The 144,179-nt window shown below is 41.5% G+C and overlaps 2 protein-coding genes and 2 pseudogenes across 3 annotated transcripts; 3 read left to right on the top strand and 1 right to left on the bottom strand.

Annotated features, from left to right (window-relative positions):
• Nucleotides 1–21,797: 21,797 nt before the first annotated feature.
• Nucleotides 21,798–51,472, bottom strand: LOC139412381 (frataxin homolog, mitochondrial-like; annotated as a pseudogene).
• A 13,955-nt stretch (nucleotides 51,473–65,427) lies between these two features.
• LOC139412106 (metal transporter CNNM4-like) lies at nucleotides 65,428–103,575 on the top strand. Its single transcript, XM_071158900.1, has 7 exons — nucleotides 65,428–66,829; nucleotides 79,634–79,777; nucleotides 80,121–80,261; nucleotides 83,698–83,867; nucleotides 100,512–100,593; nucleotides 102,878–103,062; nucleotides 103,321–103,575. Exons 1-7 carry the CDS (start codon nucleotides 65,428–65,430, stop codon nucleotides 103,573–103,575), a joined length of 2,379 nt encoding a protein of 792 aa, XP_071015001.1.
• A 12,592-nt stretch (nucleotides 103,576–116,167) lies between these two features.
• LOC139412105 (interleukin-1 beta) lies at nucleotides 116,168–119,279 on the top strand. Of its 2 annotated transcripts, none has more exons than XM_071158898.1 (6): nucleotides 116,168–116,268; nucleotides 116,559–116,605; nucleotides 116,762–116,963; nucleotides 117,595–117,774; nucleotides 118,012–118,148; nucleotides 118,608–119,279. In XM_071158898.1, the coding sequence occupies exons 2-6, from the start codon at nucleotides 116,573–116,575 to the stop codon at nucleotides 118,836–118,838; spliced, it is 783 nt and encodes a 260-aa protein (XP_071014999.1). In that variant the 5' UTR covers nucleotides 116,168–116,268; nucleotides 116,559–116,572; the 3' UTR covers nucleotides 118,839–119,279. The 2 variants fall into 2 exon arrangements, with proteins under 2 accessions (XP_071014999.1, XP_071015000.1); XM_071158899.1 differs by having other exon boundaries at nucleotides 116,186–116,268; nucleotides 118,611–118,969.
• Nucleotides 119,280–130,321: 11,042 nt separating this feature from the next.
• Nucleotides 130,322–144,179, top strand: part of LOC139412380 (cytoskeleton-associated protein 2-like) — a 22,339-nt pseudogene continuing 8,481 nt past the window's right edge.

Raw genomic sequence — 144,179 nt, 5'->3', positions numbered from 1 at the left:
CTTCATCTTCATGGCTTGGTTTTTGCCCTGACATGCACTGTCAACTGTGATACCTTTATATGGACAGGTGTGTGCCTTTCCAAATTACTTCCAATTTACCACAGGTGGACTCCAATCAGTTAGAAACATCTCAAGGATGATCAACGGAAACAGGGGCAAAGGACCATGCAAACAACCACAATCGATGGCTAGACGTGACTTATTGACAGAGGCTCAACCTATGAATAGCATCATTTGTTTTGCATGTGTCTATTTTGCCAAGCTCTCAGACTGTGTGTGTGTCTGCCAGCCTGTCTCTCTGCCTTGGACTTCCAGATGTGGCTGAAGGAGTGTTGGTGGCCACTGGAGGGCAACTGTAATACTGGAGCACATGTATGAGCTCATCATAATGAAGTTAATCTATAACAGGTGATACAAGTATCCTATATTAGGTACTACTACAGTGCTAGCTAGTACATGTACATATGGGTTTACAGTATTAAATCATATTTAAATAATGTACATGGTCCATATTAACCCAAGAAAACAATCCAGACTAAGAATTTGCAAAATGTAAGATCATAATGAATACTACTATTACAGTTGAAGTCGGAAGTTTACATACACTTAGGTTGGAGTCATTAAAACTTGTTTTTCAACCACTCCACAAATGTCTTGTTAACAAACTATAGTTTTGGCAAGTCATGGCTTTAGAAGCTTCTGATAGGCTAATTGACATAATTTGAGTCAATTGGAGGTGTACCTGTGGATGTATTTCAAGGCCTACCTTCAAACCCAGTGCCTCTTTGCTTGACATCATGGGAAAATCAAAAGAAATCAGCCAGACCTCAGAATTTTTTTTGCAGACCTACACAAGTCTGGTTCATCCTTGGGAGCAGTTTCCAAACGCCTGAAGGTACCACGTTCATCTGTACAAACAACAGTACGAAAGTATAAAGACCATGGGACCACTCATCTGTCATGCCACTCAGGAAGGAGACGCTTTCTGTCTCCTAGAGATGAATGTACTTTGGTGCTAAAAGTGCAAATCAATCCCAGAACAACAGCAAAGAACCTTGTGAAGATGCTGGAGGAAACAGGTACAAAAGTATCTATATCCACACTAAAAGGAGTCCTACATCGACAACCTGAAAGGCTGCTCAGCAAGGAAGAAGCCACTGCTCCAAAACCTCCATAAAACAGCGGTTTGCAACTGCACATGGGGTTAAAGATCGTACTTTTTGGAGAAATGTCCTCTGGTCTGATGAAACAAAATTAGAACTGGTTTGGCCATAATGACCATTGTTATGTTTGGAGGATAAAGGGGGAGGATTGCAAGCTGAAGAACAACATCCCAACCGTGAAGCACAGGTTGCAGCAGGTTGCAGCATCATGTTGTGGGGGTGCTTTGCTGCAGGAGGGACTGGTGCACTTCACAAAATAGATGGCATCATGAGCCAGGAAAATTATGTGGATGTATTGAAGCAACATCTCAAGACATCAGTCAGGAAGTTAAAGCTTGGTTGCAAATGGGTCAATGACCCCAAGCATAGTTCCAAAGTTGCGGCAAAATGGCTTAATGACAACAAAGTCAAGCTATTAGAGTGGCCATCACAAAGCCCTGACCACAATCCCATAGAAAAGTTGTGGGCAGAACTGAAAAAGCGTGTACGAGCAAGGAGACCTACAAACCTGACTCAGTTACACCAGCTCTGTCAGGAGGAATGGGCCAAAATTCACCCAACTTATTGTGGGAAGATTGTGGAAGGCTACCCGAAACGTTAAACTAAAGTTAAACAATTTAAAGGCAATGCTACCAAATACTAATTGAGTTTATGTTAACTTCTGACCCATTGGGAATGTGATGAAAGAAATCATTCTCTACAATTTTTCTGGCATTTCACATTCTTAAAATAAAGTGGTGATCCTAACTGACCTAAGACAGGGAATTTTTACTAATGTCAGGAATTGTGAAAAACTGAGTTTAAATGTATTTGGCTAAGGTATGTAAACTTCCGACTTCAACTGTATGGTTTTCTATCCTACTTATTCTACAGATATACTCAATATTCTATCCACATACTGTCCATAATGTCTATACATCCCATCACACATGCATACATACATACATATGTACACACTACCGTTCAAAAGTTTGGGGTCACATAGAAATATCCCTGTTTTTGAAAGAAAAGCACATTTTTCTTCCATTAAAATAACATCAAATTGATCAGAAATACAGTGTAGACATTGTTCATGTTCAAAACCCTTTTGCAATTATGTTAGCACAGCTGAAAACTGTTGTTCTGATTAAAGAAGCAATACAACTGTCCTTCTTAAGACTAGTTGAGTATCTGGAGCATCAGCATTTGTGGGTTCAAAATGGCTAGAAACAAATAACTTTCTTGTGAAACTCATCAGTCTATTCTTGTTCTGAGAAATGAAGACTACTCCATGCGAGAAATTGCCAAGAAATTAAGATCTAATACAACGCTGTGTACTACTCCCTTCACAGAACAGCGCAAACTGGCTCTAACCAGAATGGAAAGAGGAGGCCCCAGTGTACAACTAAGCAATAGGACAAGTACATTAGAGTGTCTAGTTTGAGAAACAGACGCCTCACAAGTCCTCAACTTGCAGCTTCTTTAAATACTAACCACAAAACACCAGTCTCAATGTCAACAGTGAAGAGGCTACTCCGGGATGCTGGCCTTCCTTCTTGGGTACTATTTAATAATGAAGCTGCCAGTATACAGTATATCAAGTATTTCTGATCAATTTGATGTTATTTTAATGGTCAAAAAATGTGATTTTCTTTCAAAAACAGGGACATTTCAAAGTGACCCCAAACTTTTGAATGGAAGTGAATGTACATGTACACATTCATACATATATATACACAATACCGGTCAAAAGTTTTAGAACACCTACTCATTCAAGGGTTTTTATTTATTTTTACTATTTTCTACATTGTAGAATAACAGTGAAGACATCTAAACAATGAAATAACACATGGAATCATGTAGTAACCAAAAAACTGCTAAACAAATCAAAATATATTTTATATTTGAGATTCTTGGTATACAGTGGTATACAGAAGATAGCCCTATTTGATAAAAGACCAAGTCCATGTTATGAATTCTATGTTCACAGTAATGCTGACTTTTAAAATGTTATGTCTGCTTCGTGCAAGAGGTGGGTATTTGTACAGTACATTTATGACTGAGTGTGTATGTGTGCGCATGTCTCTGAAGATTAAGCTCAACACATCTCATACACCACACACATGCACACTGTCCCCGAGCCTCATAAAGAAGTAAGCTTGTCCTCTGACACTTTGCTCTCCTCAAACCATGTGTCTCATGATGCGTCAGATCCCTGGTTCCCAGTGAGCCAGTGTAAACGCTGCCCCAGGGCTGACACACCTCCATCACCCAGCTCTGAATTACTGCCAGGTCTTGAGACAGCACAGCCCTGCACAGCTGTTTTCATGAGGCAGGGCCAGGACAAACACACACGCTATCACACATACACACAAAATCAGACACACACCGTACACACACACACATGCACGCACAGAGTTATGATACGCCAAGGCCTCTATAGTGTCACCTCTGACCTTGAAGTTGTGTACAGTAAAATAAGAAGAATCCAATTAGAACTCTGAACTGGGCAGCCGAGATAGAAGGGACTAAAGAACAGAGAGATGGATTTCAATCTAACTGTCATGTCATATTTTGGGGATTAGAGGGAAGGATATAAAGGTGTAGAAAGTGTATGATAAGGGTCTTTCCATGTAATTTCAGCAAGCCATGACTTCCGCCTTCTCAGATTGTTCTGACCTCGTTTCTGTAGTTAGAAACAGATAAGATAAGCATTCCTGCCATTGGAATGCATTGGATTCGTATACAATTCAATAATTATAGTACATAACATCAGATGTATACCAAACCTTTTTCTAACAATGAGTAAGACATCAGGAATCCAAAGAAGTGGTCAAAAGCCATCCACGGACCCTACACACCCCACGACAATCCCCTCCCAACAACGAGTATATAGTATCGGTTCTCTATGTTTGACAAGTAGTAAAGAGATGCGGCTCGTAGTATTGTTTCTTCATCCTATGTAATGTATTCTCAGTGAATTTGGTGATGTTTTCCCCCCCTGTTCAGATAAATTACTAATCTAAGTTGTTGGGTTTGTGTCCCTTCCTACATCCTGATAATAGTCTATGGGCCAGGTATGACAGCAACCTATGATTTGGTTTTGTTAAGCTGGCCACTGTTTCAAATGCTAACTTCACATCCACATCATCTATAAGTAACCTACATAATACATTTTTAGATACATTAGAATGATTTGGACATGAAGCGTGAAAATGCTAATATAGGTACCGTTGACTTACATTGGACTTAAACAAAACCAAAGAAGGTTTTACTGTCATACCTGGTCCATAGACTGCTTACAGGGTAAGAAAACCCATGTTATTTTGTAATTTGGGTGAACTATCCCTCTAATAATGGGTTTAAAACAATAAAAATAATCTAATAGCAGGAACAGCACCATCTAGTGGTCAGAACCTGGTAATATCAGGATGTAGTGTGGGACATGAAGCTGCTAATCCTGGTTGGAAATATGTTGATGATACGAATGTGCTTGAAAGCAAGAAACTGCAGCAACTCCAATGACATGCTCCTCAATGAGAAGAAATGTGTAGTGATGCATGTCACCTTCTATAAAAGCCCACCCCCTGCTCCACCCCTATTCATCAACAGTGTCCCCCTGTCAGAGACATCAAAGGTCAGGGTGCTGGGTCTCACTATCCAGCAGGACCTGAACTGGAGCAGACAGGTTGACACCATGACCACAAGCACCAGCAGGAAGCTGTTCCTCATCAATTGCTTCTCTGTAACTAATTAAATGTTTTATTTAACTCTTATTTTAACAGGTAAATTGACTGAGAACACATTTTCATGTACACCTAGGACATGGGGAATAGTTACAGGGGAGAGGAGGGGGGATGAATGAGCCAATTGGAAGCTGGGGATGATTAGGTGGCCATGAAGTTATGAGGGCCAGATTGGGAATTTAGCCAAGACACCGGGGCTAACACCCAAGTCTTATGATATGTGCCATGGGATCTTTAGTGACCACCGTTTAACGTCCCATCCGAAAGGCGGCACCCTACACAGGGCAATGTCCCCGATTATTGCCCTGGGGCATTGGGATATTTTTTTAGACCAGAGGTAGAATTGCCTTCTACTGGCCCTCAAACACCACTTCCAGCAGCAGCTGGTTTCCTATCCAAGGACAGACCAAGACCAACCCTGCTTAGCTTCAGAGGCAAGCCAGCTAAAACCATTCCTCTGAACTCCGGGGTGTTTTCTAAATGACCCCACGTTGAACACCGGAACCAAATAAATAAAAAAATTCAGACCTACTGTCCATCTGATTCAGCTACATAAGATCCGTTCTGTCCCTGCTTGGCACCCTGGCCTCACTCAAACCCGGACTGCTCAGCTGTAGCGTGTCCAGAAGAGAGCCTGCAGAATATTTCTGGGTGGGTCGTATACCAGCTACCGGGAAGCCCTCAAAACCCTCAGAATCATGTCATTGGAAACCAGACGGGAGCAGAACTGTCTGACATTTTCTAGATCCCTTCAGAACTCCCAGTTTGCAGACTGGCTCCCCCCAACCAGACAGCAGATTAATGGACACGCCACCCACAACAGCCACACACTGAGCACTCCCCTTACATGCACAGACCGCTAATCAGAACACTCCCATTCATCACTAAACTGATTAATGCACCCAACATATAGACCAGGGGCCTTAGAAATGCCTACCTAAGAACTCGAAAGATGAATTTTCTAAAGCTGCCACCCCAAACTTTGTTTTTGCTGTTTTGTATAGTATATATTGAATATTTTAACATTGTTTTATATTAAAAGGGTTTTGCTAGTTTAGGATTTTACTATTCAGCATATGACTCTGAGAAACTAATAAAACCTACTACTACTAAGCACTGGGCATATATGGACCAAGGTCTCTCAACGCAATATTTGCCAGTCTAGTATCTTGAACAACCAATAAACATTGAAGTGGGAGTGACCTGGCACAAATGCATTTAAAATCTGACATGGTTATTCGTATTGTATAGAAACTTGATATAGGCCTACATGTTTAAAACACTGTCAGGATTCAATTTATGCAAGCACATTCAGCTTGATCACACAAGTGGCGCAACAATGGGCACATAATCATCTCTCTTGATCTGTTTGACTCAGAGTGATGGAATTTGGCACACATGCTCAGGAAGGTGAGTCTAGCTAACCTGTAGAGTATAGTTCTGTTTGGCCTCATGGGGGAACTGTTGAACAGGATAATAAATCATGCAAGCTCATTGGTTTATAGCAGCCATATTGTTTGAGCTAGAGTCTTGGAAAATATTGCGTTTGAAGACTTAAGTCCATAGATGGTATATACTAAATTGGTTCAGCTGTTCTGGAGAAGAAGACATTTAAAGTAGTCAACATCATTACCGTAGATGATATATAATAAATTGGTTCAGCGGTTCTGAAGAAGAAGACATCTAAAGTAATCAACATCATTAAACATTTAAAAAATCCATCAAAAGCATATTGCATGATCCGTTTGATTTTGAGTAGATTTTTTCTGTCTATTCAAATCCAAGAACCAGTTGCCGACTGATAAGCAGTACATAACAAATGTGAAAATAAATCACAAAATATCATGTCAATACCCTATCGTTGTCATTCTGGTTAGGGTTATATCTCCTACTAGCGTTTTTACCGGAGTCTTGGTTTTGTCTTCGCCCAACGTTTTCTGGTCAGCTTTTCACTTCGGACAATTTCATCTGCTCCACCATGCACCTGTTGGGTAAGGTAGAACGCCTCCTCTCCTACCCAGCCTTCTGAAAAAGCTTCTCCCAAAATGCGTGTGACACCTACTCCCATTGCCTGCTGCACTGCTGATTGGATCCCCACCCGGCGATCTGCTCCCCGTCTGCCCTGGCCGGTCTCCCCCTGTCTGGTACAGGTACCCCCGCCACACACTTCCCCCTCTCCTGAGCTTTCACTTGCATCCAGCACACACGCACATACACCGAAGACTTTGGACTGATCTGCATTTTATGTAGGCTAAGTAACTTGTGAACTGTAATATGTGAGCTTTACTCAGAAACCCTTTAATTAACTAGCATAGGTATACTATTTATTTATTTCATTTCTAACTTTTATAGCCTACTGGACTTATTTTATTGGGGCAAATTGACTCTTTGAACTGCCCATCTGATGACCATTCAAATGTCATAGAAAATCAACACTCCAAAGCTCTCCCTGTCCTCTGCAGTGCCTTGATTGTATTCCTGCTGATGATATCTGGAAATGTGCATGTACACCTTGCCGTCTTGTGTTGCTAGCCCCAATTCTGACTAGTGCTCCAATTTCTGCTTCACTGATTTCGGCTCCCTGTCAAAGCCTGGATTTTCTACACGTTAACACTAGAAGCTTATCTAAAATGTATCAATTGAAAGTGTTCGTTCACAGCTCCAATCCAGATGTAATAGTCATTAGTGAGACATGGTTAAGAAAGTGTTCTGAACACTGATGTTAACCTTTCCGATTACAACCTTTTTCGGCAAGACAGATGTTCCACAAAGTGATGGAGTGGCAATATTTACCAAGGAACACCTTCAGTGCTCGCTTGTCTCCACAAAGTCTGTCCCCAAACAATTAGATTTTCTGGTTGTAAGCATTAAGCTTTCAAATAGCTCTTTGTTGACTGTTGCTGGTGTTATCGTCCACCAACAGAACAGGCCTGTACCCTACCTGCCCTAAGCTCTCGTCTGGCCCCTTACAGTAAGTCTGAATTTGTCCTGCTAGGTGACCTAAACTGGGACATGCTTAAACCACCTGATCAAGTCTTAAAACAATTTCTCTCAGATTATTACCAATCCCACAAGTAATTTAATTTTTCCTTTATTTAACTAGGCAAGTCAGTTAAGAACAAATTATTATTTTCTAAAATGGCCTAGGAACAGTGGGTTAATTGCCTGTTCAGGGGCAGAATGACCTTGTCAGCTCTGGGACTTGAACTTACAACCTTTCAGTTACTAGTCCAATGCTCTAACCACTAGGCTACCCTGCCGCCCAAGGGGTATGACTCCAAACACCAACAAAAGGCTACTCCTTGATGTTACCCTCAAAAGAAATGTGGATAGGTATCAGTCTGGTGTTTTCTGTAATGGCCCGTGTTCATAATGGCTGCTCAGTTAAATGACCTGTCCTGATTTTTCATAGACACTTGCTGAAAAACTTGAATTAGCAAGCAATCCTTCATGACCTGGCCTCTGTAAGTTGGTATAGAACCAGCTTGATTCCCTCTGTCGAATATGCTTGGACATTTTTTTTAAAACATTTTCAGTGGTATTGTTAATAAGCACGCCCCCATCAAGAAAGTTTGAATTAAAAACAGGTTCAGCCCCTGGTTCGACCGTGATCTGGCAGAGTTACTCCACCTCAAGAACACCATTTGGTGAAAGGCTCGGCATACAAATACTCAGGCTGACTGGCTGACGTTCAGGTAAATGAGAAATAAGTGCACTCAAGCTATCCGGAAGGCCAAAATGAGTTACTTTCAGGAGCAGTTCTCTCTCTGTGGGCCTAACCCCCAAAAGTTCTGGAAAACTGTGAAATACATGGAGAATAAACTCTCCTCCTCACAGATGCCCATGTCCCAAGGAGCTGAGCTCTTTAATCACCACTTCATTAAGTCAGGATTCCTATTTGACTCAGCCATGTCTCCTTGCCCGTTCAACTCCAGGTCTTCTAATGCGACTAGTCCCGATACTCCTCCCTCTATTCCCCCTGCCCTACTACACAGATTCTCCCTGCAGGCGGTCACCGAGTCCGAGGTGCTAAAGGAGCTCCTTAAACTTGACCCCCCAAAAACATTGCGGAACATTGCGGCAGATGGTTTAGATCCTTTCTTCTTTAAGTTTGCAGCCCCTATCATCACAGAGCCTATCGCTCAACATTTTAACCTGTCTCTCTTCACTGGGGAGGTTCCCAGTGCTTGGAAGTCAGCCACGGTGTGTCCTTTATTTGAATGGCGAAATCAAGCTGATCATAGGCAAACTTCTATATTGCCCTGTTTATCAAAAGTGTCGGAAAAACTTTTTAATAACCAACTGACTGGCTTTCTTGATGTCTGTAGTATTCTCTCTGGTATGCAATCTGGTTTCCGCTCAGGTTATAGATGTGTCACAGCAACCTTAACCTTTTCACATGTGAGTTCCAAATATCTCTGACGGTCAACCCAGCGTGAGTTGTTTTATGCACGTGATATCAGAATGGACTCACTGTTCCAAAATGTGATTATTATGCAACAAGACAGTTAACACTCTCTGCCTGCTAATTATCTATAGGCTGTTTCAACTTGTCAATTTCAAATAATTTTCTAACGAGTTGTATTTTCTAACAACAGTTTGAATTAAGGTGTGTTCCGCCTCCTCATTTATTCAAATAGAAGTAGCCAATTTCAGTGTTGTGGACAATTTATGTTTGAGGTGTTACTGAGCCGGACAAACTTCCCTCTTTGAGGAGAGCCCTTCCCCATTTTTTTCGCACATCAAGTATGCAGACATTTGCGCAGTCTTGCATGAACTGGCACATTGTCTGGCGCTCGCATTGTTGTTTTCCTTACACATAATAACTTTGAACATGTATGCGTTGCTATCAAAGTAAGTGCCTTATTTTCTGTATATCTTGTTGTCGTTTCTACTGTAGCATACAGTATGTATGTATGCATGTATGTACAGTACCAGTCAAAAGGTTTGGACACGCCTACTCATTCAAGGGTTTTTCTTTATTTTTACTATTTTCTACATTGTAGAATAATAGTGAAGACATCAAAACTATGAAGTAACACATATGGAATCATGTAGTAACCAAAAAATACTCTTTGTATTCTTAAAAGTAGCCACCATTTGCCTTGATGACAGCTTTGCACACTCTTGGCAGTCTCTCAACCAGCTTCATGAAGTAGTCACCTGGAATGCATTTCAATTAACTGGTGTGCCTTGTTAAAAGTTAATTTGTGGAATTTCTTTCCTTCTTAATGGATTTGAGCCAATCAGTTGTGTTGTGACAAGGTAGGGGTGGTATACCATATGTAAAAGACCAAGTCCATATTATGGCAAGAACAGCTGAAATATGCAAAGAGAAACGATAGTCCATCATTACTTTAAGACATGAAGATCAGTCAATCCAGAAAATGTCAAGTCGCAAAACCATCAAGCGCTATGATGAAACTGGCTTTCATGAGGACCGCCAAAGGATGATAAGATGCTTCTACACCTGCATTGCTTGCTGTTTGGGGTTTTAGGCTGGGTTTCTGTACAGCACTTTGAGATATCAGCTGATGTACGAAGGGCTATATAAATACATTTGATTTGATTTGATTTGATAAGTTCATTAGAGTTACCAGCCTCAGACATTGCAGCCCAAATAAATGCTTCACAGAGTTCAAGTAAAAGACACATCTCAATATCGACTGTTCAGAGGAGACTGTGGGAATCAAGACTTCATGGTAGAATTGCTGCAAAGAAACCACTACTAAAGGAAATCTGTCCTTTGGTCTGATGAGTCCAAATTTGAGACTTTTGGTTCCAACCGCCGGGTCTTTGTGAGACGCAGTGTAGGTGAATGGATGATCTCCGCATGTGTGGTTCCCACCATGAAGCATGGAGGAGGAGGTGTGATGGTGTGGGGGTGCTTTGCTGGTGACACGGTCTGTGATTTATTTAGAATTCAAGGCACACTTAACCAGAATGGCTACCACAGCATTCTGCAGCAATACGCCATCCCATCTGTTTTGCACTGTTAGGTTCTTATTTTCCAGACTAAATAACTCACGGACACTAGAGAAGCTTAACTTATTAAGGTATAGGGGGAAGCATTTTCACTTTTGGATAAATAGCATGCCCAATTTCAACTTCCTGCTACTCATGCCAAGAATATAAGATATGCATATTATTAGTCGATTTGGATAGAAAACACTCTGAAGTTTCTAAAACTGTTTGAATCATGTCTGTGAGTATAACAGAACTTATGTAGCAAGCAAAACCCTGAGGACTAACCGTTCAGATTTTTTTTTTTAGGTATCTGCCTGTTCATTGAGTTCTCCTTGGGAAACGATATTTCTTAGAACTGTTTTCAGTTCCTACCTCTTCCACTGGATGTCACCAGTCTTTGGAATTTGGTTGAGGTTATTCCTTTGTGCAATGAAGAATTATTGCCATCTAGGAACTGCGTAACACTGTTGAGAGTTGCGCAAGACTTGAAAAGTAGCTTGGTTTGTTGTCTTCCTGTATTGAACACACACAGTCTTCAATTTGATCAATTATTATTGTTTAAAAATACCTAAAGTTGTATTACAAAAGTAGTTTGAAATGTTTTGGCAAAGTTTACAGGCAACTTTTGAAATATTTTGTAGTGACGTTGCGCAATTTGGTAGCTGTTTTTTTTCTGGACCAAATGCGCCAAATAAATTTACATTTTGGATATATATGTACGGAATTAATCGAACAAAATGACCAATTGTGATGTTTATGGGACATATTGGAGTGCCAACAAAAGAAGCTCGTCAAAGGTAAGGCATGTTTTATATTTTATTTCTGCGTTTTGTGTGTAGCGCCTGCAGGGTTGAAATATGTTACCCTCTTTGTTTACTGTTGTGCTATCATCAGCTTCTTATGCTTTCGCCGAAAAGCCATTTTAAAATCTTACATGTTGGCTGGATTCACAACGAGTGTAGCTTTAACTTCTTGCTCCTACTTGAGACGCAGACGTCTCAAGTAGGCACCTGGAAATGCAAATGCGCTACGCTAAATGCTAAATGTACTCGTTGAAACTCAAACGTTCATTAAAATACACATGCAGGGTATTGAATTAAAGCTACACTCGTTGTGAATCTAGCCAACAAATCAGATTTTTAAAATGCTTTTCGGCGAAAGCATGAGAAGCTATTATCTGATAGCATGCAACACCCCAAAATGCCTGAAGGCGACGTAAACAAAATAATTAGCGTAGCCGGCGCTACACAAAAACGCAGAAATAAAATATAAAACAGTCATTACCTTTGATGATATTCTTTGTTGGCACTCCTATATGCCCCATAAACATCACTATTGGGTCTTTTTTTTCGATTAAATCGGTCCATATATACCCAAAATATCCATCTATGGAAACTGTGTGGTTCAGAAAAAAACAGTTTCAAAACGCAGCGTCATTTTTTTAAATTAAAAAAGTTGACGATAAACTTTCACAAAACACTTCGAAATACTTTTGTAATCCAACTTTAGGTATTAGTAAACGTTAATAATCTATCAAATTGATCACGGGCGATGTGTATTCAATAGCTCCACGTCTTCAAATCATGTTCGGGAAATCTCTCTTCCAAAACTTCCTGTCGGAGACCGGATGGAATGGGGTCTCTCTCCTTTGTTTGACCAAGAAATAACTCCCAGGAAATTGACAAGACTGGCGACATCGTGTGGAAGCTGTAGGAATCTCAGCCCCATTTAATTTGGTGTCCCTTAAACAATAATATGCAAGTGGCGCATGGATATTTTTTCCAGTTTTCAGTGACCAGTTTTTCTTGCGCTTTTCGATGAAACACACGCTCTGTTATAGTCACAGCCGTGATTTAACCAGTTTTAGAAACGTGAGAGTGTTTTCTATCCACACATACTAATCATATGCATATACTATATTCCTGGCATGAGTAGCAGGACGCTGAAATGTTGCACGATTTTTAACAGAATGTTCGAAAAAGTAGGGGGTCGACTTAAGAGGCACTCCTCTCCAACCCTTACATCTTATGGTTCCACAGGAAAAGGGTAGTAAAACCCTTATTACTCCCTTCAGGGGATCTGACCTGACATCCTGACCTCAACCCCTCCTTCGCCCAATCCACAGATGTCCATCTGCTTCTCCTATAGCAATCCTTTGATCTACTCCCGTCCACCCAGCACATTCCACAGCCACTCTGTCTTTCTACAGATCTCACTCCTTTATATACTATGCATCTGATCTATTATGTCTTTAATATCTCAATGTTCAAAGTTTAGAATCCAACAGCACTTAGTGGTACTATTATTTGTTTTTCAACAGGGCAATGACCCAACAAACCTCCAGGCTGTGTAAGGGCTATTTGACTAAGAAGGAGAGTGATGGAGTGCTGCATCAGATGATCTGGCCTCTACAATCATCCGACCTCAACGCAATTGAGATGGTTTGGGATGAGTTTGGCCGCAGAGTAAAGGAAAATGTGTGTAAAGTCAGAACATTTGCTGTCTCAGCCACTGCCTGTCACCAAGGGAGTACCCCAAAGCTCGATCCTAGACCCCACACTCTTCTGAATTTACAGTGCATTCGGAAAGTATTCAGACCCCTTGACTTTTACTAAATATTGTTATGTTACAGCCTTATTCTGAAATGGATAGCCCCTAATGACAAAGAAAAAACAAGTTTCTTATACATACTATTTACATAAATCTTCTTAGGGATCGGCGTCCCATCAACGGGACAGTTGTAAATCATGCAGTGCCTTGTGTCACGATCGCAGATTTTAGAGAAATAACAAATGTCGGTACATATAAGTGTCTTATATTGGCTGAAAGCTTAAATTATTGGTAATATAACTGCACTGTCCAATGTATAGTAGCAATTACTGCAAAAATATTCCATGCTATTATTTGAGGAGAGCTCCAAACAACAAAACACTTTTTTCACCGCAATAGGTTTCATAAATTCACCTCTGAAAGTGAAATGTGTACTTAAATCAGAGCAAGATTTACGAATGTATCATCCAAAGGGTTCCAGAGATAACATGAAGTGTCGTTTTGTTACATAAAATACTTTTTCATATCCTAAAAAAGGTCCATATAGCATGCACGATCGATTTTGTATTTCCAAACGTTCAATAGGCAAAGAAAGGAATCTGTGAAAATCTAACCCTAATCGTTGTTTCAACCAGTCAAATCACATTTGTATGTATTCATCAGAGATTCTAGAACGTAACCAGACTTCACTATATCATTAACCCCTAATGATATAGTGAAGTCTGGTTACGTTCTAGAATCTCTGATGAATACATTCAAATGTGTAGTATATCCTATAGGACACCAAATTTGGTCAGAAAGCGACTCCTTCATGGCATGCCGATGACGCGGGCGGTCTTCACTCGATTGACTCTAACTTGACAAATATGCACCAATCGGAGTTAAACAAAAGGTAGCTAGATAGCCAATAAGCTGGGCTTTACAGGAGCATCCGGAAACCCTGTATCTGTCGCAAAATGTACCTGCTAACCTTGTGCAACAGCATGCCTTTTCCTTTTGGACAAAAGTTATGAGTACGTCTTCACAATTTGCCCAAATGTAGCTGGGTGACTTCACACTAAATGTAATGTAATTCGCTCATACTTCAAGTTATCCGTCTGAACATACACTGCTGCCATCTTGTGGACACCATCGGAATTACAACCAGAGTGATGGATAGAAGTGGGACCCTTCAATTGCATTTCAAAGATGGAGCTAGAAAAAAAGGTTGTTTTTTCTTCGTATTTTCTTCTACCAGATCTATTGTGTTATATTCCCCTACATTCATTTCACATTTCCACAAACATCAAAGTGTTTCCTTTCAAATGATACCAAGAATATGCATATCCTTGCTTCAGGGCCTGAGCTACAGGTTAGATTTGGGTATGTAATTTTAGGCGAAAATTTAAAAAGGGGCTATCCCTATAAGTATTCAACCCTTTACTCAGTACTTTGCTAAAGCACCTTTGGCAGTGATTACAGCCCCAAGTCTTATTGGGTATGACGCGGTAGTTTCTCCCATTCTTCTCTGCAGATCCTCTCAAGATCTGTCAGGTTGGATTGGGAGTGTCTTTTGCACAGCTATATTCACGTCTTTCGAGATGTTCGATCGGGTTAAAGTCCAAGCTCTGGCTGGGCCACTCAAGCACATTCAGAGACGTGTCCTAAATCCACCCTTGTGTTGTCTTGTCTGTGTGCTTCACCCCAGTCTGAGATCCTGAGTGCTCTGGAGCAGGTTTTAATCAAGGATCTCTCTGTAATTTTCCCCGTTCATCTTTCCCTCGACTAGTCTCCCAGTCCCTGCCGCTGAAAAACATTCCCACCTCATGATGCTGCCACCCCCATGCTTCACTGTAGGGATGGTGCAAGATTTCCTCCAGATGTGACACTTGGCATTCAGGCCAAAGAGTTCAATCTTGGTTTCATCAGACCAGAGAATCTTGTTTATCATGGTCTGAGAGTCTTTACGTGCCTTTTGTCAAACTCCCAGCGGGCTGTCATGTGCCTTTTACTGAGGAGAGGCTTCCGTCTGGCCACTCTACCATAAAGATCTGATTGGTGGAGTACTACAAAGATGGTTCTCCTTCTGGAAGGTTCTCCCATCTCCACAGAGGAACTCTGGAGCTCTGTCGGAGTGACCATCCCTTGATCACCTCCCTGACCAAGACCCTACTCCCCCGATTGCTCAGTTTAGCCGGGCGGCCAGCTCTAGGAAAGTCTTGGTGGTTCCAAACTTCTTCCATTTAAGAATAATGGAGGCCACTGTGTTCTTGGGGACCTTCAATGCTGCCGTTTTTTGGTGCCCTTCCCCAGATCTGTGCCTCGACACAATCGTGTCTCGGAGCTCTTACGGATAATTATTTCGACCTCACGGCTTGGTTTTGCTCTGACATGCACTGTCAACTGTGGGACCCAAAATATACAGGTGTGTTCCTTTCCAAATCATGTCCAATCAATTGAATACAAGTTGTAGAAACATCAGGATGATCAATGGAAACAGGATGCACCTAAGCTCAATTTTGAGCCTAATAGCAAATGGTCTGAATACTTATGTAAATAAGGTATTTCTGTATTTTTAACCTGTTTTCGCTGTGTCATTATGGGGTATTGTGTGTAGATTGATGAGGAATTCTTTTATTTAATCTCTTTCAGATTAGGGCTGTAAAGTAACAAAATGTGGAAAATGGGAAGGGGTCTGAATATTTTCCGAATGCACTTACCATCAACAACATAGCTCAGTCATTAGGAAGCTCTCTATCCACTTATATGCAGATGATACAGTTTTATACTCCCCTGATTTTGTGTTAAACACTTTACCACAAAACTTTTTTAGTGTCCAACAAGATTTCTCTGCCCTTAATTTGGGATAGGTGTGCCGCTAGCGGGACACCTCGACAACATCCGGTGAAATTGCAGAGGGCCAAATTTAACTTTCATAAAATGTGTAATACATCAAAATGAAGCTTAACTTGTTGTTAATCCAGCCGTCGTGTCATATTTCAGATTTACGGCGAAAGCAAACAATGCGATTATCTGAGGACCGCGCCCCGCATACAAACACATGAAAAACATTTCAGCCAGGCAGGTGCGACACGAAAGTCAGAAATAGCAAAATAAAAAATGCCTTACCTTTCATGATCTTCTTCTGTTGGCACTCCGAAAGATCCCAGTTACATCACAAACGGTCCTTTTGTTCGATAATGTCGATAAAATGCATACAAAATGCATCCCAAACGTTACTAATAAACTTTCCCAAACAAGTCAAACAACGTTTATAATCAAACCTTAGGTATCCTAATACGCAAATAAACGATACAATTTAAGACGGAGAATAGTATGTTCATTACCGGAGATAAATAAGAAAGAACGCGCTTTCCTCCACGCGCTTGGAAACACTACAGCCAAAATGGGAGCCACCTAGAAAAACTACAATTTCTGGGTAATTTTTCCAAAAACCAGCCTGAAACTCTTTCTAAAGAAAAGTTGGAAGCCCTAGGAACTGCAACTTGGGCTTATAACTTTAGTAATAGCCATTGAAAACAGTGGTAAGCTGAATTTTCTTTTGGTGGTGGTGGTGGTGGTGGTGGTGGGGGGGTTGTCCTCTGGGTTTTGCCTGCCATATCAGTTCTGTTATACTCACAGACATTATTTTAACAGTTTTTGAAACTTTAGAGTGTTTTCTATCCAAGTCTACCAATGCATATCCTAGCTTCTGGGCCTGAGAAACAGGCAGTTTACTTCGGGCAGACTTTTCATCCAGCCGTGAAAATACTTCCCCCTATCCCAACACCTCCAAAACAAATTTCATGTGGTTCGGTAAAAATAATTACCCCCCCCCTCCCCCATCTCTACAGACTCAATCATGGACACTCTTCCAGACACCTATGGCTGCGTCGCGTGATGTTTTGTTGTCTCTACCTTTTTGCCCTTCGTGATGTTGCCTGTGCCTAACAGTGTTTACAATGTTTGTGCTGCTGCCATGTATTCCTACCGTGTTGTGTTGCTACCATGCTGTGTTGTTGTCTTAGGTCTCTCTTTATGTAGTGTGGTGTCTCTTGTCATGATGTGTGTTTTTATTTTTAATCCCAGCTCCCATGCTGGAGGCCCTTTGCCTCTTGGTAGGCTGGCATTGTAAATTAGAATTTGTTCTTAATTGACTTGCCTAGATAGGGACATCTATGATGGGACACCAGCTCTTAGTCACTCCACAGAAGGTCCCTAAAGACTGTGACCATAAACAGATCAATATATTAAATCAGACAATCAATCATAACGATTACAGATTCAGTGGTCTGAAGAGCTGAAGAGACAGAGACTCACCCTCTCTTTTTATCTCTCTCGCTCTCGCTCTCCCAGTCTCTAGCGGGTGAGAGAGACAGACAGGTGTTCCCAAGCCAAGCAGAGGAACATAGCTGGCTAACCTTGTGCTAAGATGTCCTTCTGTTGTAGTCATGTTTTACATGTTTGTCCACTGTGCTTTTGTGGCACGCCTTCTAACGGTCACGCCTTCTCACTGCTATGAAGACGACACATAGCTGTACGTTTCGATGAAACATGGTAAAGTCTTATAAGGAAGTGGAACGCAGCAAATGTTTTACTTTTAAACTCGGACAAAACAAAGATACTCGTTCGAGTTCCCAAAAAACTGTCGGATCTGACATTGGATCTCGATTGTTGTACAGTCGTCTCAAATAAAACTTTGAAGGACCTTGGCGTTACTCTGGACCCTGATCTCTCTTTGACAAACATATCAAGAATATTTCAAGAGCAGCCTTATTCCATCTTCGTAACATTGCAGAAATCCTAAACTTTTTGTAAAAACAATGATGCAGAAAAGCTAATCCATGCATTTGTCACTTCAAGATTAGACAACTGCAATGCTGTACTCTCCAGCTGCCCGGATAAGGCACTAAATAAACGTGACTAAATACGGCTGCTAGAATCTTAACTAGAATCCCCCAAAATTATCATATTACTCCAATGCTAGCCTCTCTACACTGGCTTCCTGTTAAGGCTAGGGCTGATTTCAAGGTTTTACTGCTAACTTACAAAGCATTACATGGACTTGCTCCTACCTATCTCACCCATTTGGTCCTGCCATACATACCAATAAGTACACTAGGGTCACAAGACGCAGGGCTCCTGGGGGCAGGGCTTTCTGCTATAGAGCTCAATCTTTATGGAATGGTCTGCTGATCCATGTGAGAGACGCAGACTCTGTCTCAACCTTAAAGTCTTTACTGAATAGTCATTTCTTCAGTAGGTCCTATGAGTGAGTGTAGTCTGGCCCAGTGGTGTGGAGGGCAACGGCAAGGTACTGGAGTGACCCTATTTTGGGGGCTGGTCCACTGGCTTGCTCCCGCTCTCCCATGCAGTCCATGGGTGGGTTGCATCATGTTGTGCCAGGCTTTTTTCACTATACTCTACATAAATTGGTTGAGTCACTGACATGATCTTCCTTCCTGTCCTCGGGCGGAGGGGGAGATATTCGTTGGCTATACTCAGCCTCGTCTCAGGGTAGTAAATCAGTAGTCTGTTGATATCCCTCAAGGCTGTGCTTTGGCAAAGTGGTGGGATTATATCCTGCCTGGTTGGCCCTGTCCGGAGGTAACTTTGGACAGGGCTAGTGTCCCCCAACCCCTCTGTCTCAGTCACCAGTATTTATGCTGCAATGTGCCGGGGATAGGGTCAGTCTGTATGGTGTAATTCCCTTGTCTTATTAGGTGTCCTGTGTGATCTTAGGTATGCTCCCTTTAATTCTCCCACCTCTCCCCTCCCGGAGGACCTGAGCCCTAGGACCATGCCTCAGGACTACCTGGCCTGACGAATCCCAGTCTCCAGTCCACTTGGTCGTGCTGCTGATCCAGTTTCTGCTGTTCTGTCTGAGGCTATGGAATACTAACCTGTTCACCGGTCGTGCTTCCTTGTCGTGCTGCTGACCCAGTTTCTGCTGTTCTGCCTGAGGCTATGGAATACTAACCTGTTCACCGGTCGTGCTACCTTGTCCCGGACCTGCTGTTTCAACCCTCCCTCCCTCCCTCTTCCTTCTTTACTCCCTCTCTCTCCCTCTACCACACCTGCTGCCTCGACCTCTGAATGCTCACCTACAGTGCCTTGCGAAAGTATTCGGCCCCCTTGAACTTTGCGACCTTTTGCCACATTTCATGCTTCAAACATAAAGATATACAACTGTATTTTTTGGTGAGGAATCAACAACAAGTGGGACACAATCATGAAGTGGAACGACATTTATTGGATATTTCAAACGTTTTTTAACAAATCAAAAACTGAAAAATTGGGCGTGCAAAATTATTCAGCCCCTTTACTTTCAGTGCAGCAAACTCTCTCCAGAAGTTCAGTGAGGATCTCTGAATGATCCAATGTTGACTTAAATGACTAATGATGATAAATACAATCCACCTGTGTGTAATCAAGTCTCCGTATAAATGCACCTGCACTGTGATAGTCTCAGAGGTCCGTTAAAAGCGCAGAGAGCATCATGAAGAACAAGGAACACACCAGGCAGGTCCGAGATACTGTTGTGAATAAGTTTAAAGCCGGATTTGAATACAAAAAGATTTCCCAAGCTTTAAACATCCCAAGGAGCACTGTGCAAGCGATAATATTGAAATGGAAGTATCAGACCACTGCAAATCTACCAAGACCTGGCCGTCCCTCTAAACTTTCAGCTCATACAAGGAGAAGACTGATCAGAGATGCAGCCAAGAGGCCCATGATCACTCTGGATGAACTGCAGATATCTACAGCTGAGGTGGGAGACTCTGTCCATAGGACAACAATCAGTCGTATATTGCACAAATCTGGCCTTTATGGAAGAGTGGCAAGAAGAAAGCCATTTCTTAAAGAAGTGTTGTTTAAAGTTTGCCACAAGCCACCTGGGAGACACACCAAACATGTGGAAGAAGGTGCTCTGGTCAGATGAAACCAAAATTGAACTTTTTGGCAACAATGCAAAATGTTATGTTTGGCGTAAAAGCAACACAGCTCATCACCATCCCCACTGTCAAACATGGTGGTGGCAGCATCATGGTTTGGGCCTGCTTTTCTTCAGCAGGGACAGGGAAGATGGTTAAAATTGATGGGAAGATGGATGGAGCCAAATACAGGACCATTCTGGAAGAAAACCTGATGGAGTCTGCAAAAGACCTGAGACTGGGACGGAGATTTGTCTTCCAACAAGACAATGATCCAAAAAATAAAGCAAAATCTACAATGGAATGGTTCAAAAATAAACATATCCAGGTGTTAGAATGGCCAAGTCAAAGTCCAGACCTGAATCCAATCGAGAATCTGTGGAAAGAACTGAAAACTGCTGTTCACAAATGCTCTCCATCCAATCTCACTGAGCTCGAGCTGTTTTGCAAGGAGGAATGGGAAAAAAATTCAGTCTCTCGATGTGCAAAACTGATAGAGACATACCCCAAGCGACTTACAGCTGTAATCGCAGCAAAAGGTGGCGCTACAAAGTATTAACTTAAGGGGGCTGAATAATTTTACACGCCCAATTTTTCAGTTTTTGATTTGTTAAAAAAGTTTGAAATATCCAATAAATGTCGTTCCACTTCATGATTGTGTCCCACTTGTTGTTGATTCTTCACAAAAAAATACAGTTTTATATCTTTATGTTTGAAGCCTGAAATGTGGCAAAAGGTCGCAAAGTTCAAGGGGGCCGAATACTTTCGCAAGGCTCTGTATGAAAATCCAACTGACATTTACTCCTGAGGTACTGATTTGTTGCACTCTGTATAACCACTGTGATTATTATTTGACCCTGTTGTTCATCTATGAACGTTTGAACATCTAGAAGAACGATCAAGCCTTAATAATGGCCAGGTACTCTTATTATTTCTACCAGGCACAGTCAGAAAAGGACTTTATCAAATAAAAATTATTTCTTTAGAGAATAAGCATTCCTTATTTTACACATTCAATCTTAGATTAGGTAAAATGAGAAAATCACAATGGTTAAATATTCCAATGCAGGGTGCATTGATAGATTATACAATGAATACACAACTAAATTTTCCAAAGATGAGTAATATAGATGAATTATCCCTATCTGCATAACAAATACAAACATCTAACAGTAGTGACTAACTGTAAACTGTGGAACAGATCAGAGTGAGTACAAGGTCAGTTTACTACATTATCAGTCTCCTGATACAAACAGGCAGAGAATGCTCTCTGTTTTTCTAGAAACATACATGACTGGATCCTTAATGTTGAGACCTACATTTCATGCCAAATTTTCATGACACTTCATCTATGCAACTTCATACTCAACTAGGGCCCGATTTCTGCCTTTCCTAGGCACATATACCTTTCCTTTGCATGCCTTTCCTAGGCACTTCTCATTAGTTGGTATTCAGACCTTATGCAATACCATAGTGCCCTATAAGCTAATTACAAAGCTCACAGCCATGGGTCTGAACTCCTCCCCATGCAACTGGTTCTTGGACTTCCTGACGAGCATTACCTCCTTGACACTGATTCTCAACACAGGGGCCCCACAAGGGTGTGTCCTCAGTCCCCTTCTGTATTCTCTGTACACCCATAACTGTGCGGCCTCACACACCCAGTAAAATACTACTTGAGTAAAAGTCTAAAAGAATTTGGTTTTAAATATACTTAAGTATCAAAAGTAAGTGTAATAGCAAAAATATACTTAAGTATCATAATTAAAAGTATAAATCCTTTCAAATTCTTTATATTAAGCAATCCCAGACCGCACGGTTTTCGTTTGTTTTAGGGGCACACTTCCATCATTTACAAACGATGGACTTGTGTTTATCTGCCAGATAAGTGTGTGAATTAGACAATTTTCCTCTCCTGCTAAGCATTCAAAATGTAACTAGTACTTTTGGGTGTCAGGGAAAATGTAAGGAGTAAAAAGTATATTATTTTCTTTAGGAATGTAGTGGAGTAAAAGTAAAAGTTGTCAAAAATATAAATAGTAAAGTATTGATACCCCAAAAAACTACTTAAGTAGTATTTGAAAGTATTTTTACTTAAGTACTTTACACCACTGTACAGTTCCAACTCCATCATCATGTTCGCTGATGACACAACAGTAGTAGGCCAGATTACAAACAAAGATGACACAGCCTACTGGAAGGAGGTAGGCACTCTGACGGCGTGGTGGCCAACAGACTTTCTTGCTGGCCAACAGACTTTCTTGTGGAGTTCATTCAATAGGGTTTTCAGGACATTTCTCTAAAGCTATGCCTTTAAATTTGGTGTACCTTTAATTATAATTTTCCTGAATTAAGATGGAAAGGTTCCGAAAATTAGGGATCAATGAAAGAAAGCCATGTAAATATTTACATATGTCTCCTTTTCAGCTCCAATTGGTAGATAAAAAACACTCTGATCTTATATATTATTTAGGGTTAGGAAAGTATTTATGTATAATGATTTTAAAAAGGCTGAGAACCTTTATGCATGACATATATTGGTGAATCAAATATACAGTGGTTTGATTCATCCTGAAAGTTGTTCAATCCATTAAATATTGAAAGGTGAAAAAGGTGTACAATAGAGGTTGAACAGTAGTCCTATAAAATCTACTATAATAATACTCACTAATCATGGAACTGTGATGGCATTTGTCCAGTCGTCATGAACCGTGGCCTGGCTCCAGGTTTAAACTGCTACATTTCGTCTATGTTCCTTAATGATTCAAATAGACTACATGTCCCAAATTATTGCACATGTAATATGTTAGCCTAATGTTATCCACTATTGCTAGCGATCTTCAGGAACAACTGAGGCTCCCAAGTGGCGCAGCGGTCTAAGGCACTGCATCTCAGTGCCAGAGGCGTCACTACAGACCCTGGTTTGATTCCAGGCTGTATTACAACCGGCCATGATTGGGAGACCCATAGGGCTGCGTAAAATTGGACCAGTGTTGTCCGGGTTTGGCCGGGGTAGGCCGTCATTGTAAATAAGAATTTGTTCTTACCAGACTTTTCTAGTTAAACTAAGGTTACATTTTAAAAATTGCCTTGATGACAGCTTTGCACACTTTTGGCATTCTCTCAACCAGCTTCATGAGGTAGTTATTGTAGAATGATGGAGGACACAGAGAGAGGAGGGGGGATGGGAAGAGAGCAACTGATAGAAGATAAAGAGGGAGAGCGAGTTGAGGGGGTAGACACAGAAAGAGAGGTAGGTTTCACATGCCCTATGGATGCCTCTCCTCCCTTCTAGCTTTTTTACCCTATCACACAGCAGGATCAATAAGTTCACTGTAAACAAGGCCTTGGTCAACAACAACCAGCCACCCTAAACTACCCCCAACAGACACACACACACACACTCTCCCTCATAACCTACATCCCAGGCCCACCACTCATCTCTCTCCAGTTAAACTACATGCAGCACAAAACACACTGACACCACTCTGCTGCTAAAGCAATCCATAAATAGACAACAATCACTGTTCCGCAAAACAAGCGATATCTATATCAACCCCTGCACCAAGCTGTTTTTCATCATTAGTCTCACTGGCAGGCCAAGAGAAGGTTGTGCCAATGCAGTGGGTCTGCTACAGTGTAGGATGGAAGGATAGAAAAAGGGATAGCGGTGTGTTTGCTACACTATCGTGATACTGAGGGAGCGAGGGGTGCACTGAGGGAAAGAAGGAGGGGGGTGTATTCCCTAAACACAAATGGCTGGCACCGACACACGAGGGAGGGCCCTGCATTAAAAAAATGTGGCAAAGTGCCTCCCAGCCAACAGAGCAGAGAAGATTATTGATGGCTTTGACTGGGATCAACGTTTCACTGAGGACTGATTTACTGAGGACTGATTTACTGGAGTAATTGTGGGAGCAGCAGGGCCTACTGTACAACTGCCACTGGGCTGCTGGTTGACATATGCCTACAGTAGGACATTTTTGTAGGGGGTTGACCAACCTTAGTTTGGCGATACGGTGTTCGTCCTCACATCTTGGAAACAGAAGTATCATAAAATATCCTTGTCCAGTTGCATGTCCATTTGAATGTATACACCGACATCTTGTCCAGTTCAAGTCTTCGCTTATTGATCAAGACATTTGTCTGTCATCATGACACGCGGCACTTTGGATTGGACCCACCTGTCTCAATGAACGAAGACTTGAAATAGACAAAATGGCAGTGCACACATTGTTTAATTAATGGAGCCAGAAAATTATTTATTTTAATAACGGCTATTAATAATAATAGCATTTTTCTAAATTCGAACGGACCCACTGCAACTGGATAACTTTTTATGAGACTCCTTTTTCCACAAATCCAGGACGAAGACAGTATCGCCAAGATAAGGTTTGCTGAAAATTCTCTGTTCTACACCAAACAGTACCTAACTTGAAAGTTCCAGTATAATAGATACCAAAAATGTTTGGTTAAATCACATTATCTGGTGTTACAATCTGTAAAAAAAATGTAGGGTTGGCCTAGGTTTATTTAGCCTACCTTGTAGGATGTTTGCCCCCTCTTTTCTGTATATCCTACCAGATAGTGGCGTAGGCAGGAATCCGTTAATGGCCGGGCCAGCAAAAATGTAGGTGGGCCAAAACTTAGGCACTCAAATCATTAAATGTTTATAAAAACTTACTGTAATCGATTACATACAATAAACCACCTAACATGCGATTTTGCCAATTACAGACTAAATAGTCTTGTAAGCCTACATAAAATCCATGACTAACATTTAACATGTGACTCATAGACCTAGATGTAGGATCTTAATTTGATAAACCAAATGTAAAACTTGGAGTCTTTCAGACACTGATAGAGGAAACATAAGTGGCATGCTGCAGACAAAAGGTGTTCAACCCAGAGTCACAAGGTTCCCATGGAAACCTCCTTCCCTCAGTTTCTAGCAGCTATTTACGGGGCTATGATGTCTGTGACATGTTGGTTGTTGCAGCAGGAGGATAAATTAACATAGTAAGGACCATCACCGCAATCAGTAAATCTAGAAAGCACCGTCTGTTAATGCAATTGTACACTGAATTAATAAACACAACATGTAAAGTGTTGTTCCTGTTTCATGACCTAAAATAGAAGATCCCAGAAATGTTCCATACACACAGAAATCTTATTTCTCTCAAATTGTGCACAAATTTGTTTACATCCCTGTTTGTGAACATTTCTCCTTTGCCAAGATAATCCATCCACCTGACAGGTATGGCATAAGAAGCTGATTAAACAATATGATTATTACACAGGTGCACCTTATGCTGGGGACAATAAAATGCCACTCTAAAATGTGCAGTTTTGTCCCACAACACAATGCTACAGTCTCAAGTTTTGATAGAGCAAGCAATTGGCATGCTGACTGCAGGAATGTCCACCAGAGCTATTGCCAGAAAATGCCATGTTAATTTCTGTACTATAAACCACCTCAAACGTCAATTTAGAGAATTTGTCAGTCCATCCAACCGGCCACACAACCGCAGACCACGTGTAAGCACGGCAGCCCAGGACCTCCACATCCGGCTTCTTCATCTGCGGGATCGTCTGACCAGCCATGCAGACAACTGACAAAACTGTGGTTTTGCACAACCAAATAATTTCAGCACAAACTGTCAGAAACCGTCTCGGGGAAGCTCATCTGCATGCTTGTCGTCCTCACCTGGGTCTTGACCTGACTGCAGTTCGGGGTCATAACAGACTTCAGTGGGCAAATGCTCACCTTCGATGGCTACTGGCATGCTGAAGAAGTGTGCTCTTCGTGGATGAATCCTGGTTTCAACTGTGGGAGAGCAGCCCCATATCGCAACACAATTTCTGGAAGCTAAAAATGTCCCAGTTCTTCCATGGCCTGCATACTCACCAGACATGTCACCCATTGAGCATATTTGGGATGCTCTGAATCGACGTGACTGGTTTTCTGATCCATACTGCTACCCTTTTCTTAAGGTATCTGGGACCAAGGTATTCCCAGTCATGTGAAATCCATAGATTAGGGCCTAATGAATTGATCAATTGATTGATTTCCTTGTATGAACCGTAGCTCAGTAAAATTGTTGAAATTGTTGCATGTTGCTTTTATATTTTTGTTCAGTGTATACAAGAAACATGATTGGTTTGCACGCACACACATCAAATGTTACAAGCTTACCTAAAGGTATCGGTGGACCCAATCTAATGCTATTTAAAGGTCCAATGCAGCCGTTTGTATCTCAATATTAAATATTTTATGGTTAACAATTAAGTAACTGAGCAATTTCTCAAGCAATAATTTTTCTTGGCCTCTGGGAATGGTCTGTGTGGGGAGGGGAAAACTGAAAACGAGCTGTTATTGGAAGAGGGGTTTGGAACTCTTTCTTATTGGTCTATTAACTAATTACCGCCCGGTGATGTCACCAAGCAGGCCAAAACTCCATCACACCAAAATTTTACACTAAAAAGGCATTATTATTTTCCTAATTTCACAGTATTATTCCAACCTCAGTGTGGAAATATGTTTAAAACACACAACAATAACGTTTTTGACTGCACTGGGCCTTTAAAGATCAAAATATTTTGTACTTTTTGTCATTTAATCAGTGAAGCATCATTAAAATCTTATGGCTATAAACTACAGTGCCTTGCAAAAGTATTCATCCCCCTTGGTGTTTTTCCTATTTTGACATATACAAAATAGTCCAAATTGGTGAAGTGAAATGAAAAAACTAACTTGTTGAAAAAAAATTGAAAAATACAAAAACAGAAAATTGGTGAATGCATATGTATTCACCCCCTTTGCTATGAAGCCACTAAATAAGATCTGGTGCAACCAACTACCTTCAGAAGTTACATCATTAGTTAAATAAAGTCCACCTGTGCGCAATCTAAGTGTCACATAAACTATCACATGATCTCAGTATATATACACCTGTTCTGAAAGACCCCAGAGTCTGCAACACCACTAAGCAAGCGGCACCACCAAACAAGCGGCACCATGAAGACCAAAGAGCTCTCCAAACAGGTCAGGGACAAAGTTGTGGAGAAGTACAGATCAGGGTTGGGTTATAAAACGTATCTGAAACTTTGAACATCCCAAGAAGCACCATTAAATCCATTATTAAAAAATGGAAAGAATATGGCATCACAGCAATCCTGCCAAGAGAGGGCCGCCCACCAAAACTCATGGACCAGGAAAGGAGGGCATTACTCAGAGAGGCAACAAAGATACCAAAGATAACCCGGAAGGAGCTGCATAGCTACACAGCGGAGATTGGAGTATCTGTCCATAGGACCACTTTAAGCCATAAACTCCACAGAGCTGGGCTTTACGAAGGAGTGTCCAGAAAAAAGCCATTGCTTAAAGAAAAAAACAAGCAAACACGTTTGGTGCTTGCCAAAAGGCATGTGGGAGACCCCCCAAACATACGGAAGAAGGTACTCTGGTCAGATGAGACTAAAATTTAGCTTTTTGGCCATCAAGGAAAACGTTTTGTCAGGTGCAAACCCAACATCTCTCATCACCCCGAGAACACAGTGAAGCATGGTGGTGGCAGCATCACACTGTGGGGATGTTTTTCATTGGCAGGGACTGGGAAACTGGTCAGTATTGAAGGTATGATGGATGGTGCTAAATACAGGAAAATTCTTGAGGGAAACCTGTTTCAGTCTTCCAGAGATTTGAGACTGGGACAGAGGTTCACATTCCAGCAGGACAATGACCATAATCTTATTGCTAAAACAACACTCGAGTGGTTTAAGGGGAAACATTTAAATGTCTTGGAATGGCCTAGTCAAAGCCCAGACCTATATCCAATTGAGAATCTGTGGTATGAAAATTGCTGTACACCAGCGGAACCCATCCAACTTGAAGGAGCTGAAGCAGTTCTGCCTTGAAGAATGGGCAAAAATCCCAGTGGCTAGATGTGCCAAGCTTATAGAGACATACCCTAAGATACTTGCAGCTGTAATTGCTGCAGAAGGTGGCTCTACAAAGTATAGACTTTGTGGGGTGAATAGTTATACATGTTTTTTGTCTTATTTCTTCTTAGTTTCACAATAAATAATATTTTTAATCTTCAAAGTGGTAGGCATGTTGTGTAAATCAAATGATACAACCCCCCCCCTCCAAATATATTTTAATTCCAGGTTGTAAAGGCAACAAATAGGAAACATGCCAAAGGGGGGGGGGGGGGGGGGGGGGGGTGAAGACTTTTGCAAGCTACTGTGCCTAAAGGAACTGCAAACATGAGTCATGACCTAGTTTCCGTCTGTGTGTTTATGGGAATTATGGGAAATCTCTGTCTGTAGTGTAGCTTGTGACTGAAGATCATCCAGAGACACTAATTCGATAGCAGTTTAACCACATTACAACCATGTGTCTACACCAATGAAATTGACTCAACGTGTACGCCCCCAATGGCACCATATTCCCAATACAATTCCCCTATGGGCCTATGGCTTTCTAGGCAGAGTTGCAAAGAAAAAGCCATATCTCAGACTGGCCAATAAAAAGAAAAGATTAAGATTGGCAAAAGAACACAAACACTGGACAGAGGGACTCTGCTTAGAAGGCCAGCATCCCGGAGTCGCCTGTTTACTGTTGACATTGAGACTGGAGTTTTGCGGGTACTATTTAAGGAAGCTGCCAGTTCAGGACTTGTGAGGCATCTGTTTCACAAACTGGACATTCTAATGTACTTGTCCTCTTGCTGGGTTGTGCACCGGGGCCTCCCACTCTTATTTCTATTCTGGTTTGAGCAAGTTTTCGCTGTTCTGTGAAAGGTGTAGTACACAACGTTGTACGAGATCTTCAGTTTCTTGACAATTTCTCGCATGGAATAGTCTTCTTTTCTCAGAACAAGAATAGACTGACGAGTTTCAGAAGAAAGTTATTTGTATCTGGGCATTTTGAGCCTGTAATCGAACCCACAGATGCTGATGCTCCAGATACTCAACTAGTCTGATAGAACAGTTTTATTGCTTCTTTAATCATGACAACAGTTTACAGTTGTGCTAACATAATTGCAAAAGCGTTTTCTAATGATCAATTAGTCTTTTAAAATTATAAACTTGGATTAGCTAACAAAACGTGCTATTGGAACACAGGCGTGATGGTTGCTGATAATGGGCCTCTGTACATCTATGTAGATATTCCATAAAAAAATATGCTGTTTCCAGCTACATTAGTCATTTACAACATTAACAATGTCTACACTGTATTTCTGATCAATTTGATGTTATTCTTATGGACAAAAAATGTCATTTTCTTTCAAAAACAAGGATGTTTTTAAGTGACCCCAAACTTTTGAACGGTGGTGTACGTGCAAACAAGGATAAATACATTTCAACCCATTCAAACAAAAAAAACTTACAGCATAGAATTTGACAGTGAATGCAGAATTCAGATTCTGGGGGGAATTTGACTCTCCAAACAATGGAAAATGGAAACTGGCAGTAATAATATTATCCTGGCTCAATATAAAACATTGACTCAGCTCCCTATAGATGTATTTCATCTGAACTGTTGTTCTGACAGTATCTGTCCCACCAGAATAATGTTCAGTTCTAAATACATTTCTAACCGCCAACGGACAATACAGAGCAGACCTGTTGGCCCATCAGGACTGCATTTTCCCAGTGAATGAGAACAGAGCAGATCACCACCACTGATACAGAATTACAGTATTATAGTCGCACCAGTCAGCGCGATTGAATCTCAATGTTAAATGAAAGTCTCCATACCATCCTATCTAAGCCAATATGACACCAATGAAGATGAAACTTCTCTCGTCATGAGCCGGCTGTTACCGAGAACCACATTCCAGATTTTTAACATGGTTGTTAGCATTAGGAAAAAAATACTATTTCTTGCCCCAACCTAGCTCAATATCTAGGCATTGGATAAGAACTTGACTACAGCGTCCATAAGGTGACCATTAGACTTGCCGTCTTTCAGACTGAATTAGTTTGTAGAGGCAACAGTTTTGATTACATTTATAATTTATTCGCTCTCACGTGCCAACAGAGAACCAAGGATGTGCTAATCTTTTGTAGCATTTCTGACAATGCTAACATCTTTTTAGCCGAATCTCAGAGTTCTAAAACCGGGACCAGCAACTTGGTACGTGGCACAACAGCAGGAGCTAGCTAGTAGCAGGTTAGCACCAGTAGCTAGCTAAGTATATTTTGCTATCGAAAGTTTTCATATGGCTGAAGTCATTTGTGGAAACTAAATCAGAGCACAAACAAATAAGCTAGCGAACATCCTTGGATGCTATTATAGCCAGTTAGCTAGCCAACTACCCAGTAGCTACAAGCCAAAGAGACTAATATAACTGTTTAGATTGCAGACCACAATTCAATGTTGACAACATATCCTAGTTAGCTACATTCTTCTATAAAGCATAGCTAGCTAGCTAGCTAAGTAAAGTTCATAGTCAACACAATACTTGGGGAACTTTGGGAAACTGACACGCTGCTTAGTTATAGTACAAGCAATGGGCATTGCTCCTCTATCTATTCTGGCATGATACAGTCAAACTGGATAGCTAGCTAGGTGTGCAGCCAAATGCCGTTTCAGGACAAACAACTGTTAGTTGGCCAACATTTCCTCAACCAAGACCAGCCTCTCACAACACAAACTGTAGCTGATGTTTCTTTTTCCCTATGTTGAATCCAAAACCAGGCCAATGCACATCAACACACAAGACAGTCACGTTGCTGTTCGAGCATCCAGAACAAATTCCAGCCCTTAACTTGTGATGCATTAACTCAGTACCTTCCCTCCTGTCAATGCAACTTTCTTCATGTCATTTTAATCAACATTGCCGTTGAAAATACATATTTTCCAGACGTTGAAGTTAGGTTCATTTTAGGTTCTGAAAATAAGTATTTTCCAGACGTTGAAATCAGGTTCATTTTCGGTTCTGAATGAATGTTGAAAATACTTACTGCACTCTGCTGTGCTCTAGTACAGTGGTTCGCAAACCTCTGCTCGGGGACCCCAGACGTTTCACTATTTGTACATTTTAGTCATTTAGCAGACGTCTTATCCAGAGCGACTTACAGTTTGTGCATTCATCTTAAGATACTGTAGCTAGGTGAGATTCAAGAGTTTGAGAATGAGTTGACAAGTTGAATCAGGTGTGTTAGCACTGGAATAGATCAATTACATGGAACGGGGACCGGACCAAATCTAAACCAAACATTGACATCCATGTTTGGACCAAATCAAGTATCAAATCTGAACCAAACAGACGTCTATGATTGGTTCAGATTTGGTTAGGACCGGACCAAAAATCTATATCCGTGGAGGAGATTCCCTAAAAACACACCACCTCAATAAAGCTACACATTTTCCGTAGAAGGTTAGGATAATTAATGAAGCAGGTTAGCAGAATTAGGTTAAGGTTATGAAAAGGGTTAGCAAAAATGCTCTCCTAACCTGCTACGAAAAGTCACTTGTATTGAAGTGGCGTGTTTTTAGGGAGTCCAGTACGTGGATGCTGAAATCAAGGCTGGTTCGGACCGCACAAAAAAAGTCAGCCAGGCCGGACAGGACCAAAAAAAGGTCCCCTTAGTGGGAAGTAGCCATCAGCAAGTACACAACTGATCTGGGGAGACTTCCCAAATGTTCACTCAGCCAACTTATTCAGTACTTTGAGAGTCACTTACAGGAACTGGAATGTGCTTAATGTAAAGCAGCTGTTGATATTCACCCCCACCCCCGCTTTAAAGGGAGAATCCATGTTTTGTCTGAATGCAAATAGCCATGTTTATGAAATAATAGCCAGGGCCTGGTTACCAAATATGATGGAACTTAAGCTTACAAGTGTATTAATGATGCAATGTTTCTATAACGGCCGAAGAAGTCACGTGTTTCCCAAAACACCACGTAGAGAGAATTTTCGATAAGTGCATCATCAGAGCATGTGTTGATATTGACACGATCGAAAGAAAGGCAGCGCTGCTCTCTGATTCGGCATTCTCCATTAAAATCGTACCTTAACTTTAAATACTGACAACAGATCAGCTCTTAGAGAGAAATTATCACCTATGGCTGCAAATATTGAGGAAGCTTATTCTAATGCTTAGGCTACACACTAAATCAAATATTTGGCACATCATTGCGCACATGTTCTTTGGCCAAAAATGTGATAGTAGCCTGCAATTAGCGAAGAAAATTGGACAATAAACTACAGCATGCGAGACAAAACTGCTGTTTTTAAACATAATTTGAAGTGCAAATAACATTTTGCATGTGGAAATGTTGTATAAATACTTTCCGGTGTAAAAACCATAGAAATTAAAAACAAAAAAACTGTATTAAGTGAGACATAGGGATTGGTCTGAAGCCGAAAAAGAAAGGGAATTCACATGAGCACCACAATTCCTACTCAAATCAAATCAAATTTCAAATAAATGTTTATTGGTCACATACACATGGTTAGCAGATGTTAATGCGAGGGTAGCGAAATGCTTGTGCTTCTAGTTCCGACCGTGCAGTAATATCTAACAAGTAATCTAACAATTTCACAAAAACGACCTTTTCACACAAGTGTGAATATATATATACATATATACATATATATACATATATGGCCGAACGGCATAGGCAAGATGCAGTAGATGGTATAGAGTACAGTATATACAAATGAGATGAGTAATGTAGGGTATGTAACATTATATAAAGTGGCAATGTTTAAAGTGACTAGTGAAACATTTATTATATCCAATTTTTAATTATTAAAGTGGCTAGAGATTTGAGTCAGTATGTTGGCAGCAGCCACTCAATGTTAGGCCTTGAGATAGAAGCCTATCAGTCTCTCGGTCCTAGCTTTGGTGCACCTGTACTGACCTCGCCTTCTGGATGATAGCGGGGTGAACAGGCAGTGGCTCGGGTGGTTGTTGTCCTTGATTATCTTTTTGGCCTTCCTGTGACATCGGGTGGTGTATGTGTCCTGGAGGGCAGGTAGTTTGCCCCCAGTGATGCATTGTGCAGACCTCACTACCCTCTGGAGAGCCTTACGGGTTGTGGGCGGAGCAGTTGCCGTACCAGGCGGTGATACAGCCCGACAGGATGCTCTCGATTGTGTATCTGTAAAGGTTTGAGAGTGTTTTTGGTGACAAGCCAAATTTCTTCAGCCCCCTGAGGTTGAAGAGGCGCTGTTGCACCTTCTTCACCACGCTGTCTGTGTGGGTGGACCATTTCAGTTTGTCCATGATGTATACGCCGAGGAACTTAATACCATGTCCTACCAAAGTTTTCCAGCACACAACTTTGACCTACTACAGTTGTACATCAAACAACGTGTATGCAGGTTGCTTAAGATTCAAAACTTTCAAACAGCCTAATTCATACTCTTCATAGGAATAATGGGCTTTGCAGTGTCCTGCGAATTAAAATAATACATATTCTCACACACACACACACACACACACACACACACACACACACACACACACACACACACACACACACACACACACACACACACAATAATTAGGATGTATGCATTTTTAGATATAGGCCTTTTGTAAATGTGTATTATTGTAGCTTCACCATCTTCATTGCAAGAATAAATACAAAAACACAACTTTAGACTGCATATTTGACAAAGGTAATGAACTGTCCATTGATCAGCACAGCAATTGATAAAACCGAACCATGTTTGCAAAACATGTGTTTCTGAGCTTATGTCAATATTACACAGGTAAGCTAATGGTTACAGAAATCAGGAATGCAGACCAGATCTATTGACCTCTAGTGCATTCAGAAAGTATTCAGACCTTCCCCTTTCCACATTTTGTTACATTACAGCCTCTTTAGGCTAGGGGGTAGTATTTTCACGTCCGGATGAAAAGCGTGCCCAAAGTAAACTGCCTGTTACTCAGGCCTAGAAGCTAGGATATGTATATGCATGGTAGTATTGGATAGAAAACACTCTAAAGTTTCTAAAACTGTTAAAATAATGTATGTAAGTATAACAGAACTGATTTGCCAGGGAAAATATTTTTGGGTCATTGTGTTTTCAATGCATTTATGGGAAACCTGATTTATTAGGGCCCAGATTGCAGTTCCTATGGCTTCCACTAGATGTCAACAGTCTTTAGAAATTGTTCAATGTTTTTCTTTTGAAAAATGATGTCACGTTCTGACTTTAGTTCCTTTTTTACGTCTTTGTGTTAGGTTGGTCAGGGCGTGAGTTGGGGTGGGTAGTCTATGTTCTTATTTCTATGTTCTTATATTTCTATGTGTTTGGCCTAGTATGGTTCTCAATCAGAGGCAGGTGTCGTTCGTTGTCTCTGATTGAGAATCATACTTAGTTAGCCTGTTTTCCCCATTTTTGGGGAAAGAGAGAGAGAGATCAGGCTAGGATTGAGGACGCTTAGCTACTGTCAAACATCCATTGGCACATAAATGTATGTAATAAAATGGAGATAAATGTATGTAATGTCTCTGTCTGGAGCGGCTTTATAACTAAATTCAATCAAACAATGCAGAACACAGCAGAAAGACCTGTTTTTTCCAATTTTGCCCACATTTTAGTAACCTCATTCTGTTTGAAAATGCTGCTACTATTTTGGCACCGCAAAGGATCTACACACAGACACACACACCTGGTAGGTGACGATAGCCAGATCTGTTTGTTGGGCGTCTGTTTGTTGATGACGTATGTACCATGGTCTCCACCCACCTTCACTGTCAAGGGGAAGTTGTCCAACTGAATGTATTGAATTGTGTCTTCTGCCACACACCACTCTGGAGGGAGAGAGAGAGATACAGTTATAATTTGACTTAATAGCAATGATTTATTCTTTATACGACTCATTCAAAAAGACAAATAATGTCTCTATTTCTCAGATAGAACTTCTTAAAAACCCTGATGAAGACTACAGGCAGAAATGTATTGTTTTTAACAAACAAAAAAATATATTACAGCTTCTTCATTAAAATGGAGGACCAGGGTAATGTTCAACCCCTTAACCAAAGAGCATCCTCATTCAACAAAGATTTACTAGTGTATGTATCATTGCAATGTTTTTCATCCTTTAAAAAAACAAACATATTCTGTCTACCTACGTAGCATTCACATGTTAGTTATTCAGGACAGGATGCAGAGCAGAGCAGATATTCAGTACCACTGTGTCCAGTCTGACACACAGCACAGTGGCAGGCTACCAGGACAACGACTGAATGTTCCATATCCATAAATAATCACAGGATTTCCAGTAACTGCACCCCCCCATCAGGCACACTGATTTACGTCTAAATTAATGATTACCTTCTCTGCTCTTCCTCTAAAATCTATCCCACTCTTCTTCCTTCCTCCACCTATCACTCACCCTCCTCTCTCACAATCCTGCCTCTCTGCTCCCCTCTCTCTTATCCTCCCTTTCCCTCGCTTCCTCAGGCCAGGGTTGACCTCTTAGGCTGCAGCGCAGCACTATGGACTCATTAATAGGTGCTAATGAATATCCCTTTCACATGTTAAGGAGATTAAATGGAGTGTGTGTGGGGGGGCTGCTGGGCCTGGGATGACAAGGTAGCATTAATCCTATTTCTAAGGGTGTCACAAAGGTGGACTGCATTTCATAATGGAGCATGAAGTATTCCAGAATGGGCTGTTGAGGATTCCATAGTGATAGGGCAGGAATACTTTATTGTAATAATATAAGCCCCTGGCCTTCAATGTCCTCCTCTTTCAAGGACAAGTTTAAGAGCATTGTGATGACATGATATACTATTCAAAGATCACAACCATTTCTAGAGTAGGGCCAAGACCAGAATGTGTGGACAGTGTGTACTCATTTGAGCATTGAGATTAAATGTTCCCTAAGCCTGCTACATTAGCATTATGTGTCCCCATGCTACTAGCTACTGGGTGTCAGTAGTCTATATTTTATCTTAGAAGTAGCCAAAATACTGTGTGTGTGTTGTTTATGGTCTCATATGTTTCTCTGGGCAGTTGAAAAGAGGGTCAACTGCCAAGTCAGGGACATCGGCCAATCAGTCAACAGCTCTGAAGACAGGCACTGTCCAGCCAGTGATTTAAAAACATACAAGCTTTATTAATCACCTCCTTACAGACAACACAGAGAGAAAGAGGAAGGCAGAGGGAGAGTAAGAAAGGGACAGAGAGACTGCTCTGGGGAGGGAAGGAAAGAGAAGATGTTAAAGCTGAAACACTGATCTAGATCTCCCTGGAGCATTTATCCCAGAGGAAATCTAACAGTGCCAACAAACACACCCACATGTGCGCACGTGCACGCACAGCTGTCAGTGTGTGACATTAATCTAGCCAGTGGAGGTGATGGTGGAGGAGATAGGGTGTGAGTCTAAACGGTCCCTCAGCAGTAACACACACACACACACACACACACACACAGTTTAACCATAATCCAGATAGACAACTCTAGCACTGAAGGATGGGAGGGGATTACTAAGCAACTTCCAGACTATCCATCGCACCTAATATAGGTACCGATAAGTGGTTGACTAGTGTGCCAATTCGTTACTAGGCAAATGGAAGACGGTCCTAACCTCCTAGATATCCTCCTTTTGTCGAGGAGGCACAAGTGTATCCTACCACGAAAGAGTTTTGATATCTGCCACACACCCTTTGAATCAGCTTTTGTATTGTAGGGGGAGGGGGAACCATGCACACAATTAAAAACAATAGGCTACTAGTTGTCTTCCACAACTAACTGAATATGTTTTATCACTTTACACGTTTATTTTGTGAGCCACTCCTGTAAACGTAATTTAGCTGATGACGCGTGAGTGGAGCAGGACTGTCTCATTTCAAACAAGAACATTTCTGTCCACGTTCATTCTCCTCGCAGTCTCTCCTTGATTACCTTTCTGTAACGATCGTTGTTGTAAGGATGGTCGGACCAAGGTGTATGTTAATCATTTTTATTTATGATAACCCCGCACAAAACAAGAAAGAGTAACAAACGAAACGTACAGCTTTGTAGGGCTAAAAGCAACAATACAAAATCAAGATCCCACACACAACAGGTGGGAAAGGCTGCCTAAATATGATCCCCAATCAGAGCCATACCAGGCCAACATAGAAAATAAAAAACTAGACTTCCCACCCTTAGTCACACCCTGACCTAACCAAAATAGAGAAATAAAAGGTTCTCTAAGGTCAGGGCGTGACACTTTCACCTTTTTTAAAGGGAGACGAGCGGACGGAGGATAGTGGATGCAGGAGCAAATCCAATTGAGAAAAGGCCACAGAAACTTAATTGGAAGGATGTTCGAAATGCTTTTAACATTTGTATCCCAATTTTTTTTTGTAAAGATTATTATGAAAGTTGCCTATTTAGACACTTCTTAGACATACACATGCCTCCTGTATGACCCTATCTGTGAACTAGGGTTCAATATTTTCAGGAGAATCTACCAATTTTCCTTCAAAAGAAAATTGCAAGAAATTACCGGGCTTCCCGGTATTCCTGTTGAAACATGACAAGCTATTTAAAAGCATAAAATACCAGCGGAAAAACATCTGACAAAACCACTGTAAAAAAAAAAGTATTCAGAAAGTATTGATCTACACACAATACCCTATAATGACAAAGCAAAAACAGTTCAGATAAAAAAATATATACATTTGAAGTCAGAAGTTAACATACAGCTAAGCCAAATACATTTAAACTCAGTTTTCACAATTCCTGACATTTAATCCAAGTAAAAATCCTCTGTCTTAGGTCAGTTAGGATCACCACTTTATTTTAAGAATGTGAAATGTCAGAATAATAGTAGAGAGAATGATTTATTTCAGCTTTTATTTATTTCATCACAATCCCAGTGTGTCAGAAGTTTACACACACTCAATTAGTATTTGGTAGCATTGCCTTTAAAAAAAGATCATACTTTTTGGAGAAATGTCCTCTGGTCTGATGAAACAAAAATAGAACTGTTTGGCCATAATGACCATCGTTATGTTTGGAGGAAAAAGGGGGAAGCTTGCAAGCTGAAGAACACCATCCCAGCCGTGAAGCACGGGGGTGGCAGCATCATGTTGTGGGGGTGGCTTTGCTGCAAGAGGGACTGGTGAACTTCACAAAATAGATGGCATCATGAGGGAGGAAAATTATGTGGATATATTGAAGCAACATCTCAAGACATCAGTCAGGAAGTTAAAGCTTGGTCTGAAATGGGTCTTCCAAATGGACAATGACCCCAAGCATACTTCCACAATTGTGGCAAAATGGCTTAAGGACAACAAATTCAAGGTATTGGAGTGGCCATCACAGAGCCCTTATCTCAATCCCATAGAAAATATGTGAGAAGAACTGAAAAAGCGTGTGCGAGCAAGGAGGCCTACAAACCTGACTCAGTTACACCAGCTCTGTCAGGAGGAATGGGCCAAAATTCACCCAACTTATTGTGGGAAGCTTGTAGAATGCTACCCGAAACATTTGACCCATGTTAAACAATTTAAAGGCAATGCTACCAAATACTAATTGAGTGTATGTAAACTTCTGACCCACTGAGAATGTGATGAAAGAAATAAAAGCTGAAATAAATAATTCTCTACTATTATTCTGACATTTCACATTCTTAAAATAAAGTAGTAATCCTAACTGACCTGAAACAGGGAATTTTTACTTGGATTAAATGTCAGGAATTGTGAAAAACTGAGTTTAAATGTATTTGGCTAAGGTGTATGTAAACTTCCGACTTCAACTGTATGTCCTTGAACTGAATACTTTAAAATCGCACAAGGAAGTAGTGTTTGAGTTACTCAACGAGCAGCACTGAGCTAGCCTGCAACGTCACTTCCTGAAGAAGCTCAAACTGTGAATGTTGTTTCCATGAGACTTAATTTGGCTTCAATGCGCTATTGAGTCTAAACATAAGATTGAATGGTGTCACGTGAGTGACGTTGAGCCCTAATGATCTCCTCGATGCGTAAAACGCAAACGGAATCGCGGATGTTGGTAATAAAAATTGAATCAACTGTAAAACGTGGAATATTGCAGAATTTCCCATAATTTGGCTGAAATTGATTAAAAAAATATCTAAAGTAGGCCTAATTATTGTAGTAACCTAAATGATTTCATAATTGTAAAATTACAGACGAGTAGGCCTAGAGAAAAATATTTAAGTTTTCGATTGGGGTGTTTTGAGAGGGGGGGGGGGGTCTCGGTCTTGTGTGCGTGGGAGCCTTACGCCACCTCACAACTTGGCTGTCACTTTGAGAATCATGTTGAAGTGGCTGTCTGAGAAGGCCAAGTCATCAAAAAAACATATATTCGACCCTAACCCCTATATTCAGAGCAGAGCAATACCCAAAGGACTATTACTAGTCAGGCTATAAGCTGTTTTGCAAATTATGTCAACATTCTATTGATGGACCCGGAAAAATATGTGTGATGACCACTTAAAGTCTAAAGCCCATGTGATGAACAAGGAAAAGCACCGTGTTAGCCAAAGCATGCCTCTTCAAACGACAATTACATGTGCAAGCGCATCAGCAGATTCAAGACGAGAATTTATTCAGGACTTTGTGGCTGTGTACGCCGAGTCTGACATCCCCTTAGAAAAGCTAAGAAAGCTATGCCCCTTTGTAGTGAAGCATTGCAAACAGGGAGGAGCGTTGCCTGAAAATGAGAGCAGCCTCCGTCAAACGCACCTGCCCCGTGTGTTCGACCAACATATGACTGCCGTTCTACAGAAGATCCATGGGAAGAAGTTTGCGGTGGTTGTTGACAAGACAACAGATGCAAGGGATTGCAGCGTTGTAAACATCGTCATTGGTGAGTTAACAGCCTATTAATATACCGTTGCAATAGCCTTCATTTACATTCTGCAACGTGAATTGTAGGTATGCAAATTGGGATATTCTAAATGACGAGCTATCATGGTGAAATATAGCGATGCATAATGTCAGCAGCCGTCTGCCTCTCCATCTAGCTAACTATCGCTGTATCTATATTGTGTTTACACTTGACATTTAAATAACACTTTTATTTTGTCACAATATTATTTTAGGTTAAAACATAATTCAAGTTTTTCCTTATCTTTCATTGCAGGTGTTGAAAACCAGTACTTTCTGGTGGATGTCATTTTCATGGACAGATGCAACGACTCAACGTTTTCTCAAGCTATACTAGCCACCCTCCACAGCAACCATCTGAACCTGACTGATGCCTTGGCAGTGGTCACAGATAATTCATCCTACTGCCTGAAGGCATACAAGGAGGTTCTGAAAGGAGTGATGCCCAACAGTGTCCATGTAACCTGTCTCTGCCATGTCATCAATCTGGTGGGTGAGACCTGGCAGCACTACAACTATTGCTCTGAAGTTGCATCACTTGTGACATGGATGAGATGAGATAAGATGGGTGAGCTTCCTCATTGTGAAGGAGTTTGTGCAGGCCAAGGCTCCTCCTGAAGCAGTGAGCTCCTGATGGAATAGCTGGTTTGAGGCAGTGAAGTACCATGCAGTGCATGTTCTTCTGTACAGAGTTTTTGTTGGCAGAAAAGTCATCATCCGAGGTAACAAACAAGGTGGTAATCAAACATCCTCAGCCAGCTGGAAACAGAGAAGGTTGCTGCATTGTTGCCTAGATACTTGCATAACTTTTTTTCACTAATAATGAAACACTTAGTAGAACTCTGTATTGAGCACTTGCCTTGATAAAACATTGTGCAATGTAGTGTTGCATCATTACAAATGTACTGTTATCTTATTAAATTGTTGACTTTTTATTCATTCAGACTATTAGACACTGATGATAAAATTAGCGTAAATCGTAAAACACAGAGTTCAGAAAAAGGAAAAAAAATGAATTTGGGAAAAAAAATTGCAGATTTCACAGGGCCATAGTGATGGCTTTGTCCATTCATATACACAGTCATTGCCACCAGCAAAGCCTCTGCTTCCCAAATAAAACAACAACAAAAAACAAAGCAGAATCCTAATGGCCATAGCCTTCTCTCTGAGGTGGTCAGTCAGTAGCCCATTTGAAGCTCTCACAACATTTCTCATCTTTGTCACCTCTCTTGAATAATAAATGCCACCAGGTATGGGTAAAAAAAACAAAAAAAAAGCATGAGGGTCCAGAGTTTACATTTAACAAAAATATAAAATGCAACATGTAAAGTGTGGGTCCCATGTTTCATGAGTGGAAATATAAGATCCTAGAAATGTTCCATATGCACAAAAAGCTTATTTCTCACAAATGTTGTGCACAAATTTGTTTACATCCCTATTAGTGAGTATTTGTCCTGTGCCAAGATAATCCATCCAACTGACAGGTGTGGCATATCAAGAAGCTGATTAAACAACATTACACAGGTGCATCTTGTGCTGAGGTTAATAAAAGGCCACTAGGATGTGCAGTTTTGTCACACAACACAATGCCACAACTGGCGTGCTGACTGCAGGCATGTCCACCAGAGCTGTTGCCAGATAATTTAATGTTCATTTCTACACCATTATCCGCCTCCAATTTCATTTGAAAGAATTTGGCAGTACGTCCAACCGGCCTCAAAACCACAGATCACGTGTATGGCGTTGTGTGGCGAGCGGTTTGCTGATGTCAACATTGTGAATAGAGTGCCCCATGGTGGCGATGGGGTTATGGTATTGGCAGGCATAAACTACGGACAACAAACACAATTATATTTTATTGATGGCAAATTGAATGCACAGAGATACCGTGACGAGATCCTGAGGCCCATAGTCGTGCCATTCATCCGCCGCCATCAAATCAAATGTTATTTGTCACATGCGCCGAATAGAACAGGTGGAGTAGACATTACAGTGAAACGCTTACTTACAAGACCTTAACCAACAATACAGTTTTAAGAAAAGTGTTAAATAAAACATTTGAATAAAAAAAAAAATTAAAGAGCAGCATTAAAATAACAGTAGCGAGGCTATATACGGTTAGTCAAGATAATTGAGGTAATATGTACATGTAGGTAGAGTTAAAGTGACTATGCATAGATAATAAACAGAGAGTAGCAGCAGTGTAAAAGAGGGTAGCCATTTGATTAGCTGTTCTGGATCGACATTTACGACAGCGTGTTCCAGTTCCCGCCAAAATCCAGCCACTAAAGAGGAGTGGGACAACATTCCACAGGCCAATCAACAACCTGATAAACTCTATGCAAAGGAGATGTGTCGTATTGTATGAGGCAAATGGTGGTCACTAGATACTGGTTCTGATCCACTCCCCAACGTGTTTTATAAGGTATGTGTGACCAACAGATGCATATATGTATTCCCAGTAATGTGAAATCCATAGATTAGGGCCTAATTTATTTATTTCAATTGACTGATTGCCTTATACGAACTGTAACTCAGTAAAATCTTTGAAATTATTGCACATTTTTGTTCAGTATAGTATTTTAGGATCCCCATTAACTGCTGCTAACACAGCAACTCCCTGGGGTCCACAATATAATATAATGTGTAGGTTTCAGTTGGTCTGGCAGGCAGGCAGCTCCTCCACACACACACACACACACACACACATTTTAGATGGTTTGGTAGCTCCTCTACACAACCCACAGTAAATTCCTAATTGCATCTGCTGAACTAGGCCAGAAATCAATACTGCAATGGGGCTGAAAGGACAACACCACCATCACGCACACACACTAAAACATATATTATTTTCTTAGTCTTCCCGATTTGTTGCATCTTGGTGGGGAAACAACTGTTGATGTTTTCTTAATTACATTGTCAAGAGTGTGCAAACTATCATCAATGCATAGGGTGGCTACATAGGGTGTCTACTTTGAAGAATCTAAAATACATTTTGATTTGTTTAACACATTTTTGTTACTACATGATTCCATGTGTTATTTCATAGTTTGTCTTCAGTATTGTTCACTATTTTACAATGTAGAAAATAGTAAAATAAAGAAAAACCCTTGAATGAGTAGGTGTGTCCAAACCTTTGACTGGTACTGTATGTATAGATAATGGGCCTATATGTATGTTTGTATATTATACATGCATGCATGCATACACACATACGTCCATGATCTATTCTACATACTTTATATCTGGTTTTAGTCTTTTTATATATATATCTATATATATTTATTTATTTCATTTAACGACTAAAACAAGGGATAAAGTATGTAGATTAGATAATGGACCTATATATGTTGAAATAAGATTATCTTTGAGAACTCACACCCCATAAATCTAGACAGCAGGGGAGAATCTAAAATTCTAAAAATGTCATGGCATGGGGCCTCCATTGATTTTGTTTGAGTCACAAACATGGCATAAACCACAGAAAAATCTGTAGAATTGCTGAAAAATTGCATTTGAACTATATATTTTCTCAAAAAAAATAAAATAAAATAATAATAATAATAATATCTTGGAACTGAACGTCGTCTGCTTTTTCAATCAAATTTAAAAATATATATTTTTCCATATAGGGTTTGTCTATGTTTGAATAAAATGAACTATATGTAGGCTACTGAGCATGTCTGATGCTTTTAAGCACTGCGATTAAAAATGAAGATACAAATGTGACCTGTGTCAGGAAACTAGGCATATGTCGCGGGTCTCTACTTCACAGGAGAGCCATTTGAACGTAAACGTGTTTTTTTTAATCAAATGTTTTGTTTTTTTGGCAGAAATGCCTTCTCGAGCATGTGAACTTTCATGTGCATTAATAACAAACTTGTATGCCATCTGTAAATATGAATACAATTGTTAAATTACGAGACTAGTTGGTTAAGCCACAGCATGACAGCAACCTTCACGCTACCCATGATTGGCTGAGATGAGTGGGCTGGACATGCCGAGAGATGAGTTTGGATTGGTCTGCCATATAGCACGCTTCTGTCTATTTTAGCTGGTCAGGTTGTGCAGGTAATCCTGTCTAACACAGCTTTTTTTTTTTTAAATGCGTCATGTAGTAAAACTTAAAAGACTTGCATAGGCAAGTATCAAATCAAATTTTCACATGTGCTGAATACAACAGGGAACAGTGAAATGCTTGCTTACGAGCCCCTAACCAACAATGCAGTTTAAAAAAATTACAGATAAGATACATACAGGGGGCTACCGGTACAGGGTCAATGTGCAGGGGCACATTCAGATAATATGCTACTGCACTGCACATTTGTAAGTAAGTGAAACTTACCTGATAATGATGCATAAAAAATCATATTACGTTACATTTTCTTTTCATGAACTTATCTTAATGTTATTTTGTTGTTTGCAGGTGCACTATCCTTCTGACCCTATGCAGCCAGGTCCCACCTACTTTTTAACTCCTCGCAAGTGTGGCTTGTTTGGTGTCTGCTGTGAAGGTATACCACAAGTCAACTACTTGATTGATGAAGGCATGTCATCCAGCAAAGGCAGCAGCGCAGTCATCAACTACATGCACCATTTCTTCTCCAACTACTAGATTGCTGGTGTTGTGAAGGTCAACACTGTGATAGGGGTCAACATCCCACAGCTGGTCGGACTGGAGGATGGTATGGTGCTGGTGGAAAGCTATGGCTGGCAACAACACCTGACTCCGTACTTCAGGCCGCTGCCACAGTTCAAGCAATACCAGCACTTCAGGTGAATATCATTTTCATTGCATTGTATGGGGTCATTCTTCTTATATAAACTTGGGAGGTGAAATTATGTTGTGCAAGGTTGTAATGTCTTCAATTATTTTTGTTATTCCCTGTTTTACAGCTTCAATGCTCTGAGCCTGGTGTTGTTGCCAAGGAGTGTTCGGACTCAGTAGGGATCAGGTATCAGCTGCTGCGCAACGCTGACATCCTTCCTCCCATTGATGGTCTGCCTGTACAAGCACCACCTGGACTGGACACAGCTAGACAAACTTATATTTTTTAGAATATCAAGGAGCTTTGAGATGAAGAGGGTATGGATATTGATATTGTTATTGTACATACTGTATATTATTTTATTTATATTGACATAATCTATTTCTGATATTGCTACTATGCAAGTAACCATTTGGCCCTACCATTTACACTTACTGTAGAGACCCATCCACTTAGCAAGTTGTGGCTGGGGGTTGTAGCATTTCTTTCACATGACCCATCAATTTAGACAAGTGTGTCTGGGTAAGCGTCATCTAATATTTATAAAATTTTTATCTGGGCACTTTCTGTTTACCAATACAATTTTTTTTTGTATGCTACTACTTTTAGTTGTAATCTTTACTACAGTACTCACTGTTTAGCACATGACCTCACATGTGAATCCTTAAAGAGATGGGTGGGGGTTATAGCATTAAGAGGGCGTGAACAATCCTGAATGGGTGTAGACAAAGGAGAGCTCTCCAGTAGGTACCAAAACATTCAAAGGCCATTTTCTCAAAAGTGAGTTTACAAGTTTATCAACTTTCAAAGCAGAATTACTTTACCATTACTTTCCCACTGTTCCTCAACATGCAGTGTATGATATACCATTTTGTAGCTCTGAGTCTACTTTTATCCAATGTAAAATACACAATTTCAAGACCGATTTCAGCCAGTCGGTCACAAATTATTAAGGAGTGAGCCAGAGATCAATATAGCCTAACCAGAAGAAAAAAACATGTTCCGCACCCTCCTCCTCCCGCTGCTGCTGGCCTTCCAGATTCTACCGTTACAGCCCCTGAAGTTGCCGGTAATAGGCTACAACAGCAGTCGGCAACCTTTTCGATTTGGAGTGCCAAGTTATCGTAGCATTCATACTGATCTGTGTCAGTTCTGATTTTAATTAGCTAATTTTTGTCGAACAGTTTCATTTAATTTATAATACATTCTTCATATCTCAAAATCAATGTCATGTGTTTAATCTAAATTATGTCTAAATTAAAATGATCCAAATCTAAAAGTAACTTCTATTGCCAATATGTAAAAATAGCCTACATAAAGCCAACAAATAGAAACATTGCAGCCCACAGGTAGAAAATATCCTGATGAAAATAAATATCCTATAAATCACATTGGCCTGTCTACAAGGAACTTGAAACATTGTTAACTTGGTCCAACGCATGCTAGCAAACTTGCAACATTGCATACAATATTCTAGGCCCTCAGAGTTTCCGGCACCTGCACCTGTGAGCTCCAGACAGACAGACACAGCTGTAGACTATTTCTGCAAGGGATAAGAAGTAATCAGGTGTGCCTAATTCATGACGTTTCCCCACCGGATCAGAGCATGACATTTTTTTTCATCTTTCATGCTGTGGTTATCGAAAGGGAGAAAGCTAGAAAGATTATTCAAATAGGCTATATTAGAGAACTATTGGATGTAAAAACAGACTTAATTTAGTTGTTGTTTGAGGCAAAGAAAAAATTACTTTGGTGAGAAGCTCAACAGTGATGGTGAGTTAAATCAGAAACCCAAATGGATACTTTATGGGCCTACATTTGCATGCAGGCCAGATAGCATAGGCCTACTTCTAAGCGTAATCAGGTTTGTGTCTTTACTCAAGACTGAAAGGAGGCTCCAAACAAAAGACAATTTATAAATTGTCAACTTGTAAATATGGAATGAAATAAACCAAAACTAGGGTAGCCTAGGTTGTGTGCTCAGCAAAAAACGTGTCCACTCCTACACTCCTACTCCTACAATGACAATGACTGTAATAATAATAATATTGAATGCATTAACAGAAATGACCATAACCAAACAAACATTGTAGATTACAAATTATGAGAAGTAAATCATTGCCAGCAGCATATCACCCTGCACCCCACTGCTGGCTTGAAGCTAAGCAGGGTTGGTCCTGGTCAGTCCCTGGATCGGAGACCAGATGCTGCTGGAAGTGGTGCTGGAGGGCCAGTAGGTGGCACCCTTTCCTCTGGTCTAATATAAATATCCTAATGCCCTGGGGCAGTGATTGGGGACATTGCCCTGTGTAGGGTGCTGTCTTTTGGATTGGATGTTAAACGGTGTCCTGATTCTCTGTGGTCACTAAAGATCCCATGGCACTTATTGTAAGAGTAGGGGTGTTAATCCTTGTGTCCTGGCTAAATTCCCATTCTGGCCTTCATACCATCATGGGCACCTAATCATCCCCAGCTTACAATTGGCTCATTCATCCCCTCTCTCCTGTAACTATTCCCCAGGTTGTTTCTGTAAATGAGAAGGTGTTCTCAGTCAACTTACCTGGTTAAATAAAAATGGTAGGATAAATGTGACACTGGTGTGCCATCCCTGTGGCCTCCGCAATGGCTTAGTCCAGACAGACGTGTGCCATAACAATTTTTTATATAGTGTATTTGTCACAGCTTGATTAAAACAATCTCAACTGACTAAATGGGGTCAGACCTACTAGAAAAAGTGGCTTTAAAACAAACAGCAATATTCTGTCGGACACCACGCCCACCACCAAGCCCCATTTGATCCAGAAAAAAACAGAGGGGTATACTACAAAGCAAGATCAATGACTTACCAGCCAACATGAAATGGGCAGGGTCTAATTGACTCAATAACCAAAAACACATATCTAAGTTCAGCTTTTTTAATGAACCAGAAAATCAATAATTATTTCTGGTTGTTTATCAAAGTTACCTGGCTAACTTGTTGACCTGCTTTGTATTATACCCCTCTGGAGTGTCAAGTTATGTCTATTTGTAGAATTCAATGCATTCATAGTCATTTGGAGTTTTCCAATGAGGTTAATGCAGATGGGCAACCCGATGCTTCAGCCTATTAATTTAAAGCCGCTATGCTGCATCAGTTGGGCTACAGGTTCTAATACTTTTAAAGGGAAAATTATATTTCAGATGGTGTCAACATAATTATTTTTTAATTAATTTTGGAGTAGAACGTCCTTTTAAAAAGTCACCAGAAGTGACCTTCTGACAGTTGTTCCACAAAAAAATATCTCACAGGGGTACATTCCCACACACACACATACCATCATCAGCACAAGCAGTAGTGGGTGGGTTAGTCAGTCAGGTCTCTGGGCATCAATAGATCCTCTGGCTGTTCAATACAGCACTGACCCAGGTCAAGAGGTCAGGTCATTATTACCATGAAACACTTTTTAGCGTCATGTTAGACCAATTTAATCTCATGGACACACACACACACACACAGTGCCATCAGTGTATTGACGTGGTGTTTAGTGCCCTGTGCGTTAGTGATTAGAAGACACTACAATCATTATTTCCTCCTGTGACCTTTGCACTCTGGAAGTAATTGGCCCTGTACATTACAACAACAGCACAATCCTACAGCTCTAATGACTCACGGATCCCTAATAGGCACATAGGCTACCAATCAACATTCACAAGTAGTCTGCTCTGATGAAGAACTGCTCTGATGAAGGGTGACAAGAAAGGATGAAAAAATAACAGAAAAGAGCACTATATTTGCAACATCGTTACTTCTCACCAATATAATAAAATGCCAAGAATATTTTTTACATTTGTGCTCTGGGAAACTAACATAAAGAAAGTGTTTTGATGCAAATAAGGAACGACAAACTTCCAACAGAATGATATGTAATTAAACAGCTATCCCTAGTGGACAAAAGAAGGATAGATAAAGATAAGATTTTCCCAAAAGGAGCACAATTGGTATATACAGTATATCCCTGTACTTATAGAGAAGTCCCTGTACTTTCATACTCTGGCCATTTCCATAATTTAATAGACACTTATCCAGATTGACTTACAATCAGAATACAATCAGTAGCCTACTTACAGAGAAGACAGCGTTTCATGTGTTGGATTCGGGGTAAACTTTGAACATTGAGATATTAAAGACATGATAAATCAGACGCATTGTATATAAAGGAGTGAGAAGTTAATGGTTCTCTGTAGTAAGACAGAGTGGCTGTGGAATGTGCTGGGTGGACGAGAGGGAGTCATGGGAGTGCGATAGGTGATACGAGAGGACATCTGTGGATTATGTGAAGGAGGGGTTGAAGTCAGGTCAGGTCAGGTCAGATCCCCTGAATGGAGAAATAATGGTTTATTATCCTGTTACCCTCTTCCTGTCGAATCATAGGATGTAAGTATTGGAGAGAAGGAGGGGTGTCTAACGTGGAGTTTATATACTTGTGATGATGGGAACATGTCTTTGTCTGAATTACAGCTGTAACGACCCTTTGGGAAGAATTAAACTTGGTTAAGCTTCTCTAGTGTCCGTGAGTTATTTAGTCTGAAAAATAAGAACCTAACACGTGTGCACTTACAGAGAAGAGAACATCAAACTCAGGCCCTGCTAGTGGTCCAGCCATCAGATCCTCAAAGTAGTCAGCCAACGCATACAGAGCCTCATCTGCCAGCTTCTCATAGGCTGCCTCCACTGATCTCACTGGAGAGAAGATAAACACACAGGTTTATGGCCAGAATGAGTGTAAAAAGCAGAGGTCAATTTGATATGAGCTGCGCTTGACCCATCTGACAAAACAAGTAAGGCTAAGCCCATCCACAAAGTGGAGATTAAACATTCTGTACTGTATATACTGCAGCCAAGTGTAATACTGCAGTTACAAATCATTAATGTTGCCATGAGGAGCTTCACAAGAGATAAAATAAGATGAGCATGTATCATCAATGGTGCTACTACACTTTGCTACCACTCCACTCGTCTCCCACAGTACCTTATCTGAACAGCGTTTCCCTCTGCATGTATGGGTGATGTGAGGACTTCTCTGTTCTCTTCCATGTCTGGTATCAAGCCACTAGGCCAGAGAAACACACATACAGTGATGTCAATGTCATTGTGTGACATCATTAAAAAAAATCTGTATGAGCTGTCAGCTGGCGGTCACCAACTCTGGTACTGGTTTGTTCAGTGTGAGTTGCAGGATTTTATTCCCACCCAGTACCTTCAACTAGTCAAGGTGTTGGTAATTAGTTATTTGAATCATCCGTTAGTGCAGGGTAGGAACAAAAGCCTACACACCAGGCCCTGTGGCTTTCCAGGACCTGTTGATTAACATGGCCCAAGGTTCTAGACCTTGCTGCTCCCCCTCCACACAACAAAAATTAGAATATCCATAAGCAATGTCTCCTGTAAGCCAATATGTTGGTGCAGCTACCTCTGATGAACATAGGGCAGTCAACGGGACAACCACAGTCTTAGATGTGTCATTTGGTGCGGACTGGGTTCTGAGACAGCGAGAGTTACCCAGGTGCTGAAGATGAGAATGAAAACAATATGTTATTAAATCATCTGCATCTCCTGACACGCATTTTGAAAAATTGTTACTTTCCTGTAGATATGTTGTGTCAAATTTCACATTTCCAAAGGCATACGGACTAACCATTTTGTTTTCGGACATCTATTTGGCAGCTACGAGTGGCAAGTAACGTTGTTAGTTAGTTAATAAGGATTAGCCCCTTAATTTTTTTTTGCCTAAAATGACAAACCCAAATCTAACTGCTTGAAGCAAGGATATGCATATTCTTGGTACCATTTGAAAGGAAACACTTTGAAGTTTATGGAAATGTGTAAGGAATGTAGGAGAATATAACACAATAGATCTGGTAAAAGATAATACAAAGAGAAACCCAACCGTTCTTTTGTATTGTTTTTGTACCATCATCTTTGAAATGCAAGAGAAAGGCCATAATGTATTTTTCCAGCCCAGGTGCAATTTAGATTTTGACCACTAGATGGCATCAGTGTATGTGCAACGTTTTAGACTGATCCAATGAACCACTGCATTCCTGTTCATAATTTTGTATCAAGACTGCCCAAATGTGCCTAATTTGCTTATTTATAACTTTTCATGTTCAAAATTGTGCACTCTACTAGAACAATAGCATGGTATTATTTACTGTAATGGATACTGTAAATTGGATAGTGTAGTTAGATTAACAAGAATTTAAACTTTCAGCCAATATCAGATATCTCTATATCCCGGGAAATGTTCTTGTTACTTACAACCTCATGCTAATCGCATTAGCCTATGTTAGCTCAACCATCTCGTGGAAGTGACACCGATCACGAAGAAGATTTAACGTTAGCTACCTTAAGTTACACAACGATGATGTTCTCAAAACAAACGTGGAAAGCCTGACATTAACGTTACCTGATGAGACAGATATCTGGTTCCAGGCACACGTCATCCTCTGCTGTATTCTAAAACTCTGGTCACATATGATTACGGACGAACCAATACATCGTTTTTTACTTGACAACCTTAGCATGTTTGCTTTTCAGGTAACGTTAGTTTGTTAAACATATGTATTTGCTGCTGAGTTTCTTCTTCGGTGGGGTTTAACGGCGATTGGCATCCAAAATGTTGCATTACCACCCCCAACTGGACTATAGTATAAATCTCTTCTTCAAGTTTTATTGGTGGATCGCAACCAACTGACAGGTGCATATTCCACCTACTTTACTGGAGTGCGAGGCCGGTCACGACCTATGTATACCACCATATTCTCTTAATTAACTGACCATGAAATTCAAATAAAATAATTCCCTACAAACCTCACTACTCCCATCACCCCTACCCAAAATACCACCCACTCCCCATTCCCATCCAACCCCTCTGACCCTGTCAAACAACCTCACCCTTTCTACATCATACATTTCACAAAATAATAATACATGTTTAACTATCTCCTCTACCATACATCCATTACACATTCCAGTACCATGTTTCCCTATCAATTACAAAGATTAATACAATCCCGTACACGCTAATCTCATCCTACACAACATATCCTCATCATTTATTTTCCCATTATATGACAATATCTCCTGTAAAGATTTCCTTGTACTATAAAAATGTATGCCCTTACTACTTTCATCCCATTGTCTCTGACAGCAATCTAACCCATTTTTCCACAATATTGTATTTCAGGGTTCGTTTTGCTATTATATCTACTATATCATTTCCATAAACACCTGTACGAGCCGGAATCCAACAGAATTGGACAGCATCATTATTTCTAACCATTAATCCTCACATTCTGACTTTCCAGATCTTAAACTACACAGAACTGATGCAGAGTCCGAACATATTACTACTCTTCTTCGTTGCACCTCCTCTATCAATTGCAATCCAACAACTATCGCGTCACTGAGAGGGGGAGGTCTGTTCGAGACTTTGGGGTTAATCACACGTTCGTGGTTGATTGTTAGGCATGTGTTTTTGTGTTTTTGTTTATGATGGTAACAGAGGTCTATTGGTATATTAGGCTGATCCTCTGATTGGGCAATGTTTTAGTTCAAGTGTCCCTGGTAAATTCGATGACTCATAGTCTTAAGGTTAAATTTACATCCTGGAACTGTAGGGGATTAAATAAAATTGGCAAAATAAAACAGGTAGTAAGTAGATTAAAACAACTTCAGGCGAAGATCATGTTTTTGCAAGAATCAAATCTACTATATGGCGACATTCCTAAGATATGCAAGAGGTGGCCTGGGCAGGTCATTGCAGCCTCATTTAGTTCCCATGCAAGGAAAGTTATTATTGTTATCCATAAATCCATTCCATATCAGATATTGCAAACAATTTGTGATCCCGCCAGCAGATATATTATTATACGGGATACCTTGCTGTCCGAGCAGTTAAATTTAATTAATGTGTATGGTCCCAACAAAGATGACTAACTTGTTTAACGATTTGTTTTTAAAACTTTCCACACTTCCAGGTAATTATATTTTTGCAGGAGACTTTAATTGCACTTTAGATCCTGTTAAAGATCACACCTCGGGTTCGAACTACTCCCACACCCAATCTAGGAAAACCATACAGCATTTTATGAAGGATTTAAACTTAATAGAGATTTGCAGAGAAATTAAACCAGATGATGTGGAATACTCCTGTTACTCTAGCACTCACCAGACCTATTCTCGAATCGACTATTTTTTTAAATATCTCAGCAGCATTACGCTCTAAAATTGAAGATTGCTTTTATGACAGTATTGTCATCTGACCATGCTCCAGCATCTCTTATATATTCCAATACTAATTTAGAAGGTTACCCACCTAAATGGCGCTTCCAACCTAAATGGCTGCGAGATACAAGTTTTACAGAATATATTGGACAGCAAATTTACCTATACTTTTCAATTAATACAACACAGACTTCAGCTTGTACCAGATGGGAAGCCTTTAAAGCTTTCATAAAGGGTCAAATTATACATTTCACCAGCTCCAAGTAAAAAAATACTTGAACCCAAAATTAAAACTCTGGAGAGAGACATTTTCCTCATTAATTCCACAGGTGCACACAAGGAGTTGCTCTTGCTCAGGGCTCAATATAACAGAATTTCTGCGGGTAGAGCTGCAGCAACCGTATTGAGACTAAACCAAACATATTATGACCAGGGTGAAAAAGCTGGAAAGTTGTTGGCCTGATGAATGAAAATGCAGCAAGCAGAGAGAGCAATCAATTAAATTCAGGATGCAGGTGGAGCTGTGACGGTAGACCCCCGGGAGATAAACAATACCTTTAATTTTATGAAAAATCATATGCATCAGAGTATCCTTCTGAAACTGATACCCAAAGCTAGCTTTTTAGATAGATTGGGAGTTTCCCAATATTTCAGATAAATCTCAGGATATTCTTCACGCTGAGCTGACTGTGGAGGAAATGTCCACATGCAATTGCATGCAAAGGAATTGATAGTATGAGGGCGGGGAGGTCATCTGGCTCAGATGGTCTGCTCACTGACATTTACAAGAGATTTAAAAAACTTTAGGGCTAGGCGTCCCGCCAGTGGGACACCTGTTGACAACTTCCGGTGAAATTGAAGGGCGCGCAATTCAAATAAATAATCGTAAAAATGATGTACATCTATGTACATACAAGTGTCTTATATCAGTTAACTTTAACAATAATTTATCTAACTGCATTGTACGATTTACAATAGGTTTTTACAGCGAAAGCATGCCATGCGATTGTTTGAGGACGGCGACCCACATCAAAATATTTTTCAACCAGCACAGGCTTCATAAAAAACACAAATAGCGATTAAATATTCACTTACTTTATGAAAATCTTCCTCTGATTTTCAATCCAAAGGGTCCCAGCTACAACATGCATGGTCGTTTTGTTAGATAAAATCATTCTTTATATCTCAAAAAGTCTGTTTAGTTGGCCCCATCGATTTGAGTAATCCACTCGTTCAACATGCAGAGAAAGGAATCCAAAAAGCTACCAGTAAACTTTAATAAAACAAGTCAAAATACAATTCTATCTAATCCTAACCCTAAAATGTAATTAAACTATAATATTTCATACGGAAAGAAGTATGTTCAATAGGAAAGTAAAATTAGCAGGTCCTCTTCATCACGCGTGCACAGACTGATTTCCAACTCTGACTTCCAGTACCAAAACTCAAAATTCTTCCTTATTTGGGAAGAAACAAGCCTGAAACCTTGAACAAAGACTGTTGACATCTAGTGGAAGCCATAGGAATTGCAATCTGGGAGCTAGAATTGCATTTGCCCCATAGCTTTCCATTGTAAGAGCATGGGCTTTCCAAAAAAAAATCCAGTTAGTTTTTCTTTGGATTTTCTCCTACCATATTAATTGTGTTATAGTCTCATACATTATGTTAACATTTCTACAATCTTTAAAGTGTTTTCTATCCAATGGTACCACTTATATGCTTATCCTGGCTTCTGGGCCTGAGTAACATGCAGTTTATTTTGGGCACGTCAGTCAGACAGGAAGTGGAGAAAAATAGACCCTAGCCTGAAGAAGAACAAACTGTGCACTCCCTTCCTGGAGATGTATTTGGAATCTTACGAAAATGGTCTCCTGCCCCGTTCTTTGAGAGGAGCTCTAATCACTCTGCTCCTTAAACCTGGAAAGCTGCATACCAAATGAGATTCCTATCGTGCAATTTCACTTTTGAATTCTGACACTAAGGTTCTTTGTAAAGCGAGGAGGTTGGAGGGTTCTGTCCCAGATGTGGTGGGTAGAGACCAAAATGGCTTTATTCAAGGTTGTCAAGGATTTCATAATGTTAGGAGAGTGCTAAATGTTCTACATGCAAGAATTGGGTCGTCAGACTCTGCGATCCTGTCGTTGGACACAGAGAAGGCCTTCGACAGGGTTGAGTGGCTCTACCTCTTTGAAGTGTTAACTCGTTTTGGTTGTGGTGAGAGCTTTTGTAAATGGATAAAGATACTATATACAAATCCCACTGCAGAGATCCTTACTGCTAATATGGTATCTAAACCTTTTAACATCTGCAGGGGTTTTAAGCAGGGCTGCCCTCTTTCCCCTCTCCTGTTTATTCTAGCCATTGAGCCTCTAGCCATAGCTGTTAGGTCCCACCCCAATATTTCAGGTATCAGAATAGATCACATGGAATATCGAATTGCCCTTTATGCAGATAATGTAATTTTGTTTCTTACAGACTTGTGCAATTCCATACCCGCACTTCTGGACCTAATCAAAGAGTTTGGGGTATACTCGGGATACAAAATAAATAGCGCAAAATCCTCAATTATGATACAAAAGGAGGAGGAAAGACATAGACCTACACCTCTTACTTCTTTTTTTTAATGCAACAGAATGCTTTACATATCTTGGCATTCGTATTGTGGCAGAGATGGACCGCATAGTCTCAACTAACTATGACCCTGTCGTAGATTCAATAACTCAATCGATAGATGGATGGTCATCTTTACCTATATATTTAATTGGCCGGATTAACATTCTGAAAATGAATGTCCTCCCAAAACTGTTGTATCTATTTCAGAACATTCCCTTGCCGCCGCCGCCATCCGTCTTTTACAAGGCTTAAAAATATGTTCACTATATTTATCTGGAATAACAGATGTCCCAGAGTTCGCTTGTCCCTATTGTACGTATGACAGAGGGGGGCTCCATATGCACGCATCCACTCACGTACACTACCGACTTCACACACCATTGTTACTTGTATATAGGTTACTTTATGTAATATATATATATATGCATGTTATTTCTTTATTTACACGGTGTCTTCCTTTTTGTTACGTGCTACGAGTCGGTTTGAAACACTATGATATTCATTCTTAATAGGCTCGGTAATGTTATGGAAAAATGGTTTATTGTATAGATATGGCAACTCCTCTCTTGCTGTGAAAAAAACAATTATTGGGCTAGTTTTCAGGTCTTTTGGGCGGCTATTGAGTGGTCATTGGCCTATAAGTTTTTGCTTGACCTGGCAAACCTGGCCACTGCTGAAAAAAAACGCTTCACCAGCTTTTTCATGAAGATGAAGTTGATGAAAATGCCATTAACTAACCAGCTGTCTTGAAACTGGGGGAAAGCTAGCTAACGTTAGTTTACTCCCACCATCAGAGTTCACTTTAGTGGACTGTGGATAGTTTTCTAGAAAATAACAAATAGCTATATTTTAAAGGCTAGCTAGTTACTGACTATTGAACACTTTTTGTCAAACTATTTTCTTCACCTGCCTGTTTATTGATCTATTGGTGACTTAAAGTTGTCAAGGAAAAATGCCCCTCCTAATTCCACTGTGTTTTCATATAATTTGGCTGATTAGGCTTGTGCACAATTACCTTAGTGTTTCATTAACGAGTTAGATAAATTACTGAATAAGCCAATTATTTTTCATGTTTTTTTGTTGCATTTCAGGTGGAGTGGCATTTCTGACAGGCCAGCATGCTGACAGGTCAGGGCTTATATTCACATAGAATCTCAGAGTAGTAGTACAGATTTTTGGATCAGTTTTGCATTCACACGGAATACAATTACGTTGACAAGGGGGAGGTTATCCTAGATCACTATCCCTATTCTGAGACACTTTGTGAATGTGGGCCCTGTATGAAAGCTGTTTCCCAATACCTTGCACAGCATTCGTTTCACTACGCATCCCTGTTCCTGGAGTACGGCAGGATTTTGTTCCAATTAGGCACCACACCAGGGGTGCATTCGTTTGGCTTGAACATTACGTTTTATATATCGAGTGCAGCCCTGACTGAGCTAATTGATCAGTTCAGTGATTGCCTAAATTCAACACACCTGGGCCTCATTTATATATAAAATATACCCCAAAATGTGGGTACAGCAGTTTTCACGCAGAAGTTGGTATTTATAAACATTTTATTTGACGTGAGAACATGCTCACCTCCCCGCAAACGTTAGACTATGCATACGCACATCTGTTCGTGATTTAAATGTTATATTGCAAGCTGGCAAGTAAGTATTTTGTGCAAATATGATGAAAAGCTTATTCACAAAAAACAAAACCTATTAACAAGAATGCAGCCACTTGCCATTAGTGAGAAGAGCAAAAATCTGTTTTATTTTTAGAATCTAAAATAATTAGACAGCAATCTTTTTCCTATTTATTTTATTTTCATAACCATTGCAGAATACATTCCTCAACTTTTCTGGCCATGATGGATTCATATTTCCTAAGGAGCCATACAACAAATGATCATGCGCATCTCTCATTATTTGGACTACTGTATAGCCTAGTAAATAGATGGGCTATGTATTTCAGGTTTTGCAATATCATAGGTAGTGCGGATTAAAATATGGTATACAGTTGAACTTAACAGGTGAACAATTTATATTTTGCATTGAAGTTGGCCTTTGTAAGCTACTGTAAATACTCTAATTTCATTTGTTTTGTAGCCTGTCTTAAACAACGTTTCGGAATTTGTGGGCATATTTAGGTTGGGGGGAAAAGTTGATGCAAAGCATTGTTGAATTCAATCATTCTGCTAACTGGTCCACGACAATTTGCCATTGTTTTCACTTTCAGAAATTGACACAGTCCTTTTCCAGATACAGCATAAATTACTGCTAAAGATTAAAACATCCTGCCAACACAGTGAATAGACCAGTAGATGGTGGCCTGGATGGTGACACACCTTCTTCAAGCTGCCTGACTGAATACTGTGGCCTTTAATGGTACCAGAAGCAAGGGCCTTACCTGGGAGTACAGCAACAGTCTCTGTCTCGCAACCATTATGTCAACACCTCACGGCTCAATGCCTCTCCCTTATTTGACCTAGATAGTTTGTGTGTATGTATTGATATGTAGGCTACATGTGTCTTTAAATTGATGTAGTTCTGTCCTTGAGCTGTTCTTGTCTATTAATGTTCTGTATTATGTCATGTTTCATGTTTTGTGTGGACCCCAGGAAGAGTAGCTCATGCTTTCGCAACATCCTAATAAAATACAAATACTTAAAAATATATATTAAACCACTCAAATTCATACAAACTGTTACAGACACAATTACTGACTTATATTAGTTTTGTCTTCTTGTCCCATTCTTAAATCTTGTATGGGATATACACTAAGTATACAAAACATTAAGAACACCTCCCGAGTGCACAGTGGTCTAAGGCACTGCATCTCAGTGCTAGAGGCGTCACTACAGACCCTGGTTAGATTCCAGGCTGTATCACAACCGGCCGTGATTGGGAGTCCCATAGGGCAGCGCACAATTGGCCCCAGCGTCACCCGGCTTAGGGTTTGCCGGGGTAGGCCGTCATTGTAAATAAGAATTTGTTCTTAACTGACTTATTTTCATGACATAGACTAACCAGGTGAATCCAGGTGAAAGCTATGGTCCCGTATTGATGTCGCTTGTTAAATCCATTTCAATCAGTGTAGATGAACGGGTGGAGACTGGTTAAAAGAAGGATTTTTAAGCCGTGAGAAAATTGAGACATGGTTTGTGTATTGGTGCCATTCAGAGGATGAATGGGCAAGACAAAAGATTTAAGTGCCTTTGAATGGGGTATGGTAGTATGTGCCAGGCGCACCGTTTGGAAGAACTGCAACGCTGCTGGGTTTTTCACACTCAGCATTGAAGTACACATGGGCCAGCATCCCTGTGGAACGCTTTCGACCCCTTGTAGAGTCCATCACCAAATTAATTGTATCTCTTCTGAGGGCAAAAGGGGGGGGGGGAGGGGGGGGGGGTGCAACTCAATATTAGGAAGGTGTTCCTAATGTTTGGTACACTCAGTGTATATTTTAGTTGATACATGATGCATGATGTATATGATTAAAAATGTATTCACCCTGGACATGAAATGTGCATTTACTAAGTGTCTAAGTGTTGTCTTGATGTTTAAAGTTACCGCAGAAGTTAGTAAAATGGTACCTGCATTTAGGATTCATGTATCAGTTTGTCTACATCAAATACATTTCTGTAAATGACAACAATAGAGCTGATTAAAAGTATGGCAATGACAAATGACATGGTATCCATATACATTTATAGCTAGCTAAACTGTTATTTATATTATGGCCCCACGTTTCATCTCACTAACAATTGCTAAGGCGAACAGCAAATTCCCCTATTGTGGCTAAAAATCATTTTTTTGTCTAGCTTAGATCCTTCAGAAAAGATTTACACCCCCTTGACTTTTTCCACATTGTTGTTTTGCAATGTGAGATTACAATTGATTTAATTGTCATTTTTTTGTCAATGATGTACACAAAATACTCTAATGTCATCTGTAAAATATTAATGAAAATTAAAACACTAATATATCTTGATTAGATAAGTATTCAACCCCCTGAGTCAATACATGTTAGAATCATCATTGACAGTGATTACAGCTGTGAGTCTTTTTGGAAATGTTTCTAAGAGCTTTCCACACCTGGATTGTGCAACATTTGGAATGGTTGCTGATCAACGCTAGACAACCATTTTCAGGTCTTTCCATAGATTTTCCTAACTCTCTGGAGTTAGGAAGGACGGCTGTATCTTTGCAGTGTTTGGTTGTGTTGATACACCTTCCAAAGTGTAATCTATAACTTCACCATGCTCAAAGGGATATTCAATGTCTGCTTTTTTTTTTAACCCATCTACCAGTAAGTGCCCTTCTTTGCGAGGCATCAGGAAATCCTCCCTGGTCTTTGTGGTTGAATCTGTGTTTGAAGTTCACTGCTCGACTGAGTGACCGTACAGATAATTGTACGTGTGGAGTACAGAGATTAAGTAGTCATTAAAAAAAATATATATTATTAGTCCATGCAACTTATTATGTGACTTGTTAAGCACATTTTTACTCCTGAACTAATGTAGGCTTGTCGTAACAAAGGGGTTGAATACTTATTGACTCAAAACATTTCAGCTTTTCATTTTTTATTAATTTGTAAACATTTTGAAAAACATAATTCCACTTTGACATTATGGGGGTAGGCTAGTGACCAAAAATCAAAGTGTAATCGATTTTAAATTCAGTCTGTAACAGGCTGTGGAAAAAGTCAAAGGGTGTGAATACTTCCTGAAGGCACTGGAACTAGGGGACTTATTCCACCATGACAGCATCTAGCCCTTGATAATGACTCTCAGTCCCATTACATTACACATAAGAGTCATTGGACGAAGACGTCTTCTGTATGGTGGAGTTTTGTTAGATCCCCGACGCTCGGTCTGAACATTAACATGCATCGTTTGCAGTATGGTTTTGGAAGCATCAAGACCGTATCTTTCATATCAGTTAGAAATAATAATAAAAAAAAAGGTTCAATTGATACACACCTTGATAGGGCAACTAGCTCACAGTCTCACATCAGACTTAGACATTCATTCATGTTTCTCAAACGTCAAATTTCGATGTTGTTGCAAACTTCAAGTGTTTAAGGTTAAGTTTAGGCATTAACTCCGAATGGTTAAGGTAAGAGTTAAGTTTAGGGATAGACTTCATTTAAAATCAAAGACGACTTTCCATCACTGGATTCTAAATTACTTTTGGAATCAGAGGCAGATGCTTAAGGTTTGGGATAGGCTTCATTTTTTTCTTCTCAAAAACAACTTTCTATCGCTGGATTTGAATTTACAACCTTTGGAATCAGAGGCAGTCGCTTACGCCATCCGCCATCCCTGTTCAGAACGCTCGAGCAAAACTGAAACCTTCTTGAAGGTAACAACGCTCATTTACCCCTAGTGGCCGGTTTTTACGTCATCTCCTGACGTCAGAAATGGATGGACGTTGAATATTGACTTGCATCTCACAGGTGACCAGGCTGGTTAGGGTTTGTGATCCCACACGGCCATATCTCCATGTTACATCACTTCTTTACGGAAACAGAAGGGAGAAGAGAGGTAACCACCTGTGCTAGCTATGGCTGCACTACCAAGCAGTAACTGCTAATTTGGTCAAAAATTACCTAATTAATTTCTTGGTAGGGCTCTCACAGTGTTAAAAATACATTACATGCAATAAACTACACTTTGTTACACTTTTGAGGCATTAGTACAATAAAACTTAATTGTCCATAATTCACATCAAACTGTAAAATGTAATACCTACTTCACTGTAATCTGCAGTAGTAGTTTAGCCACCATGGCTATGACTGTCAGAGTCAGGAGTGCAGCTAGGGCGTAGATGGTCCACACTGTCAACACAGAAACACAATTGAAATCAGACAGTTTAGAAGAAAACATACCAGTTAAGAAGCACCCTATGCATTTTGAGTAGACTCTCAGACAGGCATGGAGAAACCTGATCGGATAGAGATGAAAGGGATCTATAAACTAAAAACAGTCGGGCACATCTACACCATATTTGTACAGTACTATACACTGAGTGTACAAAACTTAGGAACACCTTCCTAATATTCAGTTGCTCCCCCTTTTGGCCTCAGAACAGCCTCAATTTGTTGGGGTATGGATTCTACAAGGTGTCGAAAGCATTCCACAGGGATGCTGGCCCATGTTGACTCTAATTCCCACAGTTGTGTCAAGTTGGCTGGATGTCCTTTGGGTGGTGGACCATTCTTGATACACACGGGAAACTGTTGAGCGTGAAAAACCCAGCGGCATTGCAGTTCTTGACTACATTGCAGTTCTTGATCTACTACCATACCCAGTTCAGGCACTTAAATCTTTTGTCTTTTCCATTCACCCTCTGAATGGCACACATACACAATCCATGTCTCAATTGTCTTAAAAATCCTTCTTTAACCTGTCTCCTCCCCTTCATCTACAATGATTGAAGTGGATTTAACAAGTGGCATTAATAAGGAATCATAACTTTCACCTGGTCAGTCCATAACTAGATTTCCATCCAATTGGCGTCAAATTTTCATGCAAATATTCTAAAATCATAATGAAGAAAATATGCATTTTCCCACCAGTGGTGTTTCCACCAAACTGACTTGTTGTAGATAAAAATCCATGTGTGATGACATAGTGCACACAAAATGTACTTTTTTAACGTGTTTCCATTGAATTATGAACTCCACCGATAGTTTTGTCACAAAAACTGCTGTGTTAAATAGTAAATGTGCCTAGTCTAGTCTTGGTACATGCGTTTTAGCCAACAGCTCGCATATACAGTGTGGGCTCTGCGGGCAGGTTAGTCTACGTGATGAGATTATTATGGATAACAGCAAGAATATTTTTATCTGTCAAACATCAGTCAAGCATCGATCATCATGTCACCAGAATAAGACCCTCAACATTTATTGGAAAGGATCATCAAGCTCATACCGTGCACTTTCACCACCCTGTGACATCCATAATCATTTATTTAATATTTAGCCTAATAACCTAAACTGCATAGTTTCCCAAGTCATACTGGGAGGACCACACAGCAAGTCATCACGTGACTCCAAGTTTACTTCGATAAGATGGTTATTATATCAACATTTGGCACTTGTAAAATTGTATGAAACTTCTGGTTTCCATCACAGCTCTCGTGATTTTTTAAATATACCGTATGACTTTACTCACATAAGAACTGTGGATGTCCCTGCCACATTCTGAAATAGCATGTTTGTCCCCCCCAGTTTTATAATTGAAATGTGATACAAAACAAGGCAGCAGTGTGCTTTAGGACCTTACTTTTTAACTCTGCATTGTTGGCAAAGGGCTCGTTAGTAAGTATTTCACGGCAAAATCTACACCTGTTGTATTGGGCACATGTGACAAATTGTAACGCTCCGGGTGTCGCGGGTGTGGAGTCAGACGCAGGAAACAAAGAGTGCAATGCTAACTCAACACTGGGTGCTCAAAACCAAAATGCCCCAAACACGGGGGACGAAAATAGTACAGCAGAATGCACGACCAGGAACAACCACGTTCCTCTACTACATAACCGAAGGTCACAATAATTAATCCCGCACAAATAAAGCCCAACTAATGATTCACGAACAGGTGCTAACAATAAACATACAAGGAGGGGGAGGAAAGACAATCAGTGGCAGCTAATAGGCCGGTGACGATGACCGCCGAGCGCAACCCGACCGGGAAGGGAAGCCACCCTCGGTCGGACTCGTGACACAGTTGATTTCAACCAGAAAAATCGATGTGATGACGTTGAAACAACATCAACATTTTCAAAAACATCAACGTAAGGGCATTTCATAATTGTATTCCAAATCCAATGACATGGTGACTTTTGTTGTTGATTTCACGTTGAATTCACATTAGTTCACAACTCTACCAAATGTAAATCAAAACTAGGCGTTTAACTGAAAGTCTATGACCGGTGGGGGATTTGTCAAGACAGAATTCATCCCTTACAGGTGGTAAGACATCCTAACATTTACAGACTATAAATTAAGTGATCAAATGTTTGGTCACGGAAAGTAAAAAAAATAAATAAATGTGTTTTCCAATACAGTGAACATACACATAGTATGGTCATCACCTCCACGTATGTATCTGCTGTAACAACTCTAGAGTTACACTGTCTGTAGTTTTTCATTTGGTAATGGGGTGAATGTTCAAAGTAAAAGAAACTAGTCCATTCAGAATTAAATTGCACTCCTATGGAGAAATTACATTCAACTGACAATACAGGAATGGACCCCAACTCTGGCCAAGAGAACCTGTGGTGTCTTTCTGTGGTTTGTACACAAGGGGGCGAACTAACACTGAGACATAAAGCCACAATACTTCACACACAGGATGGAAATAGGGGAGTTGTAAACGGTTCAAATTGAGTAGAACCCAATCTAATTATTTTTCCTCTAACTCATACAGGGGCCAGGATCTATTCTAGCATCTATTTTGTCCTGACTCCTGCATTATGGCAGCTGGCTGAAGACTCCATGAAAGCTAATTTCCAAGAAATCCCATTTGTGTACAGTGTTGGCCACCAAAGCAGGTCATGATCTAGGTAACAGTGGCAGATGCCAGAAGCACCAGGCACATACTAGGCCATACAATGCCCTGCTTCCAGTCCCTCATAACAAGATGGGTATCTACATTGACAATGTAGTACAGGTACTAGCTGTCCTAACAATATGAGCCCCCACATGTCGGTAAAAACAAGCCTATTTTCAAGTGTTTCAAAATATATTGCAGGTTAGGGCGCACTCAGTTTGAAATACATTTTATACCCCAGTACTGAAAATCTCTCATCGCTGTCCAATCAGAGGGGGGTATTTTTGTAACGGTGTACTGTACTGTTTACCAACCAGGTGGGGTGCCATGGGCTGCATAGGAGCATGTGCAGACTAAAAGTATACAGTGTGTGATAAAAAAACAACAACAAACAAACCATGCCAAAAATGTTTTTGATACCCTGTAGTTCATTTAAAAATTAAAAATTAATTCTAGCATCCCACCATGAAGGGGCTATCTGCCTCTCTGGGCACAGACGTCTATTCCACGTTGGTTAAATATCCACATTGGTAATTTAATTGAAATGATGTGGAAACAACATTGATTCAACCAGTGCGTGTCCAGTGCTGCATTCATTTTTAGACTTATAAATTAATGATATGTACCCAATGACTCTTGAAGAATATAACTTATTAATGCCTCATGAGCTTACTTCAACTGTCGTACCCCATCAGAACCCCAAATATAAGCTTGTTTTACTCAAATGTTTGCAAACAAAGTAAATGTAAACTAACAAGCTATATAGCCTCAAAACATGGTTTAAGCTATAGTTTTGATATCATCGATGGTCAGTCCTTGCATCCATATCTCTGTCTATGGATTTGAAAGTGGGTATACTTCTACAGCCCCATCCCTCAGCTTTTTACTGAAACAGGGGCGGGGAAAAGTCTTTGTTATTGTTTCAACTGCTGATTGTCGCAACAAAAAAAAACAAGAGCAGAGGGGCTCGCTCATATTCATTATGTGATGTCTCTGATGCGGATTGGAGGAACAGTAGCATTATGTTAATGACGGGCGGGCTGTGCAGAATGAGTAGGTTATCTCAGCTCCCAGTTAGCACAAAGGGAAATAAACATGGCAACAGACTGGAGTGTCTGGCAGGGATATACACTAACTTTAATAGCTTTCATATGGTGGATGGCAGGCACAGGAGCCGAGACGGGGGTCCCGGAGACTGGTAGTCCCACCCGGATCTTCGGCATGCGGCTGGAGAGGAGTGACAAGCCGGCCACGACCACCAATGACGGGGTGATTCAGGTAACAGAAGAGAGCAACATCTTCCTGAGGTTCTACGGGCTACAGATTCTTCCTGACACCTCATCACAGATCAGATTCACCGACCATGAACATGAGGAAGGTGATGTTACCAGCAACAATACTCCTTTTAACAGGACTTGTGCAGACTATAGCAAAGATATTGTTATCAGGGGTGGCATGAACGTGAGCCACCTCCGAACTTGGGGGGTTCTGAGTTTGAAAATCAAGCCTCTCCGGAAGAGCGAGCTCCAGAAGGAGTATGGGCTGTGTGTCCAGGAAAGCCAGGATGGCAAGTGGTACCTGTTGGGTGAGGATGACGGGAGGCTGCGGGTGGTGGAGGAGAAGAAGTCCATGCTTCCTATGTGGTTCCAGTGCATCCTCATCTGCTGCCTGCTGGTACTGTCAGGTATGTTCAGCGGGCTCAACCTGGGACTCATGGCCCTGGATCCTATGGAGCTCCGGATAGTACAGAGCTGCGGTACCGAGAAGGAGAAGAGGTATGCCCGCAAGATTGATCCCATTCGGAGGAAAGGGAACTATCTGCTATGCTCGTTGCTCCTGGGTAATGTGCTTGTCAACACAACTCTCACTATCCTTCTGGATGACTTGATAGGATCAGGCCTGGGTGCTGTGGTCGCCTCCACTATAAGTATTGTCATATTTGGGGAGATTGTGCCCCAGGCTCTGTGCTCTCGCCACGGGTTGGCTGTAGGAGCCAACACTATTATGGTGACCAAGTTCTTCATGTTGGTCACCTTCCCCCTGTCATGGCCTATCAGTAAACTCCTGGACTGTGTCCTGGGCCAGGAGATTGGTACTGTGTACAACCGGGAGAAGCTAGTGGAGATGTTGAGGGTGACAGAACCATACAATGACCTGGTCAAAGAGGAGCTAAACATGATCCAAGGTGCGCTCGAGCTCAGGACCAAAACCGTTCAAGATGTCATGACACCGATCAGTAACTCCTTCATGATCCACAGCGACGCTGTGCTAGACTTCAACACCATGTCAGAGATCATGGAGAGCGGGTACACACGCATACCGGTGTTCGAGCACGAGCGGTCGAACATTGTGGATATCATGTTTGTCAAGGACCTGGCTTTCGTTGACCCGGATGACTGTACGACGCTGAAGACTATCACCAAGTTCTACAACCACACGGTCCACTTCGTGTTCCATGACACCAAGCTGGATTCCATGTTGGAGGAGTTCAAGAAAGGTTTGTTTGGAGACGGGGGCTGAATCCCAAAAGACACCCTATTCCCTATGCACTACTTTCGCTCATTTGGGACGCAGTCAGGGTCACAGGGAGGGAAGGTAGTGAGGGTGATGTAATGAAGGTGGTTTTGTTTCACATTGATTTGTTTGTTTACCTTGTCAGTAAACAAGTTATTTTACAACAAGCTGGATGGGGGCTCTTACGATGGAAGTGTGTATGTGAGGTGAGGTGATAGGATTCAACTCCTCTGTGTGTGTGTGTGTGTGTGTGTGTGTGTGTGTGTGTGTGTGTGTGTGTGTGTGTGTGTGTGTGTGTGTGTGTGTGTGTGTGTGTGTGTGTGTGTGTGTGTGTGTGTGAGAGAGCGAGAGAGAGAGAGACAGGTCACTGTGGCACACCTCACCCTCACCTGACAAATTATCATCTGACAAATGATCACTTGATAAATGACAGAGACACTTGTGCACAAATACAAACATGTTTTTCTCTCACTCAGTTTCAGCCACGTTTAAGTGGTTGTTGGAGAGCAGCTGTAGTTATTGATTTTTTCTGTGGGCTTGTTTTATGTTTTCAGTATCTCTTGCCTGGAGTATGCTTCCTGCTCTGTTCCTGGTTTACCCCATCCGATCTCTCACACTGTCGAAACGTATCATATACCTTATCTATGTTTATGTTTTCATTCATTTAGAATTAGAACCCCAGCAGCCTTGTAATTCTCATTCTACTCTCACCATCTCACTCAACCTTGAACAACATAGTCCTACAAGGGTTGGCAGATTCAAATCAAATCAAATGTTACAGTGAAATGCTCACTTACAAGCCCTTAAACAACAATGCTTTAAGATGTTTTTAGGAAAAAAACGTTCAACAAAAAAATAGATAAGAAAAAAATTGAAAATAAAGTAACAAATAATTAAACGGCAGCAGTAAAATAACAATAACGAGGCTATATACAGGTGGTACCGTTACAGAGTCAATGTGTGGGGGCACCGGTTAGTCAAGGTAACTGATGTAATATGTACATGTAGGTAGAGTTAAAGTGACTATGCATAGATAATAAACAGAGAGTAGCAGCAGCTTAAAAGAGGGGTCTGGATAGCCTTTTGATAAGCTGTTCAGGAGTCTTATGGCTATCTGTAGAAGCTGTTAAGAAGCCTCTTGGACATAGACTTGGCGCTCCGGTGGCGCTTGCCATGCAGTAGCAGAGAGAACAGTCAATGACTAGGGTGGCTGGAGACTTTGAGAATTTTTAGGGCCTTCCTCTGACACCGCCTGGTAAGGAGGTTCTGGATGGCAGGAAGCTTGGCCCCAGTGATGTACTGGGCTATATGCACTACCCTCTGAAGTGCCTTACAGTTGGAGGCCGAGCAGATGCCATGCCAGGCAGTGATGCAACCAGTCACTGAAAAGATTTGGCATGGGTCCTCAGATCCTCAAAAGGTTCTCGATGGTGCAGCTGTAGAACCTTTTGAGGATCTGAGGACCCATGCCAAATCTTTTCAGTCTCCTGAGGGGGAATAGGCTTTGCCGTGCACTCTTCATGAGTGTGTTTGGACAATGATAGTTTGTTGGTGATGTGGACACCAAGGAACTTGAAGCTCTCAACCTGCTCCACTGCAGCCCCGTCAATGAGAATGGGGGCGTGCTCTGTCCTCTTTTTCCTGTAGTTCACAATCATCTCCTTTGTCTTGATCACGTTGAGGGAGAGGTTGTTGTCCTGGCACCACACGGCCAGGTCTCTGACCTCCTCCCTAGAGGCTGTCTCATCATTGATGGTTGTCTCACCTACGACTGTTGTGTCATCGGCAAACTTAATGATGGTGTTGGAGTCGTGCATGGCCATGCAGTCATGAGTGAACAGGGAGTACAGGAGGGGACTGAGCACGTACCCATGAGGGGCCCCCGTGTTGAGGATCAGCGTGGCGATTGTGTTGTTACCTACTCTTACCACCTGGGGGCGGCCGGTTAGGAAGTCCAGGATCCAGTTGCAGAGGGAGGGGTTTCGTCCCAGGGTCCTTAGCTTAGTGATGAGCTTTGTGGACACTATGGTGTTGAACGCTGAGCTGTAGTCAATGAATATCATTCTCACATAGTTGTTCCTTTTGTCCAGGTGGGAAAGGGCAGTGTTGAGTGCAATAGATATTGCATCATCATTGGATAATTTGGGGCGGTAATGCAGATTGGAGTAGGTCTAGGGTTTCTTGGATAATGGTGTTGATGTGAGCCATGATCATCCTTTCAAAGAACCTCATAGGCGGCCTTGTGAATGTTGACCTGTTTAAAGGTCTTACTCACATCGGCTATGGAGAGAGTGATCACACAGCTGATGCTCTCATGCATGCTTCAGTGTTACTTGCCTCGAAGCAAGCATAGAAGTAATTTAGCTCATCTGGTAGACTCGTGTCACTGGGCAGCTATTGGCTTTGCTTCCCTTTGTAGTCTGTAATAGTTTGCAAGCCCTGCTTACATCCGACAAGAATCAGAGCTGGTGTAGTATGATTCAATCTTAGCCCTGTATTGATGCTTTGCCTGTTTGATGGTTCCTCCGAGGGCATAGCAGGATTTCTTATAAGCTTCCGGGTTAGAGTCCCACTCCTTGAAACCGGCAGCTCTTCCCTTTAGCTCAGTACGGATGTTGCCTGTAATCCATGGCTTCTGGTTGGGGTATATACGTACGGTCACTGTGGGGACGACTTGATCGATGCACTTATTGATGAAGCCAGTGACGGTGCCATTCTTTCACTGCATGATCCCTCGACTTTAGACACACTCACCCTGGGAGACAATACTCTTTGGTTTAAAAATATTGATTTAATCAACAATACACAACATAATCAGGGATGGTACAATAATTAAAACAAAATATCAAGAAAACTGTAGGCTATTGCACCATTATTGATTATTACCACATGTCATAGGCATGAACAATGTGCAAATGGACTTGTAAACTAGAGGTATAACCTACTGTACGCTGCAAAATGTGATATGGTTCGCCGACACGAGACACCTGGAGGGGGGTGGAGACAAGCACAAAGACAGGTGAAACAGGTCAAGGTGTGACAGGTAGTGTCAGTAACTTCCGGTAGCCACTAGATGCAGTTGTAATAAACACAGCTGTTTCTGTTTTCTTCCTCCAAATGTTGCTCTATCTTTTGAAAGGTTTAAGCTATAAAATATTATGACCCCATCACTTGAAGGACACAACCCTTTCCATTTACAATGCCCACAAGTCTCATTAGAACAGTGTGGACCAGGCACTAAATCAGACTGGGTGAAAAATGACATCATCAATAGCTAGGTTTCCATCCAATTGCATACAGACTTTCATGCGAATATTCTAAAATCTGCATAAAAACAATATGAGCATTTTCCCATCAGAGATGTTTCCATCAAATTGATGGAGATAAAAGGCTGTGCATGATGACGTACTGTATTTAAAATACCTTTTGCAGTTAAATTCCCATGTACCAAATAAACATTTTAAGGTAAATGGGTTTCCATTGCATTTTACTGATGGGTTTCTCACCCAAAATGTTGCATTATATTGCGTGTGCCCACTCTGGTATTGGCAATGAGCTAGAGCTCAAGTATAGCAAACAATGAAGAGATTATTATGGACAAAAATACTAAATAATTTTTATTTGTCAAACAGCAGCCAAACATCGATGATCATATCACAAAAATAAGACTAGATATTTACCTTGCAATTTCAACACCCTGTGAAGTTCATCATAACTTAAATCATCTGTAGCCTAATAAACTGCACGCTTTCCCAAGGAGTTTTAGTGGGAGGACCACACAACATGTCATCGCGTGACTCCAAGTTTACTTCGATATGATGGTTATTATATACACGTGTGCGTATATAAGCGCTTCCACTGACATTTCTCGCATATTTCATTTTACTGACACAAAATAATCCCACCCGGTCTAGTGTATTTGGTTTTTGTAGACATTTGGCATTTTCCATCAGGCCTGTCATGACATTTTTTATCCGACCTCCACTTTACTCGCATAAAAGGATTGGATGGTAACCTGTTTAGTGATGAAGTTCTTACAAAATGATTGCCTGATGATCTTCTGAACTTCCCAACCTTCCTGATGCATTTCAGTCACTTCAAACCATACTTCCTTCAGATTTAAGTAGACAGACTGATTTGTAAAAGATTGTCATAGCCCCAATTAAGAAAGTCTACATTGGCCATTGATTACATCCGTTTTTTACATGGTGGCGTTGCAAAAAATGTTTGATTTCAAAATGGGGTCGCGGAGCAAATAAGTTTGAGAACCCATGATGATGGTTGTGTAGATGGTCCTGGGTAAAATACTTACTTAGAAAAAAAAGGTTCTATCTATAACTATTTTTTTCTAAGAGTGTAGGCCTACATGAATCACTGAAAAAGTTTGGTCAGTGGTCAATGTCCAGGTTATAGACTAGCTTCCTGTTGTAATGGCATGAAAAAACAACATGTTTATCATTTGTGCTCTGTGATGTAGTACAACATTACTCATCGATTTCTCATGAAGTGTGTGTATTCCTCATCCTAAAGGATACTCCATGGTGTGTATGTATCATCATTTCCTCGTCATAGAGGGATAATATCACAAACCTTTTCTTTATCCAGGCTGCATCACATGATTGTGACTGGGAGTCCCATAGGGCGGCGCGGAGTGTCGTCCGGGTTTAGCCGGCGTAGACTGTCATTGTAAATAATATTTTTTTCTTAACTGACTTGCCTAGTTAAATAAAGTAAAAAATAATCATAAATATATGGCTAAAGTCTCTATTATTCCTCAATGTATCAGTCACTGATTAATGTACATTTTAGTCATTTAGCAGACACTCTTATCCAGCAATTTTCAAGAGTAATTAAGGTTAAGTGCCTTGCTCAAAGGCACATCAACAGATCTTTCACCTAGTCAGTTCAGGGATTAGAACCAGTGACCTTTCAGTTACTGGCCCAACATTCTTAACCACTAGGCTACCTGTAGATTCATTACATCATTATATATATCCCTAGTCTCTTCACACAGCTGCTGTGTCTCCACGCCAGTTGTCAACTGTCTATAGATTGTCATTGTGATCCTGAGCCTTGTCTATCTGTGCTGGCAGATATATGGCCACCCTACACTGTGCTTGGGCAGTTGTTAGGAAGCGTGTATATGCGTGCGTGCGTGACATTGCTTCATGATAACCCAGCCCAATGTTGTTCATTGTCTATGAAATTAGAAATGTAGCCTTACCCTTTAGACATTATGTCTGGTCCTTGAGTCATGTCCATGCCTGTGCAAACATCTAATTAGCATAATACAACATGCCGTTAAAATCCTTCTGTTTAAAGGTCCAATGCAGCTGTTTTTTAAAATCTCAATATCAAATAATTTCAGGGTAACAAGTAAGTACCTTACTGTGATTGTTTCCAATTAAAATAGTCAAAAAGAAACTAAAATAACTTCTTAGCAAATAGCTTTTCTTAAGCAATCATTTTGCTAGGACTGTCTAGGATTGGTCTGAGTGGGGAGTAGAAAACTGAAAACTATTTGTTAGAAAAAAAAAGGTGCTATCCAGAACCATTTTTTCTGAAGAGTGTAGGCCTACATGAATCACTGAAAAAGTCTGGTCAGTGGTCAGTATCCAGGTTATAGGCTAACTTCCTGTCCTGCTCTGTTGTAATGGCATGGAAAACAGCATGTTTATCATTTATGCTCTTTCTTATTGGTCTATCAACTAATTTACTGCCTGGTGATGTCACATCATTGGAAAGCTGTGGAGGTTGTTGTGAAGAAATCTGTTGACTGTTAAGCCTATGGTTTAAGGAAGTTGTTGCGTGGGTGTCACTCTCATCTGCTTTCTCAGAGCCTCTCTCTTTATTACCTTCCTTTTCACTCTTTCTCTTCCTTCCATTCTCTCTTTTATCTTACCCCTCACTCTATCTCTCTCCTTCTCTCTTTCTCCTCTCTCTCAATCTCTTCCCTTCCCTCTCTCTTCCTCATCTCTTATCTTAAACAGTTGGCACATTATTTCAGATGTCTTCATAGTCAATCATCGCCCTCTGAACCTTGTACCCAGCAACGTTTTCCACCTGTACAAGGCATTGCCTCCGACACATAGGGCTGAGCTCGGGACACACCGCTCTGGGGTGATTAACTGTAAATTGACCTTTGGCGCATATATCTAGGAACAGGAGTATGACCTTAGATCAGTATCTAAGCAACTTCATACTACTTCAGGTGAACAAGTGATGCACACACACCACACATACGTACACACACATAAACACAAACACACACCTTTATGACTACTGTCAAGATGTTGCCTAATCCTCGTGCTGACAAGACCCGTCACGAGACAGTCAGACATGAGTGATTCTCTGTCTACTCCTGCTTTGTGTGTTAGACAACGCAAGGCCAGGGTGTTTCCCTTTCTGTTTTTCTCTCTATCGCTCTCACTCTCTTTCCCTCTATCAAACAGCTGGAAAGAGGACTTAGGCCTAGGTGTTGCTTCCTCTCCTCACTCCTCACTGTAACTACTGGCTGCTGCTGAGGTTTTCATTGGTCGGTGTGAAGCATGTGTGAGGCCAGTGTGATGTGTTCTAATTTAACAAGACTGACCCCCAAGTGTTCTGCTGCTGAGTCACTGAAGGAGTCTTTGAATGTCTCATGCACACACACATACACACACATAACAGGTCAAGCCTAAGAATTTACCAACACTTAACCAATACATTGAGGTTCTGTGGTCATATGATTTAATTAGGTCAGAGATTGAGAAACACAACCTGAGAAATGTGATGTGAACGTAGCCTTCCTGAAGTACAAATCCATTGCAGCTTTCACACAAAATCTATCCAGGCCTATTGAACTGTCAGTTTAATCAATTTTACCTCAAGATCTGATTTTGCTTAAAGCATAAACAGTGACAAATTAGGATTTAGAGGCCTTCTTAATATCCCTCATTCTCTCTCTCAGCCTCAGAACATCTATTGTTTTGGGTACAACTGCAAAGTCTTTGTCTTGAAATACGACACAGGGTGACAATGTCAACATAGGCATTAGGCATCTGTTTACTCCAAGCGGAAAAAGTTTTTCAACGAAAACAAGAGTTTCTATTGGACAAATTCAGGTAGGTCCCTCCCCTTTTGCTTCAGTTTGGTGTCTATCATAAAAGGTAAACGGTAACCATTGCGAAACGTTTTGCAACAGACCGAACATTCTGCAAAGGAATCTGACTAATGTCTTGACCCTAAACCCAGACCACTTCCTCAACCACACTGTTTGCTCATATTGGGTGAGAAGGAGTGAATTGTGTAAGGTTGTCTGTTACAACCACAACCAACCACACAAACACACACACACACACACACACACACACACACACACACACACACACACACACACACACACACACACACACACACACACACACACACACACACACACACGCACTGACTCACTGACCGTCGTTCCTCTTTACTATGGTTTGAGAACCAATACTGGTGGTTGTTGTATCTGCATATCATTGGATATCCTGCAATAATTGGCTGTTGAGACTTCTGCAGGGTTTTTTTATTCATGGAAATTCACTAAAAAGCTATTCAGAAAATATTCACACCCCTTGACTTTTCCACTTTTTGTTATTTTGTGTCACTGATCTAAACACAATAACCCATAATGTCAAAGCAGATTTTTTATTTTTTTGAATGTTTTAGAAATGTATTAAAAATGAAAAGCTGAATTGTCTCTAGTCAAATGTGCATATCAAGTCACATAATAAGTTGCATGGACTCAACCTGTGTGCAATAATAGTAGTAATAATACCCCATGATTTTTTTAATGACTACTGCATCTCTGTACTCCACACATTCAATTATCTGTATGGTCCCTCAATCGAGAAGTTGATTTGAAGCACAGATTCAACCACAAAGATCAGGAAGATTGTCCAATGCCTCATAAAGAAGGGCACCTTTTGGTTGATGGGGTGAAAATAAAAACAGCAGACACGGAATATCCCTTTGAGCATGGTAAAGTGATCAATTACGCTTTGGATGATATATCAATACACCCATACACTACAAAGATGCAGGTTTCCTTCCTAACTCAGTTGCCGGAGAGGAAGGAAACTACTCAGGGATTTTATCATGAGGCAAATGGTGATCTAAAACCATTACAGAGTTTAATGGCTGTGATAGGAGAAAACTGAGGATGGATTAACAACATTGCAGTAACGCCACAATACTGACCTAATTAACAGAGTGATAAGAAAGAAGCCTGTATAGAATACACATTTTCCAAAACATGCATTCTGTTTGCACTAAAGTAATATTGCAAAAAATGTGGCAAAGAAATTAACGTTTTGTCCTGAATACAAAGCGTTATGTTTGGGGCAAATCCAACAAGACTTCACTGAGTACCACTCTTCATATTTTCAAGCATGGTGGTGGCTGCATCATGTTTTGGATATGCTTGTCATCTGCAAGGACTAGGGAGTTTTTGTAAGATAAAAATAAACTAAATAGAGCTAAGCACAGGTAAAATACTAGAGGAAAACCTGGTTCAGTCTGCTTTCCAACAGACACTGGGAGATGAATTTACCTTTCAGCAGGACAATAACCTGAAACACAAGGCTAAGGCTTACCAAGACGACAATGAATGTTTCTGAATGGCCTAGTTATAGTTTTGACTTAAAACGTCTCGAAAACAATAATTTATTAAAGAATAATGGGCAAATATTGTACAATCCAGGTATGCACAGCTCTTAGAGATTTACCCCAAAATCACTCACAGCTGTAATTGATGCCAAAGGTGATTCTAATATGTATTGACTCAGGTGGATGAAGTAAAGATATATTAGTGTTCTATTTTCCATTTAAATGTATAATTCTGTGGGATCGGTTACACAAAAGGACAATTAAATCAATTTTAATCCCACTTTGTAACATAACAAATGTGTAAAAAGTCAAGGGGTGTGAATACTTTCTGAATGCCCTGTACATATTGTATACACTTTTATTTCTGGGAATTAAATAGGCTGCTACAAATTAACAGGAGAGAAGCCTGTCATTCTGTCCTAATTCTTGATCATACTAATAGTACACTGTATATATTTTATTCTGCTTTTCATTGCAGAAAGAGTCATAAAAAAGACACTAACAGGTTAAAGTGGCTAGACAAGTAGAAAAGTTGTATACAGTATAGCCTACTTAGGATTCAATGGAAAAATTAAGAAAAAAATAGTATTTTGTAACTGCACATATCAACAGCCACTTTATGAGAATTAACACAGGGCCTCTCCTCTACTGTTTTCAAATCAAATACATTTTTATTGGTCGCATACACATATTTCGTAGAAGTTATTGCGGGTGTAGCGAAAGGCTTATGTTCCTAGCTCCCACAGCGCAGTAATATCTAACAATACACAACAATACACACAAATCTAAAAGTACTAGAATGGAATTAAGAAATATAGAAATATTAGGGCGAGCAACGTCAGAGTCCAGAGTATATATGTGTGAGTGTGTTTCTATATATACAGTGCCTTTGGAAAATATGCATACCCCTTGACTGTTTCCACAATTTGTCACAGCTTTATTCTAAAGTGGATTAAAAAAATTAAAATCCTCAGCATTCTACACACAATACCTCCTGATATCAAAAAGAAAACAGGTTTTTAGAAATGTATGCAAATTTGGCAGTCTTTACAGCACTACATCACTTTTACATAATGAAGCACCTTTGGCAGCGATTTCATCCTCAATTCTTCTTGGGTATGTCGCCACAAGCTTGGCACACCTGTATTTGGAGGGTTTCTCCCATTCTTCTCTGCAGATCCTCTCAAGCTCTGCCAGGTTAGAGGGGAACGTTGCTATACAGCTATTTTCAGGTCTCTCCAGAGATGGTCAATCGGGTTCAAGTCCAGGCTCTGGCTGGGCCACTCAAGGACATTCAGAGACTTTCCCGAAGCCACTCCTGCGGTGTCTTGGCTGTGTGCTTAGGGTCATTGTCCTGTTGGAAGGTGAACCTTTGCCCCAGTCTGAGGTTCTGAGTGCTCTGGAGCAGGTTTTCATCAAGGATCTCTCTGTACTTTGCTCCGTTCTCTTTGCCTCGATCCTGACTAGTCTCTCAGTCCCTGCTGCTGAAAACATCCCTACAGCATGATGCTGCCACCCCCATGATTAGCTGTAGGGATGGTGCTAGGTTCAATCCAGACATAACGCTTGGCATTCAGGCCAAAGAGTTCAATCTTGGAATCTTGTTTCTCATGGTCTGAGTCTTTAGGTGCTTTTTGGCAAACTCCTAGTGGGCTGTCATGTGTATTTTACTGAGGAGTGGCTTCCGTCTGGCCACTCTACCATAAAGGCCTGATTGGTGGAGTGCTGCAGAGATGGTTGTCCTTCTGGAAGGTTCTCCCATCTCCACAGAGGAACTCTAGAGCTCTATCAGAGTGACTATGATGTTCTTGGTCACCTCCTTGACCAAAGCCCTTCTCCCTCGATTGCTCAGTTTGGCCGGCTCTAGGAAGACTCTTGGTTGATCCAAACTTCTTCCATTTAAGAATGATGGAGGACAATGTGTTCATGGGAACCTTCAATGCTGCTGTTTTGGTACCGTTCCCTAGATCTGTGCCGCAACACAATCATGTCTCGGAGCGCTACGGACAATTCCTTCGACCTCATGGCTTGCTTTTGCTCTGACATGCACTGTCAACTGTGGGACCGTATAGACAGGTGTGTGCCTTTCCAAATCATGTCCAATCAATTGAATTTATCACAGGTGGACTCTAATCAAGTTGTAGAATCATTTCAAGGATGATCAATGGAAACAGGATGTACCTGAGCTCAATTTCGATCAGGTCAGAGTCAGTTCGTGATCAGGTCAGAGTCAGGCAGGTACAGGACGGCAGGCAGTCTCGGGGTCAGGGTAGGCAGAGGTTTGTGATCAGGTCAGAGTCAGAATGCTGGTAAGACAAGACGAACTGGCAACAGATAACATAGGTATAAATACACAGGGGATCATGGAGAAGATGGGTGACACCTGGAGGGGAGTGGATACAAGCACAAAGACAGGTGAAACAGATCAGGGTGTGACATACTCATTCCAGGTTTTTTCTGTATTTTTACTATTTTCTACATTGTAGAATAGTAGTGAAGACATCAAAGCTATGGAATAACACATGGAATCATGTAGTATCCAAAAAAGTGTTAAACAAAACGAAATCATTCGAAATCGAAATCGCTTCATTAAATGGGTTTCCATAGCCGAGCACGCGCAAACAAGCCTAAGATCACCATGTACAATGCCAAGTGTTGGCTGGAGTGGTGTAAAGTTCGTCGCCATTGGACTCTGGAGCAGTGGAAACGCGTTCCCAGGTATGATGAACCACGCTTCACCATCTGGCAGGCCGACGGATAAATCTGGGTTTGGCGGAAAGCCAGGCGAATGCTACCTGCCCCATTGCATAGTGCCAACTGTAACGTTTGATGGAGGAGGAATAATGGTCTGGGGCTGTTTTTCATGGTTCAGGCCCCTTAGTTCCGGTGAAGGGAAGTCTTAACGCTACAGCATACAATGACATTCTAGATGACTCTGTGCTTCCAACTTTGTGGCAATAGTTTGGGGAAGGTCTTTCCTGTTATAGCATGACAATGTCCCTGTGCGCAAAGCGAGGTCCATACAGAAATTGTTTTTTCGAGATCAGTGTGGAAGAACTTGACTGGCCTGCACAGAGCCTTGACCTCAACCCCATCGAACACCTTTGGGATGAATTGAAACTCTGACTGCGAGCCAGGCCTAATCGCCCAACATCAGTGCCCGACCTCACTAATGCTCTTGTGGCTGAATGGAAGGAAGTCTCCAACATCTCATGGAAAGCCTTCCCAGAAGGCTATTATAGCAACAAAAGGGGGACCAACTCCATATTAATGCCATTGATTTTGCAATGAGATGTTCGACGAGCAAGTGTCCACATACTTTTGGTCATGTAGTGTAGTTGCTGGTTGAAAATACAATCTACACAGGACCTTCTAATTAGTAGGTTTGCATGGGCGGGAGTTTTTCTGTTTTACATGGTGAAATCACCATGTGGTAAATTTGCTAATAGACCAATATCAAAGAGAGTGACAAACCTCTCTGCCAATAACAGCTCAGTTTCAGTTTTCCCCTCCTAACTCAGACCATTCCCGAACAGTCCTAACAAAATTATTGCTTGAGAAGTAGGTTTTTGCTACCAAAGCCATTTTTTCCCATTTTAATGGAAATGTATGTATCAAAATGAAAAGAAACCAATGAATACATTTACTCAATGAAATTGTATCTTTCAAATGATCTTTCTCAAAAACGTCTGTATGTTGACCCATACAATAATCTGTACTGTACATTTTTTTGTTCCTAAAACATTTTGGTGACCCTAGTGCAGTTCCCCTGCGACCCCACTACCTGTCAGGACCCCGACTTTGAATACCACTGTGTTAGGATGTGTTTGCTGTACTGTAACAGTGACCATGGCTACAGACAGTCTTAATGACATACGGATACACATCAACATCTTGTCAGCGATCAAAGCAGGGCAAGCAGAGGAGTGTATGGTAAAATTGGGACTGGGCAGGTAGTTGTTTTAATGCAGTCATACTTGCCCTTTAGCATTAACTTAGTATTAACGTAGGCTAACAATGATATTTTAATAAGGATATTGGTGACTAGAAGTATGTCCTGGAGGCAGTGACAAAGTCATGCATGGCTCTAACATTCCATGGACATTAACTTTGCACTGTAATATATTGATCAACTCCTAACCTCCCCCTCTCTCTCCAGGTAAGTCCCACCTGGCCATTGTTCAGAAGGTGAATGACGCGGGGGAGGGGGATCCATTCTACGAGGTGCTGGGATTGGTCACCCTGGAAGATGTCATCGAGGAGATCATCAAATCAGAGATCTTGGATGAGTCTGACCTCTACAGTGAGTCTATAAAATGTAACACGCTCATAACACATTTATTGCATCTTCTCTTATGTCATATGAGCCTGTAACACATTAATTACTTGCACTGAAATAATAGATACAAGCTATACCCTTTTCACACTACTGAGCCAAACAAAGCTGAGCTGTACTTTGCTCACCTGTTTATGCATCCACCATGCTGGAATGGACAATGTGAATTGTCACCACAGTATGGTTCAGTAAGGTTCAGGATGGATAGTGTGAAAAGGGTATTGGAAAAGGCTGTTATTGGTTTTATATAAGACATAAGGATGTATCTCTGATTCTGACCTGTCCTTTATGTTGTCTCTCTCCCACCCAGCTGACAACAGCAGAAACAGGAAAAAGGTGGCACCCAATAAGAACAAGAGGAACTTCTCTGCCTTCAAACAGAGCGAGAGCGAATCCAAAGTCAAGATCTCCCCTCAACTGCTATTGGCCGCTCACCGCTTCCTGACTACAGGTTAGAACATGTGTCCCTGCCCCCAACCTCCCAACCACACCATACAAAGCAGAACACTCACATGCACTATAGAATCACCATATAGCACAATATGTGATTCTCAATTGGTAAGATATGGTTACAACTCAAGGTCATGGTTTCAATTCCTGCAGGTATTAAACATTCATTGTAAAAATGAAACATTCTCAAACCTGTTTGAATGTAATTACATAAATTATTCACTTGTAGTACTCTATGTAACACAAAGTATTGCTAGCACCACTAGTCATGTGGTCTGTTGTAGCATGCTGTCAGCCAGAGCGAGAATGCCGTTGCAGTTACCTCTTTCTCTAAAATAACAGACAGAGCAGTGTTACAGCATGCCTGTCTGTGTCTGCCTCTACAAGTCTCGTTGTCTTTCCCTTTTGTCACTACTGGGATTGTTTCAGTGTCTATATCAGTCTATCTCACCACTCTCTGATGCTGTCATTCTCCTGTCTCCTCTCTTTCTGTCGCTTCTCTCTCTCTGTCTTTATGTCTCTGTGATGTTGCTGACATCATGCCATCACCACTAAAGACGAGCAGCATATTGTTGGACTACTTTATCATTGGATCATTTCAATTCAATATACAGCTGTGATAAACCACAGCCTCATAAATGTCTGTGTCTATAATATACGTCTAATATACTGTATGTCTCTCTCCCATCCAGAGGTTACAGTTTTTCTCAGTCGCTTTGGTGCATTTTTCACATCATCCCTAACATGTGCAAAATAATAAGTGCATTTCTCAGAACAATTTGTACAAACTGCAATATACAATAGATATGTTTCTAAAGCTAGTCAGTCACTAAAAATCCTTAGTACATCTCTCAAAAGTAAATATTCATGCCAATGATCATGTCAGTGTCATCAGAATGATAAGTCATTGAGTCATTGTTCACGAACAAGGTCGTCAAAATGTTTAGGCATGTTGTCAATGTAACTGTGTACTTTGACAGTATTACCTGATGTAAACTTAGGCTACAGTTTGGATGACAGTTACTGTATTGAAAATGCACAAGGCTGCACTTCTATGGCATATATCAATTTCAACAGTACTATTTACATATTACTGTATGTGGGGTATGGATTGAAAGAGACTGGACAACCCAAGGGGCACAAAGGAAAAAAAACTAAATTAGAAAGAAACACAGGAAACCACCCCTAAGGCACAACTTTGCCCGCAGCACTGTTGTGCTGTCTCTACACATCCAGACGTTCCTGTCTGTCGGCCCACATATTCTCATCCACATCACACCGGATATTTTCCCTTCCAATGCAACGTGGAAAGAATCTTTTGGAATGCCTTATCCATCCTCTGCAGGCGTCTACTGTGATGTCCTCACATGCTGCATCCATTGCAGCCAGCAGGGTCATCTGTGTGTGTGGCTGACGATCGTACACCTTCCACCTCCATGCTGAAAATAACTCCTCAATTGGGTTAAGGAATGGTGAATAAGGTGGGAGGAATTCTATGAGCATCCTCGAGTGTGTCACAAACCATTGCCTTATGATGTTTGATTGTTGGAAACTCACATTATCACAAATGACCACATACTTTGGCAAATCCTCTCTAAACAGACCCCTCTCATCATCAGGGATGAGAGCCCTGTAGAGAGTCTCTAAAAAGTTGAGTAGATGCTGGGTGTTGCATGGCCCTATAAGGGGGATATGGGTTAGGACACCATGCTCCGAAATAGCAGCACACATGGTGATATTTCCTCCCCGTTGGCCTGGCAAATCCACAGTAGCTCTGTGGCCGACCCCGCTTTCTGCATTTGGTCAGGTTGAAGCCAGCCTCATCCACGTATACAAAGTTGTGAGAGGGTTCACTTGATTCCAACTCCATTATACACTATATCCCAGAACACACAGTTGAATTTGTTTTGGTAAGGAAGAGTGACATAAAATATACATATATTGCATGTTCCTTCCACAGAAATGGAAATGTGTGCAGTTTATGCTTATTGTACTATGTATCACTATAAAATGTTGCTGTAAAGTAGTTACATAGATATATGTTTTACCTGTACATACTGGTACCATAGCTCCTTAACTCTGTCCTCATTCCTTTGGAATGGTACACGGTACAGCTGTTTCATACTCATCTGGTTTCTATGCAGCAACCTGTCGATGGTTGAGATGCTAACCGTATGGATGTTTTCAAAGACATCGTTGTCTTCTATAATGGTCCTTTGTATTTCCCTGAGTCTCATGGCATTGTTTGCTAGGACCATGGTGCAAATAGCCTCCTCCTGTTGAGGTGTGAAAAGGTGTCCTCTGCCACCGGTTTGAGGTAATCTTGCAGTCCTATGTGGGGAAAAATGCAGTGATGCATCGCACACTTTCACATAGACAAAAACTATGCGAACACACATTTTACTGTAAAACATATAGGTGGGTGCATGTAAGGTGCAGTATGTATCTGTATAGAGTATATTTCTGTATGTTGTGAAATACAAGTGGACTACTGTAATATGAAGCATTGTAGGAAGTATACAGTATACTCCTTATATACAGTAACAGTGCACTGTACATTGGTGGACATACCTGTTCTCTCTTCGAAACGTTTGAACTATTGAGGACACGGTTGATCTCCCAATATTCGGTTGCACCCTTCGACCCGCCTCAGCCATTGTAAGGCCATGATTGACAACATGGTCTACAATAGTGGCCCCTATGTCATCAGATATGCGGTTATGTCCTCTTCTGCCTCTTCCTCTGTTTTGTTTCACCACGCATCCTTGCTCCTCTTCTTCCTCCTCTTGGCTGTTGACCCTGTTCGTTTCCTGGTCCGTCCATTATTGGAAAATTGCAACTCTGTGTTGTGGTCTGTCTATATATGCTTGCCAATTGATTCTTCATGAGATGCACCTTTGAGCAATTTAGACAACTGGTTGATTGTTGGTTGAACTAACACTTTACATTCCTTCATGAGTGAGGGTCAATTTCACCTGCACGATTCATCAATTCACGTTTTTGTACAAAAAGTCTAAAAGAAATGTGTAAAACTATGCTTGATAGTTTATGACAAATAGTTCAATAATTTTGCATGTAATGGCTTATGCAAGGAACTAATGCCTAGATGTTTTGAGGGGTAAGACTATTCAACAGAGAACCATCTACTATATGTTGATCAACATGACATGAGCAATTGATAATGTGGAAAAAAGCTGACACTTGTACATTATCAATTGCAATTTGTTCAAAGGAATAAGAAATTGCTTTAATTATGTGTACAAGTGACTAGATTATTTGGAATTTGTACAAGTAGTATCAAGAATTGCACTTTTGATCTAAGAAAAGCACCAAAGCGACTGAGAAAAACTGTAATCAGCCCATACCAGATCTCATATATGCATTTACGTACCTTACATATTGTATGTACAATATATTTATCTTCCTGCCTCATCCAGAGGTGACGTTGTTCAGCCCCTCCCAGATCTCAGACAAGGTTCTGTTGAGGATTCTAAGACACCCAGACGTGATCCAGGAGATCAAGTTTAATGACAGTGACAAACGCTGTCTTCAACACTATGTCTACCAGAGAGGGAAGGCAGTTGACTACTTCATACTCATATTGCAGGTAAGGCCTCTCAATTGTCGATTGTTCTTTCTGTCTCTATTTTTCTCCCTCAACTCTTTTATAACCTCTACAAACAAGTATAACAAACAACTAACAGGTTAATTCTGGTCCAAAATTGGTTTCTGTGCACCCACCAAATCACATGCTACATCAAATTCCCACATGAAAGGTTCCTCCTTTGTTAGTTCACTAGTCATTGCTTACTCTATTCATACTGCACTATATAGGCCTGAGCAACACGCTCTAACATCCCTGCTACATGTCACAAATGGCAGCTCCCCGTCCTGTCTTGAGTGGGGTCACAAAAGGGTCCATAAAGCATTTTTAATCCCAACCCTTATTCAACAATGAACTGGGTTGATGGAGGGAAGCTTTTTGTGTAACAACACTAACCCAGAGGGAGCCTATACATTTTGGGGCGGCAGGTAGCCTAGTGGTTAGAGCGTTGGGCCAGTAACCGAACGGTTGCTAGAGCAGATCCCTGAGCTGACAAGGTAAAAATCTGTTGTTCTGCCCCCTGAACATTGCAGTTAACCTATTGTTCCTAGGCCGTCATTGTAAATAAGAATTTGCCTAGTTAAATGAAGGTTGGAGAAAAATAATCAATCAACCACACAGCCAGATTAACCATCCTATTTAAGGACTGTTGAGAATGACGGCTTTGGACTCACACCTACACTCTCTTCGACATATACTGTAGCGCTCCCAAACCTGTGTATTCATATCCGTGCAGATAAAGCAGAGGAGAAGAGACGAGGAGGCCACTAGACTATTGAGATGCTGGGCAGGGCAGGGGGTATAGTCAGGGGGTAGCGTTACTGCAGCTGTTACTGCAGCAGGAGGTTAGAGGCTGCAAGGGATGGAGCGGAAGGTACTGGGGGCTCCTGGAGAGGGCATGGTGTGTGGTGAACAGTGGGTGAGAGAGGGGAGGGTGGAGCGAGAGAGTGTAAGTGCAGAGGAAGGAAGGGATGGGGGGGAGAAAGAGAGAGATATATTTGGGTCCAGAGGGGCCTGGCCTTCAGTAATTGATCCCTCTTAAGTAAGGGGGAAAGAGAGGTGGAAAAGGGAGGGAGGAGAAGACACCATGCGTACCATGCTGTCAGTTATCTGTGTATCAAAACACAAAAAACGTGTTTTATTCATGTTTTAACCTTGATTTAATCAGGGAATCATACTGAGACCAAGGTCTCTTTTACAGATGAGCCCTGAAATACATAAATTACATTTTACAAATTGTAAAATATAAAAACAAAATAAAAACACTAACAGTCAAAAGTTTGGACACACCTACTCATTCAAGGGATTTGATTTATTTAGATTATTTTCTACATTGTAGAATAATAGAGAAGACATCAACACTATGAAATAACAAATATGGAATCATGTAGTAACCAAAAAAGTGTTAAACAATTCAAAACATATTTTAGATTTCAGATTCTTCAAAGTAGACACCCTTTGCTTTGATGACAGCTGTTACACCCGTTGTTGGAATGAGACCAAGGTGCAGCGTGGTAAATGTCCATCTTTCTTTATTTAGATGAACACCAAAAAATAAATACAAATAAACGAACGTAAAGTTCTGCCGGCTATACAGCAACTAACAAAGTCAAGATCCCACAAACTCAGGTGGAAAACAGGCTGCCTAAGTATGATCCCCAATCAGAGACAACGATAGACAGCTGCCTCTGATTGGGAACCATACCGGGCCAAAAAAGAAATAGAACACATAGATTTGCCCACCCAAGTCACAGCCTGACCTAACCAAGTAGAGAATAAATAAGGCTTTCTAAGGTCAGGACGTGACAGGACCCCCCCCCCCCCCCCCAAAGGTGTGGACTCCGGCCGCAAACCTGAACCTATAGGGGAGGGTTCGGGTGGGCATCTCATCTCGGTGGAGGCTCCGGTGTGGGACGCAGAGGCCTCCTCTTGAGGCTCCCCCCACTTCGGTGTCGCCTCTGGTGTGGGGATCGTCGCCGGGGACTACGGACCGTAGATCACTGCTGGAGGAACCGAACCACCGATCGTTGCCGGAGGCTCCGGCCTGGGAACCCTCGCTGTAGGCTCTGGACTGCAGACCATCGCTGGAGACTCTGGACTGCAGACCATCGCTGGAGACTCTGGACTCTGGACTGTGCCATGGATCATCACTGCAGGCTTCATGCTATGGATCATCACTGGAGGCTCCGTGCCATGGATCATCATTGGAGGCTTCGTGCCATGGATCATCACTGGAGGCTTCGGGCCATGGATCACCACTGGAGGCTTCTGGCCATGGATCATCACTGGAGGCTGGGTGCGTAGAGCTGGCACAGGACGCACCGGGCTGGGGAGACGCACTGGAGGCCTGGTGCGTAGAACTGACACAGGATATACTGGGCCGTGGAAACGCACCGGAGGTCTGGAACGCAGAGCTCGCACAACCCGTCCTGGCTGGATGCTCATCCTAGCCCGGCAACTGCGGGGCGCTGGCACCGGACATACTGGGCTGTGAAGGCGCATCGGAGACACAGTGCGCAGAGCCGGCGCAGGATATCCGGGGCCGAAGAGACGCACCGGAGACCAGGAGCTCTGAGCCGGCACAATCCGTCCTGGCTGAATGCCCACTCTAGCACGCAAATGCGGGGAGCTGGCACAGAGCGCACTGGGCTGTGGATCCGTATCGGAGACACAGTACGTGTAACCGCAAAGCATGGCGTCTGAAGGGTCACACGCTCCTCGAAGCGACTGTCTTGCTCCAGACTCCAACCCCTCCAAACTCTTTCGTCCCTCTCCCCTGCCAACCACTCCTCGCTCAAACGGTCCAAGAATTCCTCATCGCCCGCGTCACCTGCCCCCCCCCCCCCCCCCCCCTGACCACGCTGCTTGGTCCGTTTGTGGTGGGATCTTCTGTTACGCCCGTTGTTGGAATGAGACCAAGGTGCAGCGTGGTAAGCGTACATCTTTCTTTATTTAGATAAACACACACAAAAAAAAGATAAACGAACGTAAAGTTCTGCAGGCTATACAGCAACTATCAAAATCAAGATCCCACAAACTCAGATGGAAGACAGGCTGCCTAAGTATGATCCCCAATCAAAGACAACGATAGACAGCTGCCTCTGATTGGGAACCATACCCTGCCAACAAAGAAATATAACACATAGATTTGCCCACCCAAGTCACACCCTGACCTAACCAAATAGAGAATAAATAAGGCTCTCTAAGGTCAGGGCGTGACAACAGCCTTGCACACTCTTGGCATTCTCTCAACCAGCTTCATGAGGTAGTCACCTGGAATGCATTTCAATTAACAGGTGTGTCTTGTTAAAAGTTCATTTATGGAATTTCTTTCCTTCTTAATGCGCTTGAGCCAATCAGTTGTGTTGTAACAAGGTATGTGTCATGGATCCCTCTAGAACATTCCTTGCGCACATTCCTTGTATATATGTGCCCTTTGTTCACCATGGTGCTGTCGATTATTGTTGCAATGTCCGTTGGTGCGTGTGAGTGCCTGTGCTGTGTGTTTTGGCTTTCATGCCATTGTGATTGCGCAGATGATTACGGGTCTCTTCCCGTGTGTTAATCATTGTGCGTGTGTGTTATTTATTCAAGGTACTCCTCACTCTTTTGTTTTGGGTTTCTACCCTGTGTTTTGTTGCGTGCTTGTTTGGTCTTCGTCCCCGTGCCTTCACGCGGCACACTGTAATTTTGGCTTAATAAAAAACCCTATTACGCATTCCTGCGCCTGTCTCCCGAATCTCTTCATACCAACGTCACAGTAGGGGTGGTATACAGAAGATAGCGATTATTTTTAATACATTTACAAAAATTTATAAAAACCTGTTTTCACTTTGTCATTATGGGGGATTGTGTGTAGATTGATGAGGAAAAAAGGTCATTTAATCCATTTTAGAATAAGGTTGTAACGTAACAAAATGTGGAGAAAGTAAGGGGTCTGAATACTTTCCGACTGCACTGTATATAAATACAAAATGGAAGCAAATAGAAAAACACGGTCATCAGTAATAAGGTCCTCAATTAGCTTTCTGAAACATTACATTTAAGAACATTTTCAAGATTGTTCCACAAATAAGGTGCAAGAAAACTTCAATCGAATTCACCTAACTCACTAGAGACCTATGGAATTTCCAGTTAGCCATCCGTGAGACTGAGTGTGTTAACTCGTATGTATAAAGTTTAGTTATGATGTTAGGTACAGTGGGTATTTTTGTAAATAAATGAAAACATAGCAATGTATCAACAGCAAAAATGGATCAAGCATGTCAGCTCCAGTAGATTTTTTAAAACATAAATCTTAAGCAAGGCATCTAGCACATCACAGATAGTAAATTGTTGAAATGAAAACAAAGATTCACTAGAAGTTGACTGGTTAACCATCGAGTCAGCTACAGGCTGGCAGAGGGAAGAGCAGTCGAGTGACTGACTAGGGTCAATGAAACCACTTTCTCTCGAATAAAAAGCCTGCCGAGATAAAATTATGATGAAAAGCATCACTTTTCCCATTCTCCTCACTTATGATGCCAGTGTCAGACAGAACTTGCTTAGGCAGGGAAGAAAAGGAATGTGTATGCTTTCGTGCATTCTCAAATTTAGAAAGGTCACCAGCAGTTAGAGATACAGTTAAGAAAGTCCTGATTTCTCGTCTGAATGAGCTCAGATAGCTCTGATGAAAACCAAGGGTTAGATCTATTTTTAATGGAGGATACATTTTCTAGTGCCAACTCAGGGTCAGGAATACAGGAGACAGTGGATAAATCAGAGTAGAACATGTCATGTAATAACCCTTGAGGAGAAAACTTTAAAAAATGTATCTTCTTAAATAAATGAAGATTGGTATTTTGCTGTTTCGTATCTCTAATACATACTATGGGACAAACATCACTGAGACCATATGCAAATACTTCACTTGGTCACTTAACCATGTTTCCAAGAGAACCAGAATGTCAGGACATGAGTCCTGGACCCAAATGTCAATTGTGTACATGTTTTAAATCATACGTCGCACATTTAGGTGAATTAGTCCAAACCTCCTACGAGATTTAAAGTCAGAGGGGGTATTCAGCTCATTCCCATTAGCGCTAACAGGCATAGGGTCAGCTGCAACTATTTGGTGAGTGAGCTGAGACTTTGCCAACGTCACTGGCCAACCACATGAGAGCAGAGCAGACTGATTATTTGACAGACCTCCCTCAAGTTGCTGGATGCAGGGACTGGGGCGGGAACTGGGAGAGCAGTGTTGGCAGAGCTCAGTCCACCCGGATGAAGCTTCCGCCAAAGGAGTGGAACTGCTGCAGGGGACTGCCAATGCTCCATTCTGGTGTACACAAGAGGCCTTGGTGTGGCTCCCGTTGCAGGGTTGGGACTGCAATTGGGGGCATAAGTGCCAAATCAAATCAAATTGTAGTTGTCACATGCACTGAATACAACAGCTGTAGACCTTATCATGAAATGCTTACTTACGAGCCCTTAGCCAATAATACAGAGTTTTATGAAAGTACAGTGCATTCGGAAAGTATTAGGACCCCCTGACTTTTTCCACATTTGGTTACGTTACAGCCTTATTCTAAAATGGATTAAATCATTTTTTCCCTCATCAATCTACTCAGAACACCCCAAAATGACAAAGCAAATACAGGGTTTAGAATTATTAACTAATGTATAATAAAATAAAACATCTGAAATATCACTTTTACATATTGAAGCACCTTTGGCAGTGATTACAGCCTCAATTCTTCTTGGGTATGACGCTAAAAGCTTTGCGCACCTTTATTTGGGGAATTTCTCCCATTCTTCTCTGCAGATCCTCTCAAACTCTGTCAGGTTGGATGGGGAGCGTCGCTGCACAGCTAATATCAGGTCTCTCCAGAGATGTTCGATTGGGTTAAGGTCCGGCCTCGAGCTAAGCCACTCAAGGACATTCAGAGACTTGTCCCGAAGCCACTCCTGTGTTATATTGGCTATGTGCTTAAGGTCATTGTCCTGTTGGAAGGTGAACCTTCGCCCCAGTCTGAGGACGCGCTCTGGAGCAGGATTTCATCAAGGATCTCTCTGTACTTTGCGCCGTTCATCTTTCCCTCAATCCCGACTAGTCTCCCAGTCCCTGCCACCGAAAACATCCCCACAGCATGATGCTGTCACCACCATGCTTCAACGTAGGGATGGTGCCAGGTTTTCTCCAGAGGTGACGCATTCAGGCCAAAGAGTTCAATCTTGGTTTCATCAGACCAGAGAATCTTGTTTCTCATGGTCTGAGTGTTGCATCTGCTCCTGCCACACCCTCTACTTCTCATCCTGTGTGTGTGTGTGTGTGTGTGTGTGTGTGTGTGTGTGTGTGTATGTGTATGTGTATGTGTGTGTGTGTGTGTGTGTGTGTGGCGTCAATATACAGTTGAAAGTTCAAACCCATGTGTGTGTTGGAATGTCAGTGTAGTATGTGTGGTTTGGTCCAGTGAGTGTACATCGAGCCTGTGCAAGAGAGCCAGTGCAAAAAAAAAAAAAATATATAAGGTGGTCAATGCAAATAGTCCAGGTAGCCATTTGAGTAGGATCCACCCCTTTTTTCAGTTTTCACCTAAAGTGACATTCCCAAATCTAACTTCCTGTAGCTCAGGCCTTGAAGCAAGGATATGCATATTCTTGGTACCATTTAAAGGGAAACAATTTGAAGTTTGTGAAAAAAACAACTGTTCATTTGTATTTTTTTATTTGATATGCAAGAGAAAGGCCATAATGTATTATTCCAGCTCAAGTGCAATTTAGATTTTGCCCACTAGATGACAGCAGTGTATGTGCAAAGTTTTAGACTGATCCAATGAACCATTGGATTTATGTTCAAAAGACTGCCCAAATGTGCCTAATTTGTTTATTAATAGCTTTTCATGTTCATGTCACACCCTGACCATAGTTTACTTTGTATGTTTCTATGTTTTGGTTGGTCAGGGTGTGATCTGAGTGGGCATTCTATGTTACATGTCTAGTTTGTCCAGTTCTATGTTCGGCCTGATATGGTTCTCAATCAGAGGCAGGTGTTCGTCATTGTCTCTGATTGGGAACCATATTTAGGTAGCCTGGGTTTCACTGTGTGTTTGTGGGTGATTGTTCCTGTCTATGTGTTTTCACCAGATAGGGCTGTTTAGGTTTTCGTTACGGTCTTTATTTTGTAGTGTTTGTATTGATTCGTGTTTTACGTTTGGTTATTAAAACATGGATCGCAATCTACACGCTGCATTTTGGTCCGATCCTTGTTCTACCTCGTCATCAGAGGAGGAGATAGAAGAAAACCGTTACAGTTCAAAATTGTGCACTCTCCTCAAACAATAGCATGGTATTATTTCACTGTAATAGCTACTGTAAATTGGACAGTGCAGTTAGATTAACAAGAGTATAAGCTTTCTACCAATATCAGATATGTCTATGTCCTGGGAAATTTTCGTGTTACTTAAAACCTCATGCTAATCACATTAGCCTACATTAGCTCAATTGTCCCGTAGACGGGACACCGATCCTGAAGAAGTTTTAAAAGCACTGTGTGTGTAAACTTTTTTGTAACTTTTTTTTGTTAAGATGCAAACCCATAATTTTATGTTGACTGAGTTATTGCCTGAGTTGACGGACTAAGTTTGGGCCAACCATTTTTTTTAAGTTAAAAAAGGCTGTGGAACCAGTTACTTTATAATAATTCGTTGAAACAATTTTTTTTTTTTACAGTGCTGACATAATGCCATTCTGACTTTAACCCATTTCAAATGTCAACCCTGAGGCTGGTAGTGAGGGACATCGTCAGCTAGCCCCCAACCCCTAGCCATCTTCTCCGGCATGGCAATTTCCCCCCAAAATATGAATATTACTAACAGATTAATCTAATTTTGGCCAAGGGATCCATGGGATAATTTTCGAGTGTGTAATACAATACAATGTAATATTATTAATCTACAATGTATGTTCTTAACCCTGGTCAACATGGTCCTTGGAGCCTCACAAGGATATTGGTATCCAAAGTACTCCTCATGTTAATCGCATAACCTCCATTAGCTCAACCGTCCCTTGGAAGGAAGTTTTAATGGTTCAGCAGTCTTATGGCCCATGCTAGGTCCTTAGTGATGTGGACACCGGAGGGGACTAAGGAGGGGGAGGGGCGGGAGGGGACTAAGCACGCACCCATGAGGGGCCCCTGTGTTGAGGGTCAGCGTGTCGAATGTGTTGTTGCCTATACCCACCAATTGGGCCTGTCCTGGGGATGGGAGTAAGGAAGTTAACCAAAACTAGCCTGGGAGGGCGGTTGTGGGGGAATGAGGAGGAGGGTGGTGTGGAGGGCAGTGTGGCTGCCGACGCTCCAAACTCTCATCATATGAGGGCTGATGATGTGAATGATACATGGTGTGGACTGCATCATGTGGTGCCCTACCCTCGACAGTGTTTTAATAGACCCTAGGATAGTGGTCGGTGCTGTGTAGTGCTGGGCTGAGTTGAGGTGGGCTTGGTCTGGTAGAACTGTGCTGTGATAGGTCGGGTCTGGTTGAGCTGTGCTGTGATGGGCCGTGTCTGGTTGAGCTGTGCTGTAATGGACCGGGGTCTAGTTGAGCTGTGCTGTGATGGGCCGGGTCTGGTAGAGCTGTGCTAAGGCTAAAAATACCAACCCCCCCTCTAACCCCCCAGCCAGCCTCTGCCCCACTTTGTGTACACACACTAGAAACACACACACACCCAACCCCCCACCCCATAGTTTTTCACATAAGCCATTTATGGCATTAGGGTCCCCAAATAGTCATTATCCAGGGCCAGTAATCCAGTTATCGTTGAGCAACTTGTTCGCCTCCCCACCCCTCACTCATGATAATGGTATACACCCAGTGGGGGACATAGGAGACCCCACAGGTGGAATAATCCATAGAGCTATGTTTAGGTGTGGGAGAGCAACACTGTCAACATGCAAAGCCATGTTGCCAACAATAGAATGTTAGGAGATGGAATGGGAATTTTCCCTCATTGTTTATTGTCGCTCTTGAAAATAATGTTATACTCCTACAGGGGGATTGGACTGCCTGTAGAAGAAAGAGAGGAACAGAGAGGAGATGGAAAGAGGAGATATTTGGTTAGTTTTGTGTAATCATATGTTTGTACACATCATGAGGTTCCTATAGTAACTGTGTTTGTGGTACTATGACCTGTGTGGTCACAAATTAATTAATTGGTTGTTCTCGGAAATGTACAGTATGTGTGTCTGTGTGTGTGGGCTGCATTTGTTTATGAAAGAGCATAGGCATGGGAACCCCAATCTTCATTCAACCGCCATTATAGCTTGTGTGTGTGTGTGTGTGTGTGTGTGTGTGTGTGTGTGTGTGTGTGTGTGTGTGTGTGTGTGTGTGTGTGTCCATGCATCTATCCTGGTACTAACCATTACGTATGTCTATAAACATTTCTGTTTGTTTGTTTTTCTGTCTTTCAGTTTCCTGATTATTGTCATCATCACACAAAAATGTATTCCTTGGTGTGACTGAGGGAGGGGAGAGGGGGATGAGGGAGAGAGGGGAGAATGATTATTGTTGGGATGGGAGAATGATTATGGGTGGGATGGGTTGTTTGTGTGTGTGTGTAGCCTATGTTTGCTAGTCTCACACAAGCTTACTGAAGCTTACTACAAGGGCTTAGCACACACACACCTCGGAAACCCTCTCCAATCAGGGGTGACAGTCAGCCTAGCAGGTTACAGCGTTGGGCCAGTAACCGAAAGGTTGCTAATTCGAATCCCTGAGCCGACAATATGAAAAAGCTGAGCACTATCTCACAAATAATAAAGGAATAATGATCTCAATCTCATGGTTTGTGTCCACATTGCTTGAAAACAGGAAGCATCAAATGCAAGAGACATCTTTTGATGATTCAGTCTGAACTTTGAACTTTGGACACCCTGACCTACTATATATGTCTCTTAATGTAATGGACTATGCTGTATTGTGTTGCACTGCAAACCAGACCTGGGTTCAAATACTATTTGAAATCTTTAAATACTTGGAGTACCAGATTGGCAGATTTTGACGTTTTGGGACTATTCTATCAGTCCAATTAAGCCAAGGTCAATCAAGCACATACATATAAAGTATTGTGAAATGATTTCAAACAGTATTTGAACCCAGGTCTGGTGTAAACTGTACTTTATGAAATGGCTTTATATCCAGTTTAATAACTATAGGACTGGGAGATAGCAAGTGCTCCAGAGGTGCCTTGTCCAGGGATGATTTCAGGATATACTAAAAGCCTGTCTGACTCTGTGTGCTCAATAGCAGACTCACCGACAGTGTGTGTGTGTGTGTGTGTGTGTCTGCTGTCAGTGCGGTATATTGCTAAAGCTGATGGATAACGCATAGCTTTTCGCCTATTTATTTTCCTCCCTCACTCTCTACCATCTGTCCTGTGTCCTCCTCCCACTTTCTCTCTGGATAGATCCTTTAGTTCGCTCTCCACCCCTCTCCTACGTTAAACATACCACATATGGTTTTGATTTGTGTAAACCACTGAGTTTGTTACTTGTAAGTCCATATGTTCTTTTGTATACTCTGAGGGTGTGTTCAGTGCTGTATGTCCTTTACTGTGTGACTCGACCCTGGGCACTGCACACACTCCCAACACACACACTGCCTGGCCATCCCCAGCACTTCCACAAAATATACTGCAGTCGTGTACATGCCTCCATGGGGAGCTGGGTCGAGTCAGTGGGATGTTTCTGTTCAGACATAGGAGGGAGGAGGTGTGGAGCAGTAGGTGACATGTGCGGTCTCTCCTCCCCACTCTTCCTCTCCTCCCCCTTACCCTCATGCCCCCCACCTGTGTTGAAATACAGAAACATCTCATTTATATAACTGTTTACACCCCTGAGTCAATGCATGTTAAAATCACCGTTGGCAGCGATTACAGCTATGAGTCTTTCCGGGTAATTCTCTTAGAGCTATTTTATTTTATTGTATTTATTTTTCTCTTTAGAGGGAGATCAGCTTTAATATTGCAGACAGATTGTGGCTTCCATAAATGTAATTGTCTGCATAGTGAGGACATCAAAACTATGAAATAACACACCTGGAATCATGTAGTAACCAAAAATGATTTAAACAAATCAAAATATATTTTATATTTGAGATTCTTCAAAGTAGCCACCCTTTGCCTTGATGACAGCTTTGCACACTCTTGGCATTCTCTCAACCAGCTTCATGAGGTAGTCACCTGGATTGCCTTTTTAAAAGTTAATTTGTGGAATTTTTTTCCTTCGCAGCTCAAATAAGCAAAGAAAACGACAGTCCATCATTACTTTAAGACATGAAGGTCATGAAGCACTATGATGAAACTGGCTCTCATGAGGACTGCTACAGGAATGGAAGACCCAGTTACCTCTGCTGCAGAGGATGTTCATTAGATTTAATTGCACCTCAGATTACAGTCCAAATAAATGCTTCACATGTCATGCCCTTCACATGCCCTGATCTGTTTCACCTGTCTTTGTTCTTGTCTCCACCCCCCCAGGTGTTGCCCATCTTACCATTATCCCCTGTGTATTTATATCTGTGTTCTCTGTTTGTCTGTTGCCAGTTCGTCTTGTCTTGTCAGGTCTTACCAGTGTTCTTTCCGACCTTCCTGTTTCTCTAGATGTAGTTTTTCCTGGTTCTCACCATTTGCCTGCCCTGATCCTGAGCCTACCTGCCGTCCTGTACCTGCCTGACTCTGACCTGATCACGAACCTCTGCCTGGCCTCGACCTGCCCTTTGCCTGCCCTGTGTTTCCAATAAATAATCTGAGAACTGTACTAAACTCCTCCCGTGTCTGCATCTGGGTCATATCCTGAGTCGTGATATCACAGATTTCAAGTAACAGACACATCTCAACATCAACTGTTCAGATGAGACTGCATGAACATCAGCCGATGTCACAAAGTGCTATACAGAAACCCAGTCTAAAACCCCAAACGGCAAGCAATGCAGATGTAGAAGCACGGTGGCTAGGAAAAACTCCGTAGAAAGGCTAGGAATAAACCTAGAGAGGAACCAGGCTCTGAGGGGTGGCCAGTCCTCTTCTGGCTGTTCCAGGTGGAGATTATAACAGTACATGGCCAAGATGTTCAAATGTTCATAGATGACCAGCAGGGTCAAATAATAATAATCACAGTGGTTGTAGAGGGTGCAGCAGGTCAGCACCTCAGGAGTAAATGTCAGTTGGCTTTTCATAGCCGATCGTTCAGAGTTAGAGACAGCAGGTGCAGTAGAGAGAGATAGTGTCGAAAACAGCAGGTCCGGGACAAGGTAGCACTTCCTCCTCAAATATGCTTTAAGAGTATTTCACCAAACAGTCAGAGTACTTTCCTGCCTCTTGCTAGTTTGCTAAAAAATAGATATTTCATCACTAATCATTTTGATGAATATACTATATTTTAACAGAGACATGTACAAGTACAATTTGCGGCTCCTAGGAGTCTGTGAAAACTTGGAAAGGCATATGAACACAGGAGCATGGTCTGAAATTATGATATTACCTATAGTAGCACTGAGAGATATATCCAATAGCAACTGTGAGATTAGGAAGTAATCAATCCTAAAGTAAACATTGTGGGTGGGGGGGGGGAAGAAAGAATAGTCCCTCCCATCGGGTACATTAACCTCTAGGTATCTTTTAAGCCTATATCCCTAGCTAGAAGTCTTATTGCAGCTGCCAATCACCCGCCAACAATATTTGGATGTCACCCAGTTCTAAGAGAGTTTGAGATAAGACACCTGAAGTTCCCATCCAGAGCCTGCAAACTATTATATAACGACCATCTGAATCAATTAGCACTTAAGTTCACGCCTTCCTTATGTATGAGAATAGATACTCCCCTGCATATGCCTGTACCTAGGCCAGAGAAAGCCTTTCCCACCCAAGAGCATTTTCGTTTTTCTGATTCCTTTTTATTCAAATGTGTCTCCTGGACAAAAGCTATATCCACCTTAGAAGACTTGAGAAATGCTAACGTTTTCTTTTTCTTGATTATATGGTTAATCCATTTAAGGTTCCACATTTTAATTCAGCTATATTGGTCATTGAGTTACAAAGAGGTCATAGCAAGCGTATGTGTCACGCCCTGACCTTACTTATCTTTGTTTTCTTTATTATTTTGGTTAGGTCAGGGTGTGACAAGGGTGGTTTGTTTAGTTTTTTATTGTCTAGGGGTTTTGTATGTCTAATGGATTTTCTAGTCTAGGTGTTTATATGTCATTGGTTGCCTAGATTGGTTCTCAATCAGAGGCAGCTGTTTATCGTTGTCTCTGTTTGGGGACCATATTTAGGTAGCCATATTCCTTGGTTATTTTGTGGGTTGTTATTCTATGTTTAGTTGCCTGTTCTGCACTAGCCATATAGTTTCACGGTTCATTTTGTTGTTTTGTATAGTTTTGTTCAGTGTTCTCTCTTTCATTAAAGAGTTATGTACACTTACCACGCTGCGCCTTGGTCTCCTCTATACGACGAACGTGACAGAACAACCCACCATAAAAGGACCAAGCAGCGTGAAAAGGAGGAGCAGCGTTTGGAGCAGACAGCATGGACATGGGACGAAATACTGGACGGTAAAGGATCCTGGACGTGGGAGGAAATACTGTCAGGAGAGGATCGCCTACCATGGAGGCAGGTGGAGATAGCACGGGAGGAACGACAGCGATATGAGAGTACACGGCTAGCACTGAAGCCCGAGAGAGAGCCCCAAGAAACATTTTTGGGGGTCACACGAGAAGATTGCATGAGTCAGGTTGGAGACCTGAGCCAACTCCTCGTGCTTACTGTTGGGAGTGTGTTACTGGTCAGGCACCGTGTTATGCGGTGGAACGCACGGTGTCTCCAGTATGCTATTCTAGCCCGGTGCGCTCTATTCCAGCTCCTTGGAGTGGCTGGGCTAGAATGGGCATCCAGCCAGGAAGGAGGGTGCCGGCTCAGCGCTCCTGGTCTCCAGTGTACCTCCTTGGACCAGGATATCCTGCTCCGGCTCTGCGTACTGTGTCTCCGGTGAGTCTGCACAGCCCAGTGCGTCCTGTGCCAGCGCCCTGCAAATAAACATCCAGCCAGGACGGGTTGTGTCAGCTCTACACTCCAGACCTCCAGTGCGCCTCCACAGTCCAGTACGCCCTGTTCCTCCTCCCCGCACTCGCCCTGAGGTGCGTGTCCCCAGCCCAGTACCACCAGTGCCGGAACCACCCACCAGGCCTACAGTGCGCCTCGGCAGTCCAGAGCTTCCGGCGACAGTACCCAGTCCAGAGCGTCCGGCGACAGTACCCAGCCTCCAACTACGGGCCACAGTCCGGGGTCTCCAACGACGGGCCACAGTCCGGGGTCTCCAACGACGGGCCACAGTCCGGGGTCTCCAACGACGGGCCACAGTCCGGGGTCTCCAACGACGGGCCACAGTCCGGGGTCTCCAACGACGGGCCACAGTCCGGGGTCTCCAACGACGGGCCACAGTCCAGAGTCTCCAGCGACGGTCCCCAGTCCGGGGACCACGCTGCGCCTTGGTTTCCTCTATACGACGAACGTGACAGTGTGTTCAGTTCTTCCACATTTAGTTATGTTACAGGCTTATTATTTTCCTCATAAAACTACACACAATACCCCATAATGACGAAGCAAAAACTGGTTTTTAGAATTTTTTGCAAATGTATATAAAAAAACGGAAATATATTCATTTACATAAGTATTCAGACCCTTTACTCAGTACTTTGTTAAAGAACCTTTGGCAGCGATTACAGCCTTGAGTCTTCTTGGGTATGACACTACAAGCTTGGCACACCTGTATTAGACAAATTTCTCCAATTGTTCTCTGCAGATTTTCTCAAGCTCTGTCAGGGTGGATGGGGAGCGTCGCTGCACAGCTATTTTCAGGTTCGATCGGGTTCAAGTCCGGGCTTTGGTTGGGCCACTCAAGGTCATTCAGAGACTTGTCCCAAAGCCACTCCTGCGTTGTCTTGGTGGTGTACTTAGGGTCGTTGTCCTGTTGGAAGGTGAACATTCACCCCAGTCTGAGGTCCTGAGTGCTCTGGAGCAGGTTTTCATTAAGGCCATGGGGTCTGAATACTTTCCGAATGCACTGTATTTGGTAGTGACTGGAAACGTGAAGCGATTGCTTCACATTTCTACATCCTGTGGAATATCTGTCTCATTGTTAGATCTATGGCTATAGTTCTTTGTCACCACCTACTGGAAAAGCATAGCTTTGCATTGAATTCACACTTAATCTTTAAATAGAGCTAATCTGAAGGCCCTTAAAAAATATATAGATTTCTTTGTTGTTGAGAAAAACATTAAATAAAAATAGCCTACTGGTAAGAAACAGTCCAGGCAAATCCAGCCCTAGGTCTGAGTCTATTATTATTAATAGTAATGATTATTAATGAAATTTCTAAGGCATTTATCAGACAGACCTTGATAGTCCTGCATCCAATATAATTCTGGGTTCAATGGTCCTCTCTGGCGGATCTTCTCTGGATGAAGCTGAGGCTTCGTCTGGTGAGTCAAACTTGTGCCTGGCTTCATTGAGTTTTATCTCAGTTTTTACCTGTTTGAATGCCATCCTCCGGTCGTTAACTCATTTGGAATAGTCTGGAAAGAACATAATTGTCGATCCCTGCCATGTCACCTGTCTCTTCTCTCTCGCTGCTCTGAGAATATCCTCCTTCACCTGATAATGTAGAAATAACAAAGACATGTGGCTTGGCCCCTAAGACCCTCAGAAACATTTACAGATGCACAATTGAGAGCATCCTGTCGGTCTGTATCACTGCCTGGTACGGCAACTGCACTGCCCACAACCGCAGGGCTCTCCAGAGGGTGGTACGGTCTGCCCAGCACATCACCGGGGGGCACTCTGCCTGCCCCCCAGGACACCTACAGCACCCGATTTCACAGGAAGGCCAAAAAGATCACCAAGGACATCAACCACCCGAGCCACAGCCTGTTCACCCCGCTATCATCCAGAAGGCGAGGTCAGTACAGGTGCATCAAACCTGGGACTGAGAGACTGAAAAAGATCTCAAGGCCATCAGACTGTTAAATAGCCCTCACTAGCCGGCTACCACCCGGCTACTCAACCATACACCCTAGAGGCTGATGCCCTATATACATAGACATGGAATCACTGGCCACTTTAATAATGTTTACATACTGCTTTACTCATCTCATATGTATATACTGTATGCTATTCTACTGTATTTTTGTCAATGCCACTACGACATTGCTCGTCCTAATATTTATAAATTTCTCAATTCCATTATTTTACTTTTAGATGTATGTATTGTTGTGAATTGTTAGATACTACTGCGCTGTTGGAGCTACGAACACAAGCATTTTGCTACACCCGCAATAACATCTGCTAAATATGTGTATGTGACCAATAAAATTTGATTTGATGGGCCGCGGCCAGCCTCCCTCTTTCTGCTCTCTTCTGTGTGGGCCTGTGGGGGACTGTATCTCAAGTAGCCTCTCAAACTGGCATTCCAGCTTATTTGGGATTTCCTCTGTAGGGACTGTATCATGTCTTTGTTTTCTGTCATCTCAGGAACGCCCAAGATTTTAATATTACAGTGACACCCTGTGTTGTTGCTTGTCCCTGATCCATTGTCTGTGTTTCTCTGTGTCTCTCAGGGGCGAGTGGAAGTGGAGGCCGGGAACGAAAACATTAAGTTTGAGACAGGACCATTCTCCTTCTACGGTGTCATGGCCCTCAGTGCTCCCATGTTAGGCAAGTCCTCTCTCTCTTCCATTATATGCTCTGTCTGTTTCTCTCTCTCCTCTCTCTCTCTCTCTCTCGATCTTTCTCTCTCTCCTCTCAATTCAATTAAATTCAAGGGGCTTTATTGTCATGGGAAACATATGTTTACATTGCCAAAGCAAGTGAACTAGATAATAAACAATCAAAAATAAACAGTAAACATTACACTCACAAAGGTTACAAAGGAATCGAGACATTTCAAATGGCATATTATGGCTATATATAGTGTTGTAACGATGTGCAAATAATTACAACCAGCTTTGTGTATGGCTTGTTTTTGAAAGGGAGATATTTTGAAAAAGGATCCATTTTCGATTAACTGAAAGTGAGAGGTTGTAATCTGGATGAAGGGAAAAAATCCATTTTTGAACAAGTGATGAGTTTGGGGGGATAAAATAATTCAATATTAAAGAATTAAACCTCTCACTAAAAGCATCTGGTTCTCCAGTTCAGGTTTAAGTATAACCTTCGTATGACTGATGCTTTTAGTGAGAGGTTAAATTCTTTAATATTGAATTATTTTATCCCCGTAAACTCATATTCATTATATAAATAAGCACATTTACACAATTATTGCTGAATGAGCTTCCTTGATGTTTTCCTAAACTTCCCAATACCTTTCTGATCCATTTCATTCATTTCAAACCATACTTACAAATCAGTCTGACAGTATTTTTGACACATTTTTGTCACAGTGTCAATTACAAAAGTAAACATTGGCCGGATCGTGAAAATAATTTAATCTCAAAATGGGGTCACAGGCCAAAAGTTTGTGAACCCCTGGTTTAAGACTTGTTATTATTATGGCACTGTCATGGAGGGCTCACATACAGTTTTCCAATTTATTGGTTAGGAGTGCTTTGTGATTGCTCCTTCAGCAAATTATATTTTACTTCGTCCCGCACGAGCCGTTGTTTACGGACAGATGGCACATTGCCAACGTTTCCGTAGTCTGGCGCCCTTGATAAACCAAATCTAAACAATTCGGTTTCAGCAAAATAACGTTTCCAGTCAACAGAGGCATCCCACTAAGCATTTATGGTCAGGCAAAGTCTTAAGGACATCTTTTTTTTGGTCCTATTCGGACCGACAGTCTTTTTTGGTGCAGTCTGGACAGGCCGTGATTTCAACATCCATGGAACCAATCATAGACGTCTATATTTTATCGTTTTATATGCAATGTAAGTGCCTTGATGTGTTTGGACCCCAGGGAGAGAAGCTACTGCCTTGGCAAATGCAAATCTATCTTTCACAAGTTTGGAAAGAACAGTACAGTACAGTAAATAAAATTATTGTAAAGCAAAGAAAAGCATAGTGTACTGTTTTGCACTCTACTGTACTCTACGGAATTAAACTCTACTGTACCATACTCTACTCCATTGAATTAAACTACTGTACTGTACCATACTCTACTGTACTCCAGGGGTTCCCAAACTTTTTCACTCAGGCCCCCCTTCCAGCATTGGGAAACATCCCTGTGCGCACACACCACGTCTATATCTATAGGCACAAGCACTGTTCATGACACAAACGGTTCACACGCCTCTTGTTGGCAGAGACAACATTTTGTAAGTTTAAGACTAATTTCCTGCAATTCTATAAACGTTGCCATGGGATGCAGAGAAAATTGTGTAGTTTTAATGCTAATTTCCATGTTGGGTCTGATGATTTCAAAATGGGGTCATTTGTTTTTCAAATCAGTTTCGTAATTCTGACTGTCCAAACAGCAAGTTAGAGTGTCTTGAAATATCAGATTCCATGTGCTTTTTCGCTGTTCAGACAGCTAAGGTGTTTTATAAATCCATGTGGCTCTGCTTCACTGAGGCACTGGCATCGTGTGTTATTCAATGGTAGCCTAACATTGCGAAGTGCGACATCTGGTGGTATCAGTGTGAAATTAACAGATGTCTTGTGTGTGTGTGTGTTTCACTTCTGACTGTCTCTCACAGGCCATTTTAACATAAAGTGGATATGTGTGTGTTTGTATGTGTGTTTGCTTTGAGAAGTAATGTCTCTTGCATTAACTGTATTAATGTCTCTAGAATGCACCTTTGCCTGGTTTGACAGTGGCATTCACATTATTCACATTTAGCCTACCAGTTCATTACAGTTTTACCTGTGTCAGAGTGTGTATGCATTTTTTGTGTGCCATCGCCATATCCTTGTGTGCATGCGTCTGCACATGTGAGTGTGTTTTGTTTTGCTGACTAACGCTACATTTTATGTGTGTGTGTTTCAGGGTTCCGCTGTCCGTCACACATCAGTGGTTTGAACAAGACCGCATCTCTGAGCGCTGAAGATAGTACAGCGTCTCTGTCTGTCAGCGGCAGCAATAGCCAGCTCATTACTCAGTTCACTATCCCCTCACCAACATACACTCCCGACTTTTACGTACGAGCTCTCACAGACCTGCAGTTTGTCAAGGTAAGGAGGACCATCCATCCATTGGAGAAATCTAACACAACCAAGTAGCTAAGGTGCAGAAAGTTAAGAGACTGAACTCTCTGCATAATTATATCAAAGCAAATGCCAAGCTTTAGAAATACAATACATTTGAAAGGATTCCCAACCATAACCTACAATGATCATTGTTCCTCTTACTCTTTTCTCTCTTTCGCTCTCTCCCTCCCTCCATCCCTTTCTCCTTCCTTCTCCCTCCATCTCTCCCTTCCTTTCTCTCAGATCTCGCAGGCCCAGTACCAGAACGGTGTGATGTCGTCTCGTCTGGACTCCATCCCCCAGTCACCTGACTTCGGCCAGCCTCGACTGGAGGGTACCACGTCCCCCGTTTTGACCACCACTCCCGGCAAACTATCCTCCGACACTCCCAACCCAACTCCCACCCCGGAGACCGCCTCCCTTCTGGCCGACAAGACCACCTCCCTCCTCAATGAGCAGGACTGTATGCCCCACAACCTGTCAGAGACCAGCATATAACACACACACACAGACAATAGTACACATACCTATATATGTGCGTATACACACAACCAAGGACTGAGGAGACTGGGTGGGCGCGAACATCCATACACACACACACACCCTGATGTTGAACAGCAGGGTCCAGAGAGACAGAGCACCACACACATTCTGTACAGGTAACTGAAACAGTAATGGAAACACTTGAGTAAATGAGAGATACAGGTGTAGATCCTGAGTTAAATAAGCAAAGTAATAATGTACACTGAGTGTACAAACATTAGCAACACCTTCCTAATATTGAGTTGCACCCCCTTTTGACCTCATAAAAGCGTCAATTTGTCAGGGCATGGACTTTACAAGATATTTGTATTTATTATGATCCACATTAGCTGATGCCAAGGCAAAATTAAGGCAGTTATGTAATTTTGTATAAAAATACATTCATTACAGAATTCACAACATACTAAGTGTGTGCCCTCAGGCCCACACTCCACTGTCATATCTACAATGCAAAATCCATGTGTACGTCTTTGTATAGTGCGTATGTTATCATGTGTCTGTATGCATGTATCTGTGCCTATGTTTGTGTTACTTCATAGTCCCCGCTGTTCCATAAGGTGTATATTTACCTGCTTTTTAAATCTGATTCTACTGCTTACATCAGTTACCTGAGGTGGAATAGAGTTCCATGTAGTACTGTACGCCTCCTATAGTCTGTTCTGGACTTGGGGACTGTGAAGAGACCTCTGGTGACATGTCTTGTGAGATATGCATGTGTGTCCGAGCTGTGTGCTAGTATTTTAAACAGATAGCTCGGTATCTTCAGCTTGTCAACACCTCCTACAAAAACAAGTAATGAGGAAGTCAGTCTCTCTTCCACTTTGAGCTGTGAGAGATTGACATGCATGTCATTAATGTTAGCTCTCCGTACACTTTTAAGGGCCAGCCGTGCTGCCCTGTTCTGAGCCAACTGAAATTTTCCTGAGTCCCTCGTTGTGGCACCTGACCACACGACTGAACAGTAGTTCAGGTGTGACAAAACCAGGGCCTGTAGGACCTGCCTTGTTGATAGTGTTGTTGAGAAGGCAGAGCAGTGCTTTATCATGGACAGACTTCTCCCCATTTTAGCTACTGTTGTATCAATATGTTTTGACCATGACAGTTTACAATCCAGGGTAACTCCAAGCAGTTTAGTCACCTCAACTTGCTCAATTTCCACATGATTCATTACGAGATCTAGTTGAGGTTAAAGGTTTAGTGAATGGTTTGCCCCAAATACAATGCTTTTAGTTTAGGAAATATTTAGGACTAACTTATTCCTTGCTAGCCATGCTGAAACTGCAGCTTTTTGTTAAGTGTTTCAGTCTTTTCAGTTGCTGTAGTAGCTGATGTATTTCGTGTTGAGTCATCCGCATACATAGACACACTGGCCTTACTCAAAGCCAGTGGCATGTCGTTAGTAAAGATAGAAGAAAGCAAGGGGCCTAAACAGCTACCCTGGGAAATCCTGCTTCTACCTGGATTATGTTTGAGAGGCTTCCATTAAAGAACACCCTCTGTGTTCTGTTAGACAAGTAACTCTTTATCCACATTTTAGCAGGGTGTGTAATGCCCTAACAAGTTTGTCAGGCATCAGACTATGATCGATAATGTCAAAAGCTGCACTGAAGTCTAACAAGAAAGCCCCCACAATCATCAATTTCTCTCAGCTAATCATCAGTAATTTCTTTAATTGCAGTACTTGTTGAGTGTCCTTCCCTATTTGCATGCTAAAAGTCTGTTGTCAGTTTTACTGTAAAATAGCATTGTATCTGATCAAACACTATTTTTTCCAGAAGTTTACTAAGGGTTGGTAACAGACTGATAGGTTGGCTACTTAAGCCAGTAAAGGGGGCTTTGCTACTCTTTAGCTTCCCTCCAGGGCTGAGGGCACACACTTTCTTGTAGGCTTAAATTGAAAATAGGAGTGGCAATACGTGAACCGATTCAGGAAACTAGGCATATGTCGCAAGTCACGACTTCACAGGAGAGCCGTTTGAACTTAAAAATAAGATAGTTTAGCGAAGAAGTTTTAAAATCACTGTGTGTCAAAGCTGCAAGCTTTTTTTGTTAAGATGCCCAAATAATAGTTGAATGAACATATGAGACAAATTGAGCAAACACATCATTTTATGTTGACTGAGTTATTGCCTGAGTTGACGGACTAAGTTTGGGCCAACCATTTTTCTAAAGTTAAAAAAGGCTGTGGAACCAGTTACTTTATAATAATTTGTTGAAACTACTCTTTTTTTTTTTTTTACAGTGCTGACATAATGCCATTCTGACTTTAACCCATTTCAAAAGTCAAACCTGTGGCTGGTAGTGAGGGACATCATCAGCTAGCTCCCAACCCCTAACCGTCTTCTCCAGCATGGCAATTTCCCCCCAAAATATGAATTACTAACAGATTAATGTAATTTCAGCCAAGGGATCCATGGAATAATTTTTGAGGGTGTAATACAATACATATGTAATATTATTAATCTACAATGTATGTTCTTAACCCTGGGCAACATGGGCCTTGGAGCCTCACAGGGATATTGGTATCCAAAGTACTCCTTTTCTTAATCCCCAAAATATTTTTGGGGAACATAAATGCACTGTAAAAAAGTTCTCTGCCACATGACAAAATGTGTAGAATTGCAGGAAATGAACTCATACTGCAAAATTCTCTCCATTGCCAAGAGGCGGGCCTTTATGATGTTCCTTCTCAGGGCCCGAGACATGGTTCGTCCGGCGAAAGTCCTAGTAAATGTCCTTGTATGCAATTTTTAATCTCACTCAAGTTGTTTTCTAATTATCAGGGGGTTCCTGATGAATTAACTATCCCAAAACGTTGTACTACGCCCCCTTTTTTATACACGATGGGAGGTCCTCTAGACTAAGCTAAACATAACAGGTTATTTTACATCAAGGAGTTGAGCATGGGAATCAGACAATATCAGATCTCACAAACAAATATCAATAGGTTTATACGTTTCACTCACATACTCAAACAGACAATGATAATGTGCTGCAACACTCAGAACATGTCTAGGTGGTATGGGCTACCAGCTCTCACGGTCTCACGTCATAATTAGATGTTCATCCATGTTGCTTACACGTAAACATTTTTCAGTAGGTACCAATGTCATTTAAAAGTGTTTAAGGTTCGTTTTAGGCATTAATTGCACATTTTTAACGTTAGTCATTAACTCAGAATGGTTCAGGTGGGTTGGTGTAGGCTTAAAACAAAATTATGAAAAACAACTTTCTATCACTGAATTTGAACGTGCAACCTTTAGAATCAGAGGCAGGTGCTTACGTTCATCCACGTCCACAGAGAAGTAGATGATTACACCTGTAAAAACAGCCAACTCATCTCCTTTCCAAGACCCCAACTTTCTTTTGGCCTTACTGTTGGAATAAGGTCACGCCAATCATTATAATTGTATTACCCACTTCGCAGCCTTTTCCCCCCGGGACTTATGCCTGGTCGGCTGGGCCTCGGGCAGTCTGTAGTTTCCATTCTGATGACCAACCTGTTTCATTTATTCTAGAAGAAATTGCTTTTCTTTCTGATGTTTATGGTACGCGCAGCTAAATGTAAGTGCCAACATCCTGATGTCTTGTTGTTTGGAGCTGTCTGTTGTAAATACACTGCCTTCGGACCCCCTTGACTGTTTCCACATTTTGTTATGTTTTAGCCTCATTCTAAAATTTATTAAATAAATAATAAATCATCAGCAATCTAAACACAATACCCCATAATGACAGGTTTTGAAAACATTTTTGAAATGTTTGCTAATTTATTAAATATAAAAAAACAGAAATATCTTGTTTACATAAGTATTCAGACCATTCGCTATGAGACTCAAAATTTAGTTCAGGTGTATCCTGTTTCCATTGATCATCCTTCGGATGTTTATACAACTTGGTTGAAGTCCACCAGTGGTAAATTTAATTGATTGGACATGATTTGGAAAGGCACACACCTATCTATATAAGGTCCCACAGTTGTCAGAGCAAGAACCAAACCATGAGGTCAAAGGAATTGTCCGTAGAGACAGGATTGTGTCAAGGCACAGATCTGGGGAAGGGTACCAAAATATTTCTGCTGAGTTGAAGGTCCCCATGAACACAGAAGTTTGGGACCACCAAGACTCTTCCTAGAGCTGGCCTCCCGGCCAAACTGAGCAATCTGGGGAGAAGGGTCTTGGTCTGGAAGGTGACCAAGAACCGCATTGCCACTCTGACAGAGCTCTAGAGTTCCTCTGTGGTTATGGGAGAACCTTCTAGAAGGACAACCATCTCTGCAGCACTTCACCAATCAGGCCTTTATGTTAGAGGGGCCAGACGGAAGCCAGTCATTAGTAAACAGGCACATGACGGGATATGTTATCAGAGTCGGTACAGCCACCCGGTTTCTTCACCCATCAGAAACAGAAACAAACATCTCTCTGGTAAGAAGAGGGGTGGGGGTGTATGCCTTATGATTAATGAGTTGCGGTGTGATCATAACAACATACAGGAACTCAAGTAATTTTGTTCACCTGACCTAGAATTCCTTACAATCAAATGCCGACTGCATTATCTATCAAGAGAATTCTCTTCCTTTACAATCACAGCCGTGTATATCCCCCCAAGCAGACACCTCGACGGCCCTAAAATAACTTCATTGTACTCTATGTAAACTGGAAACCACATATCCTGAGACTGCATTTATTGTAGCTGGGGATTTTAACAAGGCTAATCTGAAAACAAGGCTCCCTAAATTTTATCAGCATATCAAATGCGCGACCTGGGCTTGCAAAATTCTGGATCATTGCTACTCTAACTTGCGTGACACTTACAAAGCCCTCCCTCGCCCTCCTTTCGACAAATCTGACAACAACTCCATTAGGTTGCTTCCAGCCTATAAACAGGAAACGCCCATGCTCAAGTCTGTTCAACGCTGGTCCGACCAATCTGATTCCACTTTTCAAGATTGCTTTGATCACGTGGACTGGGATATGTTCCGGATTGCCTCAGACAACAACATACGCTAATTCGGTGAGCGAGTTTATTAGCAAGTGCATCGGTGATGTTGTACCCACGGTGACAATTAAAACCTTCTCCAACCAGAAACCATGGATTGATGGCAGCATTCGTGCAAAACTGAAAGCGTGAACCACTGCTTTTAATCATGGCAAGGTGACCGAAAACATGACCGAATACAAACAGTGTTGTTATTCCCTCCGCAAGGCAATCAAACAAGCTAAGCATCAGTATAGAGACACATTAGAGTCGCAATTCAATGGCTCAGACACAAGACGTATGTGGCAGGGTCTACAGTCAATCACAGATTACAAAAATAAATCCAGCCCCGTCGTGGACACCGACGTCTTGCTCCCAGACAAACTAAACAACTTCTTTGCTCACTTTGGGGACAATACAGTGCCACTGACACAGCCAGCTCCCCAAACCTGCGGGCTGTCCTTCACCGCAGCCAACATGAGTAAATTATTTAAACGCGTTAACCCTCGCAAGGCTGCCGGCCTAGACGGCATCCGTAGCCGAGCATGTGCAGACCAGCTGGCTGGTATGTTTACGGACATATTCAATCAATACCTATCCCAGTCTGCTGTTCCCACATGCTTCAAGAGGGTCAGCATTGTTTCGGTTCCCAAGAAAGGTGACTGAGCTAAACGAGTATCGCACTCACTTCCGTAGCACCCACTTCCGTCATCATGAAGTGCTTTGAGAGAATAGTCAAGGATCACATCACCTCCACCCTACCTGACACCATAGACCCACTTCAATTTGCTTACCGCCCCAATAGGTCCACAGACGACGTAATCGCAATCACACTGCCCTAACCCATCTGGACAAGAATACCTATGTAAGTATTCTGTTCATTGATTACAGCTCAGTATTTAACACCATAGTACCCTTTAAACCCATCATTAACCTTGAGACCCTGTGTCTCGACCACCCCCTGTGCAACAGGGTCCTGGACTTTCTGACGGGCCGCCCCCCAGGTGGTTAGGGTAGGAAATCACATCTCCACCCTGCTGATCCTCAACACTGGGGCCTCACAAGGGTGAGTTCTCAGCCCTCTCCTGTACTCCCTGTTCACCCATGACTGTGTGGCCATGCACGCCTCCAACTGAATCATCAAGTTTGCAGATGACACTACAGTGGTAGGCTTAATTACCAACAACGACGAGACGGCCTACAGGGAGGAGGTGAGGGCCCTCAGAGTGTGGTGTCAGGAAAATAACCTAACACTCAACGTCAACAAAACAAAGGAGATGATCATGGACTTCAGGAAACAGCAGGAGGGAGCACCCCCCTATCCACATCGATGAGACAGTAGTGGAGACGGTGGAAAGTTAAGTTCCTCAGCATCACAGACAGAGTGAAATGGTCCACCCACCCACACAGACAGCGTGGTGAATAAAGCACAACAGCGCCTCTTCAACCTCAGAAGGCTGAAGAAATTTGGATTGTTACCAAAAACACTCAAACTTTTACAGATGCACAATCGAGAGCATCCTGTCGGGCTGTATCACCGCCTGCTACGGCAACTGCTCCGCCCACAACCGCAAGGCTCTCCAGAGAGCGTGAGGTCTGTGAGGTCTGCACAACGCATCACCGGGGACAAACTACCTGCCCTCCAGGAAACCTACACCACCCGATGTCACAAGAAGGCCAAAAAGATCATCAAGGACAACAACCACCCGAGCCACTGCCTGTTCACCCCACTATCCTCCAGAAGGCGAGGTCAGTACAGGTGCATCAAAGCAGGGACCGAGAGACAGAAGCTGTTTTTCAATCTCAAGGCCATCAGACTGTTAAACAGCCATCACTAACATTGAATGGCTGCTGCCGACATACTGACTCAAATCTTTAGCCACTTTAATAATAAAAAATTGGATGTAATAAATGTATCCCTAATCACTTTAAACAATGCCACTTTATAGAATGCTACATACCCTACATTACTCATCTCATATGTACAGTGGGGAGAACAAGTATTTGATACACTGCCGATTTTGCAGGTTTTCTTACTTACAAAGCATGTAGAGGTCTGTAATTTTTTCATAGGTACACTCCAACTGTGAGAGACGGAATCAAAAACAAAAATCCAGAAAATCACATTGTATGATTTTTAAGTAAAAATTAGCAATTTTAGAATAAGGCTGTAATGTAACAAAATGTGGAAAAGGGGAAGGGGTATGAATACTTTCCGAATGCACTGTTTTGTACAATTTGTGTTAAACTTGCTAGCTAGCTAGCTAGCGCTCGTTCTCCCTCTAGAGTTAGTATTAACATTAGCATTGTCATGCGGAATGCATTACTTTTTAGTATGCTTGTTAGCATTTGTCTGTGGTTGTAGATCGCTCATGCTCATGGTAATTTATAATGTGTATATATTTCTACATGGCTCTATTGTTTCTTTGTGCATCTAACATGTGTTTGGGTCCACATAGCCTGTTTAGTTTGTTGACATACAAATAGTTATATAACCCATACCCTAAGTTCTCCTATTTTCTTTACAGAACCACAATTATTATAAGAGAGAGTGGTGGTGTATGTGTGTGTGTGGATCTTCATTAAACCCTTGAACTGAAACTACTGCTCCCTCATGTTCTGAACGGACACCCTGTTGTGGTTGCTACCAGCCTAAACAACCCATTCGAGCCGGATGCAGTAACAAGCTGTGGTCCACTGTCAGACCCCCCCCCCCCCCCCCCCCCCCCCCATCGTCTGGTCGACTATGAGGTAAGCTACGAGACAAGGCAGACACCACTACAACGAGGGACAACAAGAACAGCAAGCAGCTACCCTCCTGTACAAGATGAGAGAGAAACCAGTTCTTCCAGAACAGTCTTAACATGCCTGAAGCTGATAGAAGAGGAAACTGAGAAGTTGACACTGGAGATTCTGGAGCTATCGGAAGAGCTAAATTCATCCACTTCAATGGGTCCCCAACCTTTCAAGTCATTACCCAGGTTGACTCGCAACAGTGAAGATGGAGCATCACCAGCCACTTAGAGGGCTGAATTCACATGATTGACAATGTCAGTCAAAACCTAACCATTGTGGTCAGCCTACACCTGATCGTCATCGTCAGCCCACACCTGACCGTCGCCACCGTGACTACTCACTGGGCTGCTACGGTCAGCCTACACCTCATCGCCACCATCAGCTCACACCTGACTGTAGCCGCCCCGACTACTGACCTGACCGACGCCTCTAGGACTACTCACCTGAGGAGTACGGTCAGCCTATGCCTGATTACCGTTGTAAACCCTCAACTGATTGCCATTGTCAGCCCACGCCTGACTGTTGCTGCTACGATTACTCACGTGACCATTGTCGTCAGCCCTCACCTGACCGTTGCCGCTGCGACTATTCGCCTGACTATCGCAGATGGGCCTACTCACCTGATCGTCATTGGTACTCACCTGTCCCCTACTGCACCCAGCCGGGAGCACGTCTACCGTGGACCAACTCCTAACATCCCCAACTTCATCAATGAAGACCCAAGAGAGTGGCCCTCGACAAGACTGAAGGTGGCCCTCGACAATGTGCTACCGGTAGATGCAATAGAGTGTTTCAGATATTGGTGGCAAGAGCTTGAACGAACAACTCTTTCCCGGATCTACCTTGGGAGCTACTCTGCTTGGAGTCCTTCTTCAGTGACATAAAGGGGATGTTCCATCAAGTCTGCTTGCTACCTGAGATCAGCCTCTTCTCCGGTTTCTGTGGAGAGACCTAATCCGTGATGATTTCCCTGATGGCTATGAGTGGCAGGTTCTTCACTTTGGGACAACATGTAGCTCTTGCTGTGCCTCGTTTACCCTTCAGAAGTATGTGTTCGACCACAGCGACCAAGAAGAAGATGTGCGCTTCTGTGTAGAATGCTGTTTCTATGTAGACAACTGTCTACAAAGCCTCCCTTCTGTGGATGAGAGTCCTGGTCGGAGAGCAGTGAGCTGTTGTTTACCCAGGATGGTGTGGAACCCCAAGAGAGCACCCTTGGATTACGATGGCAATGTCTGTCTGATTCCAGAAAATGATGTCATGGCTTTAGAAGCTTCTGATAGGCTAATTGACATCATTTGAGTCAACTGGATGTGTACTTGTGGATGTATTTCAAGGCCAACCTTCAAACTCAGTGCCTCTTTGCTTGACATCATGGGGAAATCAAAATAAATCAGCCAAGACTTGTAGACCTCCACAAGTCTGTTTCATCCTTGGGAACAATTTCCAAACGCCTGAAAGTACCACGTTCATCTGTACAAACAATAGTACGCAAGTATAAACACCATGGGACCACAAAGCCATCATACCACTCAGGAAGGAGACGCGTTCTGTCTCCTAGAGATGAATGTACTTTGGTGCGATAAGTGCAACTAAATCCCAAAACAACAACAAAGGACCATGTGAAGATACTGGAGGAAACAGGTACAAAAGTATCTATATCCACAGTAAAAGGAGTCCTATATCGACATAACCTGAAAGGCCGCTCAGCAAGGAAGAAGCCACTGCTCCAAAACTGCCATAAAAAAAGTCAGACTACTGTTTGCCACTGCACATGGGGACAAAGATTGTACTTTTTAGAGAAATGTCCTCTGGTCTGATGAAACAAAAATAGAACTGTTGGGTCTTAATGACCATCGTTAAGTTTGGAGGAAAAAGGGGGAAGCTTGCAAGCTGAAGAACACCATCACAACCGTGAACCACGGGGGTGGCAGCATCATAATGTGGGGGTGGCAGCATCATAATGTGGGGGTGCTTTGCTGCAAGAGGGACTGGTGCACTTCACAAAATAGATGGCATCATGAGGAAGCAAAATTATGTGGATATATTGAAGCAACATCTCAAGACTTCAGTCAGGAAGGTAAAGCATGGTCGCAAATGGGTCTTCCAAATAGACAATGACCCCAAGCATACTTCCACAGTTGTGGCAAAATGGCTTAAGGACAACAAAGTCGAGGTATTGGAGTGGCCATCACAAATGGGCCAAAATTCACCCAACTTATTGTGGGAAGCTTGTGGAAGGCTACCCAAAACGTGTTTAAACAATTTAAAAGTTAATGCTACCAAATAATAATTGAGTGTATGTAAACTTCTGACCCACTGGGCATGTGATGAAAGAAATGAAAGCTGAAATAAACAATTCTCTCTACTATTATTCTGACATTTCACATTCTTAAAATTTAGTGGTGATCCTAACTGGCCTAAGACAGGGAATTCTTTACAATAATTAGATGTCAGGAATTGTGAAAAACTGAGTTTAAATGTATTTGGCTAAGGTGTATGTAAACTTCTCACTTCAACTGTATTTAAGCCAGTCAATTAAACATGAATGAGGTGGCATTGTGTGACAATAAATGGTGACATTTTAGTTTTTGTGGTTAGAAATGGCGTAGGCCTAAACCTATACCATGAGTGTGAATCTGGAAGTGAAATTCAAAGATTTTAAGAGCGGAAGTGGGGGGTGTCAAATATCATCTTGAGAAATCCTCGACAGCTTTCTAAACATGTTGAATCACTGGGAAATCCGTTGGTAAACCGGTTTTGTGAGATCCATAACCAAAAAGACACCGTCTGTGTCTGGAAAGTATCCCATTTCTCTATATAGTGCACTACTTTAGTCCAGGGTCCATATTTTACTTATCTGGTCAAAAGTAGTCTACTATGTAGGGAATAGGTAACAATTTCAGACACACGCCTTGGTAGGTTTCATACAGCCTACAGGGGTGATAAGGATTGATATACTGTTACACAACTTTCTTCGTTATGTCCAATGGTTATTCTATACAGGTGAAACATTAGTGAGCCAAACACAATACATTAGAAGAATACTCATTTTGTGGCATATTATTGAACATATTGACCAGATTGAACATGTTTCTATAGGGAATTCAGATATTATACAAATATTCCTGATATTTTAGTGAATTTGGGAGATTCACTCAATGGGTTCTAACAATGACTGGAAAGATATGCTAATATGGTAGTAGGTAGCTGGACACGGTCCAAGATTCTGTCTGTCTGTTGTCCTGGCAGATTGTGGTCTATTTTTCTAACCTCTCGTGACAACTACAGTACTTCAGGAAGTGGGGAAATAGTAGAGGAAGTCCCTTGTTACTTCACAATATGATGAGCCGGGATTAAGGAATTTACTCACATCTGAAAATTCATTACATTTAAGCATGCTTGACATAAACAGAAATGACAAGATTAGGAAATTATAGAATAGAACAAAAACTTCTAGTATTTCACCTGAGGGAACAACAGGATTAAGCCTACTCTCCATTTATTTTATGACCTCAGACAACTTTAGAAATGAAGTTTAGTTTCCTAGGCCTTTAGGAAGATGGATTTAAACATACAGTAAATATTGTATTCGTATTTACATATACATTACATTTTTTGTCATTTTTGTCAGGCTTTTATCCAGAGCTACATGTATTTTACAGTCAGTCAGTGCTTGTAACTAAATTGAGTAGGGAAAAACAACATATGATACCACAGTCATTTCAACTATAGACCATTCTTTGCACTTTAACCGTAATGTATGAAAAGTAATTTAGAAGTCAAATCATAAGGTAAGGTAGTATTATAATATGTTTTATTTTAAAGTCAGGTGTTAAGTTGCTTAATCGGACTCATCTTACTTAGTGTTGACATGAACAATGGTTTATCTTCTATTCATTTAGTTATATTGAGATTTGAAGTCATGAAAACACATGAACGTCTTTAATAAAGTATATTGGCACTATTACAATGCACTTAGTCTATCAACAGGTAAAAAAGGAAAATGCATTAGTATCCTGTTTTTAAAACATTTCTATTTAACCTTTATTTAACCAGGTTAGTCCCATTGAGTTAAAAAACACATTTCTTTGAGAGACCTGGAGCACGACAGCAGCCTCAACACATCAGTATCAGACAAACAGGCACATGACATCAACCAGAAGAAGATAAATCAATACAATAAGTGTCACGTCAGGAACGAGCATGTACACAAGCCAGAATTTAACATATGAGTGTAATACTGTACGTCAAACTGTTGCGAGTCCAGTATTTCATCACCAACATCATTAAAGGGGCAATCTGCAGATGTTACATTCCTTTTTGGAATAAATTAATGACATTTAGGCATACACATTGATTCTTGAATTTATAAATGCCTCACGAGCATATTTCAGCATATCTATAGTACCCCATCAGAACCCAAAATATAGCTGGTTTCACTACAATGTTTGTAAACAGAACATATAAACAAACACTATATAGCTTCAAAACATGGTTAAAACTGTATTTTTTTTAAATATCGTGGATAGTCAGTAATTGCATTCATAGCTCTGTCTCTGAATTTGAGAGTGGTTAAATTTCTCCAGCCCCATCCCTCAGCTTTTTAATGAAACGGGCGGGAGACGTTTATCATTTGAACTGCGGATTGTCCCTTTAAACAATACAATGTGCTAGCTGGTCTGGTAAAACCATCCCACTTCCTCCTGTGTGTAGAGGGAAATTCCCAGTGTGTGCCCAGGGTGTATATAGGACATACAACTCACAACATGTAGTCAGAAAACATTGGTTCAGAGAACAATTTAGGATTCACAAGAACTAAGGACTGAATACAAGACAACTGCTACCTACCTACAAACTTCAAAACAACTCATTAAGGTAAATTAACTTTATATTCTGTCTTTACTCATGTTTGCAATAATACGTCTACTGTATTGATGTCCATGTATTATACAGCTAATTCTGGTAGCATTATTTATTGCTATATAGTGTTAGTAATAACTCATATTTAAAATGTTTATTTAGACTGAACTGTATATGTATTTACTGTTAACATCAGATCTGAATGAGCTTTCAACTCTTCAGCATCTTTAAGCAACTGACTAAGCATGATGCCAATATATTATGGACAGGACAGAGCTTTACAAACTGATGCTTTTATTTTCCAGATCTAACTACACAGATGGATTTTGAGTCAAACTACAGTTCAATAAAGGTGAGTCCCCAGCTCCTACAAGGACAAGACATACAGTTGGACATAAAACATTCAAATGTAATTATACAGTAAATGTTAAACCCCACCCCAAAAGATTCTACACTGATACAACATATAATGTAATATTTCCTCTTCCCCTGTGTGTGTCCTGTGCAGAACACCTCTGAAAGTGCAGCATGGAGCTCCAAGCTGCCTCAGGGTCTGGATCTGGAGGTATCCCATCACCCCATCACCATGCGCCACATTGCCAACCTCATCATCGCCATGGAGAGGTTAAAGGGTGGCGAGGGGGTTACCATGGGAACCGAGTTCAAGGACAAGGACCTGCTCAACTTCTTGCTGGAGAGTGCTGTGGAAGGTAGGGAGCAAGGTCAAAGACAATGGACTGGAGGAGCACCCTAAGGGGCTAGCCTGATCCCAGATCTGTTTGTACTGTTTGGTACGACAATGACCATAGGAGTTGGCAAGACAGCACAAACAGATCTGGGACCAGGCTACCCCTAAGGGGATTTCCAATGTGTACCACGACAATACCATTAGCTATCACCACTGGCCTGTGTTCCAAACTTCACACTATAGAATACCATTTAAAATGCATGCCCAACACATTGCTTCATTAAAAGTGGTATGCTACTGTAGTGTGGATATCTTAACAGAGCCCATAGACCAGTAGGGATGGAATTAAATTATTATAATTTTTGACATTTAACCTTTATTTAACTAGGCAAGTCAGTTAAGAACAAATTGTTATTTACAATGACGGCCTACACCGGCCAAACCTGGACGACACTGGGCCAATTGTGCGCCGCCCTATGGGACTCCCAATCACAGCCGGTTAAGATACAGACTGGAATCGAACCAGGGTGTCTAGTGACGCCCCTAGCACTGAGATGCAGTGCCCTAGACCGCTTCGCAACTCGAGAGCTCAATCAAGTGTATTCATACAACCATTCACTCATCTCCTACATCCTTTTCTCTCTTCTCACCAGAACATATAGTGTTGGAGTTGGAGTCGGCACCCCCAGCGAGCAGGAGGGCAGCAGGGTTCAGCAGTACATCACAGTATGAGTGTAGCGTCACTGACTCTGAGAACAAGTGCTGGGTCCTGATGAATGAGGCTATGGAGCTGCACGCCATGATGCTCCAGGGAGGCAGCAGCTACCACAAAGGTATGTTAACAACTGAGGCTCAGTCCCAAATTTCAAGGAATTTGTGTAATATATCACAAGTACCCAAAAGTGGCCCATTTGGGTACTTCAGATTATCACAGCTGTCTGTAATCATTTTTGGCCTTCTGTGTGGCCTTGTGCTAAATATATGAACTAATTAAATAAGATGATTTTAATTCACAGTTGAGTTCTGATGAATGATGCTGACTGACTCTCTTCTCCTCTCCTCTGTCCCAGTGCATTTGAACCTGTCTTCGTACGTCACGCCCGTCCCCATTGAGACTGAAGCCAGACCTGTAGCCCTAAGCATAAAGGGATCCAACCTCTACCTGTCCTGCTCCAAATCGGGAGGCAGGCCCACCCTGCACCTAGAGGTAAATACCACGACTACTAAATGAATACTACTATTGAATGAAAACTACTACTGAATAAATAATACTAGAACTGAATAATAATAATAATGCATAATACTACTACTGAATAATATTATGACTGGATAAATACTACTGAGTTAATACTACTACTTCTGAATAAACAGAACTACATTTTGGGGAAAAGTGCCTAGAAAAATAGACCGTTCAGCCTTACAAATGGCACCCCATACTACTACATGTGGAATGTAGGAGATAGTTGCAGTGTAGTTAAATAAGACTCGATGGCTAGGCACTGGGGTGGCCAACCCTGGTACTGGGGAGCCACAGTGTGGATAGGTTTTTGTTCCAACAGCCACATCCTTAAACCAATAGCCAGAGAAACATTTATATTTACTCCTGGTGGTGACCTCTGACCTTTAATATTGAGTTTAACCCCTGATCCTCTCTCTCTCTCCTCAGGAGGTTGCGGACAAGGATCAGCTGAAGTCCATCAGCCAGCAGAGCGACATGGTGCGTTTCCTTTTCTACAGACGGAACACCGGGGTTGACATCAGTACCCTGGAGTCTGCCAGTTTCAGGAACTGGTTCATCAGCACGGACATGCAGCAGGACTACACCAAACCGGTGGACATGTGTCAGAAGGCAGCCCCCAACCGCCTTACCACCTTCACCATCCAGCGCCACAACTAAGATGGCCGCAAACACTGACACAACACCAGTCAGGAGGCCAAGGCCTCCAATAGAAATCCTCTACAATTCATGTGATTCTATTGGGCCTCTGTGATCAGGACTGGGTTGCCCACTGTGGGTGCACGCACATCAACAGATTTAAGTGTATTGCTTGTAAGACACAAGAATTTCACGAGGTTTAGAGTATGTACCGAGTACAGCATGTTACCATTGGGGTGTATTGACGTAGTCAATATTGTGGTAAGCGCCCCTGATATAATCAAAATATGCTTAAAACGAAAACTAAGTCACTATTGTTCTACTATTTATTAATATCTATAATTCAGTAATTTATACTTATTTATCAATGTATTTATTTGGCTCTGTTGATGTTGCACATATTCATTGATACATGCAAACATTTAAAATTCTTATGTGCTCTTTTTAATAAACATATTTAAATGGAATATATATTTCTCTCTCATGGTACTGTAATAACATGGTCATTGGGAGACCAAATACCAGAATCACAACACACCAATTAAAAAAGATGACAAATGTACATAAATCATAGTTCATCACTATGTTAATGAATTTTCTATAAATTCACAACTTTAGTAGGAGTACCCAGAGCCATATATTAAGAAAATGTTATATATGGCTCTGGGCGTACCCATAGATATAGAACCATACTTATGGCTGCATTCCACAGCAAATGAGATGTTACACAATAACCAATGAATGGTTGAGTGCTACATCATCGACTGACAGATTGCTATAATATCCAACTGGGAAATCTATGACTTCTGACTTCAGTGAATTCCAGACAACTGGGAACCCTGAAAAACATTAGCCCCAACTGGGAAAAACCCGGAATTCCAAGTTGGAAACTGTCATCTTTCTAGAGTGCCAACATTCCGACTTCAAGAGCATGGAAGTCATGATTTGACCTTGTTTTCTCTCCAGATTTCCCAGTTGTCTTGAAAGCACCATAACAGGTCAGAGTCATATATTTACAATTATGACACCTGGGAACTCTGAAAAATACAAGGTCAAATCATGACATCAGTGATCTTCAGGACAGAAAGTCGGAGTTCTAGAAAGAGGCCCGAGTTCCAGAGTTGGAATTCTGAGTTGGATGACCGTTCAAAACAATTTTTCACAGCCAGATCAAGTTGTTTTCCAAAATTCCCAGTTGTCTTGAACACACTGAAGTCTAATATATTTCCAAGTTCCAGTTGTTTTGAATGCTGCACTTGGCCAACTTTTAGAATGTTTAATATTGTTCTAATTCTAGACATTCAGTTAGAGGGCATTGTTTAAATATTCCCCATTAAATGTTCATGGGGAGTTAACATGACTAACATAGAATGTTATAGCGTCATGTAAATCAGAAATCTGTATAAAATGAGGAGATGCTCATGTCTCCACCATAACAATGGAAGTCATTGTCCCAAAGGCGGGAAGGTAAAAGACAAGGGGTGTGTTCGTAAATTCACTCCGGAGTGCCAGAGTGCGCTCTAGGTGTTTGTAAATTCTGAGAGTTGTTAGGTTGTCCGTTCAAAATTCAGAGTGTTTCAAGGCACACTGGATGCTCTGGCCGAGGAGTAGAGCGTTCTGACCTCAACGGCAGTCAAGCACCCAAGCTAACTAGCTAACATTGGCTAGCTACTTCCAGACAAATGAGAAAACACCTCACTCTGACCATTTTACTCGCCCTAGCAGATCTGGTTAGGCTATTTTCATGATATCCAGAGCATTATTGACTGTAACTGTGTGACAAGTGGGCTCTGCAATACACCCAAGCTTAGGTACAAAATAAGCCCATAGAAATGCATTGTGCTTGTTTTAGACATATTTTGGCGCGAGTGAAACATCTTGTGTAAATGCATCATAATGCTGAGTCTATACATTCAGTTGTATAGTATTTGTTTTAAATATTCTCCATGTAATGTTAATGGGGAGCTACCATGGCTGCCATAGAACGTTGAAGTGTCATGTAAATGCATCATAATGTAGAAACTGCATTAGCCTCTAACTCTATAAATCAGTGGTGATTTTAGCATGTAAATCTGTGACGTAAGGTTGGACCCAGGTGCAGCGAAGAGACCAGACAAGGAATCAGTGGTTAAAGGATAAACATAATACTTTACTGTGATACGGTAGAGTACACTTGGAAAAACAACTACTAAGTCTTGACTACTCACTCAGGAACCAATCGCACACGGTAAACAATTCAAGCTTCTGCAGATGACCACAGAAATCACACCTTTTAACAGGGAGACAATCATAAAATAATAAGACACACCGGAGTCCAATAAAAGGTCTCTAGGACGGTCTCTGTCGCCCTCTGGTGCGATGACACATTTTTGGTGGAGCAAACAAAAAACATTTTTGGGGATGCATGCCAGCAAAGCCACTAAACAATACAAACACTGAACAATACATTAATTGCACTATAACTGTGACAAATGGTGCCCTCAAACTGTTAGAGCCTAAAGCTGTCCCAACAGCAGAATCCCAACACCTTACCATTGCTAGACTTGGCTATCAGCAAAGCCTTGTCTGGCAGCGAAACAGTTCATTCAGCCTCATTTACTGACTTTCAAAAAATATAGATAGAGCTAGGACACTACGTAGTCAATATAACTATTTGTTCAGCACTTTTGAAATGTACAGCAACAGAATTCAGAACATGGATCATTCTTAAAGTATTCTCCCTGTACACCAAGTCAGAATGGTAGGATTGTCACAATCATTTGTAGAAACGGACCAAGGCGCAGCGAATGTTGAGTTCCACATGATTTATTAATAGTGAAACTTAACAAAAACAATAAACCATAAAAGAACAACGAACCGGTGCTACATACACTTACTCAAAATACAATATCCCACAACCCACAGGTGGAAAAAAGGCTACCTAAATATGATCCCCAATTAGAGACAACCAGCTGCCTCTAATTGGGAATCATACAATATCACCAACATAGAAAAACAAAACTAGAACCCCACATAGAAATAATAAACTAGACTAACCCCCCAGTCACGCCCTGCCCTACTCCACCATAGAAAATCAGGACTCTCTATGGTCAGGACGTGTCAAGGATAAATGAAAGGGGCATATAGCAGACAATGAAAGCTCGTACAATATTCAATGATTACATTTCTCTACAACAGGTTATAGGTTACATGTGCACCACCAAGTCAGAACACTGGGCGAAATTAAGAGGGGAAAATATACCAAATTATGAGGATGAGGCACATGGGCTACTAACAGCTTACTACACAACAGACACTTAGTATTACTTTCTTAGCTACCGTATACATATCTCCTTGGCATATTACATCATTTATTCAGCAGCATACCAAACATTTTTGGACTCACCTTGTTGTGCTGTGCTCACTTGAACAGGAAGGTGGCACTGCAGTCCTTCGTGGGCAAATTTTGCCATCAAAGTCTGGCATTTTCTGGATTTATGGTGCTTTCAAGACAACTGGTCATATCATGATGATGATCTTCAGGTCGTAGCTCTAGAAAGAGTCCCAAGTTCCCGACTTACAATTCCGTTGTTGGATAACCATTCAAAACGTATTTTCCCAGTTGGAGCTCGTTTTTTTCCTGAGTTCCCAGTTGTCTTGAACTCACTGATGTCAGATTTCCCAGAGTTAAGTTGTTTTGAGTGCGGCAGAAATCATGCTGGATTGACAGCATGGACAATGTTGAATGTTTATCATTTTAAGCTTGGAAAAGAGACACAGACTTGAAACTCCACACCCACTCCACTGAATAGCAAGCTAGTGATTGCTTTGCAATGCTTGCAGTTAGCCACTGATTCCTTCGAAACCACTCATTGTTGAATTTGCAATTTACAACTTACTGTGGAATGTTTATGTCCAATGTATGATTAGCACCAATATATTTTATCTATTATTTCTCTTAATTATTTATATTTATATTATTTATTTCATGATGACTGCTAGCTAAGATTTTGAAAGTATGATGTTGACATGATCAGTCCAATCAAAGCTAATGTAGACATAACGTGATTTGATGTCATTTTATCTGTGGCCAATGACTTTGAGCCTTCTTGGATGAACACTTCTAATGTAACTCTATGGCAGCACCCAAGGAGCTTGAATTTTCGAGCCCTACCCTTAGATTTGGCAGCGATGTAGTGTCTCCATGAGTGACAGAACACTGAGTCAATCACTGCGCAACTAGAGAACATTACCAACCCCTACTTTTCCACTGGCTGCCCCACCACCACAGAAAGCACTGAGCAAGCATGCATAGATGGTGATAATGAGGGGTGCCAAAACAAAAACACAAAGAAGCTCCAAAATGCCACAAGCAAAAACAACAATGTGTCTGTGTGAAGAGTCTCTTCAATGTATGGGGGAAAGGTGTATTTATCCCCGGGAGACACTGGAGCCCAGATGTACCCATTTCGCTGACGACACTTCTGGCTTCGCCCACCGACATCTATTTACGGAAAACAAGAGCAAAGAATACGGTCCAAACACTTAAAAGACACACCCTATCCCCTCAGCCCTCAAATTAAGTGGACACTTCTGATGACGTATTATGAAGTCTGACTAGTATACACTTGCAGGGCAAGGGTGGAAGAAATTATTTTTTAAATATGTCACTCTTTCATTCAACGATGATTGTGTTTTCAGCCACCGGTAGCTTATATGTGCTAGTCAATTAAGAGTGCATGTCTACTTATATTAAATCTATCATTATTAACAATGCTCCTACTGTATGACAGCTAGCAAATTAATTAGCTAACTAACGAGAGCCTACCTAGCTGGAACTGCTGAAGAAGGAAAAATCATATCTACTTTTTATGAGACGTGTTTGTGCCGTCATGTGCATTTGTTGCACAATTTCTAACATATTTGCATTATTTTTTACTTACACTTGTGTGTTTGTAACGGATTTCCTCCTCTTCGTCTGAGGAGGAGTAAAGATCGGACCAAAACGCAGCGTGGTAAGTGTTCATAATTTTAATTAAAGAAAACACTGAATCAATACAAAAATAACAAAATGAACGAACGAACGAAACAGTCCTGTCTGGTGACATACACACATAACACAAAGACAGAAAATAAACACCCACAAAACACAGGTGGAAAAGGCTACCTAAGTATGATTCTCAATCAGAGACAACTAACGACACCTGCCTCTGATTGAGAACCATACTAGGCCGAACACAGAAACCAAACATAGAAAAACAAACATAGACTGCCCACCCCAACTCACGCCCTGACCATATAAACAAAGACAAAACAAAGGAACTAAGGTCAAACGTGACAGTGTTCCATTATCCATGGATGTTGTTTTTAAGTTTTCGCAGACTTTTCTTAGCAGATGTACAATCGTAGCAAATTTAATTATTGGGTGTTTTAGGCCCAGGGTGAACATAATTGTACACTCGCAAAGCCGACTAAAATGAGGGTTGAGGGGTTTACGTTGCAAAATTCCCTTTCTTGGCTAAACATTTGGACCGACCCCTAAGATGGAGACGAGGATTCCCCCAGGGGCATAAGGCGAGGGTAAGTGGACGAGGGTGTGTCTTAAGAATTCGGCAGACAGAGTGGGAGGGACGTCACAAAACTTAAAATACCAAAGCTAAGAAGAGTTTTCATTAGTGTAGTTAGACCACTGGCGCAGTGGTTGAGGGCGCTGTACTGCTGTGCCGCCAGAGACTCTGGGTTCGCGCCCAGGCTCTGTCGCAACCGGCCGCAACCGGGAGGTCCGTGGGGTGACGCACAATTGGCCTAGCGTCGTCCGGGTTATGGAGGGTTTGTCCGGTGGGGATATCCTTGTCTCATCTCGCACCAGCGACTCCTGTGGCGGGCCGGGCGCAGTGCACCAAGGTTGCCAGGTGCACGGTGTTTCCTCCAACACATTGGTGCGGCTGGCTTCCGGGTTGGATGCGCGCTGTGTTAAGAAGCAGTGCGGCTTGGTTGGGTTGTGTATCGGAGGACGCATGACTTTCAACCTTCGTCTCTCCCGAGCCTGTACGGGAGTTGTAGCGATGAGACAAGATAGTAGCTACTAACAATTGGATACCACGAAATTGGGGAGAAAAAAGGGGTAAAAAAAAGATATATATATATTACCCTTGTTGACAAGAACAAAGTCAATATTCCTCTCATGCCAGCTGGAGTAGAGCTTTATGGGGAAATAGGCCATTAAAGCTTGTTGGTGAAACCTAGCCAATTTAGCAGGTAATCTTTCAGGAATATAATTACGTTTCAATAAAAATTGAAGACCTCCCAATTTATTAAACACATTATTTGGAATGACATACCATATTGAATCAGTATTGATCAAACATATTTTCAACCAGTTTAAATACGTGTTATTTATGTCCAAAAAATCCAACACTTCTACACCGCCTTCAGCTCTATTGTTAGAAAGGACTGACTTTTTTAGTTTGTGAGACTTATTTTTCCAGATGAAGTCAAGAAAGGTCTTATTGATCTCTTTACAAGTAGCAGGATTTACACATAACAATAATGAGGGGTACACAAAATGAGACAGTCCCTCTGCCTTGGACAGAAGTACTCTCCCAAGTATAGAAAGTTCTCTTTGTAGCCAATTATTGAATATATTTTTGGTTTTCTTAATTTTAGGAGAGAAATTAAAATGTTGTCTGACTAAGTGTTTTTTGACAGATGTATTCCTAAATATTTAACAGAGTCCTTTACAGGAATATTTTCTATTTCTTTATCATCAGAGTCAAATAAACATAAGATTTCACATTTAGAAACATTCAGTTTTAATCCTGATGCAATAGAAAATACAGTTATAGCATTAAGGGCATGGGCGACCTGGTCTTTGTCTCTTAAGAAAATAGTACTGTCATCAGCCAGTTGGGAAATTGATTTCTTTGGTAAATACAAATTTACAAATTTGCATTATTCAGAAATATTGAGAGATAGAAGTTCCACAACCAAAATAACTAAAAATTGCGAAATTGGGCATCCCTGTCGTACAATTCTGTTGATACTGAATCTTTTGGAAGTATTAAGGTTTAGTAACACAAAACTATTTATATCTTTGTAAAACATGCAAATTACTTTGATCAAATTTTCACCAAATCCAAAAAGTTTAAGAGAGCTAAAGAGAAATTCATGTTCAGTTGTGTCAAAGGCTTTACAGAAGTCCAAAAATAAGGCAACCACATCTGAGTCAATTGCATCTGAATAATCTATAAGGTTCAAGACTAAACGAATGTTAGAGCTTATAATCCCGTTTGAGTCTCATCTCATTCATAATGGTATCTATTCCTTTCTTTAATCTTTTGGCATAAACCAGAGCAATCAATTTGTAATCAATATTTAATAAAGTAATTGGTCTCCAATTGTCAATGAGAGAAGGGTCTTTATCGGGCTTCAGAATGAATGAAATACGGCCCTGTTTCATAGTGGAGACCATTTCCCCACAATCAATCTTAAAACATTTTATAAATTGGGTCTTCTAGTAACTCCCAAAACTGTCTATCGAATTCAACTGACAGGCCATCAGGGCCAGGTGTTTTCCATTTTTTCATTGAATTCAGAGCCTCAAACTGAGTGGAAATCAGTTTTGAATTCACAAACTGAGTGGAAATCATCCTCAATCACAAGGAAATAATTCTGAATGTTCTTCTGAATCTTCCTGAAATTGAGAGCTGTAAAGCTTTTCATAAAAGGAATTGACAAATGATGATATTGTAATGGGATCTTTGCATAAAACATAGTTGATGTTGAGTGCAGTTATTGATTTTCTTTTGTAGTTTCTCTTTTCAAGTGCAAAAAAGTAACTAGTGTTTCTTTCACCCTCTTCAATCCATTTTGCACTTGACCTTACAAAGGCACCCTTTGCCAGATCCTTGTAAGCTGTTCTAATTCTAGTTGTAAAGATTTGAATAGAGACTCCTCTTCTTCAGATAGATTATCTTTCTTTAGAAAACGTCAAGCTTCTTTAAGGTTCTTTAATTGCATCAGCTCTTTGGCACGTTTAATGGCTTCGACTCTGACTTTATATTTGAAAAATTCCCATCTACTTCCATGACCCAAGTCTTTTCTTGCAAAAATATATTTAGCTAACAATTTGATGTTTTCAATGAGATCAGTATATTTAAGAAGTGTGTTGTTTAATTTCCAGTATCCTCGAGTACCTTTTGATCTTTTGGTAGCTTGTAAATTCAGGGAAATCAAGTGATGATCAGAAAAGGGAGCCAACTGATGATCTACTTCTATAACAAATTGTAACAAAAAAGGGGAAATTAGGAATAAATCTATTCTAGATTTACGTGACTTAGTTTTGTTGGTCCAAGTATAACCCTTTGCATCTGGTTGTGCTTTCCAAAATTTGAAATCACTTTCACCCAGATGAGTTTCCTGAAGGACAAAATTTGCGTTACTGCGTTTACAATATAAAAATAAAGCTAAAAATAAAATACATTTCTCAAACCCCTAGCATTCAGACTAATGATATTGAGTGAATTGAAAACGAACTCCCGCATTAAAAAAAGAAAGAACACAAATTAGATAACACAAGTAGTAATGTGAACAATAAAACAAACAGTGCACCTTGAGAGGATTACTCCGACGGAAAATTACACTCGGCTGAGATAGCAGAATAACAAATCTATGTACTTCCTTTTTTTAGTTGGCAAGTGTTAATCAGTTGTAGTACATTTATTTGTGGTAGTACCTTAACTGTACTCTTGGTAGTACTCACAGTTCCAATTTAGTTAATGTCAACCGAGTTACCCAGTAATCATTCTTCCTTGGATAAACGCGTGTGGGCCCTTGAACCCAGCCTTCTTTCCCTCTTGTCGTGTCTTCTGTATAAGCAGCCACATTTTCTCTCTGGCAGTCTGATCCTGCAGTATCAGAGCTTCTTTGATGCGGAGCTTTATCTCGTCGAGAAACTAGTTCCCCATGGCCAACTTCCCAGATGATGTCCCTTTAATGGCGCATAGTTAAGTGCAAGATGATATTGCGATACTTCAATTATGATACTTCAATTACCTAGCTATTCAGGCGTTGTAGATCTGTCAGGTGTCAGGAGCGTCTAATGCCGCGTTCAAATCAACTGGGAACTCGGAAAAACTTACTCCTACTGTGATAAATCGTTTTGAACGGTCATCCAACTCGGAAGCCGGCTAATAGCGAACCGTAACTTGTATTCCATTGAAATAGCAAGTAATTTACACTAATAAAACTTTTCTCAAGTGACTAGATTTCGTACAAACAGCAATGGAGGCGGAAGAAATGGTGACTGAAATCCACAGAAAAGGTAAGTTAGCTAAATGCAAACGTAGCTCAACGGAGAGTAGTGTACGTGAATGTCGTTTTATGTAGTTAGTTAACGTTAGCTAGTTCGTAAAGTTTGAGAATAGCCATCATCCTGCAACAACAATGTTGCGGGGCACATTGGCGTTACCAAGGTCAAAATATTTTTTTACTGGATATTCGGTCAATAGTTATTGATCCAATCATGCCATGACGATGAAGATGGTATATTCTGAATCAGAGGTAGATGGAGAAAAATCCACAGCTTTTTTTCTTGTTTTCAATTTCAATAGTTCTTACACAGTGTGCCATAACTATGGAAGTTATATATTCTGAATCGGGGGAGGATGGACAAAAATTCACGGCTTAATTTGTTTTTGAAATTTTTATTTATTTTGCCTTAAATCTTCAAAAGCTGTGGATTTGTGTCCATCTTCCCCTGATTCACAATATATCATGTTTATAGTCTTGGCACACTTTGCGTAAGAGCTATTGAAGATTGAATGCTTTAAAAAATAAAATAAACAAACATCTATTTTTATCAATTGACGTTGCTGCTTTCTTTTACAGAATTGCGCAAGCAGAAGTTGATGGAGTACTCTTAGCAGTCAAGGGAAAACTGAAGCCCCTCAACCCAAAGTAATACATCTGCCTGGCTACACAGCTACAGTATCTATGGCCTGTATGAAGTAACTAACTGCCATTAATGGCAATACTTCAGTTTGACATGTCTTATCCATGGACTTGTGTAAATAATGTCTTATCACACATTACGTATTTCAGACCCTATCGCCGAGATGACATTAAAACAGAGAGAAGCAGCATGTCTGCAGTGAAGGATGACGTAAGTAATTCTCCCTGTTCTCTCCTCCTTGACACTCTCTCAAAGCAAGCTTGGCAGTTTGCGCACTATCAATTATAATCTACTGATGTTGAGAAATAGGGCCCACTGTTTAGTATTTATTTAACCTTTATTTAACTAGGAAAGTCCGTTAAGAACAAATTCTAATTTACAATGACGCCCTACCGGGGAACAGTCGGTCAACTGCCTTGTTCAGGGGCAGAACGGCAGATTTTTATCTTGTCAGCTCTGGGATTCGATCCAGCAACCACTGTTGATTCAAAGCAGAAAAGTTGCTAAGCTAGCTAGCTATATTAACTAATAATTTTGCACGCCCAATTTTTCAGTTTTTGATTTGTTAAAAAAGTTTGAAATATCCAATAAATGTCGTTCCACTTCATGATTTTGTCCCACTTGTTGTTGATTCTTCACAAAAAAAATACAGTTTTATATCTTTATGTTTGAAGCCTGAAATGTGGCAAAAGGTCGCAAAGTTCAAGGAGCCGAATACAAGGCACTGTACAAGGCACTGTAAGCTCCCAGTAATTTATTGGGTAAACCACCAATGTTTCGGCATCACTGTGCCACCTTCAAGGTAATATCATGAATGCATGAGCCAGGTTATGTAGACAATTAGTGCAACCAATGACAATAGTGAGGGATCTGTCATAGTAACCTGGTTCAAGCATTCATGATATTACGCTGAAGAAGGCACAGTAAATCCAAAACTTTGGTGGTTTACCCAATAAATTACTGTCAGATTACACACTGAGTGTACAAAACTTTCCTAATATTGAGTTGCACCCCCTTTTGCCCTCAGAACAGCCTCAGTTTGTTGGGTCATGGACTCTACAAGGTGTTGAAAGCGTTCCACAGGGATGCTGGCCCATGTTGACGACAATGCTTCCCACAGTTGTGTCAAGTTGGCTGGATGTCCTTTGGGTGGTGGACCATTCTTGATACACATGGGAAACTGTTAATTGTGTTAAACCCAGCAGTGTTGCAGATCTTGACACTCAAACCGGTGCGACTGGCACCTACTACCATAAGGCATTTCAATATTTTGTCTTTCCCATTCACCCTCTGAATGGCACGAATGCAAAATGTCTCAAGGCTTAAAAATCCTTCTTTAACCTGTCTTCTCCCCTTCATCTACAATGATTGAAGTGGATTTAACAGGTTTCATCAATAAGGGATCATATCTTTCATCTGGATGCACCTAGTCAGTCTATGTTATGGAAAGAACAGGCGTTCCTAATGTTTTGTACACTCAGTGTGCAACTCTTTATTTGTATAGTCTACAGTTTACTCGCCGTCATTCAGCACCTCTACCAACTTTTTTTGTGTATGCCCCAGCTCTGCCCATATGAAAATAGTGCCAGCCAGACCACACTCCACTCTCCCTACAAAAACATGCCCAGGCACCACCAACCACCCCAGAACTGAGCCCAACCCAGCTGTTAAAGCTAGCAATACATGCCCTAACTTTGCCAAACTTCTGGCCAACACTGTTAGGACATATTCTGCCAACACAACCAGACGACTGCCAAACACTACTGGGAAACACACCAACACATGCCCCAATACAGCGAGCACACACTCCAATACAGCCAGCACCCGCCCCAGCACATCTAGCAGTGACAATGAGTCTTAGTACAGCGGCTAAAACCAAGACAGGCCTCATGTCTGCTCAGGTGCAGCCTAGAAATACACACCCCATAGCCACCATCCCTGCACCTGATGCAACCCCCACCACCACCTTTGTCTTAAACAGAGTATGCTCAAGCACAATCCCAGTGGCTCAGAGGCCAGTTACTACTCAGAGGAGAACGAATCGAGTCACTACCGTGAGTAAAACATAACCAGAGGACAGGTGCCTCGGCTGTGGACAATGGGCAAAGGAGGAGCCAAGCTCTCAGCAGAATTGACTCTAAACCACTTACAGGGAGAACCAGTAAACCAGCAGGGCTGAGGCAACCTGTCACTGGGCCTAAACCGACCATCCAAAGCCCTACTGGTCTACCTGGATCCAAGACTGCAGCTATGAAGCCAGGGGAGAAGGAGAAAAACGCAGCCAGATATTCGATGCAAGTGGTTGAGCCTGTGAAGAGGGCTCCACCAAAGCACAGGTTAGGGAACACTAAAATAACACATCCTAGATCTGAATGAATGAAATATTATTATTAAATACTTTTTTCTTTACATAGTTGAATGTGCTGACAACAAAATCACACAAAAATTATCAATGGAAATCAAATGTATCAACCCATGGAGGTCTGGATTTGGAGTCACACTCAAAATTAAAGTGGAAAACCACACTACAGGCTCATCCAACTTTGATGTAATGTCCTTAAAACAAGTCAAAATTAGGCTCAATAGTGTGTGTGGCCTCCACGTGACTGTATGACCTCGCTACAATGCCTGGGCATGCTCCTGATGAGGTGGCGGATGGTCTCCTGAGTGATCTCCTCCCAGACCTGGACTAAAGCATCCGCCAACCCCTGGACAGTCTATGTGCAACGTGGCATTGGTGGATGGAGCGAGACATGATGTCCCAGATGTGCTCAATTGGATTCAGGTCTGGGGAACGGGCGGGCCAGTCCATAGCATCAATGCCTTCCTCTTGCAGGAACTGCTGACACACTCCAGCCACGTGAGGTCTAGCATTGTCTTGCATTAGGAGGAACCCAGGGCCAACCGCACCAGCTTATGGTCTCACAAGGGGTCTGAGGATCTCATCTCGGTACCTAATGGCAGTCAGGCTACCTCTGGCGAGCACATGGAGGGCTGTGCGGCCCCCGAAAGAAATGCCACCCCACACCATGACTGACCCACCGCCAAACCGGTCATGCTGGAGGATGTTGCAGGCAGCAGAACGTTCTCCACGGCGTCTCCAGACTGTCACATGTGCTCAGTGTGAACCTGCTTTTATCTGTGAAGAGCACAGGGCGCCAGTGGCGAATTTGCCAATTTTGGTGTTCTCTGGCAAATGCCAAACGTCCTACACGGTGTTGGGCTGTAAGCACAACCCCCACCTGTGGACGTCGGGCCCTCATACCACCCTCATGGAGTCTGTTTCTGACCGTTTGAGCAGACACATGCACATTTGTGGCCTGCTGGAGGTAATTTTGCAGGGCTCTGGCAGTGCTCCTCCTTGCACAAAGGCGGAGGTAGCGGTCCTGCTGCTGGGTTGTTGCCCTCCTATGGCCTCCTCCACGTCTCCTGATGTACTGGCCTGTCTCCTGGTAGCGCCTCCATGCTCTGGACACTACGCTGACAGACACAGCAAACCTTCTTGCCACAGCTCGCATTGATGTACCATCCTGGATGAGCAGCACAACCTGAGCCACTTGTGTGGGTTGTAGACTCCGTCTCATGCTACCACTAGAGTGAAAGCACCGCCAGCATTCAAAAGTGACCAAAACATCAGCCAGGAAGCATAGGAACTGAGAAGTGGTCTGTGGTCACCACCTGCAGAACCACTCCTTTATTGGGGGCGTCTTGCTAATTGCCTATAATTTCCACCTGTTTTCTATTCCATTTGCACAACAGCATGTGAAATGTATTGTCAATCAGTGTTGCTTTTTAAGTGGGCAGTTTGATTTCACAGAAGTGTGATTGACTTGGAGTTATATTGTGTTGTATAAGTGTTCCCTTTATTTTTTTGAGCAGTGTGTATAGGTATACACATATCACACACACACACACACACACACACACACACACACACACACACACACACACACACACACACACACACACACACACACACACACTACTGTTCAAAAGTTTGGGGTCACTCCTCGTTTTTCAAAGAAAATCACGTTTTTTTGTCCATATAAAATTGATCAGAAATACAGTGAGACATTGTTAATGTTGTAAATGACTTTATTTTTTATGGAAATCTACATAGGAATACAGAGGCCCATACATTTAAACTCAGTTTTTCACAATTCCTGACGTTTAATCCTAGTAAAAATTCCCTGTCTTAGGTCAGTTAGGATCACCACTTTATTTTATTTTAAGAATGTGAAATGTCAGAATAACAGTAGAGAGAATGATTTATTTCAGCTTTTATTTCTTTCATCAAATTCCCAGTGGGTCAGAAGTTTACATACACTCAATTAGTATTTGGTAGCATTAACTTTTAAATTGTTTAACTTGGGTCAAACGTTTCGGGTATCCTTCCACAAGCTTCCCACAATAAATTGGGTGAATTTTGGCCCATTCCTCCTGACAGAGCTGGTGTAACTGAGTCAGGTTTGTAAGGCCTCCTTGCTCGCACACACTTTTTCAGTTCTGCCTGCAAATGTTCTATAGGATTGAGGTCAGGGCTTTGTGATGGCCACTCCAATACCTTGACTTGGTTGTCCTTAAGCCATTTTGCCACAACTTTGGAGGTATGCTTGGGGTCATTGTCCATTTGGAAGACCCATTTGCGATCAAACTTTAACTTCTTGACTGATGTCTTGAGATGTTGATTCAATATATCCACAATTTTTCTTATCTCATGGTGCCATCTATTTTGTGAAGTGCACTAGTCCCTTCTGCATCAAAGCACCCCCACAACGTGATGCTGCCACCCCCGATCATCACGGTTGGGATGGTTGGGATGGTGCTCTTCGGCTTCCTCCAAACATAACGATGGTCATTATGGCCAAACAGTTCTATTTTTTTCATCAGACTAGAGGACATTTCTCTAAAAAGTGCGGTCTTTCTCCCCATGTTCAGTTGCAAACCGTAGTCTGGCTTTTTTATGGTGGTTTTGGAGCAGTGGCTTCTTCCTTGCTGAGCGGCCTTTCAGGTTATGTCGATATAGGACTCGTTTTACTGTGGATATAGATACTTTTGCACCTGTTTCCTCCAACATTTTCACAAGGTCCTTTGCTGTTGTTCTGGGATTGATTTGCACTTTTTGCACCAAAGTACATTCATCTCTAGTAGACAGAACATGTATCCTTCCTGAGCGGTATGACGGCTGCGTGGTCCCATGGTGTTTATACTTACGTACTATTGTTTGTACAGATGAACGTTGTACTTTCAGGCGTTTGGAAATTGTTCCCAAGGATGAAACAGACTTGTGGAGGTCTACAAGTCTTGGCTGATTTCTTTTGATTTTCCCATGATGTCAGGCAAAAAGGCACTGAGTTTGAAGGTAGGCCTTGAAATACATCCACAGACATCCAATTGACTCAAATTATGCCAATTTATTCAAATTATGTCAATTAGCCTATCAGAAGCTTCTAAAGCCATGACATAATTTTCTGGAATTTTCCAAGCAGTTTAAAGGCACAGTCAACTTAGTGTATGTAAACATCTGACCCACTGGAATTATGATGCAGTGAAATAATCCATCTGTAAACAATTGTTGGAATAATTACTTGTGTCATGCACAAAGTAAATGTCCTAACCAACTTGCCAAAACTATAGTTTGTTAACAAAAAATGTGTAGAGTAAATCGAGTTTTAATGACTCCAACCTAAGTGTATGTAAACTTCCGACTTCAACTCTATGTTAGCACAGCTGAAAACTATTGTTCTGATTTAAAGAAGCAATAAAACTAGCCTTCTTTAGACTAGTTGAGCATCTGGAGCATCAGCATTTGTGGGTTCAAGTACAGGCTCAAAATGTCCAGAAACATGTCCAGAAACAAATAACTTTTAAAGTTCTTCTGAAACTTTCTTCCGAAACTCGTCAGTCTATTCTTGGAGGTTCCGGACTGTGGCCCGTCATTGGAGGTTCTGGACTGTGGCCCGTCGCCGGAAGCTCTGGACTGGGAACTGTCGCCGTAAGCTCTGGACTGGGAACTTTCGCCAGAAGCTCTGGACTGGGAACTGTCGCCAGAAGCTCTGGACTGGGAACTGTCGCCAGAAGCTCTGGACTGGGAACTGTCGCCAGAAGCTCTGGACTGGAAACGGTCGCCAGAAGCTCTGGACTGTGGAGGCGCACTGGAGGCCTGATGCGTGGTGCTGGCACTGGTGTTACCGGGCTGATGACACGCACCTCAGGGCGAGTGCGGAGAGGAGGCACAGGGCGTACTGGACTGTGGAGGTGCACTGGAGGCCTGATGCGTGGGACTAGTACAGGTGGCCCCGGGCTGATGACACGCACCTCAGGGCGAGTATAGGGAGAAGGCACAGGACATACTGGACTGTGGAGGCACACTGGAGGTCTAGAGTGCAGAGCTGGCACAACCCTTCCTGACTGGATGCTCACTCCAGCCCGGAGTGAAGGCGCACTGGGGATACCGTGCTTAGAGCTGGCGCAGGATATCCTGGGCTGAAGAGAGGAGCGCTGAGCCGGCACAATCAGTCCTGGCTGAATGCCCAATCTAGCACGGCAACTGCGGGGAGCTGGAACAGAGCGCACTGGGCTATTTTATTTTATTTATTTATTTTATTTCACCTTTATTTAACCAGGTAGGCTAGTTGAGAACAAGTTCTCATTTGCAACTGCGACCTGGCCAAGATAAAGCATAGCAGTGTGAACAGACAACACAGAGTTATACATGGAGTAAACAATTAACAAGTCAGTAACACAGTAGAAAAAAAAGGGGAGTCTATATACATTGTGTGCAAAAGGCATGAGGAGGTAGGTGAATAATTACAATTTTGCAGATTAACAACACTGGAGTGATAAATGATCAGATGGTCATGTACAGGTAGAGATATTGGTGTGCAAAAGAGCAGAAAAGTAAATAAATAAAAACAGTATGGGGATGAGGTAGGTAAAAATGGGTGGGCTGTTTACCGATAGACTATGTACAGCTGCAGCGTCCAACTTCAGCGATTTTTGCAATTGATAAACAGCTGCCTCTGATTGGGAACCATGTCAGGCCACCATAGAAATACAAAAACACCTAGATGACCCACCCAAGTCACTATCACGCCACAACCAACACAGAGAAAAAACAGCTTACTATGGTCAGGGCGTGACAGAGGAACTATGGTCATTCTCAACAGATATAAAAACAGACTTCATTTTTTCTAGTTAGTAAATACATAATTAAAACAATTTGTGTAGTACTGCCTTATAAGGCTGGGGATTTTGCAGAAGCAGGAGGTTACGACTGTTCAGAATGAAGATATGATAAGAGGTTATTAATACGTTGACTGTTTTATGGATGAGATAGGTAAAGACCTTTTGGAGTTTAATTCGGGAGATTGTAACTCTTTAAAGGACCACTCTTGTGGTGCCCCAAATTCCTAATGAGTTAATGGTTACATTATTAATTTAATCAGGTAACAATTAAACATAGTTCATTCGATAAATAACAGTCATCAGATTAACGAAAGTAAAGTCATAAAACATACTTGTGGAATTATGCTGAAACGGTCAGGGCTTTGGTTAAAAGTAGTGCACTGTGTAGGGCAATGGTTCTCCAACCACTCCTCAGGGACACCCAGCTGTTTCACAATTTTGTTGTAGTCCTGAAATAGCTCATTGTCTACTCTGTTAAAAATGAAAACTGCAGTAGGCCTACTTACAGTGGTAGCTATCACACTTAAGTGCAAAAAAACCAAAACTTTCTGTTCACCTGTTAAATTCGACTGTATGTTATAAACCACACTCTTTCAGATGCATAGTGCAAAAACTTGAAATTATAATAGGCCCACTTAATTGAGATGCTTATGGTAATTTGTTGGATGGCTACTTCAGGAATATGAACTCACTCATCACTCATCACAGAACAGGTGAGGAACTTATTCTGCAATGGTTAAATTAAGTATTGTCTACTTGAGAAATTTGACCCGTCTGTTCTACAATTAAACTGCGCTTCAGGTCGCATAGAGCAAAATTCTGGAAATAGCTCATCTATTTACTACTGTGAAAAGGTCCAAATAAACTGGTTGGCGATTTCGCTAGTATGAAACCATCACAGTCAGAAACGATGAGGAAATTATTCTGCAATGATCATGGAAATAAATAAATAATAGGAAATAAATGCCTATTTGTAATTATTTTAAAATGCAAATAAAATAAAATAAATGTTCGCTCTTCTTGCTTACAGCAAATGATTGCATCTAGTTATTATATTTAGCTAACTGTTTTTTTGTAATGAATAAGAGTGTAATCATACAGTGCCTTGCAAAAGTATTCACCCCCCTTGGCTTTTTGCTATTTTGTTGCATTAAAATCTGTAATTTTAAATTGAATTTGAATTGTATTTAATGTAATGGACATACACAAAATAGTCCAAATTGGTGAAGTGAATTTTTTATTTATTTTTTTAAACGGAACAGTGGTGCGTGGATATGTATACACCCCCTTTGCTATGAAGCCCCTAAATAAGACCTGGTGCAACCAATTACCTTCAGAAGTTACATAATTAGTTAGATTGCACACAGGTGGACTTTATTTAAGTGTCACATGATCGCAGTATATATACATCTGTTCTGAAAGGCCCCAGAGTCTGTAACAACACTCAGCAAGGGGAACAACCAAGCAAGTGGCACCATGAAGACTAAGGAGGTCTCCAAACAGGTCAGGGACAAAGTTGTGGAGAAGTACAGATCAGGGAGGGATATTAAAAAAATATCAGAAACTTTGAACATCCCACGGAGCACCATTAAATCCATTATTACAAAATGGAAAGAATATGGCATCACAACAAACCTGCCAAGAAAGGGACACCCACCAAACCTCATGGACCAGGCAAGGAGGGCTGTCACTGGCGTCTGAAGAAGAGGACCAAGGTGCAGAGTGGTGAGCGTACATTTCTTTTTATTTAAGATAAAAGTCGCCAACAAAACAAGAAAACGACCGTGAAGCTCAACAGGGCTAAGTGCCACAAACAAAGTTAACTACCCACAATCACAGGTGGGAAAAAGGGCTGCCTAAGTATGGTTCCCAATCAGAGACAACGATAGACAGCTGTCCCTGATTGAGAACCATACCCGGCCAAAACAAAGAAACACAAAACAGAAAATAGAACATAGAATGCCCACCCCACATCACACACTGACCTAACCAAATAGAGAAATAAAACGGCTCTCCAAGGTCAGGGCGTGACAAGGGCATTAATCAGAGAGGCAACAAAGGTAACCCTGGGCTTTACGGAAGAGTGGCCAGAAAAAAGCCATTGTTTTAAAAAGAAATATGCGAACATGTTTGGTGTTCGCCAAAAGCTATGTGGGAGACTCCCCAAACATGGAAGATGGTACTCCGGTCAGATGAGACTAAAATGTCGCTTTTTGGCCATCAAGGAAAACGCTATGTCTGGCACAAACCCAACACCTCTCATCACCCCTAGAACACCATCCCCACAGTGAAGCATGGTGGTGGCAGCATCATGCATTGGTGATGTTTTTCATCAGCGGGGACTGGGAAACTGGTCAGAATTGAAGGAATGGTAGATTGCGCTAAATACAGGAAAATTCTTGAGGGAAACCTGTTTTAATCTTCTAGAGATGTGAGACTGGGATGGAGGTTCACCTTCCAGCAGGACAATGACCCTAATGATGCTGCTAAAGCAACACTTGAGTGGGTTAAGGGGAAACATTTAAATGTCTTGGAATGGCCTAGTCAAAGCTCAGACCTCAATCCAATTGAGAATCTGTGGTATGACTTAAATATTGCTGTACACCAGCAGGAACCCATCCAACTTGAAGGAGCTGGAGCAGTTTTGCCTTGAAGAATGGGCAGAAATCCCAGTGGCTAGATGTGCCAAGCTTATACCAAGAGACTTACAGCTGTAATTGTTTTTTTTGTCTTATTTCTTGTTTGTTTAACAAGAAAAAATACTTTGCATCTTCAAAGTGGTAGGCATGTTGTATAAATCAAATGATACAACCCCCTCCCAAATCTATTTTAATTCCAGGTTATAAGGCAACAAAACAAAATAGGAAAAATACTTTCGCAAGGCACTGACTGTATATTCCTGCACAAGGCTACTACTAGGCTACTTTTTTTGCCTGTGTGTACACATGGCCTAAAGTTTGTGGGAGTATAAGCACATCAAGTAAACATTTTATAAATGCTAATTTTAGCATTTAAACTGACACTCATGTGTTTTGGGGCATATTTGTGCATACACAACGTTTATAAATGAGAACCTGGCACGGGCCATTATTTTGGAGCTGCCCCACACATTAATTCCAAGCCCCACCCAATACCTGACATCAGGACAGCTTTTTCACCGCAACCAACCCACCCGCATAGAATTGTTCATAGTAACTATAATGAAATCTGTTTTTTTGATGAGAAAAGTAGTTTTAGACTTGGTGATAGTGAAATACTTTTATAATCTGGGTCTTCATTTTGACAGTTTGTTGCAAAAGTGATATATTTAGGTATTTTTAGTAGTAAATCTAGCTCTTTTGGCCCTAGCGGTTCAACTCTACCCTTGAAATGGTGATGTTGAGGCACCTTGAGAAAGGGAGGGGTTCGGTATGAAATGCACCCTTTATAGATGTGCTGGATGATACCACCTCAAGGCTTATTATAAAAACAGCTGACAGTGCGCCTTATTTGGTTAGTTGAGTGTGGCAATATTTTGCATGATGCTACTTTGACTAGACTACTGGCTTTACACAAAATTTTAAAAGGCAGTAAGGCGCATATGAACAAGGTCAACATTTTTGCTTTCTGTTTCATACACATCTGTATTTTTACGAAGGAAAAAAAAACATGTGATGTTTGATATGATATGATGATAAAAAATGAAATCAAATCAAATTTTATTGGTCATAGACATGGTTAGCAGATGTTACTGCGAAATGCTTCTAGTCTAGTTCTGACAGTGCAGCAATATCTAACATGTAATCTAACAATTCCATAACAACTACCTAATACACACATCTAAGTAAATGAATGGAATAAGAATATATACATATAAATAAATATATGGATGAACAATGACAGAGTGGCATAGGCAAGACGCAATAGATGGTATAAAATACAGTATACATTATAAACATTATTAAAGTGACTAGTGATCCATTTATTAAAGTGGCCAATGATTTCAAGTCTGTATGTAGGCAGCAGCCTCTCTGTGTTAGTGATGGCTGATTAACAGTCTGATGGCCTTGAGATAGAAGCTGTTTTTCAGTCTCTCGGTCCCAGCTTTGATGCACCTGTACTGACCTTGCCTTCTGGATTGTAGCAGGGTGAACAGGCAGTGGCTTGGGTGGTTGTTGTCCTTGATGATCTATTTGACCTTCCCGTGACAGCGGGTGCTGTAGGTGTCCTGGAGGGCAGGTAGTTTGGCCCCAGTGATGCGTTGTGCAGACTGCACAACCCTCTGGTGAGCCTTGCGGTTGTGGTCGGTGCAGTTGCCGTACCAGGCGGTGACAGCCCGACAGGATGCTCTCTATTGTGCATCTGTAAAAGTTTGAGGGTTTTAGGTGACAAGCCAAATTTCTTTAGCCTCCTGAGGTTGAAGAGGCTCTATTGCACCTTCTTCACCACACTCTGTGTGTGTGTGTGTGTGTGTGTGTGTGTGTGTGTGTGTGTGTGTGTGTGTGTGTGTGTGTGTGTGTGTGTGTGTGTGTGTGTGTGTGTGTGTGTGTGTGTGTGTGTGTGTGGACCATTTTAGTTTGTCCATCACGGACATGTGCACGCCGAGGAACATAACTTTCCACCTTCTCCACTGCTGTCCTGTCTATGTGGATAGGTTGGGTGCTCCCTCTGCTGTTTCCTGAAATCCACAATCATCGTTTATATTTGTAGCTATATTCATCCTAACAAGAAATAGATGACACTGGTGTCAACACATTGTATTTTTTCCTAACTGTAATGACTGATCGGTGGTGTCTGTTAAGACAGTTGGCTCATAGTTATTTTAAATATTAATCCCGTGCCCACACAGTTGTAATTCTGAAAAGTGAAAGCATATCTATGAGGGTGTCGACCTAGTTATAGTTTTTATCTTGTTATGGCTGGGGGCAGTATTGAGTAGCTTGAATGAATAAGGTGCCTAGAGTAAACTGTCTGCTGCTCAGGCCCAGTTGCTAATATAGTGGGGAGAACAAGTATTTGATACACTGCCGATTTTGCAGGTTTTCCTACTTACAAAGCATGTAGAGGTCTGTAATTTCTATCATAGGTACACTTCAACTGTGAGAGACGGAATCTAAAACAAAACTCCAGAAAATCTCATTGTATGATTTTAAAGTAATTAATTATTGCATTTTATTGCATGACATAAGTATTTAATCACCTACCAACCAGTAAGAATTCCGGCTCTCACAGACCTGTTTGTTTTTCTTTAAGAAGCCCTCCTGTTCTCCACTCATTACCTGTATTAACTGCACCTGTTTGAACTCGTTACCTGTATAAAAGACACCTGTCCACACACTCAATCAAACAGACTCCAACCTCTCCACAATGGCCAAGACCAGAGAGCTGTGTAAGGACATCAGGGCTAAATTGTAGACCTGCACAAGGCTGGAATGGGCTACAGGACAATAGGCAAGCAGCTTGGTGAGAAGGCAACAACTGTTGGCGCAATTATTAGAAAATGGAAGAAGTTCAAGATGACGGTCAATCATCCTCGGTCTGGGGCTCCATGCAAGATCTCACCTCATGGGGCATCAATGATCATGAGGAAGGTGAGGGATCAGCCCAGAACTACACAGCAGGACCTGGTCAATGACCTGAAGAGAGCTGGGACCACAGTCTCAAAGAAAACCATTAATAACACACTACGCCCTCATGGATTAAAATCCTGCAGCGCACGCAAGATCCCCCTGCTCAAGCCAGCGCATGTCAAGGCCCGTCTGAAGTTTGCCAATGACCATTTGGATGATCCAGAGGAGGAATGGGAGAAGGTCATGTGGTCTGATAAGACAAAAATAGAGCTTCTTGGTCTAAACTCCACTCGCCGTGTTTGGAGGAAGAAGAAGGACGAGTACAACCCCAAGAACACCATCCCAACCGTGAAGCACGGAGGTGGAAACATCATTCTTTGGGGATGCTTTTCTGCAAAGGGGACGTATGATCTCTGTAATTGTAAAGGTTTCTGTACCAAATATTAAGTTCTGCTTTTCGGATGTATCAAATACTTATGTCATGCAATAAAATGCAAATTAATTACTTAAAAATCATACAATGTGATTTTCTGGATTTTTGTTTTAGATTCCGTCTCTCACAGTTGAAGTGTGCCTATGAAGTGTGCCCATGCTTTGTAAGTAGGAAAACCTGCAAAATCGGCAGTGTATCAAATACTTGTTCTCCCCACTGTATATGCATATTATTAGTAGATTTGGATAGAAAACACTCTGAAGTTTCTAAAACTGTTTGAATGATGTCTGTGAGTATAACAGAACTCATATGGCAGGCGAAAACCTGAAAGAAAATCCAACCAGGAAGTGGGAAATCTCAGGTTGGTTGTTTTTCAACTCATTCCCTATTGAAGATACAGTAGGATATTGGTCATGTTGCACTTCCTAAGGCTTTAGAACCTTGTTTGATGCTTCTACTGTAAAGGAGGGGGAATGAGAGGAGAATGAGTCAGAGGTCTGCCAGAGAGCCACGAGCTGGTCACGCGCGTTCATGTGAGAGTTAGCTTGAGTTCCATTGCATTTCTGAAGACAAAGGAATTCTCCGGTTGGAACATTATTGAAGATTTGTGTTAAAAACATCCTAAAGATTGATTCTATACATCGTTTGACATGTTTCTACGGACTGTAACAGAATGTTTAGACTTTTCGTCTGCTCCTTGTGATCGCGTGTCATGAATTTGGATTACTGGGCTAAACGCGCAAACAAAAAGGAGGTATTTGGACATAAATGATGGACATTATCGAACAAAAAAAAAACATTTATTGTGGAACTGGGATTCCTGGGAGTGATTCTGATGATCATCATCAAAGGTAAGTGAATATTTCTAATGCTATTTCTGACTTTTGTTGACTACACAACATGGCGGATATCTGTTTTGGTTGTTTTGGTCTCTGAGCGCTGTACTCAGATTATAGCATGGTGTGCTTTTTCGGGTAAAGCTTTTTTGAAATCTGACACAGCGGTTGCATTAAGGAGAAGTGTATCTATAATTCGGTGCATAATAGTTGTATCTTTTATCAATGTTTATTATGAGTATTTCTGTAAATTGATGTGGCTCTCTGCAAAATCACCAGATGTTTTGGAACTACAGCGCCAATGTATACTTAGATTTTTTAATTGAAATATGAACTTTATTGAACAAAACATACATATATTGTGTAACTTGAAGTCATATGAGTGTCATCTGATGAAGATCATCAAAGGTTAGGGATTCATTTATCTCTTTCTGCTTTTTGTGACTTGGCTCTGACCTAACATAATCGTTTGGTTTGCTTTCGTCGTAAAGCCTTTTTGAAATCGGACACTGTGGTGGGATTAACAAGAAGGGTATCTTTAAAAATGGTGTAAAATACTTGTATGCTTGGAATTTGAATTATGGGATTTGTTTTGTTTTGAATTTGGCGCCCTGCACTTTCACTGGCTGTTGTCATATCGATCCCGTTAGCGGGATCTCAGCCCAAAGAGGATTTATACAGTAACCAATCTATGAGACCATTCTAAAAAGAGCTACTGTGTAAATACTGCAATGCGATTTGGATTCAATTGAGCCCCGCATCTTAATTTTAAAAGGTGTCAATTGCACTTATCTTCCCAAACAATACTGTAATAAATGTGAGTCCACATTACAAAGATTTTTTTTGGCATCCCATTGGGGGATTTGAAGTTACACCGCAAGTGGCAATAGAAGTCAGGAACTCTGCACCTTAACTACTGTGAGCTAACTATCCAATTTGCTCGTGATGCACATAATGTTATTATCAGAGCATGCCTGTGGACTTCTGGTAAGTATGCTTTAGTGAGAAACTGTTGGGATCAGGTACAACTATGTTTACCCACCACCAAAATGAATATTTATGATCAATTCCCCCACCTACAACTTCTCACCAGAATGCTTTTTTTTTAAGGGGTTGGGCTGAAATTGGGATTTAATTATTTGTATGCCTCCATAGTAGGTAGGCTTTATTATAACAATAATTACTATTATTGTTATTCCCCTTCCCTGCCTGAATGAATTTGTCTGCATTTCTATTCAATATTTGAATATGCCTCACATTGACAACTCAAATCGCTTTGCAAAAAAGCCTTTTAATTATCCTTCCACCTAATGAAAGCCTATAGCCTACATATCAAAACAATACCCTTTCCATTCGATATTGTTTCAATAATCAAATGGTTTAGACCTAATAAAACATAAATAAACATTTGCCAGAATTGAATAT

The sequence above is a fragment of the Oncorhynchus clarkii genome, chromosome 6 (assembly GCF_045791955.1).
Source record: "Oncorhynchus clarkii lewisi isolate Uvic-CL-2024 chromosome 6, UVic_Ocla_1.0, whole genome shotgun sequence".
Lineage (NCBI taxonomy): Eukaryota > Metazoa > Chordata > Actinopteri > Salmoniformes > Salmonidae > Oncorhynchus > Oncorhynchus clarkii.
Note: the sequence above shows the minus strand (reverse complement) of the source record. Positions and strands in the feature narration are given on the sequence as shown.

Excerpts from the sequence above, each read along its gene's own strand:
- LOC139412106 (XM_071158900.1), top strand. The coding sequence starts at position 65,428 with ATGGCAACAGACTGGAGTGTCTGGCAGGGATATACACTAACTTTAATA. Across the intron at positions 66,830-79,633 it reads GTTGGAGGAGTTCAAGAAAG|GTAAGTCCCACCTGGCCATT; the intron begins GTTTGTTTGGAG and ends CTCTCTCTCCAG. Across the intron at positions 79,778-80,120 it reads GGATGAGTCTGACCTCTACA|CTGACAACAGCAGAAACAGG; the intron begins GTGAGTCTATAA and ends TCTCCCACCCAG.
- LOC139412105 (XM_071158898.1), top strand. The coding sequence starts at position 116,573 with ATGGATTTTGAGTCAAACTACAGTTCAATAAAG. Across the intron at positions 116,606-116,761 it reads CAAACTACAGTTCAATAAAG|AACACCTCTGAAAGTGCAGC; the intron begins GTGAGTCCCCAG and ends TGTCCTGTGCAG. Across the intron at positions 117,775-118,011 it reads AGGCAGCAGCTACCACAAAG|TGCATTTGAACCTGTCTTCG; the intron begins GTATGTTAACAA and ends CCTCTGTCCCAG.